Source organism: Triturus cristatus, chromosome 3_2, assembly GCF_964204655.1.
Source record: "Triturus cristatus chromosome 3_2, aTriCri1.1, whole genome shotgun sequence".
NCBI lineage: Eukaryota > Metazoa > Chordata > Amphibia > Caudata > Salamandridae > Triturus > Triturus cristatus.
Genome location: NC_140584.1, coordinates 292849469 through 292993647, shown reverse-complemented (window position 1 = coordinate 292993647; position 144179 = coordinate 292849469).

The following is a 144179-nucleotide window of genomic DNA, read 5'->3' as shown; positions in this document are numbered from 1 at the left end:
CCACCACGACTGCGAGGACTCCACAGGGACTGCAGAGGCCGTTTGCAAATTAGGCACTATGAGTTAATGATTCATTTTACATACCTCAAGGAGAATGCAGTGATGAACCTCAGGCCAGGGGCAGCAGGTGCAGTGGCACCAGGGCTCCGAGGCCTGAGGGGCTCACTGAACCTTGATTGTTGATATATTTTGCAATTCAAAAGGTAGCCCTGGGCCAACTTCCTTCCTTGATCTACGGACACACTGGCTACTCCACTGCCTTGGGCGATATGGAACAAGGAGAAATCCAGATGAGAACTATAGGGGGCAGTATTAACCTTAAAAGCTTTGAATATATAATGGTATCTAGCTCAGGATATTAATCAAGGATAGTCATTCACTGGGATTCCCAAAGGACTCCAGCTGAGCCTGAATTAGGAACTGACTGAGCCATGTCCTTACCAAGGAGCTCCTTCTAGTGAGGAGCAATGAAATCAGAGGATTCTCTTCTGGTGCACAGTTGCGCCGCCATGACTCTGGTAAAGTCCACATGCACGGGTGGTGAGCTGTAATCAAGGAGACCCTGTGCCCCAAAAGATGGAGTACGCGAGGCATCTCAGTCACATGCATCACGGCCCACAGAGAATCTGGATACTCAATCTTCCTTGATTATCCATTCTGAAATGCAGTTGGTGAATGTGGGCTGAATGACCTTTGGAATGGACATGCCTCAGATGGGCAGTTTAGGCGCCTCCTTAGACCCCCACCTAGCACACAAACCCAAGTCCCATCTATGCATGAGGATCTGGTAAACCGGTGGAAACCCTAAGAAGGGGGTAGTTGAACTTCAGGAAAAGCTATGGGATGACAAAGAGAGTTTAATGAAACACATTTAAAGTCTTAGGGGCATATTTACAAAAGAAGTGACAGAGCGCGGCGTTAGCCTTTTTGGCTTAACGCCGTGCTCTGCCACTTTTGAAATGCACGGCTGCACCGTATTCAGTGGCGGCTCCTCCGATAATGCGGATGAGCTTCGCACCACTGACTTCTATAGGAAATGATAATATTGTATTGTTATAATTACTTTATTTTTTCTATTGAAGTGAGTGGCTCTCGTATGTGAAGATTGTTTATTCTGTCTGTTTCGTTTTTCATTCTTGCAAGAAAAGCCAAAAGCTTTGTATAAAACTTGAAGCTTGAACGTAGTTATGTCTGCATTATTGCACAGATAAACATTTGGAAGAGATGGTCTTGTTCCAGTTATAATCTTTTGCAGATTGAAAGCGCCCTGTGGGGCTTGTGCTAGGCAGGTTTCAGGGTGGCCCACAGCACCGCAGTAGTTGCTCTATCAGTAGAAGATGACAGGGGCATCTTAAGGATTTTGGGGCCCTTGCTCAGAACAGCTTTGCACTTAAGATCCGGTTTCATCTCTTTCATGCCCTGTTTGGCCTGGTCACTGACAGTGCACAGGCACACTCATCCAAATTCTAAATGTGTTTACATCTAATATCAAGAGACAGTGATGTGTGTTTTCAATATTTTAACACAGCAGCAGCTCAGTAATATTACTGCAAATAATCGCTGTGACCCCCTCCCATTTCTCATATGTGAGGTGCCATTTTGATCTAAAAGAAACTTTTTTAAGGATGTTGCATGGAACAAACACATTTCTGTGCAAAATGTCTATAATAGACTCTTACACATCACCCACATTAAAAATAACTTAAAGTAACCGGTATTTAAAACAATCTGTTTAGGAATTATTCATGGTCATCAAGGCAAGACTCTCAGCAGAACAGTCCTTACTCTATCAGGTGCCCCCTGAAAGGTTTGGGCCCTGGGCCAGAGCCCACTTGGCCCATGCATTAAAACGTCTCTGGGAGATAATCTACGCAGATTGGAATATGGTCATGGTGACAGGCCCTGATATTATTCGGTCTTTGGAAACCCTTCTACACCATTACCAATATCTTTTCTAATCTATACATTAGGGCCCTTGCAAATATTGTCTCTGCCGGGGCCACATTTTACATGCATGAGCATGGTGATCTTTGGCTGTATTGAATGGAGGGGAAACAGGTCCAGTCCACCTTAATAAACTGCCTTATCCTGACCTGTTGGGTCATGTAAAAAGTTTTTGCAGGCTAATTTCACTAAGATTGAGTTGTTGCGCCACTGGCAAGATGCAGGGTTGCTGTTTCCAAACTATACACCCCAGTGAGACTTGGAGGACATGGGACCCTGAATTATTATTCGTACTACTTAGTGGGCAGTTGCAATGGCCCATTCATTGGCTCGGTGGTTACTGCTTTCAATTATTGAGACACAGTTTTCCAACACCAACTCCAACTTCCCTAGTTGAGCGGTTGATGGGGCGGTACGGTTGGTACCTACATTGAGTGTAAATGCAGTGACGCTAGTGCTGAAACTTACATGGAAAAGGAGCCTTCAGTGTGAGAAATGATGCATCTTCTATACACCAGACCTTCCTCCATGGGCCATACCGGTTGTAAGGAGAGAAGTGCGCCACCACACCCAACCCTGGACAGATACGCGCTCCCTATGTGAGAGGATCTCTCTACTGATAGGCTACTGTGGCTGCTTGTGGATTTGACAGCAGCTGAGGAGCTCACAGCAGACTTCTTTCTCTTGTGCTTCGCCCTGACACCCCAACTCTCATTGACCTGAAAGAAAACACAAGGGGCCCCCATGACATCACAAGTATGGTACACTGTTAACACACATAAAGGCCAGGAAGCCAGTGAGAGGCTTATATGGTGCATTGGAATCCAGGGACTGGCTGCCCCTCACTGCCCTCAAGAGACACTGGGAGGGCGACATAGGGCAAGACCTCTCGAACACTCAATGCGAGGCGTGCCTCTCCATGGTTGGAGATGTTTCCTGGAATACCCAGCTCAAATTCACTCAGTTCAATTATTTGCACTGTAAATATTTGACCCCAGCACGCCATACACTAATGTACCCATGGGTCACCCACTACTGCCCGAGTTGTGTGGACGAAGATGCTGACTTTTACCATACAGTGTATCAGTACCCGCAGATTCCGGGGTACTGGGGCTCAGTGACGACACATCTATCAGACTTCACAAGGACACAGATCCCCTCAGACCTGGTGCGTTGCTTGCTGGGCTTTATGAAACGCACCAAAACCAAAAACAATACTCAAAGGGGCATGTTTACAAGCCCCTTTTGCCACCGGATCATCACTTTTTCTGATGCTTCGGTAGTGATGCACCATTTCCCATATTTACAAGGTGGTGCTAAGCCACTTGACTTAATCCCAGCTTGTAAATATGCCCCTTTCCGCAGGACTCTGCTGCAGCAAAGGGGCGTACAATAGGTGTGCTCGGCAGCTTTTTTTGCGCCAGCGCTAGGGGAAACACAGGGTGCAGCATATTTTTGTAAATACGGCGCATTCCCTGCATTTTAAAAATGTTGGAGCACGGCGTTGCCAAATTTGGCATAGCAACACACGCCGAAATTGTTTTGTAATTATGCCTCAAACTTTCTTAAACCTAGCCTTAACTCTTCCAAAACGCAGAAAAGCGATGCTTGGAAATCAGCGCTAGCACCTTCCCTATTATGCTGGTTTAGAGACCTCGAAAGGAGAATGCATGCAGAAATAGATGTAGCAGCCAACAGGGGGCGGTGGAAGGGCACACATGAATCAGGTTCAGTGGAAGGATTTTTAGGGAGTTGTTGAAGCTAAAACGAATGACAACCCACCTTAACCATTGGGCTGCACATAGAGCCAGTGCATAGTGTATACCAGGGGTGGATTAGTACTTATGCGCTTGTAAACATTGGCTATACATGCGGAACCAAGGTCCCCTCTCATGATGTTGTCGCCTCCCGTCTCCCCCTCTCCCCCTCGTTTAAGTTACCGGGCACACTGCAGGTCACTGCACGACCCCCAGGCCCATTCTTGAATCTATGTTATATGTCATTTACACAACGCCAGCAAGTTTGATTGTTGTCTTGGTTTTCCCTATTGTTTTCCATTCTTAATAACCACTCTGTGTTCTTTATGTTAGCCCTTGAAGATGATGCCAAACACTGTACTATATGGACAGGTAGCGGCTAAAGGTTCCTTTGTGATATATTCAGGTGTGAGGTGGTTCCACCGCTAGTGCTGTCCTTCTTTTTCAAAATTAAACAACTGTGGAAATAAAGGAGTTGTTTCTCGCCACTGGTCACATCTTCTTAGAGAAGGCTTCTTGGCCACAGATCATCGCCCCGTGCCCCATGCTTGCCAATGTGTTCCAAACTTTGGTACACACTTGCACGTGAACCTGTTTCTAAAGACCCAAGCCTCCAAAGTTGGTCAGATCTGCTATCTTCAACTGAAAATATTGAATATAGTACTTTCCTCCTTTATTGATCTACTGTAGCATATGTCAGTAATTAATACTTCGGTCCAACAGTGTTTTGACTATGGAAATGCAATCTGGCTAGTTGTGCCAATAACACTTCACATCATTGTCAGTGCATTCAGAACAGCGCCACTGGTTTTAGGTTTGTAGAGGCATGAACATATGTCCTTAATATTATTACTATGCATTGGCTCCCCCTTTAGATCGAGACCATCTTCGAGGTGATGACCATTGTCTATAAGACAATCTACTCTAGCATTCATGGCTTCTGGGCTACCAAGATCAGGTGGCATGTCCAGGTCAGGCCTTATGCTCTGCCTATCCGTACGCACTTTGTGTGCCTAAAATCAGCGTGACTGCTTTTTGGGGGCCAGGCATTTTTCGTGTCTTGGTAGCTGCTCCCCTTATATGAACAATCAAGCCTCTGACGTATGAATCAATAGGGTTTGACTCACCCTCCTAGTAACTGGTGTAAATGACAATTGTATCTAATATTCATGTATCTTTAATTGGTCTTTATTGATGGTTATTTGTTGCATCAACAGCGACAGAAGCTGGTTGGCCTTGCACCAAACAAATACATATATATATTATATAAATACATATTTATGATATATCCACCCGTATAAGAGATGCTACAAAGTTGGTAAACAGGCTGCAGAAGGAATAAAAAAAACGGGAATAGGAGAATCCCAAAGAAACCTAGGCGCCCTTTGCACTGAACCTGCCTCTCCTACTAGTCTCTGGACTCATGTTATTTTGTTAGGTTATTTTGGCACATTAGTTTCTTGCAAACAGTTACCAGTAATCTCATTGTGCAAATACAGGACCAAACCAACCTTTCTACTATTATAAGAATTGCAGAGGAAACTTTACTAGGTTTAAACCATTCCTTGACCATAGTAAGTCTATTTATGCTCTGCAAGCAGCCTTGAAGCACGTGGCCTCCTAGGCAGCCCCCAGGACAGACTTAGCATTCCCTTTGTAATAGGATGTGCTAATATTGAATGGCTGTGTGGCTGACCGCACAAGTCTATTATAGGATGCTTATCTTTGCTAAGAATTTTAACGTATGTATTGATCCCTCAACGCTCTTAGGATGTCAATAGTGTCTTTCAACAAAGGGTGGATCCTGCGGCCAAGTTATCGTTTATTTTTTCTCTTGCTCACACAGCGCACAACTATCTGATCTCCAGTGTGCAGCCCCACTGCGTTACCAAAGCGTAATCAGATGCTAGCTCCCTTCCAGCCGCCGCATAGGACTCACTGCGCCCTTGAAGTTATTGATGTCCTGCATAGAACACGCGTCTTTCCGTCAACACACCTACCTCCTGTATAAAGTGATACTTCCAAAAATTCAATGCAATCCCCAGCAGCCATCTTAGCTACAGGCGAGCACCATGTAAAGCGCTGAAAAAATATTTCACTCTTCCGTCTTCCTCAGACTGAGTAATAATATTGTTTCAGAAGCAAAAGTTTTTCCATCAATAGCCAGCATGTAGTTATTAAAAAACTTTATGCTTGGATCGACTGATTTATGTAGGAACGCAGGTGGTTGGTTGTGGCTTTGCGTGAAGATATTGTGGTAAGCAGACAGGGGAAAAAACAAATATCAAAAAGACACAGGGAGCAGCTGTGCATAGACTGATTGTTTTAAAACCATCCTGAAAACTCAATGGGAGATAACTGAGTAATAGTTGTATGTCTAGAAATATCAGCTGGGTTGGCTTGCTGTGGGTACCACCAGCATTGGGATATAGTAATAAATGTCCTTGAGGAGCTGCCGGCTTATGTACGACATCAGGACACAGCTCCAGGGAGGCTGCTGAAGCAGTTTGGGAGTAGCCTACTCTATATGAAATTCAGAGCACCAAAATAAGATCACTGCAACATATTGGCTGGCTGCATCAGATTGAACACGCGTCTGTAAGGGGAGTTCTCTCAAAGTGAGTGTTAGAATTGGGGGTCTCTAGTTGGCAGTGGCTTGCACCCTGTCGAAGAAGGGATCCATCCTTCTAGTCAGGGTAAGGGGATTACACAGCTAAGATAACTCCTGCTCACCCCCCTGGTAGCTTGGCACAAGCAGTCATGCCTGTCTCATAGGCAATGTGTAAAGTATTTGCACATAAACACAAAGTAAAACAGTGAAAACACTACAAATGGACAAAACACCACTTTAGAAAAATAACCAATCTTTATCTAAACCAAACAAGACCAAAACGGCAAAAATCTGCCTTACATAAGTGAAAATCTTTCATTTAAAAGGTTACAACCAGTTCAGTTAATGTAAAACTAGGGATGCGTCACTTTTAGCACAAAGTACCTGGGATGCATCAAAATCAAAAGATGAAGACAGATGCAGGGGAGGTGAGGCACTGGAAAGCAAAGCAATGTGTGGCTCCTTACAAGCAGGCAAGTTGATGCATCGGGTACTTGCCCCCAGAGGAGGTGAAGCATTGGTTTCTTACTGCTATGCAGGGGAGGTACTGCGTTATTTCTCTGGACAAGTGTTCCGTACTGAAGCCCAACATCGTAGTAGACTTGACGCACAGGTGTGATGTGTGGAAAATTCAAATGTGCTGGAGTTGATGGGGCAACGGCGAAACAGGCACTGCGTCAATTCTTCCAGATGAGAACAGATGATGCGTTGATTCCTTCAGCCGCACAGCAAGGCCTGCGTCGGATTTGGAAACACGGTGCTCTGGACTCGGGCTGTGGTAGTTTTTCTGGCCAGAAACAGGCACTGTGTCGATCATTTCTGCCACACCAAAGTGATGTGTTGGTTTTTCAACCGCATGGCAAGCTTGTGGCTGCAAAAATGGCACTGAAGGGGGTGGCGTGGATTTTGAACTCTTCTTGCAGCACAAGCCACGTCCAAGGGCCCAGAGCTAGAATTTGCACCACTTGACAGGTCAGAACTCCCTGTAGAGGAGTTCAGGAGGCTGCAGGTGAAGTCTTTGATGGCCGTAAGACTTCTTAACATGAGGCAAGTACACACAAGCCCTAGGAGAATCTTCTCAAGCAGGAAACCAAAGCAAAAGTCCAGTCCTTAGTCTCTCCAAGACAGAAGCAGCAACTGCAGGACAACCCAGCAAAGCAACACAGCAAATGGGCAGTACTTCTCCTAACAACTCTCCAGCTCTTTCTCTTGGCAGAGTCTCCTCCTAATCCAGAAGTGTTATAAAAATATGGGGTTACAGGTCTAATATGTATAGCCCCTTTGGCCTTAGAAATAGGTATACTTCAAAGAATAGTCTTTGTAGTGCACTAATCCTGCCTTGCCCTGTCCTGGCTCCAGGCACACAAAAGGGGGTGCAGACCGCATTGTGAGAGGCTAGGCACAGCCCTATTCAGGTGTCAGTGACAACTCCTCACAAAACTCTAGCTCAGGAAGGCCCATCAGCTTGGTGATGGACCATCAGGATATGCAGGACACACCTCAGCTCCCTTTGTCTGACTATCTAGAGTGAATGCACAAACAGCCCAACTGTCAGTCTAAACCAGACATGGATTCCACAGGCAGGCAGAGGCACAGGATGGGAAAGCAAGAAAATGCCCACTTTCTAAAAGTGACATTTTCAAACACACAATTTAAAAACCGTCTTCAAAGAAAGATGTGTTTCAAATTCTGAGTTCAGGGAAACTTAATTCCAAATCTCTTATCTCTTCCCAATTGAAAATTACACTTGTAAGGGGTTACAAGGCAGTTCCAATGAAAACCTATGGGAGAGATAGCCCTTGAAATAGTGAAAAACAGAATTAGCAGCATTTCACTATCAGGACATGTAAAACACACCAGTACATGTCCTTCCTTTCACATACATTGCACCCTGCCCGTGGGCTACCATGGGCTACCTTAGGGGTGCCTTACATGTATAAAAAGGTAAGCTTTGGGCCTGGAAAGTGTGTAGCCTTGCCATGTCGACATGGCAGTTTAAAACTGCTCTTACCGATACTGCAGTGGCTGGTCTGAGACATGTTTGCAGGGCTACTTGTGTGGGTGGCACAATCAGCTCTGCAGGCCCACTAGTAGCATTTGATTCACAGGCCATGGGCACACACGGTGCCCTTTACTAGAGACTTAACAGCAAATCAAATTTGCCAATCATGGATAACCAATCACACTTACAATTTACACCGGGAGCACTTGCACTTTAGCACTGATCAGCAGTGGTAAAGTGCCCAGATTTCTAAAACCATCAAAAACGAAATGTAGCGCCCTACACCGCGGCTGCCGAAAGATACTAGAATCATCGTCACATCTGATGGGTTCTGCTATCTCTGCATTTATATCACCCCACACCCGGATCGTTTTTATGATACCAATTTCCAAGCCCCATTGGCCAGGCTTCACAACGACGTCTCGCATTGGTGGTCGCCACGCCTCACTTTGCTCGGCAGAGCAGCGCTGTATTTAATGCTGGCTCTTCCTCGATTCCTATATGTGTTGCAGAACACCCCCCACAGAGTTCCGGATGCCTATTTCGCAAGTGTGGAAAGCGAGGTCAGGACTCTTCTATGGGATAGGAAGAGCCCACGCATTGCAATACACAAACTGACTAGGGTGTGGTATGATGGTGGGATCGCGCTCCCTGATTTAAAACAGTACTACTGGACTTCCCATCTGGTAATGGTCAATCAGTGGGTCTTCGCCCCACAGTCCAGGCCGGCTTACTGCACAGACCGATGGCTTATGGCGAAGGGAGGCTATCAGCGGGCCTTGTACTCCAACCCAAGACGGCAGCACCTCACCGGCCTCACGGCTCATATGGTGACACTTTGGCACCACGCCACGACTAAATTAGGGTGGCGCAAGAAACTTACATTACTCCCCCCCATGGGAATCTTAACAACTAGGTAGGTTGAGCAAATGCCCAGGCTTTGATAAGTGGGACCTTATCGGTATCTCCTCAGTGGGGGATCTTTGGAAACATAAGGCTTTGGTTCCCTTCGCTGGTCTCCAAAAAGAGTACCAGCTGGCAGAATCGGAAACTTTCCACTACCTTCAAATCCGTCATGCGCTTACCTCTGCCATTGGCAGTGATGGGGCATTGCCCAAGGCCTCCCCGCTGAAGGATCGCCTTCTCACTGACCCGCTGCCAAGTAAAGCGATCTCACTTACCTATCGCAAATTGATGAACACCAAACCCGACCCTCTGGTGCGCCTCCGGCAACTCTGGGAGACTGACTTAGGGTATCTCGATGATGACGACTGGCAGGAGGCCCTCTCCTCCCCCAGGGAAGTTGCCATCCCAATGTGCCTGCGTCTTATACAGCTCAAAATCCTGCATAGAACATACTTATCAGCGCATACACTGGTCAGGATGGGCAGACGCCAAGACCCTGGGTGCCTTAGGGGATGTGGTGGAGAAGGTACCTTCTTTCACATGATTTGGGTGTCCACATTTCCAACCCTACTGGGCCAAAATTGTCGATACCGTGGAGCGGGATTGGCTGCTCTGCTCGTCTTTGTTTACTAAATGTGTGGGAGGCCACAGACTTAACCCAAACGGAGCGCACATGGGCTTCCTTGGGGTTCGCTCTCGCCAAAAGGAACATCGCTCAGTAGTGGGGGTTGTTGATATCCCCAGGATTTCAAAATGGGCCAGAGACTTGGACAATGCAATGATCGCCGAAAAAGACGTTTTCATACGTAGAGGTTCCCCAGGCAAATGGGATAGTAAATGGGCGAAATGGATTGTGTCGTGGGGGGACCTTTGTGTGTTGCCTTCAATTGAACTGCAGAAACATGCCCTCGATGTTGATCGGCTCACTGTTTAAGGGGATTTGTAGCCATTATTGGATGTATGCACAGGTCTTCAAGCCTCTATTGTTATTTCTCACCACTATGCTCTTCTGTGACTCGCCATGGTACCATTGGTTTTGTTAAATAAAAAGAGAATTAAATAAAAACGAAATGCAGCACACAGTCAAAAAATAGGAGGTCAGAAGCAAAAAGAAAAGGTGACAATACGCCAAAAATGCTAAGTCTAACAGAGAGTTTTGGGTGACTCCCAGCTGGAAAAGTGAGGCTGGAAAGCTCTTCAGTGACATGAGAGCTGGAGTCACTGCAACAGTAGGATTTAGGACACTGGACCCGACAGTGGCATAAGCCAAAGGTGAACAACCTACAACGCATTTCACAGCCAGCACTCACCAGGGTCGGACTGGGATGGAAAGTAGAATGCACACCAAAATAAAAGTGGCCCTCTTAGCAGATCAGGGCGGTTTTGAACTTGTAAAGACAAGCTGTTTAGGGTTTTCAATATATGGGTAACTGAATGCATTTGCGCTTGCTCCGGGCAATGTTTGTGGGAATACCAGAAGAAAAGGAAAAAAAAGTCCACCCAGACCATTAAACAGGCCCACTAACAGCCCTAAACCCAGCCCACAAACAGGCTTTCGGGCACTGCCAGATTGTCCTATAGGGCAGAATAACCCTGGTACTCACTCCAAGAACCCAGCTGACTGCAGTTGTCTGAAAGTCAATGCTGAGGGGTCAGTCTCCAGCTTCACAGAATCACAATCATGCCACTTAGCAAACAGGGCGACTGGACCTTCACGGCACTTGTTACCAGATTGTGAATGAGCCGACAATATACCAGTGAAGTCTAATGCTTTATGATGGGGAGACCCTTATCAGACATTTGCCCTGAATGAAACAAGGTCCCCAGCCCTGGAAATTTGTTGAGTAATCTTCAGGTAAGAGGAGACAGGAACAGACAAGATGGCATGAGGTTGCAAGGGAGCAGCAGGCTGAGACTGCTTCTAATGAGCATAGAAGCATACAAGTTAGGCTGTAAACATGGCAAAAGCATCATCAATTATAAATATATCAATTACTACGTACAGCTTTCTTCCCAATGACTCCAGGAGCAGACATGTGTAAGCCCGATGGACATTCGAGAAATATTTCCATTCTATTTTGGACCACAACCTGGAGGCATGGACTCTGGTGCACCATCCATTAAATTAAGTAGATTGCCGCTTTTTATTCACAATGCTAGCAAACAACGATTTTCAGATGGTTTCTTTAATATTGTTGAGTTGTCCTCCACAATGTGCAACATATTACCCGAGATCCATAAGGTGGACTTCACACATTATGAGTGAGATTTGGTCTCGCATCTTTGAGTTCACAACATATTTGTTCATGTCCCAAAGCCATTGTTGGCTGATTCTACACTCAGTTACACCAGGGATCCTTTATGGCTTCTGCATATTCTCGTATACTCTAGAAGCCTATTTCTAGAGTACAGCCTAAGTATATATTTGGTCGCCTGATTAAGGCAATAGACCAAATCCAGCATATTTCTGAAATCTTGTTAATACACCAATGGCCGTGTTTTAGTGGACTGCAACACTGGGGAAGGAATGTGGCCCAGACCAATACATCTCCATTCAGATCGGCAATAATAGCTATACCTCTAACTTGAGTATTACGAAACAATCAAGGGTCACATAAACAGAGTAACTTATATTGAGTGGGATAACCGAGGGGCATATTTACAAGTGTCATATTTGCTGAATCTCCGGTGGCATTGCTCTCTACTCCATATTCACAAGGTGGCATTAAATTAAGCCACTTAACATGGCTTAGCGGCACCTTTTAAATATGCCTCTTACTGCAGCAGTCCACTGTTTCAAAAGGGCAAGCAATCGGTGTTGTTGTGGGCGTTCTATTGTAACACCCATTGATTTTTTACGCTGTCCCATATTTACAAGGATGAGGCAGCGCCTGAAACTAAGACCAGGTAAAATCTGGTTTTATGACGGCAATAAGAGGAGAAATTGTTTATTTCTCCTCATATTTTGCTCTTTCTATGTGTGCTCCATATTAGGGGATTTTCTGCCATGGGTGGCCTGTTCCAATTAATTTGAAGCCCAGAGAATCCATCACATTTTATAACCTCCCTTATGACTGGGGACAGATTTACATCAGGTTGTTGGATATGGAGGATAATATGGACTGCATATGGTGACAGCACTAATGATCGGTCACCAAACCATAGCCCACTGTGCAAATGAAACTACCGGAGAAAGAAGGCCAAGTGTTCAATTGCTAATGCATAGATTAAAGGCGACATGGGGCAACCCTGTCTCATGTCTCTCCCAATGGATATGATTCCCAAATATTGTCTATTAGCTTGGACTCAGACTCTGGCTTTGGAATTGGTATAAAGTAGAGTCATCATCTTCAAAAATTGGGTACACAATTCCACTTGGCAAAGGTACCTGCACATAAATGGCCGATCTAAAGCGTCAAACGCCTTCTTAGCATCAAGAAGCACCACCATGGTCGATAGTTGTGGATCCACTTGATGCAAAATTGTCATCAATGTGCGGGGATTGAAAGCGACGGATGTCTGGGGAACAAATCTGACCTGATCTGGCAAAACCAAAAAGTGTATGAGTGGATGTAGATGCTAAGCTAGGATTTTAGAAAAGATTTTATTATCTGTGTTTTGCAGAGATACTGGAGTGTAGGAGGCACAGGCCATGGGGTACCTCTCAGGTTTACGAAACACAGTAATTGTAGCGTACTGCATTGTGGGAGGGAGGCTGCCTTTATCCAGGGTCGTAGTGTACACATCACGGAATCTAGAAGCCAGAATGTCACCAAATAGCTTAGAGAACTCAACTGGTAGCTTCACCACTAGAGAGATCTTTTATAGCAGCTTGCAGCTTTGACATCTTTTACTGTTAGCGGGGAGTTAAGGAGGTCACTCCCCTCCCCCTCAACCCATGGTAGGGCCACAGCATCTAAGTATGGTGCAATGTCTTCGGGGTGGAAATGGGATTGTTGCATACATCTCGGTATAGTACTGAACAAAAGCATCCAGAATGTTAGATGTTGCCACAGAGACAGAGACAGTGTTAGTTTTCATACATGGGATGTGGAAGTTATCTGCAACGGACTTCACTATTTAAGCTAACGTTCTCCTTGCCTTAACCCCATCATCAAATTGATAGGTGCACATGTGTTTCCCTAGATATAGGATTTCCTGGTCTGCCTCCTCACGGATCTCTGCTGGTCAGTCCTGGGATTTAGCTGATGTTGTTTTTTTTTTAATTCGAACATACTCGTTTGCTAACTGCTTGAGTTCCCTTTCCAACTGGTCAAGCGTGGCCCATAAGGACTTAAGGATATCTGCTTCCTTAGAGATGCAAACTCCAACTATATAAAACATAAAGGCTTACCACAAGATTTCAACTGTAAAACTGAGTGCTCATTTAGATGAAAGTACCCCCAAGATGGCGGCTTTGACCTTGGAACAGAACACTGGGTCACAGAGCTTAGATCCTTTTGGTCACCAGGTACTAAAACCAGGTGGCAGATGGGGATCCATCAGGACCAGGATAACTGGTGAGGTGTCAGACAATGTTCTGGGGTGATGTGGACTCCCTGTATCTTAAATAGAAGGCTTTGGAATGACAGCAACATATCAATATGAGAGGATGGAGGGCTTGTCTCACATCATTAAGTCATATAGCTGCATCACATGCTGCAGCCCAGCTCCCACCTTAGTGGGGTGCCTACTGGAACCCGACATCCTGTCAATGTCCGGTGCAATACGACATTGAAATCACCACCACACATTATGGGACAATCTTGATATCTCGCACATTTTAGCATGATTTCATCAAAGAACTTGCGGTTAGTGAGATTCGGGCAATAAATGTTAATCAGCAGTCACAGTTGTCCATCAAGCAGTCCAGCCACCAACCTAGCATTTGGATCAACAATGAGTTCCTTATATATAAACCCTGGGGATTTTTTAACAAGTGTGACCACTCCGTGTGAATAGGGGAAGTAAGAAGGGAAGTATCGGTGAACGCCCTATGAAGATGTAAATGTGGAATTAGTGACTGGTGATAGGTGGGTCTCCTGGAGCAAGGCAATACCATTCTTGTGTCTGCTCAAATAGGCCATTACCTGAACAGGTTTGTGAGGCATATTCCAACTGAGCCACCGGATCATTAGTACATTGGGAGTCTATTATATCTATGGTAATATTCAGTGGTACTGTACTCTCTGAGCAGGTGAACAGAAATAGCATACAAAAGAAACTTGTGTTGTCATTGCAAGGAAGGTGGAAAATAAACCAACCCCTAAACGCATAACTTACCCTCCTCCTCCCATGCCAACCCCAATCATCAGCAAGCACCCAAATGCAAATTACCAACAGAAGAAAACCCTCTGCAGCATTAGTCATTGATGCTGTGTATGCGACCCATGCCATGGGGGATGCCATGGAACGCGGGAAGCCCCTTGGCAAAACCCATGACAGGCTGAAGGATGCTGCATTTGTAGCTTAACCTCAGGTCGTCATAGAAGTAGAACTGATATTTATGGGGCAAAAGGCGGGCGGCTCCTATGTGACGAAGACACAAAAATTGTAAGGTCAGCAGCAAACAACAGTTGGTGTCCATAAGACTGTACAGAGAAAAATCACAACACAATATAGTGAACATAACTAGTGACAGAAACATTCAGTCATCATCACTTAGACTCAAATATCCATATGTATGCCCACCCCTAGAGGAGGTAGGAATGCCGGTTACTGATTGCGCTGCATCTCCGTGTTTAAAATGTAGGTTGATTACTCTATGGCAGCTTCTGGTTTTGAAAAAAGTGATTTTTAATATTGTGCTCCACTCACATGTGAGCTGGGAATAGCATGCATTTAACAGCCTTTGCTCGTGATATTTTTTGACTTCCTAAAATGGCCTCATGGCCGCCTAGACCATAGAGATGAAATCCAGAGAGAAGACAATTGGAGATCCAGCATAATGGAGATCCGGAATAGTCATGTTAAGGTGAAGAGCTTGATCCCTGTCACTGTAGTTCAAATGTATAGCAGTGACGGGTCTGGGGCTCTGTCTTGGGCAAGGTCCTGCGGCTGGGGAACAGTTTGTATGATCCACAATAAATGCTGCAGAGAAGGACTCACGGACAAAAGGAGTCTCAAAGAGCTGCGTGACAAAAAGTTCCATGTTGAGAATATTGCTTGATTCCGCCACCCCCAGAATGTGAGTGCTCTCCAGGTCCTCGTTTTTTACCTTGGCAGTTTTCAGATCTTGAGTCATTCTGGCAATGGTGTTGGCTGTCTGCTCTTTTGAGTCTCCCACATGTGATATTTGGTCTCAGCCTGGGGAAGCCTAAGATCCTACTGACATGCTCATTCCTGGAGATGGGCCGTTCTACTTGCCAGGGCATCTATTTTACTATGGATAGTTTGGAGAATTTCTTTCATATCGAGTAGTAGTGCGCCTACATCTTGATGGCGATGTCCAGGGGGAGAGTTGGGCGTGTCTGTGGCCGGGAAGGTCCCCTGTATCTTCTCAAACTGCAATTTGGATTTTCTGTGGTCTGCTCTGTGGTCTGTAACTCAGAATCGCCTGCCCACCTATCCTGTGTTTCATGACCCTGGAGATCTTGGGATGTCAGGACCCCCCCCAGGGGTTATAACTTTACACTGTATAAATTCCCATGAGAGATTCTGGCATGGCAGAGGCCGTGTAGCTAGCATGGCAGGAGTTTACTCCTGTAAGGTATGGTAGGGCAGGCCATCAAAGCCGTCCCTCACAGCACCAATCATACATCGCGGATCCCTTCCCATCTCATAAATTGCAGCGCTACAGCCCGGTGCATTAGGTTTCCTTGACATCACCAAGATCATTGATTACTGGAAGGCTAAACATACATGGTCCCATGGGTACATGAACACAGGGGTTCACCCCTGTGACCACAGCCGCTCCCCTGGCCGCAACAGTGGGCTGCGACCAGCAACAGCCCTGATACAATGCTCTCTGCAGGGGGAGGGATTGGCTTCCACTCACTGAGCAGCCACATGACTATTCAACAGCTCCTCACACAGTTGTGAGGAGACTCAAGAGATGGGGCAGGCACAAGATTTATGAAAACCCCCACTCCCCACAGGCCCCCCACTCTCCACAGGCCCCACACTGGCTACCATGCGTTTTTTGCTGGGGTGGCAGGGTGGGGTCTAGGTTCACTGCTGAGGGGCTCATTCTGTTGCCGTGGAGCTGCCGGCGTTTCTAGATAATCAATGCGAAACAAATAGCTTTAAAGCATGCTTTTTTAAACATTTGTTTTGCATTGTTTATTAAGGAAAGCCCGGTAGCCAGTCCGGCCCTGGCCCCACACACACCACAGCTGTGTCCCGGCTCCCAGCTCAGAGGACAGCACCGCACCCAGGGCAGGCAGGGGCACCCACACTTCAACTGCATTTGCCAAAGGACGCTCCACTGGCTCATCCCCAAATTAAGGTTCTGGGGTGGCCCTGCCATTTCAAAATGCCTCCCACTTGGTCGACCACCCAGTGATGGTGGGTGCACAGACCCAAACAGGCCATGACCTGGCTCCCCAATGTGGTGCCCTTGAGGGAATCATAGGGCCGCATAGGCCTATGGGCGTCCTGCACCCAGGTCTCAGCAAGAAACCGTATGGTGGGAGCCAAATGGTACCAGCATGCTCCTCAACTCTTGAACGTCAAAATAGTGGTAATGGCCCAAAGCGGCAAGGAAACCAACTTTAAACAGTCAGGCGAGTGGAGCTCTCTTGCTAAGCCATCATCTTGAATCCCAGATCTCTGATGCTCCCTCTGGAAATATATTTTATTTTAATGTGGGTTGGTGGAGCACCTTTCCTGAAAGGATGCACACGCACAAGAAGTCCACACTATTACTTTAAATGGCTTTATTTATTTATATATTAAGGCTTTGTTCTTGTGCAGGATACATAGGAAAAGAATTATGGTGAGGAAAATAAAAGCTATAAATGAAAACAACATGAAAATTGAAAACATGATTGATGACAATCTTTGATGCAATTTGAGATAGATTGGGTTCACCCAGTTCTATCCTCGCTAATTTCTGCATTAGCACCACAATCTTGCCAAAAGGAGAAGTCTCGCTGAGTTTATATTTTTCTAGTCTGCTTCTTGCCCATGTGAAAGGTCAGTCTCCTTTATTTTGTCTATGTCTAATAGCATGTTATTGATGTGACCTTGACGCAGACTGTTTGTTGTAGTAGCTGCATGTGGAACATCTGAAGCTAGTCTCTTCGAGAGACTGGGGCCCAGACTTTATATAATAATTCTCAAAAAATTTGAGAAAACTTAACTTGTGATCTATGATGTAGTGTGAACGATAGCGTGTGTATTCTCATGTACATTCATGTAAAATTATTATGCCGTTCTCAAAATGCAGTGGTGGCTCGCATAGGGCGTGCTGCGGGGCGGTGGGCGGGGCAGTGGAGTGGGTAAGGTGGGATAGTAAACTCGGACATATGACCGAACGGAGGAAAGTAATTATTACGTTCCTTCGGTCCGTTGTATGTCCGAGTTTACTACCCCCATACTTCCCCTCCCCTCCCCGACCCGCCTCACCCCCCCCAGCACGCCCTATGCGAGCCACCACTGTCTAAATGTCACAATACACTTACACATGAAATATGTACTAGAAACACGCTATCATGCTATATTGAAATATGAATATATTTTAAACGCTCATATTTCAATTGGCAAACAGTAGTTATGTAATTGTAAGATATATATGTGCATGAAGGCTTAAACCATAATGGGCACATGATAAAATATACTTTACAAGGGGACTCAGAAGCATAAATGAGACAAAGCATACAACTCTTGGAAAATGATGTCCCCTGCTACGGCTGATGGTACAGCCTCTGCCTATAAAAAAAAGACTGTGGCAGTGCTGGGTCTTCCTCCAGAAAATCCATATTCCTACCTGTGACCTGTGGAGAAGAGGCATCTTGTAAATTAGTTTGGTGCAAAGCAAACCCCCTGGCTTCTTTCTCATGGACTGCAATCCCTCCCTCCACAGGCTTAGAACCCGGATAATGTGGAGTGGATATTTACTTCGAAATGTCGGAGCGTGGTGTTACATCAAAATTGTTAACGCTGCGCTCTGACATTTTTTAATCCTGGGGATGCGCCATATTTACAAAAATACGGCACTCCCCTGTTTTTATCCTAGCGATGGCGCTAATAAAGCTGTGAAGTGCCAGCACCGGCGCCCTTCCAGCATGTTGCAAGGGTGCCTGTGCTGCAGTGGCGATTGTTTATGTGCAGGACGGGACACCTTCCTGCACATAAACAATCTTGAAAGGTGATTTGCCCTTTCTATGTGTGCTGCAGAATGCACATGGAAGGAACTCGTCCTACCTGCATCACTGTGAACGCCGCCATCGCCACGAGTCAAGGGGGATAAATTCCTGCGTGCCCAGCTGCTCCCTGGTTGCCGGTCCATCGCCAAGAGTCAAAGGGCGACACGGAAGGAGCACTGAATACCGCCGTACCGGGACTCCAATTCCCGGCTGTCCCTGCGGCGGCGCGGAGCTTGGACGCCACTTTTGCGCCAGGAGGCGCGTATAACTGACGTTGCGCCCGGCGGAGCGGGGGGAACTCGTCCTACCTGCATCACTGTGAACGCCGCCATCCCCACGAGTCAAGGGGGATAAATTCCTGCGTGCCCAGCTGCTCCCTGGTTGCCGGTCCATCGCCAAGAGTCAAAGGGCGACACGGAAGGAGCACTGAATACCGCCGTACCGGGACTCCAATTCCCGGCTGTCCCTGCGGCGGCGCGGAGCTTGGACGCCACTTTTGCGCCAGGAGGCGCGTATAACCGACGTTGCGCCCGGCGGAGCGGGGGGAACTCGTTCTACCTGCATCACTGTGAACGCCGCCATCGCCACGAGTCAAGGGGGATAAATTCCTGCGTGCCCAGCTGCTCCCTGGTTGCCGGTCCATCGCCAAGAGTCAAAGGGCGACACGGAAGGAGCACTGAATACCGCCGTACCGGGACTCCAATTCCCGGCTGTCCCTGCGGCGGCGCGGAGCTTGGACGCCACTTTTGCGCCAGGAGGCGCGTATAACCGACGTTGCGCCACGCCTCACGGGACGCGCGCGGGCGGCGCCGGGCTGAGCCCGGGCAGAGGGCGGGCCGTCTGTGGCCGTCAGAGGCCAGAAGAGGCTGGGCTGGGCCACCCCCCTGAGGTGCTGCGACACGGATACTGGGACACTGTGTGAAGGTACTGTTATCAATACTAACGGTTGGCCAGTGGCTTTCTGTCGGTTGTGGAGGACGGGAGGTGCTCCACCCTCCCCTTGTTACTGTGGGACACTACCGGGTAATAGGCTATTGTGAACTGAGGGGAACGTGATAGAAGTGTCAGGGGACATAACAGTTTATTTGTATTGATCTGTAACCGTGTGGTGTTAGAGAACCCTATGTCAAAAGCTAAACCTTCCTCAACCAAATCAACCATGGACAATTATTTGGTGAAGATGGTTGATAAAATAAATAAAGAGCGGAGAAAATCACTGGGGCGGGTGGAGGTAATCGACCCTATTCTTGTAGATACCAACCCTCCTTCTCACTCATCTGCTATAGACAATGTTAATGCCAACCATGAGCCCAGTAATCATGATCGAATCTATGATATGGCAGACCTTAGTGTGCCTGCCTCCGCAGATGACACCAATATAGTTGACCCATCTCTTGAGGACCAAACATGTACTGGAGACTCTTCGACTGCTGCCACAGCGGTTACCTCATCACAAAGAATACTACGTTCTAGTCGGTCACATAATAAGACATACAATAAGACCGTGCATTCTAGGAGGGGGGGGGGAGAACATTAACTAAAAGAATCGATCCTTTGGCCATGAATTCTACCCAAACCCCTCCCACTGTGATGGATAGTAACCCGGTCATTATTGAAAGTGGTCAGTTGGATCTTCTAATTAGCATGATTGATGCCAAGTTTGATTTACTAATCAAACCCTTAATGAATAAATTAGATATGGCAATTAATGAGGTGGCTAGGTTGGGAGGTCTGTTAGAATCCCATCTCAAAGTAAGCACTAGAGTTGAAGTAATCGCCGAAACCCTAGTAAACAGCCGTGCTTCTCGACAGACCTCTGAGTCAGTTGACCCAGCGACCAACCCCCCTAAGGCCTCACAAAGCATGCAAGTTAATGAAAGTAGAAATTCCACTGGTTCTCTGCCGATCCCGGACCAACAAGGACCGTCTTATATCCCTGGTCCTGGTGTAAAAAATCTAGGTACCTCAAGGCCCGACTTGCCCCCAGCCTGCGCCCCGTTTGTGGCGGTCCTTACAAATGTGCCACAAGTTAAAGAAACTGGTCGTAACTTTAGTGAAACCCATGTCTCTTTGAAAAATAAAACCGTGGATTGGCTGCACCGGGAATGTGGCTTTCCAGTAGCCTTGGCTAAGGATATCATAAGCACTAGAAGAGTTGATTGGATCGGGAACTCGCGTAAGACCTGTGGGGGTGATTGTATTATAGTCAATTTCCGTAACCCGCACCTTGCTTCCACAGCTCTGTTAAGAGCGCAATCCTCTCCCTCATTGGAAAAAGGGATATCCCTTCGGCCTTTAGGATATTTTTACAGACACCATAACACCCGTCCAAATACTGCACATACAGGGGTGAGGGAAAGAGATAAGTATGTTCCCCCTGGTCCTATCTTTACCACGGTAAACCGATTTGAAGCATTGAGTGGATTAGATGGGAATGATTGACTGGGGATAGATCTGTTTGAGTCAACTATTGTGGCTAATATCACAGGAGACAAGGGAGGGACTGAAGCAGTGAGGGCTCTAGACCCAGTGAATGTCAGTGGGACTGTTATTGCCGCTGGAAATTTTGGCAACTGTGAAGACGAGAGCTGTGCTCCTTTGTTCAGCGACCAGCCCTGCAGTCCCATCCATTCCGACTCCAACAGCCCCCCTTCCTGCCTTAGATCACGGAATCAGAGTGCCTGTTCCATCGCTAGCTGGAACATTGCTGGACATTCCTCTAAGATTATTTGCCCAGGATGGGTTGAACTTATTAACAGTTTTAACATTTTATGTTTCCAGGAAACCTGGTGTGTTAATCCAATCAATTACAATGGCTTTGTCTCTTATAACCTACCAGCTGAGGCCTCAACATCGGGTAGAGCCAAGGGTGGCCTATTGGTTATGATTGCTGTTGATATTCCTGTCAAAGTCAAAAAACATGTGTTGGTTGGAACACATTCTCAGATCTTATGGCTACAACAGGAGCAGGACAGGAATATGCTTTTAATTAATTTTTATAACAATGTCTTTGACAACTCAAGGTACCAGGTTGTACTTGCTTTAGAATCTGCTATGGAAAATATAGTAACTAAGTTTGATATTGTTTTTGATATCATTTGGGTGGGAGACTTCAATACAACGGTGTGCCCCTTTGCCACCCAAAAGGTATGTGGTTTTATTGATAGTTGGGGAGACGGGGTTCCTCACTTCCCTCACAACGCATATGGTAATTCTTTGAACAAAATTTTAATGACATATGACATGGAAATATTGACTAACCAGACTAACAATTCAGGCGAAGTTGTCCCCACTTATACGGGAAGGAACGCCAACACAGTGATTGATTTTATCTGTTTATCATCTGGAATCGCTCCAAGGTGTTCTACCCCTGTGGTTGTAGACAACATGATTAGCGATCATAACTGTATCACAGCAGAGTTAATTCTATGGAAGGAACGACCTGTGTCTGCCCCATGTACTATTACTAATATTGAACCCCACCGCCCCAACGGTATTCGTATTAGATGGAAAGGCAATAAAGCGGACATTCAGTCTAATGCCGTTGTGTCGAAGTGTCTCACAGAAATAGTTACTATATTAGAACGGGAGGAGGGAAATGCTGAAATCCTGCATACTTTTATTAATCTTAACCTAATTATAAGTAGCAACTTTATTGTACCGCACAAGGGTACGAAACACCAGCCCAAGGGATGGTTTGATCACGCCTGCACTATCGCACTTAAAAAACTTAAAACAGCACTGTCAGATAAGAAGAGAGATACTGGAACCATCAGGGAATTACGAGGGATTTACCAGATGGCTACCAAGTCCAGGAAAAATGAACTTAGACAAGAGGCCTGGGAAAAATTAGATCTAGCAGCCTCTACAGCGGATTCTTCTCTATTTTGGGCAACAGTAAATAGCCCTTTTTTGAAGGACGAAAAGATCCCAGAATTAACAGCTAATGTCAGTTCGGAGAGCTGGGTTACCCACTTCTCCCAGATCTTTGATTCGACCAAAACTGGAGAATTCCATGACGACAGATGGCCTGTTATACCCTTGGACATCACTATTGTTGAAGTGTGGGATAGTATTAAATCCAGCAAGGGTGGGAAGGCCCAGGGACCTGATGGGGTCCCTATTGACGTATACAAAACAGTACCTGAATTATGGGGCCCACTGCTCACAAAAGTTTTTAACACTGCCGTACGTTTTGGGGTCCCACACACCTGGGAAGAATCCATTATCGTACCGATTTTCAAAAAAGGTGACAGGGGGGATGCAAAGAACTACCGCCCAATATCCCTCCTGGACTCCTCGGTGAAAGTCATGAGCCGGGTACTCATGGTCAGGTTAGAAGAATGGGCCGAGTCCAATAATATCCTTGCTGACTCCCAATACGGCTTCAGGCCGGGCAGAGGAACATTGGAACAATGCCTCAATCTAGATTTAATCATAGGCAAATATACCAAGGCAAAAAAAGGATCGCTCTATCTCTGCTTCGCAGACTTGAGTAGTGCCTTTGACATGGTGGATCACAGTATCCTATGGTCCACGCTATTGGAATTGGGGGCCCCAGAGGCAATTGTTTACTTTCTAGCTAGACTTTACGCCAAATTAAATTCCAGTGTCCGCTATGGCCAGGCCGGGGAGTGTACCCCTAAGTTTGGGGTCAGACGGGGAATCAGGCAAGGGTGTGTGCTTGCCCCTTTGCTTTTTATTCTTTTTATTAATAAAGTGGACGCAGCTTTAAAGGAAATTGCGGCTGACGCACCAAAAATAAAAGATTTCAGCGTCCCCGTACTTCTCTATGCGGACGACGCTGTAATTTTGTCTAGGACCCCTATGGGTCTGCAGCGTTTGATGGACAGGTTTCTGCTGTTCATCAACGATAGAAAACTGTTGATCAACAAGACTAAAACTTTCATTATGGAATGCGGGGCGGTGTGTAAGAAGCCACATGCTTACTTTTTAGAAGGTCATAAGGTGTCTACAGTGGAATCTTTTAATTATCTCGGCATCACCTTTTCTAAATCAGGCAGCTGGACTAATGAGATTAATAATGTCCAGGCTAGGATGGCAAAAAACTCGCATGGAGTGTTCAAATTCGCTACAAACATTGGAGATAAACGGATCAAAGATATGTTGACGATCTTTCAAATGAGATGTCTGTCCGTGGCCCTTTATGGAGCCGGAGTGTGGGGGCATACAAAGACAGGGAACCTGCAAGTAGAGGAAAACCACTTTTTAAAAAGGTTGTTGTGTCTACCCAAATCTGCCACAAATGATCTGGTTCATAGAGAACTAGGTATCTCCCACATCTCAGATTTACTGGCACTAAGGCCCTTAATGTTGTGGCGTTCTGTATGGTTAAAAGAAGAAACCTCCCTAAGCAGAGCAATTATCGGAGATTGTCTCTCTATTGATGGCCATATGAAAATTCCTTGGATTAAATATGTTATTAATTGTTACTTCGAGATTTATGGTATTAGTCTTAAAAATGACTGTAACGCCTCCTCCAGTCTGTCTAAAAATGTGATGAAATTAGTTTTTATGAATTTTGTACAAAAACAAAGGGAAAGAACTAGCAGAAATTTAAGTACATGTGTTTTCTATAGTAGTTTTTGCGAAGATGAGGGTTTCCAGCTATATCTGAGTTTAGTCACCCGGCCCTCCCATAGGTACGTTATCACCAGATTAAGGTTTGGGATAGTTCATCATTTGGTGGCCTACCCATATATAAAAAAATACCCGGTAGGCCCATGCCCATGCGATAACGTATCAGATCAAAGCACTATGCACTTTCTCTTGGCTTGTAATCTTTATGATAATTACCGTCGAGCCTATCTTAAACCCATCTTTTTAAAATACGGAGTAAGGAACAGGAAAGATGCAATGAAGTTGCTTTTTAAACCTTATCCCGATGTATGCTTTTTTACCGCAACCTACCTCTTATTAGCTATCAAAGCAAGGCCTGGTATGCTCTTTTAATTATTTATATTCTTAAATCATGTAACCTGTCTACATTTTAACCATGTATTGTTTGATGTATTTGATGTGTATTCTGTTTTGCTTTTATGGACTTGTTTTAAGCTCCGAATAAAGCCTTATGAACTGAACTGTGTGCTGCAGAATGCACATGGAAAGAGCAAAAAACAAGGAGAAATTTGAGAAATTTATAATTTCTTCTCGTATAGCCATTCTGAGACCAACCTTGTAAATATGGGGCTGCGTCAAAAAGCAATGGGAGTTGCGGCAAAAAGCCTACCACAACACCAATTGCACACCCCTTTCATGCTAAGTGAAGAGTGAAAAGGGGCCTTCTTTATAAGGTGGTGTTAAGCCACGTTAAGTGGCTTGATGCTGCTTTGTAAATAAGGAAAAGGGGATATCGCCACCAGAACATCGCTAAAAGTGACGTTCTGGTGGATATACCCCCTTGTAAATATGCCTTGGGTTTGGGTCCTCTTTACCTAACCCTGTTTACTGATCGACTGTACCGACTCTCGGGTACACCATCTCTGCCCTCGGTCAATACTCACAGGAATGTTCCTGCTTGTGGAATCACAGCCTCTGCCTGCACATCTTCTCACCAGTGCAGTTCAGTGGCGCTGCCCCGTAATGGGGGGTGGTGGTGTTGCGGGTGGGATGGATTAAAAAGTAAAATAAATAAACGTACCTTTCCTGTGCTGCAGATGCCACTGCATGCCTCTCCTTCATCCTCTTTGTCTTCAGTGACAGCACCGGAAGCAGGATAACTGGTGAGTGGTCAGACAATGTTCTGGGGTGATGTGGACTCCCTGTACCTTAAATAGAAGGCTTTGGAATGACAGCAACATATCAATATGAGAGGATGGAGGGCTTGTCTCACATCATTAAGTCATATAGCTGCATCACATGCTGCAGCCCAGCTCCCACCTTAGTGGGGTGCCTACTGGAACCCGACATCCTGTCAATGTCCGGTGCAATACGACATTGAAATCACCACCACACATTATGGGACAATCTTGATATCTCGCACATTTTAGCATGATTTCATCAAAGAACTTGCGGTTAGTGAGATTCGGGCAATAAATGTTAATCAGCAGTCACAGTTGTCCATCAAGCAGTCCAGCCACCAACCTAGCATTTGGATCAACAATGAGTTCCTTATATATAAACCCTGGGGATTTTTTAACAAGTGTGACCACTCCGTGTGAATAGGGGAAGTAAGAAGGGAAGTATCGGTGAACGCCCTATGAAGATGTAAATGTGGAATTAGTGACTGGTGATAGGTGGGTCTCCTGGAGCAAGGCAATACCATTCTTGTGTCTGCTCAAATAGGCCATTACCTGAACAGGTTTGTGAGGCATATTCCAACTGAGCCACCGGATCATTAGTACACTGGGAGTCTATTATATCTATGGTAATATTCAGTGGTACTGTACTCTCTGAGCAGGTGAACAGAAATAGCATACAAAAGAAACTTGTGTTGTCATTGCAAGGAAGGTGGAAAATAAACCAACCCCTAAACGCATAACTTACCCTCCTCCTCCCATGCCAACCCCAATCATCAGCAGGCACCCAAATGCAAATTACCAACAGAAGAAAACCCTCTGCAGCATTAGTCATTGATGCTGTGTATGCGACCCATGCCATGGGGGATGCCATGGAACGCGGGAAGCCCCTTGGCAAAACCCATGACAGGCTGAAGGATGCTGCATTTGTAGCTTAACCTCAGGTCGCCATAGAAGTAGAACTGATATTTATGGGGCAAAAGGCGGGCGGCTCCTATGTGACGAAGACACAAAAATTGTAAGGTCAGCAGCAAACAACAGTTGGTGTCCATAAGACTGTACAGAGAAAAATCACAACACAATATAGTGAACATAACTAGTGACAGAAACATTCAGTCATCATCACTTAGACTCAAATATCCATATGTATGCCCACCCCTAGAGGAGGTAGGAATGCCGGTTACTGATTGCGCTGCATCTCCGTGTTTAAAATGTAGGTTGATTACTCTATGGCAGCTTCTGGTTTTGAAAAAAGTGATTTTTAATATTGTGCTCCACTCACATGTGAGCTGGGAATAGCATGCATTTAACAGCCTTTGCTCGTGATATTTTTTGACTTCCTAAAATGGCCTCATGGCCGCCTAGACCATAGAGATGAAATCCAGAGAGAAGACAATTGGAGATCCAGCATAATGGAGATCCGGAATAGTCATGTTAAGGTGAAGAGCTTGATCCCTGTCACTGTAGTTCAAATGTATAGCAGTGACGGGTCTTGGGCTCTGTCTTGGGCAAGGTCCTGCGGCTGGGGAACAGTTTGTATGATCCACAATAAATGCTGCAGAGAAGGACTCACGGACAAAAGGAGTCTCAAAGAGCTGCGTGACAAAAAGTTCCATGTTGAGAATATTGCTTGATTCCGCCACCCCCAGAATGTGTGTGCTCTCCAGGTCCTCGTTTTTTACCTTGGCAGTTTTCAGATCTTGAGTCATTCTGGCAATGGTGTTGGCTGTCTGCTCTTTTGAGTCTCCCACATGTGATATTTGGTCTCAGCCTGGGGAAGCCTAAGATCCTACTGACATGCTCATTCCTGGAGATGGGCCGTTCTACTTGCCAGGGCATCTATTTTACTATGGATAGTTTGGAGAATTTCTTTCATATCGAGTAGTAGTGCGCCTACATCTTGATGGCGATGTCCAGGGGGAGATTTGGGCGTGTCTGTGGCCGGGAAGGTCCCCTGTATCTTCTCAAACTGCAATTTGGATTTTCTGTGGTCTGCTCTGTGGTCTGTAACTCAGAATCGCCTGCCCACCTATCCTGTGTTTCATGACCCTGGAGATCTTGGGATGTCAGGACCCCCCCCAGGGGTTATAACTTTACACTGTATAAATTCCCATGAGAGATTCTGGCATGGCAGAGGCCGTGTAGCTAGCATGGCAGGAGTTTACTCCTGTAAGGTATGGTAGGGCAGGCCATCAAAGCCGTCCCTCACAGCACCAATCATACATCGCGGATCCCTTCCCATCTCATAAATTGCAGCGCTACAGCCCGGTGCATTAGGTTTCCTTGACATCACCAAGATCATTGATTACTGGAAGGCTAAACATACATGGTCCCATGGGTACATGAACACAGGGGTTCACCCCTGTGACCACAGCCGCTCCCCTGGCCGCAACAGTGGGCTGCGACCAGCAACAGCCCTGATACAATGCTCTCTGCAGGGGGAGGGATTGGCTTCCACTCACTGAGCAGCCACATGACTATTCAACAGCTCCTCACACAGTTGTGAGGAGACTCAAGAGATGGGGCAGGCACAAGATTTATGAAAGCCCCCACACCCCACAGGCCCCCCACTCTCCACAGGCCCCACACTGGCTACCATGCGTTTTTTGCTGGGGTGGCAGGGTGGGGTCTAGGTTCACTGCTGAGGGGCTCATTCTGTTGCCGTGGAGCTGCCGGCGTTTCTAGATAATCAATGCGAAACAAATAGCTTTAAAGCATGCTTTTTTAAACATTTGTTTTGCATTGTTTATTAAGGAAAGCCCGGTAGCCAGTCCGGCCCTGGCCCCACACACACCACAGCTGTGTCCCGGCTCCCAGCTCAGAGGACAGCACCGCACCCAGGGCAGGCAGAGGCACCCACACTTCAACTGCATTTGCCAAAGGACGCTCCACTGGCTCATCCCCAAATTAAGGTTCTGGGGTGGCCCTGCCATTTCAAAATGCCTCCCACTTGGTCGACCACCCAGTGATGGTGGGTGCACAGACCCAAACAGGCCATGACCTGGCTCCCCAATGTGGTGCCCTTGAGGGAATCATAGGGCCGCATAGGCCTATGGGCGTCCTGCACCCAGGTCTCAGCAAGAAACCGTATGGTGGGGAGCCAAATGGTACCAGCATGCTCCTCAACTCTTGAACGTCAAAATAGTGGTAATGGCCCAAAGCGGCAAGGAAACCAACTTTAAACAGTCAGGCGAGTGGAGCTCTCTTGCTAAGCCATCATCTTGAATCCCAGATCTCTGATGCTCCCTCTGGAAATATATTTTATTTTAATGTGGGTTGGTGGAGCACCTTTCCTGAAAGGATGCACACGCACAAGAAGTCCACACTATTACTTTAAATGGCTTTATTTATTTATATATTAAGGCTTTGTTCTTGTGCAGGATACATAGGAAAAGAATTATGGTGAGGAAAATAAAAGCTATAAATGAAAACAACATGAAAATTGAAAACATGATTGATGACAATCTTTGATGCAATTTGAGATAGATTGGGTTCACCCAGTTCTATCCTCGCTAATTTCTGCATTAGCACCACAATCTTGCCAAAAGGAGAAGTCTCGCTGAGTTTATATTTTTCTAGTCTGATTCTTGCCCATGTGAAAGGTCAGTCTCCTTTATTTTGTCTATGTCTAATAGCATGTTATTGATGTGACCTTGACGCAGACTGTTTGTTGTAGTAGCTGCATGTGGAACATCTGAAGCTAGTCTCTTCGAGAGACTGGGGCCCAGACTTTATATAATAATTCTCAAAAAATTTGAGAAAACTTAACTTGTGATCTTTGATGTAGTGTGAACGATAGCGTGTGTATTCTCATGTACATTCATGTAAAATTATTATGCCGTTCTCAAAATGCAGTGGTGGCTCGCATAGGGCGTGCTGCGGGGCGGTGGGTGGGGCAGTGGAGGGGTAAGGTGGGATAGTAAACTCGGACATATGACCGAACGGAGGAAAGTAATTATTACGTTCCTTCGGTCCGTTGTATGTCCGAGTTTACTACCCCCATACTTCCCCTCCCCTCCCCTCCCCGCCTCACCGCCCCCCAGCACGCCCTATGCGAGCCACCACTGTCTAAATGTCACAATACACTTACACATGAAATATGTACTAGAAACACGCTATCATGCTATATTGAAATATGAATATATTTTAAACGCTCATATTTCAATTGGCAAACAGTAGTTATGTAATTGTAAGATATATATATGCATGAAGGCTTAAACCATAATGGGCACATGATAAAATATACTTTACAAGGGGACTCAGAAGCATAAATGAGACAAAGCATACAACTCTTGGAAAATGATGTCCCCTGCTACGGCTGATGGTACAGCCTCTGCCTATAAAAAAAAGACTGTGGCAGTGCTGGGTCTTCCTCCAGAAAATCCATATTCCTACCTGTGACCTGTGGAGAAGAGGCATCTTGTAAATTAGTTTGGTGCAAAGCAAACCCCCTGGCTTCTTTCTCATGGACTGCAATCCCTCCCTCCACAGGCTTAGAACCCGGATAATGTGGAGTGGATATTTACTTCGAAATGTCGGAGCGTGGTGTTACATCAAAATTGTTAACGCTGCGCTCTGACATTTTTTAATCCTGGGGATGCGCCATATTTACAAAAATACGGCACTCCCCTGTTTTTATCCTAGCGATGGCGCTAATAAAGCTGTGAAGTGCCAGCACAGGCGCCCTTCCAGCATGTTGCAAGGGTGCCTGTGCTGCAGTGGCGATTGTTTATGTGGAGGACGGGACACCTTCCTGCACATAAACAATCTTGAAAGGTGATTTGCCCTTTCTATGTGTGCTGCAGAATGCACATGGAAAGAGCAAAAAACAAGGAGAAATTTGAGAAATTTTTAATTTCTTCTCGTATAGCCATTCTGAGACCAACCTTGTAAATATGGGGCTGCGTCAAAAAGCAATGGGAGTTGCGGCAAAAAGCCTACCGCAACACCAATTGCACACCCCTTTCACGCTAAGTGAAGAGTGAAAAGGGGCCTTCTTTATAAGGTGGTGTTAAGCCACGTTAAGTGGCTTGATGCTGCTTTGTAAATAAGGAAAAGGGGATATCGCCACCAGAACATCGCTAAAAGTGACGGTCTGGTGGATATACCCCCTTGTAAATATGCCTTGGGTTTGGGTCCTCTTTACCTAACCCTGTTTACTGATCGACTGTACCGACTCTCGGGTACACCATCTCTGCCCTCGGTCAATACTCACAGGAATGTTCCTGCTTGTGGAATCACAGCCTCTGCCTGCACATCTTCTCACCAGTGCAGTTCAGTGGCGCTGCCCCGTAATGGGGGGTGGTGGTGTTGCGGGTGGGATGGATTAAAAAGTAAAATAAATAAACGTACCATTCCTGTGCTGCAGATGCCACTGCATGCCTCTCCTTCATCCTCTTTGTCTTCACTGACAGCACCGGAAGCAGGATAACTGGTGAGTGGTCAGACAATGTTCTGGGGTGATGTGGACTCCCTGTACCTTAAATAGAAGGCTTTGGAATGACAGCAACATATCAATATGAGAGGATGGAGGGCTTGCCTCACATCATTAAGTCATATAGCTGCATCACATGCTGCAGCCCAGCTCCCACCTTAGTGGGGTGCCTACTGGAACCCGACATCCTGTCAATGTCCGGTGCAATACGACATTGAAATCACCACCACACATTATGGGACAATCTTGATATCTCGCACATTTTAGCATGATTTCATCAAAGAACTTGCGGTTAGTGAGATTCGGGCAATAAATGTTAATCAGCAGTCACAGTTGTCCATCAAGCAGTCCAGCCACCAACCTAGCATTTGGATCAACAATGAGTTCCTTATATATAAACCCTGGGGATTTTTTAACAAGTGTGACCACTCCGTGTGAATAGGGGAAGTAAGAAGGGAAGTATCGGTGAACGCCCTATGAAGATGTAAATGTGGAATTAGTGACTGGTGATAGGTGGGTCTCCTGGAGCAAGGCAAGACCATTCTTGTGTCTGCTCAAATAGGCCATTACCTGAACAGGTTTGTGAGGCATATTCCAACTGAGCCACCGGATCATTAGTACACTGGGAGTCTATTATATCTATGGTAATATTCAGTGGTACTGTACTCTCTGAGCAGGTGAACAGAAATAGCATACAAAAGAAACTTGTGTTGTCATTGCAAGGAAGGTGGAAAATAAACCAACCCCTAAACGCATAACTTACCCTCCTCCTCCCATGCCAACCCCAATCATCAGCAAGCACCCAAATGCAAATTACCAACAGAAGAAAACCCTCTGCAGCATTAGTCATTGATGCTGTGTATGCGACCCATGCCATGGGGGATGCCATGGAACGCGGGAAGCCCCTTGGCAAAACCCATGACAGGCTGAAGGATGCTGCATTTGTAGATTAACCTCAGGTCGCCATAGAAGTAGAACTGATATTTATGGGGCAAAAGGCGGGTGGCTCCTATGTGACGAAGACACAAAAATTGTAAGGTCAGCAGCAAACAACAGTTGGTGTCCATAAGACTGTACAGAGAAAAATCACAACACAATATAGTGAACATAACTAGTGACAGAAACATTCAGTCATCATCACTTAGACTCAAATATCCATATGTATGCCCACCCCTAGAGGAGGTAGGAATGCCGGTTACTGATTGCGCTGCATCTCCGTTTTTAAAATGTAGGTTGATAACTCTATGGCAGCTTCTGGTTGTGAAAAAAGTGATTTTTAATATTGTGCTCCACTCACATGTGAGCTGGGAATAGCATGCATTTAACAGCCTTTGCTCGTGATATTTTTTGACTTCCTAAAATGGCCTCCTGGCCGCCTAGACCATAGAAATGAAATCCAGAGAGAAGACAATTGGAGATCCAGCATAATGGAGATCCGGAATAGTCCTGTTAAGGTGAAGAGCTTGATCCCTGTCACTGTAGTTCAAATGTATAGCAGTGACGGGTCTGGGGCTCTGTCTTGGGCAAGGTCCTGCGGCTGGGGAACAGTTTGTATGATCCACAATAAATGCTGCAGAGAAGGACTCACGGACAAAAGGAGTCTCAAAGAGCTGCGTGACAAAAAGTTCCATGTTGAGAATATTGCTTGATTCCGCCACCCCCAGAATGTGAGTGCTCTCCAGGTCCTCGTTTTTTACCTTGGCAGTTTTCAGATCTTGAGTCATTCTGGCAATGGTGTTGGCTGTCTGCTCTTTTGAGTCTCCCACATGTGATATTTGGTCTCAGCCTGGGGAAGCCTAAGATCCTACTGACATGCTCATTCCTGGAGATGGGCCGTTCTACTTGCCAGGGCATCTATTTTACTATGGATAGTTTGGAGAATTTCTTTCATATCGAGTAGTAGTGCGCCTACATCTTGATGGCGATGTCCAGGGGGAGAGTTGGGCGTGTCTGTGGCCGGGTAGGTCTCCTGTATCTTCTCAAACTGCAATTTGGATTTTCTGTGGTCTGCTCTGTGGTCTGCAACTCAGAATCGCCTGCCCACCTATCCTGTGTTCCATGGCCCTGGAGATCTTGGGATGTCAGGACCCCCCCCCAGGGGTTATAACTTTACACTGTATAAATTCCCTTGAGAGATTCTGGCATGGCAGAGGCAGTGTAGCTAGCATGGCAGGAGTTTACTCCTGTAAGGTATGGTAGGGCAGGCCATCAAAGCCGTCCCTCACAGCACCAATCATACATCGCGGATCCCTTCCCATCTCATAAATTGCAGCGCTACAGCCCGGTGCATTAGGTTTCCTTGACATCACCAAGATCATTGATTACTGGAAGGCTAAACATACATGGTCCCATGGGTACATGAACACAGGGGTTCACCCCTGTGACCACAGCCGCTCCCCTGGCCGCAACAGTGGGCTGCGACCAGTAACAGCCCTGATACAATGCTCTCTGCAGGGGGAGGGATTGGCTTCCACTCACTGAGCAGCCACATGACTATTCAACAGCTCCTCACACAGTTGTGAGGAGACTCAAGAGATGGGGCAGGCACAAGATTTATGAAAGCCCCCACTCCCCACAGGCCCCCCACTCTCCACAGGCCCCACACTGGCTACCATGCGTTTTTTGCTGGGGTGGCAGGGTGGGGTCTAGGTTCACTGCTGAGGGGCTCATTTTGTTGCTGTGGAGCTGCCGGCATTTCTAAATAATCAATGCGAAACAAATAGCTTTAAAGCATGCTTTTTTAAACATTTGTTTTGCATTGTTTATTAAGGAAAGCCCGGTAGCCAGTCCGACCCTGGCCCCACACACACCACAGCTGCGTCCCGGCTCCCAGCTCAGAGGACAGCACCGCACCCAGGGCAGGCAGTGGCACCCACACTTCAACTGCATTTGCCAAAGGACGCTCCACTGGCTCATCCCCAAATTAAGGTTCTGGGGTGGCCCTGCCATTTCAAAATGCCTCCCACTTGGTCGACCACCCAGTGATGGTGGGTGCACAGACCCAAACAGGCCATGACCTGGCTCCCCAATGTGGTGCCCTTGAGGGAATCATAGGGCCGCATAGGCCTATGGGCGTCCTGCACCTAGGTCTCAGCAAGAAACCGTATGGTGGGGAGCCAAATGGTACTAGCATGCTCCTCAACTCTTGAACGTCAAAATAGTGGTAATGGCCCAAAGCGGCAAGGAAACCAACTTTAAACAGTCAGGCGAGTGGAGCTCTCTTGCTAAGCCATCATCTTGAATCCCAGATCTCTGGTGCTCCCTCTGGAAATATATTTTATTTTAATGTGGGTTGGTGGAGCACCTTTCCTGAAAGGATGCACACGCACAAGAAGTCCACACTATTACTTTAAATGGCTTTATTTATTTATATATTAAGTCTTTATTCTTGTGCAGGATACATAGGAAAAGAATTATGGTGAGGAATTAAAAGCTATAAATGAAAACAACATGAAAATTGGAAACATGATTGATGACAATCTTTGATGCAATTTGAGATAGATTGGGTTCACCCAGTTCTATCCTCGCTAATTTCTGCATTAGCACCACAACCTTGCTAAAAGGAGAAGTCTCGCTGAGTTTATATTTTTCTAGTCTGCTTCTTGCCCATGTGGAAGGTCAGTCTCCTCTATTTTGTCTATGTCTAATAGCATGTTATTGATGTGACCTTGACGCAGACTGTTTGTTGTAGTAGCTGCATGTGGAACATCTGAAGCTAGTCTCTTCGAGAGACTGGGGCCCAGACTTTATATAATAATTCTCAAAAAAAAATTGAGAAAACTTAACTTGTGATCTATGATGTAGTGTGAACGATAGCGTGTGTATTCTCATGTACATTCATGTAAAATTATTATGCCGTTCTCAAAATGCAGTGGTGGCTCGCATAGGGCGTGCTGTGGGGCGGTGAGAGGGGCAGTGGAGGGGCAAGGTGGGATAGTAAACTCGGACATATGACCGAACGGAGGAAAGTAATTATTACGTTCCTTCGGTCTGTTGTATGTCCGAGTTTACTACCCCCATACTGCCCCTCCCCTCCCCAACCCGCCTCACCGCCCCCCAGCACGCCCTATGCGAGCCGCCACTGTCTAAATGTCACAATACACTTACACATGAAATATGAACTAGAAACACGCTATCATGCTATATTGAAATATGAATATATTTTAAATGCTCATATTTCAATTGGCAAACAATAGTTATGAAATTGTAAGAGATATATATGCATGAAGGCTTAAACCATAATGGGCACATGATAAAATATACTTTACAAGGGGACTCAGAAGCATAAATGAGACAAAGCATATAACTCTTGGAAAATGATGTCCCCTGCTACGGCTGATGGTACAGCCTCTGCCTATAAAAAAAAGACTGTGGCAGTGCTGGGTCTTCCTCCAGAAAATCCATATTCCTACCTGTGACCTGTGGAGAAGAGGCATCTTGTAAATTAGTTTGGTGCAAAGCAAACCCCCTGGCTTCTTTCTCATGGACTGCAATCCCTCCCTCCACAGGCTTAGAACCCGGATAATGTGGAGTGGATATTTACTTCGAAATGTCGGAGCGTGGTGTTACATCAAAATTGTTAACGCTGCGCTCTGACATTTTTAAATCCTGGGGATGCGCCATATTTACAAAAATACGGCACTCCCCTGTTTTTATCCTAGCGATGGCGCTAATAAAGCTGTGAAGTGCCAGCACAGGCGCCCTTCCACCATGTTGCAAGGCTGCCTGTGCTGCAGTGGCGATTGTTTATGTGGAGGACGGGACACCTTCCTGCACATAAACAATCTTGAAAGGTGATTTGACCTTTCTATGTGTGCTGCAGAATGCACATGGAAAGAGCAAAAAACAAGGAGAAATTTGAGAAATTTATAATTTCTTCTCGTATAGCCATTCTGAGACCAACCTTGTAAATATGGGGCAGCGTCAAAAAGCAATGGGAGTTGCGGCAAAAAGCCTACCGCAACACCAATTGCACACCCCTTTCACGCTAAGTGAAGAGTGAAAAGGGGCCTTCTTTATAAGGTGGTGTTAAGCCACATTAAGTGGCTTGATGCTGCTTTGTAAATAAGGAAAAGGGGATATCGCCACCAGAACATCGCTAAAAGTGACGTTCTGGTGGATATACCCCCTTGTAAATATGCCTTGGGTTTGGGTCCTCTTTACCTAACCCTGTTTACTGATCGACTGTACCGACTCTCGGGTACACCATCTCTGCCCTCGGTCAATACTCACAGGAATGTTCCTGCTTGTGGAATCACAGCCTCTGCCTGCAAATCTTCTCACCAGTGCAGTTCAGTGGCGCTGCCCCGGAATGGGGGGTGGTGGTGTTGCGGGTGGAATGGATTAAAAAGTAAAATAAACTGCATGCCTCTCCTTCATCCTCTTTGTCTGCACTGACAGCACCGGAAGCAGACTCTGCCAGCCAATCACAACTCCGCATGCGCAGCGTCCTGATTGGTCTGAGCAGCCTGTATGGCGACTCAGGCAATGACTGGGAGCCTTTGCATGTTTTGTATTGGGCTGTGCAACATAGCCAGGGGGAGAATATGGTAAGTGCTCATGAATGTTTGGTCAACATTCATGTGCACTTAGGGAGTTTAAACCACTCCTCATTGTGCTCAGCATCACCCTTCCCTGGCTCCAGTCCGGCACAGAAAAATAAAAGTATAATAACGTCTTGTTATTATCATTTTATTTTTATTTTTGCACCACTCAAATAGCAGTGGGGCGACGTTCCTTCGCCTTTGCGGAGGCGCCGCCACTGGTGCAGTTTGCTTCTGTTCTTCTTTGCACTCCTGTATACACACAGGCTTCAGAATGAGCTTTTAGTTCCGAGTGAGTTTATCTTCTGCGACTCTCAGCTCTTCAAGGTTCTTGTTTGCCATTGTCACTGAACTTTATATTCTTCATCAGCTTTATCGTCCCTGTGACTGCTTCACTTAAGGTTAGGCTAGCTTATTATTCCCTCAGAATCTCATTTCTTAGCCCTGCTGAGGATCAGAATACTGAAAGCTGTTTAAATCCACTTTGCCCTGGAACCATTCCTTTCTCTCAGTGCAATGTGTTTTCCCTTCTAAACTACTTTTAAAGTTGTGCCTTTCAACCTACCATTTAATTGGTCTGTCTCCTGGCTTGGCTTTCTGTCTTTGTGCTTGCTCCAAGACTCGATCTCGGTAGACTTTCTGTTACCGTCCCCTGGCCTGCACCTCCCAAACCCTCTCACCACAGAGAGAAATGTCTTGCTGCCCAAGGCCTTTCTCCCTATCTCTTTAGTGGCTGACTTTCCTCTCTGCACAGCCTCTAACTTAGCAATTATTTGACCTCAAAGGTGAATTTATTTTCCGTTTATGTTTTATTTACTAAGGCATTCCCCAGAGTTATTTACAACTTCCGTGGTGGATGTATTTATTGAGCTTACCTAGGGGGCAGTAGATAGTCGCAGCCATTGTTAAACAATTTCTCATTCGGAACAAGATACGCCACTGTCTCTCAATAGGCGATGTTGCCAAATTCAGATTCTGCTAGACAATTATTTTCTTCTCATTGTGTGTCTATGAGATCAACAATATGTGGCACTGGTTCTTGGTTTCTTCGCTTGGGAGGCGTGTGGGGGATATTCCTCTACATTTATTTACCCCGCTAGATAGGCCTAAACTTGTTATTGGGAACCATCTATATTCAACTACAGACCGTCCACGTAAGTCAGTCTTGGAACAGGATGCTCAGGGTCAAGGGAGGCTCCTCTGTTAAGGCAAAGGAGCATCACCCCACTAAAACAAAATGCCCTCAGAGATAGAAAAATAAAATGGTAATAAAGTTAATTTATTACCATTTTATTTTTCAAAACCCTGTCCAGAGCCCAGTGTCAAGGTTGGGGGAGGGGGCTTTTTGCTTAGCCTGGCAGTAGCAGAATGCAATGATAGACAGGGCACTTTAAGTTTAAAGTGTGCATGTCTTTTTGGCCAGCCATCTTGCGACTGCCAGCCAGACATACACAGTTTAAACATCTCTAACCCAGCTGCCTTAAGACAGCTGGGTTAGAGACAGCATAGGGCTTCAGTGCCCTCAGGAGTGGCAAGAGAGGCCGCTCCCTCCGGTCCTGGCTCTGCTCTCATGCAGCATGTGAGCAGCACCACGATTGGTTACTACAGTTTTCTGGAGCATGCCTGCCTGCCTAGAGAGAAGACCTGAGTGAGGAGGGCGCCGCACTGTGAAGAAGTGAAGTGACAGCATTTCTTTTTTTTAACTTATTTTTTATTTTTGTCCCCCCGCCTCTCCACCCTGCTTACATGCCAACTGCCACTGTTCAGGGTGTCTTAGAGCATGAAAACTAGCTCCATCACAAGACCCGATATCAGAGTCCCAGCTTTTGCATACATTTAAAAAGGTGGCGCACTTGAAACAGTCACACCCTCTGGGCCTTCCGGTAGGGTCTTGAGTGACTCTGACTGGAAGTATGGAGGCAGGAGGGACACTTCTCCAAGAATCCCTCAGAGTTAACAATACAACGTTTGGTGGCCTCATTATATATGTATGATATGTCTGGGACTGACATGTCTGTTCAGTCATTCCAGGCATTAAAAGACGGAGCCCTTCTAGAAAACCTTATTATTTGCATATAAGGCTGTGCCTGCCTTTGATCATCACCTACAGCAAAGTAAAAAACAGCAAAAGCACCACATTTGCTGTGATAGTTTCCAGCATCTTACGTTTGAGCTCAAATAGCCGAAGTATTTTGTAGCCTGTTAGATTCCCTCAAGGCCCTAGGGGAGACTTCACTCTCTTACAAAATGGTTCAAATGATACAACCCGCATACTCTTCAGCAAACCGATGACAACGTAACTTTTGGTCTAACTGCATCTGACCCACAGTATTCAACATGCAACCATCATAATCGCAGACCCCTAAAATGCCTGCCAATTTAACTCTTGTTAAAAGTGAACTATATGCGGGTATTTTATGGTAAAACGATTTGCAAGATTTTTCCTAATGCTCTTCTCCCTTCTCTGCTTATACCCTTTTATATATTTCATGTATACCATATAAGATAATAGTATTTACACTTATGACATCGCACATTACATCATTTGTGAGAACACAGTGCATGGTAGAGTGGTGAGTTATAGTTAAAGTAGTGTGGCTATCAAGTTGAATACAATGTGTATGGATGTGCATAAGTTATAATAATTTGAAGGTGTTGCTTAAAGTATATATTAAAGGTATTAGTATAGGTTTAGAATTTGACATTTATGTGTAGTTTACATTTTCTTGTAGATAAGGAATAAACAAAGTTATAGTTATGTAAAGGTGGTGAGTAAATTATAAATTAAAGGTATATTTATAAGTGTAGAATTTATAACGTTTGTGTAGTTTAAGTTTGGCTTGTATTAGGAAATAAAAAAGGTTTCCCAGCTATAACAAAGGACTAACCTTTTATTTTTCATAGAATTTCAATGCTTTTTATAATCAAAATATGTTTGAAATCATAGAGCCCGATTCACAAAAGTAAACTGAGACAAAAGTCTAACTTTATGACTTTTGGTATTCACAAAGGGCATTTACTACTCGTAAATGCTCTTTGTGAATACCAAAAGTTGAACTTTATGACTTTAGGTTTTTACATAAGGCATTTACAAGTAGTAAATGCCCTTTGTGAATACCGAAAGTCGTAAAGTTAGACTTTCGTCTCATATTCCTTTTGTGAATCGGGCGGATAGAGTTTACTGTTGTTGAGTGGAGTGTTATGAAGTGAAGTGTGGTACAGTAGAGTGGAGGAGATTGTCATACAGTGTACTGTCATAGTTTGTCGTGCTGTAGAGTGGAGTATAGTGGAGTGTGGTACAGTAGAGTGGCGTACAGTGGAATAGCGCCTTGTGCAGGGGTGTAGAATGGAGTGGCATAGAATAAAGTTGTGTAGCATTAGTAGACTAAAGTGTCCTAGAGTGCAGTGGCATGTTGTTTGGAACAGTGGCGTGGAGTGCATTAGAGTGGACAGACGTAGCAAAGAGTCGAGTAAACTGTTATAAAAACTGCAATGGCTTATTGTACAGAACACTAAAGTGTATGTTGTAGAGTGTTGGAAACTGTTGAACAGTGGAGTACAGTATTGTACAAAGAAGTGTAGGGGTATAGAGTGGAATAGAAGGTTGTACAGTGTAGTGTAGGGGCATAGAGTGGAGAACCGTATGGTGTAGTGACATAGAGAGCAGTAGAGACTTGTATAGTGGAGTTGCATAGAGTGAAGTAAAGTGTGGTAAAATGAAGCAGCGTAGAGTGGAATATTGTATAATGCCATAAGGTAGGATAAAGTGTTGTGCAGTTGAGTAGAGTGGAGTGGAGTCAAGTGTGGTGGAGTAGTGTAGAGTGGAGTAGCATGTTGTAGAATAGAGTGTCCTGGAATTGAGTAGCATGGACTGGTGTAGCATACAGTGGAGTAAAGTGTTCTAGAGTGGAGTGGTGCATCTTACCGAGGTTAGGACTGGCATGTTGTAGATTGTCACATAGAGTTATAGAGTGCAGAAGAGTAGAGTGCCACAGGGTGGATTATATAGTTGTACAGTAGAGTGCCGTGGCCTAGGGTAGAGTGCAGTACAGTATGGTACAGAATAGTGTCAAACACTGCAGTGGCACGGAGTGGAATAATATAGAGTGGAGTGGTATAGAGTTAAGTGGGGTGAGTTGAGTGGCGTACAGTGGAATAGAGTACAGCAGTGTGGTATAGAGGCGAGTGGCGTTGAGTGGAGTGGCTTATAGTGGAATACCGTACATTAGAGTAGCTTACACTAAAATAGCATAAAGTGGAGTGGCGTAAGTTGGTGTGGTATAGAGTGGCGTCACATAGACTGGAATACCGTACCTTAGAGTGACGTATAGTGAAGTGGCATAGAGTGGAGTGGCGTAGTGTGTAGTGTACAGTGGAGAAGCGTTCAGTGGAGTAGTGTACAGTGGAATAGTGTACAGTGGAGTTGTGTACAGTGCAGTTGAGTAGAGTGGCGTAGAGCTGAATATAGTAGAATAAACAACAGAAAAACCGTACATTAGAGTGACGTATAGTGAAGTGGCATAGAGTGGAGTGGCGTAGTGTGTAGTGTACAGTGGAGAAGCGTTCAGTGGAGTAGTGTACAGTGGAATGGTGTACAGTGGAGTTGTGTACAGTGCAGTTGAGTAGAGTGGAGTGGCGTAGAGCTGAATATAGTAGAATAAACAACAGAAAAAACAAAGCATTGTGGGCTTTCAGATGGTCGCACTAGTATGTGTGACTATATATTCGATATATAATTAAAAGTGCTCCCCTGTAGATTAACCCACTGCTAATGGATCTTATAATAAGCAATTTGAGAAACAGATAGGAACAGACGCGCTTCTATCGGAAACGAATAGAGTAAAGTTGAGTGGCAAAGAGTCTACTTGTGTACAGTGCAAAAGCATATAGTGGAGTGCAGTACAGTGGAGTGGCATAGAGTGGAATAGCATACTGTGTAGTGTTCTAGAGTTGAGTTCCATAGAGTGGAGTGATGTACGGTGGAATAGCGTACAGTGGAGTGACGAAGAGTGAACTGGCATACAGTGGAGTTAGGTAGAATGTAATAGCGTACATTGAAGTAGCTTACAGTGGAGTTGGTTTAGAGTGCAGTGGAGTACAGAGAAGTGAGGTTGAATTTAGAGACATACAGTGCAATAGTGTAGAGTGAAGTGGTTTAGAGTGAAGTAGAATGGTGTAAAGTGGAATAGCTCATAGTGGAGTTACGTACAGTGAAGTGGTGTAGAATGGAGTGACATAGAATGCAATAGCGTAGAGTGCTGTGGTGTAGAGTGGAGTTGCATGCAGTTGAATAGTGTAGCCTAAAGTGGGGTAGCAAGTAGTGGAGGGACGTAGACTGGAGTGGCACAGAGTGGAATAGCGCAGAATGGAGTGGGGTACAATGGAGTTGAGTACAGTAGAATAGCATATTATGGAGTGTTGTATGGTGTAGTGGTGTAGAGTGGAGTGGTGTAGAGTTGTATGGCATACAGTGGAGTGGTGTAGAGTAAACTGGCATAGGGTGGAGTGGCGTACAGTAGAATATTATACAGTAGAGTGGCGTAGAGTGGAGTGGTGTTGAGTGGCGCAGCGTAGGGTGGAGTGAAGTAGACTGTAGTGATGTACAATGGAATAGCACAGAGTGGAGTGGTGTGCAGTGGAATGGAGTACAGCGGAGAGGCGTAACTGAAGTGAGGTACAGTGTAGTGGCGTACAGTGGAATAGCGTACACTGGAGTGGCATAGAGTGGAGTGGCGTACAGTCAAGTAGCATAGAGTGGAGTGGTGATGGGTGGAATGGTGTATAGTGTAGAGGTGTAGACTAGAGCGGCGTACAGTGGAGGGGTATAGTGTGGAACACCGTACAGTGTAGTGTCATAGAGTGGACTTGCATAAAATGGAATAGCATAGAGTGGAGCAATATAGAGTGGAGGGGCACGTAGTAGAGTGGCGTAGAGTGGAATACAGTGGAATAGCATATAGTATAGAGTTTTAGGCTGGAGTAGTGTACATTGGTGTAGTATAGAGTAGAATTGCAAACAGAGCAGTTTCATAGAGTGGACTTACGCAGACTGGAATAGCATAGAGTGGAGTAATGTGGAGTGAGGGGCATACAGTGCAGTGGCGTACACTGATGTGTCATAGAATAGAGTGGCGTAAAGTGTAACAGCATACAGTGTAATGTGTAAAGTGGAGTGGCAAACAGTAGAGTGGGATACAGTGGAGTTGCCTCCAAAAGATTAGTGTACAGTGGAGTGGCATAAAGTTGAGGATGTACAGCGGAGTGGTGCAGAGCGTATTAGAGTACAGTGGAGTGGCATAGAGTGGAGGGGAATAGAGAGGAGTGGCGTAGAGTGAGTATGGTAGTTGAAACAGATGTAGTGGGAAAGTGGGCGAATCAATGTAGATGGAATGTGGCAAGAATATAAATTATGAGGAGTAAATGGTAATTGTTTGTACTAGGTGTAAATAGTTTAGGTAGTGTGAAACTTATAAGTGTTCAAATACTCACTTATATGTTGTGCCAAGGTATACTGCAATATATTCACGGTATACCACAGTACATGGCGATGAGAAGGCAGTATGTGATTGGCTAATAGCTGTCTTTACAAAATGCAAAAGGTAGCCATGTTGCTTTCAGCACACTTTTGCTGCGTTCTGGGTTTGGGCCTTAAATGTAGGTACATTTTAGGTTTTATTCCTGTTACCTACCTTTTTCCACTTTGTTAAAGTGGTAATAGGTAGAGAGATTTATTTACATGTTTGTAAATATTTTTACAGCACTTTACAAAGGAGCGCCCTTTAAAACAAAACAACTTTTTAACTAGAGCTGTAATTTGTAGGTCTTGCCGCGGTACTCTGTAGAGTTTTCTGTAAAGAATGAAATATGTTAAGATATGAAAATCCACTGTAGTGCACCATATTTGTGAGCTATAGTGTAGTACAGTGGATTTTTAACATGTTATTTTATTTAAGTATCGTGGTACTTCCAAGGCAGTATTGCGGTACTTCTTAAATTTTTTAAATATATTGAAACTTATAAAGTTCTCTACTTATTACCACAATAATTAAGAGGTAATAGGTAGGGGAAAGTATTAAGTCTAATACTTAAGTATATCTAGGGACGTTACCCAGAACCCAGCCAAGGTGTACTGAACCACATGACTGCCTTTAATTTTTTTAAAGGCATTCATTAGCCAATCATATGATTTCTTGTCATCGCTTAGTTCCATAGTAGTTTTGCAAAATATTGCAAAACTACCAAGACAACAGATATTCCTGAGTTTAAATGCCTCATAGCTTAAATAATACGTATCCTACTTACCTGTTGTACTCAAAAGGATCATCTGTGCACCATGCCAAATTTTATGTAAACCTGTTCAGCTGTTTTTTTTAGTCACAATACAAGGGTCTATGGAAAATGCATTGGTGGAAAAATGCATTTTGAGACCCCAATTTAACTTTGCACACCTTTGACCAATCACGGCAAAACTTTTCATCCTCTGCCTATGTGGACAAAAATCTATAGGTCTGGAAAGTTTCATTGAGAATCGTTAAAAAGGGACAAAGTTATTAGTGAGAAAAATTGTGAGGAATTTCTATAGCTGGGAATCCTAACTACATCTACAGAGTGTTCCCTTGTGTCTGGACAAAGCTATATTTCAAAGCTACATCAAAGCTATACTTCTCTGAAGAGCTCTAACTAGATTGAAACACATCAAAGGTTGCTTTTATTTTCTTCAGGTTGGTTTGGATGATATTTTATAAGTCCAAAGCTGTAATACTGTGCCTGCAGTGGTGAAAGGCTTTTGTGTTTTTCAGTGTGGCGTGGGTGGCAGTTGTTAATCCTATGCTTAAAGAATTCGCCACAGAAAAGGCAAAAGGGGTTGTTCCTCTCTAACTCGGCATAGATGGCACTGTGCTAGTCCTATGAATATAAACTCTGATAGAGAAACAGATAGAATCTGAGTGTTTGTGGTGTTTTAAGGTGCTCCAGACAGGAGCTGCTCTCAACCTAAACTTGTAAACAACTCAGAGGTCCCTGCTTCGTTTTTTGCATAACCATTGTGGCACTCTAAGCGGCCACATCCATATTTCTCAATTTATGTTCGAGAGTCATACACAAGCGAGATGATTATGTATGATCATGTATGGTGACCACATTCTCTGTTGAAATGGCTTTGGGAAGTAAAAACACAGCAGCAAAAATACTGGCAGGTGCACCCAGCATATTACTTGGTATTGCTTGCAAGGGTTTGTTTTAAAACTGGTCTTAGGGACTTAGTTCAGCACCTTTGCACGAGTGGTGCTGGAATAGTGGGGATACTGACATCAGTGTTATATCACTGAAGGTATAGGGATTGTGAAAAAATCTTACCGCAAATTGCATCTTCGGGCCCATTGGCAAGAAAATAGTGCTCTGTTCTCACTTCTCTCAAGCTCATCACAGAAAGACACACTAATCTTAGTGAAAGGCATCTCACTATTGTATCTCATACATTCCTTTATTAAATATTTATTTCACATATCTACTAGTCTACCCTTCTTCTTAAACCGTTCTTTCAAGGATCCTTTTCCCCCCACACATTACCCCTAACATCCGATTACCAGCATTCACACTTTCATACCCCCATTTCTGAATCAAATGCTCCTCTCACAAACATGCATGCATTGGCTTTCCTCTTTCAAATGCTTCTTTTCTTCACACACCTCACTTCCTTCTAGCAACCTCCCTCACTCTATGCCTTGTCTTGCTCATATTCCTCTCCTCCTGTTTCTCACAAGCAGTTTCACTTTTTTGCTCTCTCCCTTACACAGATGCAAACACTCAGCGGTGTGGCTGTGTGGTTATATGCTCTCTATGACGAGAGAAAATGCTGGGTGATAATTTTTGATAATTTTGCTGGTGAAAAAAAAGGTTTCCACAATTAAACAACATTGACTTAGAATCCTTGCTGATATGGGTCTGAACAGAAAATCCTATGCAGGACTGTAGACTTAAATTAAGGCACTCATAATATGGACTTCGATGTTTGGTTGTGAGAATGGAACAAAATGAAGATTTGGGGACATTTACAAATTGTTGGAGGTTGTGTTGGTGTTTAGGTTTTTAACCTTCTGAAAAGTAGCCATAACCTAGTAGGTCGTTGTTGTTTATAGAAGTTCAGCCATAGCCTATATTGGCTGCAAACAGCCCTACAGGTGCCAACCTCTTCGGAGAAAAGTTGAATGCGTGCTTACTAGGCACTCTTTAATCCCAGCATTGGTGCTGCGCCTCTTAAAAAATGTTGAGGGGTGCCACGGGTTTGAATTGTTATCAGTAGTATGAAAAGTGTATACAGAACCCTAAGACAAAGTATCTAAAGTGTGGACAAAGAGGAGTGGAGAGTCAAAACCATAGAGGTCGTTTTTGCTTTCCCGAGCTGAGAAATTGATTTTAGAGCTCAGACATACGCTAAATAGATGTACATAAAACAGAGTCATGCACAGCAAAATAAAGACTTACATTCACACTCTGTCAAACTAGGAGTGGTTTCGAGGCTCTTGTCTCCTGAAACAAGAGCGAGCCGGGCAGCACGACTGAAAGAATTTCCTTAGGTATTCAGGAGACGCTGCACATATAGCTTTACTAAACATACTAAGGGCCTAATTATGAGTTTGGTGGTCCGAAGACCACCAGACTCGCGGGCGTGTGGCAGTGGTGATCCAGCCACTGTCGCACCAGTTGTCTGACCACCCTGTTATGACTTGGCCAGGCGGGCCACCATTGCACCACCGTGCCTGCCTGGTGGTGGCCCTGCGGTCTTGAGGCTGCAATATGCTTGGCGATACTGCTGAGGTCCTGCCAAGCATATTACAAGTTTCCTCTCTGCCATGGTTTTCATGGAAGTTCCTCCTCTGTAAAAACCGTGGCGGAGAGGAAACAAAGTGGGCCCTTTAGGGCCCCCTGTTGCCTCTGGGCCATGGGGTGCATGCAGGGGGCACATGTTGTGCCCCCTCCTGTTTGCATGCACCCCAGTACTGGCATACCGTGCAGGTACTGACTTTGACGTTCCTGTTGTGACACCTATTTCATAGGCACCACTGTGGGAACCACCCGCCAGTGACTAAAAAAGTAATAATTTGATGGACGGTGCGCCCACGGGTTTGGTGGTGCAGGAGCGGGACACAGGCATTACAGTCCTGCTCCTGCACCACCAAATATGTAATCAGGGCCTCAGTAGGAGAAGACAGAAAGTCAATTTCTCCTTTCTCCAAGGACCAATCAAACCACTGCTTGAGTGCATCTGCAAGATAGCTCTAATTTCCCAGCGCATCAAGATGAGACCGCGGTTCTTAACCTTGAACATCTTGCCAACCTGCTACATGATGAACAGAAGGCCTCTTTCGACATTTGTTTTCTCTATGTTCACTGCCAAATTTCTCTCCAGGCCTCTCTATCAGCCATCCAGTACAAACAATAAACCTTTCTCTACCTAATGAAATAATAAACCTGCAAGAAAAGGAAAACATGCTGGCAAGCAAAATACAATTCAACCGAGGCCTGTAGTCAGGCTAACTTTAATTAAGCATTTAATGTGCACTTCGAATACATGGCTATACATGCACACGTGTGAGTTGAAACATTAATGTAAAATGTGTGTAAAAGAGTGCATGTTTACCTATGTAAATAGAACTTGAAGTGTAAGTGTGAAATGTGAATAAAAATATATGCTTTCATGTTTAAACTGAACATTAGTACACACATGCATACATTTCTTGTCTCTACAGTCAATACATTTCATTAATACATTTTATTACTTAACACACGTTAATGAAATTAAGACACACAGTGAAAACATTGCCAAACACACATTTATAATTGCATTTCTGTGATGTGTGAGGGGGAGTCTAAATTGCGTTCCTTCAGTGGCAAGGGCTTTCATATGTAACAGGAGTGCCTCTGAGAAGGGATTGAGGTGTCAGGCCAGAATGTTACAACCTCTTTGTTTGGATGGTAGAGGGATAGCTGTGTAGGTTTTTCAGCCAGGATGGTGACTCATGAAGTTGCGGCACCTGTTCAATCCACCTGTCAGTGTATTGAACAGTTGCATGTTTTGAATATTCATCAGACTTTTTTTCCATATTTGTCTTGAAATTATCTTTGAGTGCTGCAGTCTTTAGATCTTGGATACTGCGACTGAGTCTTGAAAAATGCTCACACACACTTCTCTCCTTGTCTGGTTTCTTGAGGCTCTGCTGGTATTAATTCATGCCCCCGTACAGTGCTTGGCTAGTTCTGACAATATAAAAACACTATCCAGGCATTTTAAACATATGTTCAACATATGTTCAAAATTACAACATTGTTTGAGGGACACATTAAACTCTTGTTTACTTTGTCATCTTTCCCTGTAGGCAGCATCTTAGCTGTATCAGAAGTGTGTATGTGCTGGTAGGTTAGACACCTATTTTTTGTATGGCATTTTTCCTTTTCCATTTTATGGGCTTGTGTATATATCTGCATGTGTACACACCAAAAAATAGTTAAAACTTACCGGCCAAGTTGCAATGTAATGATACAGGGCCTCAGAGTTAAAAGGGGTCTCAGTTTTAGACACTTACTAAAGCTAGAAATGTCTGTGGTGAGGCATCAATAGCCAGAAGTAGGCCAGTCCTCTCTGAACCTCTGAGAAGGGCTACACTAAAAGTACTACCATCAATTCAGTTAACTCTACAGGAGGACCTAGTAAAGCATGAATCTTTTAAACTTGTGGAACTGATGGAAAACAGCAGAGTGATTGATACAGGCAGTAGGTTGTGTCACGTAGAATAGTTTCCACATGGCCTCATAGGTACAGACATACAAATGCAAGCACACACACAAGAACGATAGCATAGTAGGGATATATATAAATAAATAAATAAATAAATAAATAAATAAATATATATATATATATATATATATATATATATATATTCACTGAAAAAAACAAAGGTTTCAGGGGCGTTATAGTTAGCTGGACATTTCCCTCGTACAAAACCCTAGAAATTCCCCTGTTATAGTTAGTTCAGCTAACTATAACTCGCGCCCCCGCAATGTACTGCTGATGACATCACATATTACATCACTCATGACATGGTCAGTGACATCACTGATGAAATCACTGATGACATCTCAAATGACATCACTCATGACATCACTGATGACATCATCCAGTAGGTATGTGTTTCTGTACAGTTTTAATATGTTTAATATATATAGGGAAAGGTCTGTTGAAGAATGAGTGGGTGTACAAGTGTGTGAATGGATGATTTTGTAGGTGCGCAACTGACTCTTTAAGTGAGTCATTAAATGTATCTTACTGCAGACTAGTGACTAAACTGTGTGAATGTCTGTATGTGTCTGTGTGTAGGTGTATAAGTGGCTGCATGGTTTTGTGAATAGCTATATGAGTGTCTATATGGGTTATTGATTGGTTATCTGAGTATCTGTATGGGTGCCTGAGTGTTTGTGTGGGTAGGGTGTGTGTGACTCTATGCATAGATGTGTGAGTGGGTGATTCTATGGGTGCATGGTTTTAAGAGTGCATCTGTGATGGACTGTATGGTTGGGTGAGTGTATGTATGGGTATGTTAGGGATTGAATGTATATCTCAGTGGTACATGTGTGACTAACTACATATGTGAAAGGCAGTATATATGTGTGTAAGAGTATATAAGTGGGTATATGTGAGAGTGTGTGATTGTAAGAGTGGCTGTATGGATGAGTGTGTGCTTGTATCAATGATTCTATTAGAGCATAAGAATGTGGTACTATTTTTATGAGTAAGTGAACTTGAGTGTGTTTGACTGTATAGGTGAGTAAATTGGACTGTGTTTAATTATTTGCACGACTGACTAGGTGTGTCAGTACCTCAATGGATGAGTGGCGGTGTGTGAGTGTCTAAATAGGTGTATAAATGCATATGATAGTCTTGTACGGAGTGACTGTAAGTATGAGCGACTGTACAGGTGAGTGAGTGGAGGTGTATGTTTGGTTTTTTCAGTGAATTTCTAAGGTTTTTTAAATGCCAATTCCTAACTATAACGCCCCTGAAACCTATGGTTTTTTCAGTGAATTTCAAAGGTTTTTTAAATGCTAATTCCTATCTATAACTTATCTCTGAAGATATCATGAAAAGCATTCTTTTTTTAAAGTAGGGTGCACATTAGTTTTGTGGAAAAGCATCTTTGTGATTGGTTAAGAAAAAGCTGTTTCAACGTGGAGTACATATCAAAGGATAAAATTTGCTCAGATCAACCACACCTGTTACTTGCATTTGAAAGGCACTGTTCGAACTTAAAACAATCGTCACCTTTTAACCTGCACGTGTCGTTAAATATTCAAGAAAATGTTACAAAAAAATATCGTTAAGTTTTAAAAAATTGATGAACTTTTAACCTGCGCGTGTTGTAGAATGTACTAGAAAGTGTGTTGATAGAATACATTGAACTTCTGACTTCTATGTGTTGTTCAATATTAAAAAAACGGTTCATATGGAAAAGTAAAAAGAAACCAATAGAGAAGTTTTGAAACCTACAAGAATCAAGTAACTATTCTAATTTATTCTTTACATGTATTCATGTGTGCAGCAACAAAATTATAGACACAACAGCAGTAGGAAGAGGAAGAAGCAGGGAGTGGGGGGAGGGGAGGAGATGGGCAGAATGGCACACATGCACAATTAAGTACAACACACATATAGACTAACAATGGCCAAAATGAAACACACCAACAAGCGGCACAAGTCACACAACCCGCCAACATCACACCACTGAACGAGCATAGAAGTGAAAACCACGCTGCATTCATACAGGATGTTTACAAAGGCCAGTCGTTGGTGTTGTGGGATGTCTGCGACCGTGGTCATCATGGATGAGATGCCCAGCATGTGGCACATGGTCGGGTTCACTGTGTGTTATGTTGCCAAACTGCTGCACCTCCCTCCCATGAGCCCCACACTTTTGTACGGTGCGCTGTTGTATCTCGTGCACTCGTACAGCACACCATTGTAATGCCTATTTGCGCATGTCCTGCTACGTTCCAACTACAACATCACAGTGCCGTTTGGAGATGGTGCATGCCAGTTTACAACATCAACTGCTGCGGCTCTTGTAGCAGGCCACACCAGAACACAGAGACACAGTTACCACACTTCCTGTACACGGACATGTCCGAGACACCCCGTTCCCCTTGCCGGATAGGCCACCCCTGCACTGACCTGTGAACCCCAGACCAGCACACGCCACTTCTGCATGCAGGAGGTTGCGTGCGTAGCTACACATCCAGGCTCACTGCCAATGCTGAGGTGACAGCACACTGTGATGTTGCAGGGCTCGTGCCTATCATGCTAAGACAATGACCACAGGGACACACTTACTAAGATGTGGGTTTGGGGGGCATTGGCGGTCCTGGAGTTGTTGAGATGAGTCTTCTGTCCCTCATGGGTATCCCTTTATCATGCTCATTGACTCTATGGTACCTGTGGGTGTTCTGGTGTGGCTCTTGACTGTGTTCCCTTTCATGGTGCAGGTAGTTGTCCTGCTTAACACCAGCAGAAAGCAGGTGTAAAATCCCTGGTGCTAACGTGTCTTATCGCCGGAATTCGTTTCGCATTGCAATTGGTGGGAAAGTTGTGATGTGATTTTTATCGTTTGCAGAACAATATACGAACTGAGCAGTGTATCTCATCAAGATCCAGCACCTGACGCACTATTCCCAATCAATATAAATACAATGAGATTTCTTAATAGATTTTGTGTGTACACTGTAACTGCAGCCAATACCTCAGTGCAATTCAATACAGGATTTTAGTATTTAGAATAAATCTGAAAGGTGCACCTCGTGTCTTTTTGCACGGGAACGGCTACTCTCCATTTCATTATCAGCACTTTAATGGAAGTAAAGTTGAGATAAATCTAACACACTATTCAGAAGTTAGTGCAAACTGCAGATATCACCAGTATTCCAGCGATAAGTCCCCCAAAATTTAACACCATGGTGGACTCCATCAACTAATAGTAATACGAACAAGAAAGAGTCACACAGCAGTTAAGAGAACAACCAAAAACGTTATTAATTTTTTTTTCAAACTTTCTTTTTTATAATAATAAATATATAAACGAAAAACTATTTTCAAACTTTCTTTTTTTATTAACATATATATGAACAATAAACTAATAAACAAAATGTAACAACAATAATAAAAAACAACAAGGCGGAACACTACTGTGGGGACAATGGATGTCGATGACAGACCTGGAAAATAAGAAAGATTGTTAAAAAAAAAAACAACATGGTATTCTCAACAAAATACCACAAGAAACAAATCACAGATATATAAAATGCACACAGCTAACAACATTTTATAAGTTTAACTTACAAAAACTATAGATGTTGCCGCTTTAAAATATTTACCAAATCTGAAGAAAATGTTTTGCAGAAGGCACCACACAAACAACGTTTTTCTTCAGTGGTGAGGACATTTTTTACTTTTTCCAAGGAGCAAACAAAGACCAATGCCACCTTCGTCACTCGCAAGATTTGCCAAAGAGTTCTGTTACGAGGAGATCCTAACAAAAAATACTCGTGTGGCACAGCAAGTATGATGAAACACCTAAGGACCCTTCATCCAAATAATCTTGCACGAGAAGAGTGCAAACAGATGCGAAACACTCCTGTTCTGTATCTGTAAAAAAGAATCACAAATAAATGTATATTAATAACTATCAAATTTATACTATTCCATTACTGTACAAACACATTTTATATGAAAACTGACTATGAAACTATAGCCCTGAACCACAAGTGTGACGATCATTAAAACACTACATGCATAGTGCATACTACTTTGAAGCAGTTCATGCCATAAAGCCTACCTCACTAAAACACTACATGCTAACTGACTAAATGATTACAGTAGTATAAGGAGACACACTTGGTGACTCACAGGGTGTTTGCTAGAAGAGTATGAATACTAACTAGGGAATAGAAGGTGTGAAACACAACTGTGTAGGTGATTAGAGGACTGCATCCATACTGCATAGGCATTTAAAGCAGTCCATGTGCTAAGGCCTGGCTCACTGCATGACTACTTGGGTACTGACTGAATAATTATCGTACAGCAAGGAGAGTGCCTAGGTGAATTTATAAGTGCTAGGCTTTTCGCACAGAGAATAGATTAGTACTTGGTACTGAATGGGTCACTAGAGGACTGCAAAGGCAGTGACAAGTGCTGGACTGTATGGATACTGACTAGGAAATTGAAAGTGTGAAAGACAAGTGTCTAGGTGGTTAGAAGACTGCATGCATAGTGCATAGGGGTTTGAAGCAGTCCATGTGCCAAGGCCTGGCTCAGTGTATGAATACTTACGCACTGACTGAATGATTAGAGTACTGCAAAGATAGTATCTTGGTGAATTTATAAGTGTTTGGGTTTTAGCACAGTGAATGGATTAGTACATGGTGCTGAATGGGTCACTAGAGGACTGCAAAGAGAGTCACAGGGTATTTCCTGGAAGTGTATGGATACTGACTAGGGAATTGAAGGTGTGAAAGACAATTGTGTAGGTGGTTAGAGGACTGCATACATAGAGGATAAGGGTTTGAAGCAGTCCATATACGAAGGCCTGGGTCACTGGAGGAGTACTTGGGTACTGACTGAATGATTAGAGTACTGCAAGGAGAGTGCCTGGGTGAATTTATTAGGATTTGGCGCTGTGAATGGATTAGTACATGATGCTGAATGGGTCACTAGAGGAGTGCAACGGCAGTGACAGGGTGTTTGCTGGAAGTGAACGGATACTGACTGGGGAATTGAAGGTGTGAAAGACAAGTGTGTAGGTGGTTAGAGGACTGCATGCATAGTGGATATGGGTTTGACGTAGTCCATGTGCTAAGAACTGGCTCAGTGCATGAATACTTAGGCAGTGACTGAATCATTAGAGTACTGGAAAGAGAGTGTCTAGGTGAATTTATAAGTGTTTGAGTTTTGGCACAGTCAATGGATTAGTACATGCTGTTGAATGGGTCTCTAGAGGACTGCAAAGGAAGTGACAGGATGTTTCCTGGAAGTGTATGGATACTGACTAGGGAATTGAAGGTGTAAAAGACAAGTGTATAGTATGTCAGAACACTTTATTTGAAGCAATCTATTTGGTACTTAGAAACTGACTTAATAATCAGACTACTTCTAAGACAGTGCTTAGGTAAAACTTTAACATTTTCAGTTCTGCCACAGTGATCAGAATAGTACATGGTACTGCACCTTAGTGTCAAACCCTGACTCATTTTATCAATGCATAAGCAAAGACTAGCTTCTAATGCTACTAAAACTTGACAACATGAGAGGTTTTAAATTAGTTATGTGTCAGCAAATACACGATGTTACCAAATGCTTCTCTCACAGTGGTTCTCAAATGCACACAGACTCACAGTGTAATTCTAGACAACAACCACTATACCTAGGAGTTTAATAAAAATCATTCACTACTGTGGAAGTGGTAAGCGAACTGCACACAATCTTCATATTTCATGACTGCACTTTTGTGTCAATGCCTGACTCATATAATGAAAGCATAAGCCATAACTGTCTTCTAATGCTACTAAAACTTGACAACATGACAGGTTTTAAAACAGTTATCTGTCAGCAAATACACGATGTTACCAAATACTTCTCTCACAATCCTTACCCAAATGCACACAGACTCACAGTGTGATTTTAAACAAGCAACACTATCCTAGGAGTTTACCAAAACTCATTCACTAGTCTAGAAGAGTTAATGGTACTGCACACAATCTACATATTTAAGTACAGTACATCAGTGTCAAAGCATGACTCATTTAATCAACATATAAGCAAAGACTGGATTCTAATGCTACTAAAACTTCTCAACATGACAGATTTTAAAACATTTATCTGTCAGCAAATACATGATGTTACCAAATGATTCTCTCACAGTGATCCCAAATACACACTAACTCACAGTATGATTGTAGACAAGCACCACTATCCCTATGAGCTTACCAAAACTCATTCACTACAGTGCAAGTGGTAAGGGAACTGCACACAATCTACATATTTCACAACTGCAATTTACTGTCAATGCCTGACTCATATAATGAAAGCATAAGCCATAACTGTCTTCTAATGCTACTAAAACTTGACAACATGACATGTTTTACAACACTTATCTGTCAGCAAATACACAATGTTACCAAACACTTCTCTCACAGTGGTTCCCAAATACACACAGACTCACAGTGTGATTCTAGACAAGCACCAGTATTCCTAGGAGTTTACCAAAACTCATTCACTACAGTGGAAGTGATAAGGGAACTGCACACAATCTACATATTTCACAACTGCACTTTAGTGTCAATGCCTGACTCATTTAATCAACACATAAGCAAAGACTGGCTTCTAATGCTACTAAAACTTGACAACCTGACTGGTTTTAAAACACTTATCTGTCAGCAAATACACGATATTACCAAATGCTTCTCTCACAGTGGTTCCCAAATGCACACAGACTCACTGTGTGATTCTAGACAAACAACACTATCCCTTGCACTATATGAAAACACATTTCTTCATCTAGAAGTAGTACTACATTTTAGTATAAAAACATAACATAACTCATTTCACAAATTCATAAACAATGACTGGTTTCTAATTCTACCAAAATATAAAAACTGCACAGTTATCTCTCTACAAACACATGAAAAACACAAATGCCAATCACAGAATGGTTTCTACATGCACACACATTGTAGAGAAAAAAAGTACTCCCTACACTTTAGCAGGAAATATACATTAGTCTGATTAAAATCAAAATAGTTCACATACATCCCCTCACAATTAAATAACTCATCTTTCAAGTTCTTTTGTAGATTAAGGAGTATATCAATCACTCACCATATTTTCTTTTACAGAATCTCTGCACTGTGCACCTCTCAGCAAAAGCAAAGAATGGAAAAGTTTCCCTTTCATTTTCCACACATATACATGTGAACATCAAATCACAATCCTTCGCACATAAACTCAAAAGCAAACACACATTTCTATTGGTTAAACATTTCAACCCTTTCCAACTGAAATACATTTCAACCCTTCCCCCAATCTGCCTTTTGCCTGTTACCATAGAAACCGGTCATGGAACACTGCACTGAGCTCACAGGTCACAAGTTCAGCACACAATGTTCCTACACAAGACAGGAAGTGTGCTTGACTTTTCAACATATCAGCTTATCATATATAATGTTCCTTACAATCTGTTTTTGTTAACCAATAACAATCATACCTTTAAAAAACAAAAATATACACCCTACCTTTCAGTGTAGTTGTTATACAACCAATGATTTCTTGTCGTTTTTCAAAATACGTTGCCGTGGATCCGCGCACCCACCGCGAGAGAATCCGTCCATCCAACACGATAGGATGCGCGCACCGTGCACGCATTTCGCCGCTTTTTTTTTTTTTAAAAAGGGGGGCTCCAGGGGTCCTTCTGGGACCCCCTAAGCACCTCTAGAGGGTCAGAGTATTCCCACTCTGCCCCCTTTATATGTTTTATGCACTTATTCCCCTTGCTTCTTCAGCCTCGCTTCTACCGAGGCAGAAAATGCCCGCCAACAGTTCCTGGTTTCGAATGTAGAGAGACGCTCGACAGCCAATTAGCATTCAGCGCGTGATCGGGAGGGTGCGCGCTCGGTTCGGGGAGGGTTCGCGTACGGTGTGGGTAGTGTCCGCGGATCCTCCGCGGCCATAGATATCACTAACTTTTTTACCCTAATTTTCTCAGGAACTACTGAACAGATTCACACCAAATATGCAAAAGGCACGAGTCCGAACTGAGGACTACCTCTTTGCCAAATTTGGTGTCATTCCGTTCAGCGGTTCTGGCTGTAGCTGCGACAACAGATCCTATGGGAAATTGCATGGGGAAAATGTGTTTTGGGAACCCCCTTTTTTCTCAGCCCCCGCTTGACGAATCACAATGAAACTTTCAGGGTAGGAGCGGAGCGGAGCTGGCCAAAAGTTTGGAGAATTTCGCGAAGATCCGTCAATCGGCGCCAAAGAAATTCCCAATAGAATGTTGCGGATTACCTATGGACAATAGGTCCTAACTATAACTATCTACTGGCGACCGCCAGTAGATAATAAAAAAATAAAAAAAAAAATATATATATATATATATATATATATATATTATCTACTGGCGGTCGCCAGTAGATAGTTATAGTTAGGACCGTGTTTCCATAGGAAATCTGAAAATTCTATTTTGAATAACTTTGGCGCCGGTTGACGAATCCTCGCGAATTTTTCAAAATAGGTGGGGCGCTCCGCTCCGCTCCTACCCTCAAAGTCTCAAGGTGATTAGTCAAGCAGGGGCTGAGAAAAAAGGGGGTTCCCAAAACGCGTTTTCCCCATGCGTTTTTCCATAGGACCTTTAGTCGAAGGTACAGCCCGAACGGCTGAACAGAATTACGTAAAATGTGGCAGAGAGGTAGCCATAAGGCCCTTTCGGTCAGGAGCACCGTGTTTTCAGCAAAACTTGTGGACGAGTACGATGAGTACAAACACGGCGCCCCCCCGAGCGAAAACTACTGCCACTGGGCCGTTATGTTTGCGAGGGGAGAAAGGAGGCAGCGCGTAGTTGCCTGAGAAGGATGCGGACGAGGATGTGAGCTGAATTGACACACCCAGGTGGAATATGCAGTTTGAAGTCCAGCGCCATGAACTGTGGGGCATTAATAGGTGTCTGTTTTCCCGTCACTGTATGAGGTACCACGTTGGACCACCAGTACCATCATGCAGTTCTCCTGGAGCCCAGCGGCACCGTCTCACTCACCTGACTGTAGTGGGAGGAGCTGAGAGACTGCTTATCAGGACAGATCTCTAAGCAAACAGTTGAATTCACCAGCCTGTGATACCGGCACTGATGACGGCCACGGAGGCCAGAAACGCGTCTGCCATTACTTCACGGACTGTTTAGCCAAAGCTGGAAATTTTGCTCATTAAATTCTTTTCCGCATCCGGAGCTGTGTCCTGCTTGCTTTTGTGCTTAAGGTGAGCGTTGGATTGTATATATATATATATATATATATATATATATATATATATATATATATATATTATCTACTGGCGGTCGCCAGTAGATAGTTATAGTTAGGACCGTGTTTCCATAGGAAATCTGAAAATTCTATTTTGAATAACTTTGGCGCCGGTTGACGAATCCTCGCGAATTTTTCAAAATAGGTGGGGCGCTCCGCTCCTCTCCTATCCTCAAAGTCTCAAGGTGATTAGTCAAGCAGGGGCTGAGAAAAAAGGGGGGTCCCAAAACGCGTTTTCCCCATGCGTTTTTCCATAGGACCTTTAGTCGAAGGTACAGCCCGAACGGCTGAACAGAATTACGTAAAATGTGGCAGAGAGGTAGCCATAAGGTCAAGGAAGTGCCTTTTGAAGGTCTCGTGTAAATCTGTTCAGTATATCCTGAGAAAATAGCATTTAAAACCATATCAATATCTATACGCGCGCACCGTGCGCACACTGTGCGCGCACCCTGTCGTGCGCGAGCGCAATTCCGATTGGTTGTTAGATGTCAGTAAACATTCGAATCGGTCGAAATCAGGAAGTGGCGGCCGCCATTTTGTCTCTCGCAGTCTGAGGCAGTGAAAAACAAAGGTGGAGAACGTGAAAAGGGGGCAGGGTGGACAGTTCCTGACCCCCTAGCCTTTGTCAAGGGGTCACTGAAGGACCCCCAAGGGTGAAAAAAACATTTATTTTTTTGTCGAAAATGCGCGGGGTGCGCGCACGGAGCGTGCACGGCACGCCCAACGCTTCATGCGAACACGTTGAACATTTTGGGGCGAAGCATGCAACCCACTGGGGGTAACATCTATTATGCACCACAACTACCATCATTCCTTGCGCGGACGCCCACAGAGGCGGGACATTTAAATTCATGCAGGTGGTGCGATTGCTGCCTTTCCCTTTTGCCAGTGAACAAGAGCGTTGTTGCGCTCTAAACGCGTTTGGCTTGAGATTCATGTAAAGGAGCAGCTGGTCTGTGTGTCCTGTATTTCACAAATAAAGGACCTTACTCACCGTAGTGTGGCTTCATCTTGGAGGCAACTTCTTTTTTCTGTGTTATGCGGCGTGCCCTGCCGCGATGGAGCCCCACTGCTATCAGGGCGGGCCTGCAGCGACAAGTATCAAAAGACGCTGTGGGGACGGTGAGTCCGCTTTTTGGATGTTGTATGGACAGGATGACAGCCCGGACAGCTTCAGCGCAGCCCACTTGGGTAAACATTTGAACATTTTGGGGCGAAGCATGCAACCCACTGGGGGTAACATCTATTATGCACCACAACTACCATCATTCCTTGCGCGGACGCCCACAGAGGCGGGACATTTAAATTCATGCAGGTGGGGCGATTGCTGCCTTTCCCTTTTGCCAGTGAACAAGAGCGTTGATGCGCTCGAAACGCGTTTGGCTTGAGATTCATGTAAAGGAGCAGCTGGTCTGTGTGTCCTGTATTTCACAAATAAAGGACCTTACTCACCGTAGTGTGGCTTCATCTTGGAGGCAACTTCTTTTTTCTGTGTTATGCGGCGTGCCCCGCCGCGATGGAGCCCCACTGCTATCAGGGCGGGCCTGCAGCGACAAGGATCAAAAGACGCTGTGGGGACGGTGAGTCCGCTTTGTGGATGTTGTATGGACAGGATGACAGCCCGGACAGCTTCAGCGCAGCCCACTTGGGTGAACATTTGAACATTTTGGGGCGAAGCATGCAACCCACTGGGGGTAACATCTATTATGCACCACAACTACCATCATTCCTTGCGCGGACGCCCACAGAGGCGGTACATTTAAATTAATGCAGGTGGTGCGATTGCTGCCTTTCCCTTTTGCCAGTGAACAAGAGCGTTGTTGTGCTCGAAACGCGTTTGGCTTGAGATTCATGTAAAGGAGCAGCTGGTCTGTGTGTCCTGTATTTAACAAATAAAGGACCTTACTCACCGTAGTGTGGCTTCATCTTGGAGGCAACTTCTTTTTTCTGTGGTATGCGGCGTGCCCCGCCGCGATGGAGCCCCACTGCTATCAGGGCGGGCCTGCAGCGACAAGGATCAAAAGACGCTGTGGGGACGGTGAGTCCGCTTTGTGGAAGTTGTATGGACAGGATGACAGCCCGGACAGCTTCAGCGAGCCCACTTGGGTAAACATTTGAACATTTTGGGGCGAAGAATGCAACCCACTGGGGGTAACATCTATTATGCACCACAACTACCATCATTCCTTGCGCGGACGCCCACAGAGGCGGGACATTTAAATTCATGCAGGTGGTGCAATTGCTGCCTTTCCCTTTTGCCAGTGAACAAGAGTGTTGTTGCGCTCGAAACGTGTTTAGCTTGAGATTCATGTAAAGGAGCAGCTGGACTGTGTGTCCTGTATTTCACAAATAAAGGACCTTACTCACCGTAGTGTGGCTTCATCTTGGAGGCAACTTCTTTTTTCTGTGGTATGCGGCGTGCCCCGCCGTGATGGAGCCCCACTGCTATCAGGGCGGGCCTGCAGCGACAAGGATCAAAAGACGCTGTGGGGACGGTGAGTCCGCTTTGTGGATGTTGTATGGACAGGATGACAGCCCGGACAGCTTCAGCGCAGCCCACTTGGGTAAACATTTGAACATTTTGGGGCGAAGCATGCAACCCACTGGGGGTAACATCTATTATGCACCACAACCACCATCATTCCTTGCGCGGCCGCCCACAGAGGCGGGACATTTAAATTCATGCAGGTGGTGCGATTGCTGCCTTTCCCTTTTGCCAGTGAACAAGAGCGTTGTTGCGCTCGAAACGCGTTTGGCTTGAGATTCATGTAAAGGAGCAGCTGGTCTGTGTGTCCTGTATTTCACAAATAAAGGACCTTACTCACCGTAGTGTGGCTTCATCTTGGAGGCAACTTCTTTTTTCTGTGTTATGCGGCGTGCCCCGCCGCAATGGAGCCCCACTGCTATCAGGGCGGGCCTGCAGCGACAAGGATCAAAAGACGCTGTGGGGACGTTGAGTCCGCTTTGTGGATGTTGTATGGACAGGATGACAGCCCGGACAGCTTCAGCACAGCCCACTTGGGTAAACATTTGAACATTTTTGGGCGAAGCATGCAACCCACTGGGGGTAACATCTATTATGCACCACAACTACCATCATTCCTTGCGCGGACGCCCACAGAGGCGGGACATTTAAATTCATGCAGGTGGTGCGATTGCTGCCTTTACCTTTTGCCAGTGAACAAGAGCGTTGTTGCGCTCGAAACGCGTTTGGCTTGAGATTCATGTAAAGGAGCAGCTGGTCTGTGTGTCCTGTATTTCACAAATAAAGGACCTTACTCACCGTAGTGTGGCTTCATCTTGGAGGTAACTTCTTTTTTCTGTGTTATGCGGCGTGCCCTGCCGCGATGGAGCCCCACTGCTATCAGGGCGGGCCTGCAGCGACAAGTATCAAAAGACTCTGTGGGGACGGTGAGTCCGCTTTGTGGATGTTGTATGGACAGGATGACAGCCCGGACAGCTTCAGCGCAGCCCACTTGGGTAAACATTTGAACATTTTGGGGCGAAGCATGCATCCCACTGGGGGTAACATCTATTATGCACCACAACTACCATCATTCCTTGCGCGGACGCCCACAGAGGCGGGACATTTAAATTCATGCAGGTGGTGCGATTGCTGCCTTTCCCTTTTGCCAGTGAACAAGAGCGTTGTTGCGCTCGAAACGCGTTTGGCTTGAGATTCATGTAAAGGAGCAGCTGGTCTGTGTGTCCTGTATTTCACAAATAAAGGACCTTACTCACCGTAGTGTGGCTTCATCTTGGAGGCAACTTCTTTTTCTGTGTTATGCGGCGTGCACCGCCGCGATGGAGCCCCACTGCTATCAGGGCGGGCCTGCAGCGACAAGGATCAAAAGACGCTGTGGGGACGGTGAGTCCGCTTTGTGGATGTTGTATGGACAGGATGACAGCCCGGACAGCTTCAGCGCAGCCCACTTAGATAAACATTTGAACATTTTGGGGCGAAGCATGCAACCCACTGGGGGTAACATCTATTATGCACCACAACTACCATCATTCCTTGCGCGGACGCCCACAGAGGCGGGACATTTAAATTCAGGCAGGTGGTGCGATTGCTGCCTTTCCCTTTTGCCAGTGAACATGAGCGTTGTTGCGCTCAAAACGCGTTTGGCTTGAGATTCATGTAAAGGAGCAGCTGGTCTGTGTGTCCTGTATTTCACAAATAAAGGACCTTACTCACCGAAGTGTGGCTTCATCTTGGAGGCAACTTCTATTTTCTGTGTTATGCGGCGTGCCCCGCCGCGATGGAGCCCCACTGCTATCAGGGCGGGCCTGCAGCGACAAGGATCAAAAGACGCTGTGGGGACGGTGAGTCCGCTTTGTGGATGTTGTATGGACAGGATGACAGCCCGGACAGCTTCAGCGCAACCCACTTGGGTAAACATTTGAACATTTTGGGGCGAAGCATGCAACCCACTGGGGGTATCATCTATTATGCACCACAACTACCATCATTCCTTGCGCGGACGCCCATAGAGGCGGGACATTTAAATTCATGCAGGTGGTGCGATTGCTGCCTTTCACTTTTGCCAGTGAACAAGAGCGTTGTTGCGCTCGAAACGCGTTTGGCTTGAGATTCATGTAAAGGAGCAGCTGGTCTGTGTGCCCTGTATTTCACAAATAAAGGACCTTACTCACCTAGTGTGGCTTCATCTTGGAGGCAACTTCTTTTATATATAGGCTCTAGGGGAGCCGAAACGTTATGGCGACAATTCTGCGAACAAGCGAATAAATTTGCACAAAGGAACTGGTCCGTGTTTGGGATTTCTGGGTCTGAGGCTACAAGGATTCAGCCACGCCTGGGGAACATTACTTGATGGATATATATATATATATATATATACATTTATTTATTTTGAATCCCACAATAATGACTAAAGGGATGTTATATAATGTTATATTCTACCCTTAGTCAAACAAATCATGGTGAGTATTCATTCAGCACATTCTGTTGCCTATTGGCACCTTACTGCCCTCGGAAGGGTCCTGAGTATCTTTGTCAGAGGCTCAAACAGTATCACCTGGCTAGGAATTTGTGATCTAGTGAGAAGGAATTACTGTAAGTCCCTAGTATTTGAAGATCTAGATGTGGTGGAAGATATTTCTCATATTTGCCCCGCTCCCCCCTCCCTCTGGCACAAATTGCCATTTTTTATTAGAAGCTGTCATGATTATAAAAAATTAAGAAGAGCACTAAAAACAGTTTTGTTATAGATTTGGGTTTAGCCTTTTTGTACTGACTGTGCACTGAAATAGCCCGGATGGTGAGTGATTTGTGCGTGTTATAAAATTAACTCATTCATTCGTTTCAAAGGCAAAATAAAGGATTTAACACAATGAGATATGATATATGGCAAACAAATTCCATTCTGTGAAAAAAAGAAACAAAATGAATGGAGAATGACGGATAAGCAGAAGTGAGATAACAGCATTGTTATGTTTTTTTTCTAATTTCTTGAAAAGTACCACTGCTTTATTAACTTAGACAAGCCATCCATTACACGCAAGAGTGAATGATTTGTGCTAGGTCTATAATTGCATTTTTACAGAGCCTTCATAATTACAAAATGAGAAACCATGAAATGGAAAACAATAGATTAACAATGAGGCTTTGGTCAGCAATAGTATTTTCTCTTTCTAAAGAAATTAATTCATGGATTAATGCCAGGGTTTGCACAGCATTGGGCATTGCTATTTGCACAGCTTGGAATAGGAAATAGAATTTTAAAAAACCTTAGAAATTCACTGAAATAGCCAAAGGTTACAGGGACGTTATAGTTAGGCTCAGATTTCACTTGCACAAAACCAGTGAAATTCAGCAGCTATAGTTACCTGAGTTAACTATAACTCTTGCTCCGTAATGCACTGCTTATGACCTCACATATTGCATTACTCATGACATGGCCAGTGACATCACTGATGACATCACTGATGACATCTCAAATGACAAGTAAGTTTCTCAGGTTTTTTAAATTATATTTCCTAACTATAATGCCCCTGTAACCTTTGGTTTTTAAGTGAATTTCTAAGGTTTTTAAAATTATATTTCCTAACTGTAACATCCCTGTAACCTTTCTTTTCTTAAGTGAATTTTTATGGTTCTTTAAATTCTATTTCCTAACTGTAACCTGCAACCTTTGAAAATGAGTGTGTGAGTGAGTGCAACAGCGTCTCAATGGGTGCATGACTGAATGTGTTAGTGTCTGAGTGGGTCTGGGGTGCTCCTGCATTTAGTGTCTCACTGCAGGTGTGAGTGGATGAGTGAGTGTCAGAATAGGTCTTAGAGTGAGTGCATGATTGTCTGAGTGGGTGGGTCTTAGTAAGTGTCAGAGTAAGTGTCGGAGTGTGTCTGTGAGTGTATAAGTGGGCCTGTGAGTGAGTGTGTGAGCATCTGAGTGGGTCTGTGAGCGAGTGCATAAGTGTCTGAGTGGGTCTGTGAGTGGGTGCATGAGTCTGAGTGCATAAGTAAGTGGGTGCATCGCAGATGGATGTATGATGTTACAAAGCAAACTATTACAACACATACCTTTAAATCGTGGTTATTGCAACGCAACTTCCATTACAATGCATGCCATTACAATGCATGTTCCATTACAGCAAAAATTACTATTCTAACACCACCGGATGCTTACCTCAGGGAAGGTGCTGGTTAGTGAGGGATATACATTGTAATGGCATGCATTGTAATGGAACTTGCGTTGTATGGACCACATTGTTAAGGCTTTGCGTTGTAATGTCTGCGTTGTAATGGATGTTTCCCATCGCATATCCATGGATCCACCATAGTTAATCATGGCCAACCAGTCACAATGCGGGTGGATCCGCGGAACCTCTGCGGTAGCTCTGCTGTAGATCCGCATCGCTGTATAGACACATTAATGTTGAACCTTAATTTTTCAAAAATAACTGAACAGATTCACACCAAATCAGAAAAAAGCACACTTTTGGGCTCGTCAGGCAATGTTGTGTGGGTAATAAATAGAGAGTGCGGCTTCAGGGACCCATTCCTGAGATCATAAAGAGGCATGTCCAGGTGGCAATGAAGGATCAGTGCTAACACCTGCAGAGGGAGTTTGAAGTTGAAAGTGGAGGAAGACCCACAGAAACAAATTATTTGCTCAAGAGGAAACTCAAAAATAGGAAATTTCTAAAAGCTAGACGACAGCCAGTGTTGTGAACCATAGGCAGGCCATAGGCTTTCCTTTTACAAATCATTGTTCTAACCAGGATCACTCCAACTTATTTTCTGGATCCAAACCATGACTGCAGCTCCCAGAAGACATTAGATTGACAAATGAAAGCCCAAGACACGCAAAAACATGCTCAGCTGGAGATTGTCCCCCCTCGTCGAGGGTGTGCATTGGAGGGGCTCAGGGCCTTGCCTAAGGGGGTTGGCCATGTGCTCAAGTTTGAATATGATTAAAAAATGTCAAAATGCTAAAAAGATCTTAGCTCAAGCTAAAACAAAATTCACTGGAAAAACAAAGATTGAAGGGAAGTTATAGTCAGGTGTTGAAATGAGATAAAATAACACTAAAATGTACTAGTTATAATTTACTTAGCTAACCATAACCTGTGCCCCTGTAACATTCATTTGACTAAAGGTCCTACTCATGTATGGCGAATTATAAATGTAGTTCAGCCTTTACTATTTGTAATCTTCGGTATCACCCAGACTGCCCTCTTAATGTACATTCCAGAGGTACACTAACAGCATCGAAGAAACACATTTTCTCAACTTCCTACTTAGGTCAATATACTTTAACAATTCCACGGCAATGTACGACCTGTCTCCAGTATATTTCTGGCCTACCCACTGTTGAAAACCTGAACGATAAAGCATCAGCAGCTAAGTTTTTCAATATATTCACTAATATTTTTTTCTCTCTTCTCACGAACCCCAGCAAAGCAATAGGCCCCCAAAGAAGAAATTACCTGCAAACTTTTACATGACACCTTCCCCTCCACTTGGGAAAAAGGGGGTGGTGATGGACAGAGTCTCTGAATGATGCAGAATACTCTTACCAAGTCAAGAGATCATGGTTTTAATCCATCACCGTTTTTTAGCTCACTGCACCATCCCAGCTCAGAACCTGGCTACATGCAAATTAGTCTGTACCTGTCCCAGTGCATGATGGGAACAGGGCAAACCAAACTACCAAGCCAATTCTTATACTGGGAAGGAAACAAGCTTCCGGGGACCGGTTTCTGGCATCACAGCCTTCGTCGGCCCGGCTTGCCTGAATCCTGATGGTGCAATGAGCAAGGGACTCACGTCTGAGCATACCCTCCCACACTGAGTGTGGATAAAATCGATTTGGGAAAAAGGGGGTGGTGATGGACAGAGTCTCTGAATGATGCAGAATACTCTTACCAAGTCAAGAGATCATGGTTTTAATCCATCACCGTTTTTTAGCTCACTGCACCATCCCAGCTGAGTACCTTGCTCATTGCACCATCAGGATTCAGGCAAGCCGGGCCGACGAAGGCTGTGATGCCAGAAACCGGTCCCCGGAAGCTTGTTTCCTTCCCAGTATAAGAATTGGCTTGGTAGTTTGGTTTGCCCTGTTCCCATCATGCACTGGGACAGGTACAGACTAATTTGCATGTAGCCAGGTTCTGAGCTGGGATGGTGCAGTGAGCTAAAAAACGGTGATGGATTAAAACCATGATCTCTTGACTTGGTAAGAGTATTCTGCATCATTCAGAAACTCTGTCCATCACCACCCCCTTTTTCCCAAACCTTCCCCTCCACGGCACACTAATGCTTCCTGCCAACAGCCACAAACACTCCAGTAGAAGGAATGTAAGCTCTCTGCCTCATGTCCACCCTTCTTTGAGCTTTTTTCTGCCCTTGAGTGTTATGAGGTGATCTCTGGCAGTCCACAGATGGTGTGTGACCAATGATCTCCGCCATCTCCAAGGAACAATGTGGCCATCCAAAGGAAGTGGGGCTTGGTACGAAAGAATCAGCTGGACACACTTTCACCTACAAGGTTTGTTCGCCAATGGAACTGGCACAGGGGTACTATGGTGAACCCATTCTAGAGACAGGAGTCTCTAGAATAGACTAGGTTAGATAGATTGTCACCTGGAAATATAGCATCAATTCTACTAAAAAAAGTAATGCATGGTATTGGCACAGGGATACACCTCTAGGTATGTATTCGAAGGATACACCACCTATCACTTCTAGCTATCAATTGGGATGAAAATACTGGAAAAGATGCATCCCATTTCGTTCTAGATAGGGATTCAAATACTGTTGTAGGGATACAGACTTTCTCGTCTCTAGATCTCTATGGTACAAGGAAATTATAGCAAAGGGAAGCAGTGAATGAGTAAGATGCAGCTGGTACAAATTTGCGTCAGAGAATCACAAGCTGGGAACAAGCAAGAGTACACTTGGTAGAGCTTGCTTTACAGTGATTTTTAGACCCAGCGGTTTCGGGCTGGCTAAAACACATTGAAGCCAGTCAGAACCCACCGTTCCAAATAGAATGAGTACGATACACTCGTCCGATAATCTGTGCTCACCCTCTGGTAGCTTGGAACCGAGCAGTCAGGCTTATCCTCAGAGCTCGAGTGTAAAGCTTTGGTACAACACCCCCATCCCAACACTGTGCTCGCCACAAAAAGTCACCATACTTTAGGAATAGAAACACTGGTCTTTGTATTGCACACACATACTAAAATCAAAACGAGTTACACATTGTTTATACTTTTTATACTTATATGCAATTGTCAGACTTTCCCATTGCAGAAAGGTCAAACAGTCACTAGTTTTTTTTTTTTTTTTCCCTCATTCGCCATCAGATAGGTTTGAGCTTCCTTATTAACTCCTGTGGCCCCCCTTCAAGCTGGCACCAACCGGAGAGCTCCGTATCTAGATGGTAATGCTTTACACAGAGCTTCTCTAGATAATGGCTCTATATCTCTCGGAACAACCCACAAGAACCAAAGAGAATTAGTAAAACAAATTGTGTAAGGCTTAATCATTGGACCAACATAATCTATTTTTTTTTTGTTGTATTAACCCAATGTGTTTAACCAACTTTCGCATGGGGCCCAAAAATCTATCTTGTTATTCCCATTGTTTAATCTAGCCCTGTCCAACTTCATTGTATATCTAATAGAAGTCACTCAATCTAAGGACGTTGGGGGGTTGTCTTTAACCCATTTTTTGCATATTTCTCTGCGTGCAATCAAAATCAAATATAAACATAATTTGTTTTCCCCCTTTGACATTGACTTATCTTGGATTGGCAACCCAAAACAGACTACATTTATATTCACCTGTATAGTTACCCCAAATATGCTTTCCATACCTCTATTTATCTCCTCCCAGTACTGACTTCGTTTTGGGCAGGTTAGAAACATGTGAATGTCGTTTGCCTTTATCTCTAGACATTTTGAGCATTTTGGGGTCGGGCCCTTGAAAATTTTTGCAAGTTTAGATGGGGTCCAGTAAACCCTGTGAATATAAAAAACATGGTTTCTTTTTAAATTTGCAGGTTGTACTGTTGTGTGTAAAATATCATGAGATACTTGCCATACTTCTTCGATGTTGCAGCCAGGCAAGTTATCTCCCCATAGTTCCATTGGTAACTTTATTTCCCCATCTTCCATATCCATTAGTAGCCAATATAGGGTTGCCACTTCTTTTTTCTTTACCATATTTTTGGTTAATGTTGATTCCAATTCATTAGATAGTCCTACATCTGAGCCCACTGAATGAAGCCAACTGCTTATTTGCCAGTATTTAAATTTAGAAATATCACTGTTCGTCAATAGATTCATCTCTTCCCAAGATAGTAAAGTCCCATTTGGGGCTAACTGTCCCCATTGATGAATTCCTGCTTTAATTAAAGGGGTTACGAGGATATCTTTAGTCCATTCTGGTGAACCTGGTGTATTTCATATAGGGGCAAGGGCACTGAAGTAGGTAATTCCTAGAATGTTCTTAACTTTGGCCCAGGTAGTAGCTAAACCATGTAGTACCTTTAAGCAAACTTTTTTGTAAAATCTTAGATCTCCAAATTTATAAAGAAAGCCTTGATTTCCATTCTCCACATCCAGGAGCATCTCTTTAAACATTATACCAATGTCCGACCCATCTGGTGTATTCATTAGCATTTTTCCTGTTTTTAGGGAAAATGTTCTTGCATACATAACTAAATCTGGGAGACACAAGCCTCCTTTGTTCTTTTTCCTTTGCAGTTTCTTCCATGTAATACGTGCTCCTTTTGGAGCCCAGATAAATGCATTCAGTCTTGCTTGTAGAGACTTTAAAGATTTCTCCTTAAATGCTAGCGAAATATTTTGTAATATAAAAATTATTTTTGGGAGCAACATCATTTTTATTCGGTTTATTCTTCCGATCATTGTTAACGGGAGGTATATCCATCCAGTTATAACCCTCTGTATCTCTTTACTAATTTTATGTATGTGTATTTCTGTAATTTTTTCATGTCTTGTGAAATCAATATTCCTAAATATCTTTTTTTTTTTTTGTTAGGTGGGTAGAGTCTCCCATGTTCCAAGTCATGCATTCAGTTTTGGCTTCATCTATTTCATAGTCTGAAATCTTTCCAAAATTGAGTGCTTCCTGATATATTAACGGGAGGGTGGTGTCTAAATTTGTCGTATACGCCAGTTGTTTCTTCCCCAGAAGACCACTGTTCAATGTGAACCAGACTGTATGTAATGTAACATCGCCTGCTATTCTGATCATTATGTACTGACGTATGTATACACTGATGCACGTATACCTTGTGAGGTAACCAATCGGACCTGTATAACATGACCAAGTTTCTGTATGTTGAATAAACAGATATTAAAAAAACCAAAAAACAATTTGTCGTATATATCATGAGATCGTCCGCATATAATGCCACCTTTTTGCTCCATTCTCTAAATATAAAAGCAGGTATTTTGTCATGTGTTCTAAACTTTCCAGCTAACACTTCTATGTATAAATTAAAAAGCATAGGGGATAGGGGACAGCCCTGTCGAGTACCTCTTTGAATTTTAACTGCATCAGATAGATTACCGTTTACCAAAATTCTGGCCGGCGGTGATTTATATATCAATGCGATTGCCCTACAAATATATTTCCCTATATTATTTTCTTTTAATATAAATTTTAAATATGTCCAATTGACTCTGTCGAACGCCTTTGTGGCGTCTATTGTTATTACTGCCAGGGGAGTCTGGTGTAGGGTTGCTATATCTATTGCTCCGACCAAGTTGTAAATAAGGCCTTTTATCCCCCTGCCTTTAACAAATCCTTTCTGATCATGATGTAATAAATTCCCTGCCACTCCACTTAATCTCTCTGCCAATATTTTTTAAAAGATTTTATAGTCTATATTGAGCAAAGAAATAGGTTGATATGAATCGCATGAACAAGATGGTTTAGCAGGTTTAAGAATTAATGCAACAATTGCCTCATTCCACGACGGTGGTATATCTCCACCTTGTTCAAAAATATGAGTAAATAATGTCAGAATGATTGGAATAAGAACACCCTTTAGAACTTTATATAGCTCTCCCGGTAAACCATCCAGGCCTGCAGCTGTCTCGGTTTTGCCTGCTGTGATAACCTCTCCAATTTCTACCATTGAGATCGCCCTATCCATGTTTCTGGATGCCTCATCCGTGATTTTTTTTAAGAATGTTTGACCCAACCAGTTCCTTATCTCTACTTCTTGAACATTTAAATCTTCATTGTACACCTTTTCAAAGTGCGCATGGAAGATTTTCCCGATATCATCTGGAGAGTTGTATACTACATCTTGAGAATCTGACTTAATCTCATTAATGTTGCTTCTGTCTAGGTCCTGACTACGCCTCATGACCTGGCTCCTCAGTCTTTCAACTCTACCAGCCAATGATACATGTTGCCCCTGCTGGTACCCTGTTGACTAGTCAGTCGTTACCACCTAACACAGAAAGAAACAGTTCGTCCATCTGGATTAGACCTCCAGGCACCCGATCACACCTGCACGAGGGCGGGATCGCTGTCCCCCATAGACAAAAGGCTGTGACCCAGGCAGCAGGCGTGCACCCCATCTGGAGTAATGTTTTACCCTCAAGCGAAGGTGTGACCTGCCGTAGACCCCCGACAGTCAACTGCAGGTGCCCACATGGCACAGAATCCCCTGCGGGCCTAGTAACAATGTTTTCCAAAACAAAGCACCCTGTGGCATGGATCCAAGGAGAGGGAGCCCACAACCTTGGACAGAGCTTGCGATGTCAAGCACTATTGTCCTCCTTATCTAGAGGCTGAAGACAGTCTCAGCTTCCAGCTCAGGTTCCCTGACACCAAGCTCTCTGGAGCATAAGCAAGCACAGTTCCCCCTGGGCGCAAGAATGGGTCCCTCAGATTCTGCAAGTTTCCCTCGCACTCCTCAAACTCCTTACGTCCTGGCACCTGAGATGGCTGCTGATCTTTGTGCACACACTCCTCTTGCACAGTGAGATGATAGTGTATGTCGGGACTGTCCTTGTCCCAACCACGGTTACTTCCACCTGCCTCCACCACACTCAATACGCTCCTTATGCTCCTGTGGAGATAGTGAGATCCTTTGTATCACTGGGATCTCGTGGACAGGAGGCCAGCTCATGCCCCTCGGAGAGTACTTTGAGACCCAGACCATGACAGTTGGCACTAGCGGCAGGCCAGCAAAGTCTGACAAAATCCACCAAGTGATAGTCCTCTTCTGTGAACATGACAAGCTCCAAGTCACCACAACTCTATGGATAGTCCAGTTTCAGACCCTCCTGCCCTAATGATTCCTTGTGTCAATGTCCCAGTATCGAGCTAGCATAGTATGGTTCCACATCCAAAAATGTTTCTACTTTTAGAGGCCGAAGCCCCAGTAGTTATACCCACCAAGGCCTTTGAAGACTTGATCATTTCTAAAGGCCACACTTGAAATGCCCAAGACCTCTCTAAATTTTGTCCTGTCTGCCATCCTACCCCAGGACATTTGATCACAATCTTTAGTGGGACCAAGACCTGCCCCTTGGAATTCCACCCCATGTAACCATCCCAGAAAGGCCCATCAGAGTCAGAGTTCCGCTGTTTCCAGTGAACCCCTAGTTTTTGGTCCTCTATCAGGAAGGCACAGATGTGGCTATCACCTTAGCACCCAGTTGTAAGTTTGGAGATAGGCCGCCAGGCCGACAGAGCCTCCACACACATTGAAGTGCCAACTTTCCCAAAGTGACATTTCCATCACCGTAAGGTCGAATCCACTTCCACTACCGGGAAAGGATTCACCATTACAAACTCATTGACAGGCCCATGAAGGCACATTCGAGATACATGCCCGTGGTATACGTCTCACCCAACGGCAAGGAACTTACAGCTAACTCGAATCAGCCAATCATATATACACCACTTCCCAATGTGTACATGATGAGCACAGAGCTTTGACACTGCAAGGGAAAGCACCCTAGAAAGGGCCTTTTCCAACAGTGATTAATAGCAAATGCAAGGTTTTAGCTTTTTTGAGGGAACTTGAGTAAAGGACAGCTACTCCAATATTTGTCTCCCTTGAGGATCCACTTCATTTGGAAGGAAGTCACTGTGTCTAAAATAGCCCTCCATGTGTGGGCAAGACTGCCCTTTTCATGGTGAAGGGCAGAATATGGCAGAGTGGCAGATCAGATAGGAATTTCTAATGAGTACAATCCCAGAATGGGTTTGGGCCTTCCTATGCTCACTGAGAGAGGGACATGAGTGCATGCTTGACCCATGAAAGCATCTTTCTCATTGCGCAGGGGGTTTCAAACAAAGCGACCCTGGGCAATAACATCACAGCTTCCCAGCCTACACGGGTAATTCAATATGTTTCTCTAGAGGGCATCATGACTGAAAGGAGGAGGTTTCATTGGAATTCTTCAGGACCCCACAAAGAAGCCTCACCTGGAGCATTCAGGGAAAGCTATCAGCTTTCCTGTCAGAAAGGGACCTTGAATGGTAGGGAAGAAACTTCCCTCTCTCTGCAGGGATTTTGGAGATGGACAGAAAGGTACAGAGGGAAAATGGCATCTATGATCTGCTGAAGGAAAGCATTCCCTCATGTTGCAGACATGATACTCACCTTTCACCTCTGACCTTGAATTTGGGAGAGAGATATGGTCATGTACAGCCAATGTGGTACTGCTCATATATTTAAAAGGCATGTGAGAGGATCAATTGCATTTCATTAAAGTTTGTTTTTACCTGACAACAAAATTGGGGCGAAGGATGCAAACTTGTGAGTTTTACCATGGCACCATAACAAACTATTCCTTTAGCAAACCCTAACAACAAGTCCTTCTGTTTTTTTCCCTGTCTCCAACATGGTTTTAATACTAAAACCAAAGCAAATACAAGAACTTGTTTTACTGCTAGATTGGCTTACACTACCCAGAATGAAACTGGCCAAGCAGTCAGAATGGCGGACAATACTTCATTCCCTTGTTGACATGTACTCTAGCTTGGACAACCTACTCCAAGCCACAATGCTCGTTCTCTCAAAGAGCAGGAGATGATTTTCTGAAACACGGAGCATGTTTTTCCCAAACTTGATGGCGGCAAAAATTCCACTGGACAAGTGGAGATGTGCCACCTTCCTTCCAAAACCAACGCCAAACACATACAGCGGACTGATGCAAAATTGAACAAGCATTGGAAAAGTCAATCAGTTTTGCCTTGTTCCTATGTCAATGTTTTTTGCTGATGCTATGCAGTATCAGCATAAGAAAAAGGGCTAGAGAAAAAGGTGCGATGATGCAGCCGCTGTTGTTGACCATGTTATTCTGTAGGTGTGCGCATGTATTATGATGCATGCACATGCATCTGTCACCTATGGAAAGACGCGGGCGCCATTTTCTTTCTTTTATTTATCAATCTAGAATGGAGGATGCCTCATAGAGCAGGAAATAAGAAAATAAATTTTGCGAGTAAAAGCTCATTTCAGCTAGTGGAGTGCACAGCAGCAAATGACAGTTGCCGTGCCCTCAAACAAATTATAGTGGGTGGAGGAGTGGAGAGTGGAGAGGGGTGGCAGTGAAGGAGCATTGAGACATGTGAAAGTACTTCGTAGGGCCCTGCTGCAAATGGCAGGTTGTGGAAAAAAAGGAAAATTAAATCAATGTATTTAAAGAATCATGAGAGGTAGAAGTGCAATGGAGGAGTGGGAGAAGGGTGGGTAAAGGAGAATCAACATGGGTGTGACGGGAATCTGAGGCGGTAAACAGCACACTCATGAGAGTAAGAAAACACATGGGGGCATATTCTCAAGGAGCTATTGCCGAGTTAACGGCACTTTATGGCAGCCAAAGTTGCGATTAATTCATCGCCCCATTCACAAGCTGTTGTTAACAGCCCATGACACAGTTTACCCGCAATAGCAGCCTAAAAACACATCACCACAGATGACCCCGGCAACTATCACTATTGAGATGGAGAATAGGCGTTCCCGTGCAAAAATTAGCGACAACACCACAACGCCACATTCTCAATGACCAGCCACATCAGCGATAAGGCCACAAAACATGCGATATGGTGCGTTAGCACCAGTAAACTAACACCTGCTCTGACCTGGTGCAAAGTCGGACCACAGCCTGCACCACAAAATGGAGCCCAGCCCAGAGCCACACCTGAAGGGCAACAGATGCCATGAAGCCACTGATCATGCAGCTCAGAGCCCCAACAGGGCCACAACACCCACCGCCACCACCCCAGGTCCCCCCCCTTCCCAGCCCACCCACCGGTCTTGCTGCAAATGGCAGGTTGTGGAAAAAAAGGAAAATTCAATCAATGTATTTAAAGAATCATGAGAGGTAGAAGTGCAATGGAGGAGTTGGAGAAGGGTGGGTAAAGGAGAATCAACAGGGGTGTGGCAGGAATCTGAGGTGGTAAACAGCACACTCATGAGATTAAGAAAACACATGGGGGCATATTCTCAAGGAGCTATCGCCGAGTTAACTGCACTTTATCGCAGCCAAAGTTGCGATAAATTCATCGCCCCATTCACAAGCTGGTGTTAACTGCCCATAACACCAGTTTACCCATGATAGCAGCCGCAAAAAGCATCACCACAGATGACCCCGGCAACTATCGCTAATGAGATGCACAGTAGGCGTTCCCGTGCAAAAAGCAGTGACAACACCACACCGCAAAATTCTCAACGACCAGCCACATCGGCGGTAATTCCACAAAACATGCGATATGGCGCGTTAGCACTAGGAAACTAACACCTTCTCTGACCTGGTGCACAGTTGGACCACAGCCTGCACCACAAAATTGAGCCCAGGCCAGAGCCACACCTGAAGGGCAACAGATGCCATTGAGCCACTGATCATGCAGCTCGGAGCCCCAACAGGGCCACAACACCCACCGCCACCACCCCAGGAACCCCACGCCCAAGCCCCCCCCCGGCCAATGACAATCCACATCAACTACACGGAAACATGTACCAAATAATCCGCCGGATGTCGCACTATCACATTTGGGGACATGCATGTGTCGTCAAAAATATCAGCATCACACATTCACCTTTGATTTAACATATGAAAATGTATTCAAAGAAACACAGAACAGAAATGAAGACACATGGCGACTCCCCTCGGTACAATCCGGAGGTCACAGCCTGCAAGAGAAAAATCATGATGAGAAGGTGTGTCTTGCGCAAATCAAAGGACAGAGAGAGAGCGAAGGAGAGAGAGAGAGGAAGAGAGGGAGCGAGAGAAAGACGGACAGAGAGGGGGAGCGAGAGAAAGACGGACAGAGAGGGGAAGCAAAACACAGATAACAGAAGAGATGGACAGGGAGAGAGAGTGCCGTCAATGCGCACCCAGGCCACACTGCTCACCTGCTGCCACCGGTGTGTCTCCAACCACGTGCCGGTATGTAGTGTAGTTCACCAGGTCACACATCTGAAACAGATCCGTCATCTGAAAAAGAGTCCAGATACATGAATGGCAAAGTACATACAATTGCACAAGACATCATCGCCTGTCCGCCCCTGCGAACCCAGGCAGATGACCCCAGCCCCTCCCGCCGACCAGTGGTGCATGCCCGCCCCTGCGCACCCAAGTCTCACTGCTCACCTTCCGCCCTTGGCGTGTAGCAATGAGGGCCCACCATGTGCCGCTGCAAGCCACATGCACGGGGCCTGTGGACGTGGCACCCTCCACATCATGCAGCCCCACTCCGCAGGCCACCAGGTCTCACATTTGATTCTGCGTCTTGATTTCGCCATGGCAGAGGACATACCAGTACACCTGTCAATATCGCAGGCTGCACACCCGCTCAGCCCTTGAGGTGCCACTAACTCTGTGATCCGGGATGAGACGCCAAGTGGCGGTAGGCCCGCGCTGCCCGCTGGCTCTGGCCTACACTGCGGTCCAGCAGGGCACACAGATCCTGAGCAGTCCGACCACCGGGACGGGGCATCATTGCAGGCTGCACACCCGCTCAGCACTTAAGGTGCCCCTATCTCAGTGCACCCAAAGTCACCATCCCGTGGCAGTGTGCCTGTGCCGGCAGCAATGTATCCGGTGCCACCAAGTCTGTGCCCCACAGTCATGGACCCTGTATGAGTGGGTATCGTGTTGCAGATGCCATCATGTCACCTCAGGTCCTGGGGAATGTGATGTTGCTGAGCCCGAGGCCCTCATGCCTACATTTACACCACACGGATGCACCAAGATAGAGAGTGGAAATGGTGTCGAGCACGTGCGGCCGGCCCTTTTTATTGGCAGGGTCACATGTCCTGTGACGCTTGTGCTGCAATGGTGTGGTGTGGGTGTAAACCAGCCGTGAGGGAGGGGCTGTGGCATGCTGAAAACTAGACCTGTGAGCAGCAAATCACTACAGGAAAGACATGGGACATGTAGCGCTGTCGCTCCCCCCTGTGAGCGTAAGTGGAGTGGGCTGGCCTGGCATATGCCAGTCCAGCATAAGGGTATGTGAATGACCCCGGGGCCCTGGGCGTGGTTCCGTACTGGGCATGGTTCCGTACTGGGCTGGACAAGGAAGTGACTCATGCATGACCAGGTAAGTCAACGCCGTCTCCACGTCCTGCTTCCACACCCTCCGTATGCTCCGCAGGATCTTCAAATGGATCCCCCTCGACACGAGAAAAACCGCTACCCAGGCCCTCATCACCAACAGACTCGACTACGGGAACGCCCTCTACTCAGGAACTACAAACAAGCTCCTGAGACGACTCCAACGCATCCAGAACGCCTTGGCCCGACTCATCCTCGACGTCCCCCGCCACAGTCACATCACACTCCACCTGAGAGGCCTGCACTGGCTCCCCATCAACAAAATGATCACCTTCAAGCTCCTGATCCACGCACACAAAGCACTGCACAACACCGGACCCACCTACCTCAACAACTGACTCAGCTTCCACACCCCCACCGAAGCCTCTGCTCAACCAACCTCGCCCTTGTCACAGTCCCTCGCATCCGAAAAACCACCGCCGGCGGCAGATCCTTCTCCTACCTCGCCGCCAAGACCCGGAACACTCTCCCCACCATCCTACGACAGACCCAGGACCTGCTGGCCTTCAGAAGACTCCTCAAGACCTGGCTCTTCGACCAGTAGCCCCCCTCCCTCCCCAGCGCCTTGAGACCCTCTCGGGTATGTTGCACACTTTACTAATGCAGTGATTGATTGATTAATGTGTGTGTCCCTGTTGTTGTGTCAGCGCCACCCGGACCGCATTCGGAAATGTGTCACCCTGTGACCCCTGTTCTATGACATGAGCCACATGGACGTAAGAGGAGTCCAGTGAGCCTACATTCATCCATACTTCCACACTTGAAAGACCATAGACATGACACATCTGCGTGAATATGAATGTTTAATGCACATTCAGTGGAGTGTTGCATCTGGAGCAGTACAGGGCCATGAAACCCACACATGACGATGTTGGCCCGTGGAGGGCCAGCCAGGGTCCTTCAGTCCTTCAGGGAATGTCAAGTCCAAAGGAAGATGAAGAGGTCAGTCCGCAGTCTGATTGCTGGGTCATTGGCGATCAAACAGCATATGGCAGTCCATGTCAAGGTCCAAGGTGAGTGTCGCAGAGTGCATTGGGGGACAGTGGAAGGTGATGATTCAGAGGGCAGTACCAAGCTGAAGCCTTTCGCATGGCTGAGATGCATGCTGCTGCATCCTTCTTACCACGAGGGCAGAATCATCCGCATCTTCGTCCTCTGCTGTTTCATGTGCCTCATGTGTGGGTGGTAGTGTTCTGCCTCCAGCACTGTGTGGCAGTGGCACATCAGTGGCCGGAGGTGGAAGGTCTGCCGCACTGTGTGGCACTGACACTTCAGGGGGCGGAGATGTGGATGAAGTGGTAGCAGCAGCATGCATCAGCGCCAGGCCTTGTGGCAGCAATACCATGAGGATGGTTCTGAGGTCATTGTGGAACACAGCTACCTCTCGCTGGTGTGCAGCCATGGCAGCCGCTCATTCTGCTTTCGCCCGCTCCATGGTCTCCATTAACCTCCGCATGTTTGGGGCATCCGCCTTACTTGCTGCACTTTGCACATTACATTATTGGCAACAGGCAAAAAGACTGGCTAGGATGCCCTTTCCATACGCCCCGAATACCCCCCTATGTGGACTGCCTACTAGGCGTGGGATACTTTCGATGAATCAAATACAGGGGTGGACACGAGAGAGGGTACAGACGGTCGGGGATTTATTTTTAGAGGGCCAATTGATGCCACTAGTGCCCGAAACCTTGTTTCTCACGCATGCTGCAGTAGTGCGCTTCACTCGCACTTATTGGCATGCAGATCAAACAGAACCCCCAACTTTCCAATTGCTGAAATCGCTACACATTATGGGTCACGGCCGACACTTGGTGCGCTGGCTCTATCGAGGCTTGAGGGAACATTTACATGCTCCATTTTTGCATCTTAGGCAGAAGTGGGACTTGATATTAGAGTGGGAATTAGAAGATGGAGAGTGGGCTCAAATGCTAGAACATCCCCGGCGAGTCTTTCGGAATTGACGATTCAATTATTTATATTACATAAAGCCTACCTTGCCCCGGCAATGATACGAAAGATGTTTCCTACTGCTTCCTCGGCATGTCTGCGGTGTAAGACGCCGGACGCTGATTTCCTTCATATGATGTGGTATCGTCCGGTGCTGCGGGGGTTTTGGTCAGAGGTTGTCCGGGAGTTGGAGGTATTAACGGAGCGAACACCATGGGACACGATTGAGGCCTGCCTTCTGGGACTTTTCCCTCTCCCTAAGAAGGCAAGATTGCTGTGCAGATTTGCGGGTTTGGCTTTGATGTTAGCTAAACGCATGATAACGCAGCGCTGGAAGTCCACTCTAGGGCCTCGTGCAGGCACTTGGCGCGAAGAGGTGGGCAGATGGGCGGTTGATGAGAGGGTGTTTTTGCAGCGCGAAGAGTACAGGGGACTGCGGAAGCGGTTGATTTCTTTGGACTGGGCACACCTGGTGGAACAATTTAAGGCTGTCGAGGGTGAGGAGCCTGTAGAATCGCAGAGTGGTGTGCGGGAAAATGGTACAGTTGTCTGACTGCTAACGATATAATGCCTGTACACACTCTGCCCAGGAGCCTCCCATTCCTTTCCCTTATCTCCGGCTCTGCTCCTTTTATTCCCCCCCCTTTTTTCTTCTCTCTCCTTCGGGGGGCCTCCCACTTGTTTCCCCTCCCCTCCCCCCCTCCTTGCACACCCTTCCCTGAGGACCTCAGGCCTGATACGCACTGGACGCAGAAACATTAGCGTGGTGTATTGTCTCTGTGGCGGCGGTTAAGTTACTTGTTTAAGTTTGGGTATGGTTTGGGGTGGGATGTTTTGGGTGGGGGTGGTAAGGGGTACTGCAACTGATCGCACATATTAAGGTCGATATTCGATTTATGACTATATAGTTTGTACACTCATGATGCAAATATTGTTGTACTTCATGTAGAGTGTCTCCACTCCACGTAGGCTTTGCCTAAGTATGCAGACAAGATTTATGCCGACTTGTTATTTTGAAATGTATGCCAATGCTTATCATCGATTGTGTGAACCTGTATGTTACTTGCAGTACTCAATGAAAATATTTTCAACACTTTTTAAACTTGGTTTAAATGATAAAAAAAAAAAAAGAAAAAAAAAAAAAGAAAATATTTTCAACAAAAAAAAAAACACCGCATGTTTCCCAACTCCCGTGTGACATCGCTAGAGCCACTCTGACTGGACAGTTGTTCTATTCTCTGAGTCAGGGCTCCAGCGATGTCAGCCATGGTCCGTTGGAGAGCATGGAGCAGACTGTGGGTGTCCGTTAGGGACCATGAGTGATCCCTGATGGGACTTAGACACCCACGTATGGCATCTAGTTTGTCTGTCATGCGGTCGAAGCCCACCCGCACCTGTTCAGCCAGATTCTCCTGGCACCCCAAGACACGCGTTGGAAGGCCATTTGTTGTTCGTGAGGGTCCTGGGAGGCAGCCGTGGTGGTGGGTGCTGCCTGCTGTGTGCTGTGTGCAGGGGGTGGGGTCTCCTCATAGCAGCTGGCCTGCACAGCTCCTGTAAGTGGGCTGCGTAGGCTGTCCACGAGCAGTTGGAGGGCATCAGAGTCGAAGTTGTGGTGGTCCTCTTCGTCATGAGAGAAGAGAGGGTCGGGTTGCTCTGCAGGAGGTGTTGATTCTCCCTCTGCAATGTGAATGGGAGATGCAGTTTAGCAATGTGTCCACATGTATGTTGTCGCATTGTACATGTTTCATACAGACAGCATGATTGGGTACATTGTGGCTGTTTGGGAGGAGCTGCCTTTTTGATGAGGGACAGTGGACATTTCGACAACAGACGTGTGTGTTTTTGTACCTGTACATTATCAACTCACATTTCCCTGCACTGCCAAATGTGATTGGCCAGTGCCTGCACCCAAGCGGCACTAGTTGTGTCCTGTGTTCTGTTGCATGTGTTTTGCGGATTGTATCACATCGTTGTCAATGTTGATGTGCTATGCATGTGATGTGTGTGTGTTGCATTTTGGGTGATTCGCCCCTGCAGCTCTGATTTTGCTGCCCCTTATCCCTATCATGCGGTGTGCCTTTGACTTCTGTGCTTGTGCAGTTCTGATATGTTGCATACTTGGGCACATTGGTCTCTTGGTGGGAGTTGGTGGTCTGGGGCATGGTTTGTCCACAGATATGCTCTACCTACTTGTTCATGTGTGCCATTGTACCCATCTCTCACCGTCCCCACAGGCCCTGGTTGTTACTCACCCTGTTGCTGTTGTGTCCTGTCCTGTTGAGCAGTGTCCCGGCCCCCAACTCCTGCCACGGTCTCCCCACTGATGACTGTGGACACCATTTCCTCCATGTCGTCCAGCTCCTCCTGTGATGCTGGGTTCCCACCTTCAGTCTGCATTGCTGCCTTCTGGTTGTTGGTGAGTTTCAGCTTGGTTTTGCGCTTGACATCATTCCAGCGCCTCTTGACCTTGTCCATTGTCATCTTCAGCACTCTGACTGCATTCACCTTGTCCACGATGGACTGTCATAGTCCATTTTTTGTTCCCAATGACACAGTGGAGGTGACGAACAGTTGTTGATGGTGTTCTACCACCTCTGTTATCAGGATCCTGTTTTCCTGCGGACTGAACCGCTTCTTCCTACTCTTCTTGTCCTTGCCCTTCCCTGACCCTGAGGTCCCAGGGCTTGTGGGGTTCTGGTTCTCCTCCGTACTTGCTCCGGCAACATCCATTGTGCTTTGCTGTTGTTTGGCATTTGTTTGTCTGTGTTTTTTTCTACTTTTATGATGATTGTTCCCGCCTGGCGCGTGTGAATTGCAGGCCTGTAGCTGGTTTTCGCTGATTATTGTATCGCGATTGGCGTCATCGCAGCTTTTTTGGCGTTGTTGTTTCACATTTTTGTGGCGTGGCATTGATTTTATCGCGACCATTTGACGCGTTATCTGGTGACTATCACATGGTACCGCCATGTTGTGAATACTTGGTTAACACAGCACAAGTTTTCCGTGATGGACTGCGATGTTGGAGGTTGCGTTAAGTTACTTTTGCGATGGTTATCACACGTTCTTGAGAATATGCCTCATGGACTTTTATGGAGTGCACAACAAAAACAAAAAGATTAAAAATTGTTCCCAAAACATGAGCAGTGGCAGAACACAAACAGCTAATCAAAAGGATGATAAGGTTGATATGCTCCAGCGGTGGGACAAGCACAAGAAGAGGAAGGGAATCCATGAAACAAGAAGCAAGCAGAGGCGAGTGACAGTTACGCAAGCCAGGTGTAAGCAATGTATGGGTTCTAAGACAGAAGGCTTTTGCCTGCAAACAGCTAACCGCTCTCTGGAAGGCAACAGCTAAAAAGAACTAACACCATAGTTTTTGCAGAAAAGCTACGTAATAATAATGAATAAATCTTTATTCGGATGCAATCACAGCCATAAAATATAAAATCATGATACAAAATACATTCAATAAATTTCCATAAATAGTTACTAATAAAACGCCTTGAAACGTCCATTTAGGAGACAAGTGCAGAAAAATAAATTCATTCAACGATCAGTCGGTTTTTGATTGTCTTGACCTACAGGTGGCCCGCAAAACGTTTGTGACTAATTGGGCAGGAACTGGAGGTGCAAAAGCGCCACTCGGGCTTGCGTAAACTTCAAAGATTTTGAACAGGGACGGAGAAACAGCCTCCTGGGGTGACTAAAATATTTACCTAGAATTACAAAATGTAGGGTGCCCTGAGGAGACCTGAAGTCGCAGCCACAGGGACCTCTCTCGTTTGAGTTGATATAAGCAGACGGGGTAGCCAAGAGATGATGAAGCTGATTAAACCTAAATTGAGCCACCAAAAATCTGTCACTAGCACTACTAAGGAAGCAGATAGAACTCTCCATACCCTGTACTGATTTTAGCAGAGCATGCCCCCTCACTGCGGGTTTCAAGAGCTCAAGGTTTTCACGTCGAGCAGCGGCATGCTTAAAATACAAGACCTTTAATATGTTGAGCTCCTGAGGCCTCAGTGAGTGGCAATTAGAGAAAATGTCTTTTCTAAAGGTCCACAGAAGGCTTTAGCCTACAAACAGCAAGAAGCTCTCTGGTAGGCAACAGCTAAAAAGAACTAAAACCATAGTTTTAGCAAAAAAGCTTAAGGGGCAGATTTACAAGCCCCCTGCGCCACTTTTGCGTCACTTTTAACATGGGAAAAGTGACGCAAAAGTGGCGCAAGGGGCTTGTAAATCTGCCCCTAAGTATTTTACTGTGACTTGGTGCTGAGACAGGGTTCTAAGCCTGTCACTTGTGGGGGTCAGAGGATTAGAAATGGAATGCGGCCTCTCTAGCCTCGAGGGATTGATACAAAGGTACATAGCCCCCATCCCCCTCCCCCCGTCTCCAGCAGGATTGCTCAGGTGCAGAGATGCTGAGCCGGTTATATTAAGCTAAATTGTTAGGGCTGAGTGTAAATTTCGCTGCTAATGATGTATGCAGATCTGCCTCTCCTGGGGCCCCTCTTCATCTGCTAAAGCCTTTGCTTGCAATTAATGTTGACCTTCTTCGCGTTGCTGCCTGCTGTCTCCGAAAATGTTTAATTTTCACGATGTTTGATCCTTTTCAGATAGACTGGCAAGACTCCAGAAGCAAAAGCGAGAAATCATTACACACCTACAGCAGGGCACTGCACAAGAGAGAAGTGGAAGTGGGGGCCACAGCTAACCACCAGCCTCACCCAACACATAGTGCACACCAGGAGGCGGATCAAAAATGTGACGGGCGTTATTACATGTCTTTGGTGTTAAGTAGTTCTTGGGGAAACGCTTTTTACCGCCATATCTTGAAAGGAGATTTGTGGAGCTGGTAATATGAGACAAGAATGTTTGTTGTTATGCATTTTGTTGTGGGGGTGATGTGCTTTTCGTGCTGTTGTGTTATTTGCTGTTGAGTTGTACTGTGGTTGTGTTGTTTTCTATTTTGTTGTGTTTCTTTATGTTCATGTTAATTTTTTTCTTTATGTTGTGTTCTTTAGTCACTTTGGAAACCTACCTTATTCACTTGATCACAGCACGCACAACATTCACCTCATCCCTTGCACAATGCTCACCATGACATTCACTCCCACAGCGCATGCCGCAAGTCTAACCCAGCATCACAACACACGTTAATGATCACTCACTTTCACACGGGTCTTACTCTCCCCCCAGCACTGGTGTTGATTTTCCTTTTCACACCAAGAACCTAGGGATACCTTCTATCACATGGAAACTAAAATGAGCCCCATTGGACTGTAGTTCTGTGACCTCAAATTCAAAGGTTATCACAATTAGGCGATTTGTGTGTCTGTCCAACCATAAAATATTGTTTTCCTGTCCCCAGTGGATGCCACCTTAGCTAGACTCCATAAAAACTGGACTGCAAGCAGACGTTTTCAAGATACAGGCTCCTACATTTTAAAACTTGGGTGTAAACCAATTGTGCTATTCCCTTTCAGATACTTTTAGTACATCCAGAATTGACTGTTGTCACTGGGATTGCCAGACTGGCACAGAGCATTAGGTATTCCTGCAGCTGAGCAAGGAAGGCCGACCAGCCCTTTTCCAGGACCCTCCTCTGGAGTGTGGTGCACCGGGAGGTGGTCTTCCTTTGCTGCCGAGTGGACCTTCCCAGGAAGTTCCAGGGCCTGTTTTTGGATCTGTGGCTGATTCCTTTCTCATCGTTTTCTTAAGTCTCATCTGATGTAAGTCCCACAAAAATGCACTTGCTGGAAATATCTTGCCAATTCTGCAGGTCTGCTGCCTTTATGCTCAAGTGTGCCTCTGCACCCCCATCTAGCCAAGAGAACTTCTGGAGGAGTCAGACCCACAATCTCAACTTCTTAGATGAACTGAGGACCATTTCAGTCCTCTCCTCCCCTTGGGGTGATGGGTGCTTAACAAATGATTTCAATAAAGGAATGAATCAATCAAACCTGTTGAACAGCAGGATGGAGGCAGATGTCATTCTTGTAGCTTCAATGGCTCAGGAATGATGCAGTTTGCACTTGTTCACTGCACAAGTGACATAGTATTAAACACCCTGCAGTGTATCCTTAGTATCCTTATGCTGCGTTGGATCTGAAAAAGAAAGGCAGTGGAGGGCACAACAGAAATAAGGCCTTGTTAAGTTATTATAGATTACATACAATTGTGTTAACTAGGGGTGGACGTTACTGGTGAAATTCTCTGTAGCATAATTACTGAAAAATTACTTGCAATTATGCAGAATTCTAAGAGGAGCATAATCCAGCATTTAACCCTATTTTAGTAGTACAACATGCACCATTGCATCCAAAATGGTCTGAGGATGCATTTTGCGCTAAGAAAATAGCAGTAAATGCTCCAAGACACGAACAGCAGGAGCCAGCAGCCATTCTCTCCCTCTATGTTCATTGTTTCTGTGGTCCCGTGATATGACTTTTGACCCAAATTACTCTTACGTACTCAAGCTGGCATAATTGCATAATAAGAATAACACCTAACTACTAAAATTACTCCAATTACTCCAGCATAATCAAAATGTCTCCCAGGCCTAGTGTTAACCCACAATATCTTTCATACCCACTTGATGGTTCGGAATGTTACATAGGAAAAGTAGAATATAAAACATCCCTTCCACGAAGGTGTCATACATGTAGACACAACTGTGTCCCTAAGGAAGTACATTTTGATCATCCACCTATGGTCTTCACATTACCTCCCATTGCATCATTGTGAAGCTGATTCTATTGTCTCAGAATAGAACTTGTGTTAGAAGTTATGCCTAGGCCTGGGCGGTGAACTCCGCTCCATTTGCGGAGTTTGCTGAGTTTTCCGCACTCTGTGGAGCGGAGTTTTTTCCTCGCTCGTGCTTGCCAACATTAAGTTGGCGAGCACAAGCAAGGAAAATCCAACACTAGCTCACCTCCCACCAAGATTTCTCAACTCCGGCGGTCGCAACCGCTCGTGTTGAGAAACCATCCGTTCATGTTGAGGAAGCTGCCGCTTGGGTAGAAAATCTACTCGAGCGCCAGAAAGAAACAGCACCCTCTTGTGCTGCACATTTTGCCTTTTGCGCTGATTTTCCAGTGCGGGACAAATAACTGGTGCTGAAAATCAGCGTGAACAGCGCAACTTAACGCGCTCTGTCGCTTGCAGAACTCTGTGTAGCGTGGCAGAGTTTTTGGGTCACTTACACGAAACTCCGCGAACTTCACCGGGCCTTGTTATTCTTCACATTTTTTAGTGACTTAACAACATCCATTCACCGTTATTCAACAGCTAAACATGTGTCACATAAGAAGTGTGAGACCACTGGTTAGTTGTGTGCATGCATAGATTGACCTCTGGCCACTGGGACAGCTAGGGGAACTTGGATTAAGTCATAGTATAGGGTGTTGGTCCATTATTCCCCGTTACATGGTGTTGGAAAATGTGCAAGAGGCAACGGTGATCTTACACACAACTTCAGAAGTATACAGTAGCCCCCATTGAATAATCAAGACATCTGACACTTGGCTTGATGATTGAAAATGTGCGATCAATGATGCTTCGGGGAAGTGTGTTTTCTCAATTTTTCCACTGTTGAGGCACAAAGGTAGAGCATCTGCAGGGACATAACAGAGACCCATGTTCCCCCCTGCAGAGCAGAGCGGTTAAGGATTCCATCTTTTAAATGGAGCTCTCACCAGCCCTTAAGTCATGCATGCAATGGCATGGAATACGAAACAGTTAAATACTCGGATAAGCCTCTCTGCTTTTTTGAGAAGAAAGTGATCAGTAAATATTGCTGACAGGCAGAGGCCCAAGGAAGATGCATGGTAGAGGTATGATACAGGCCCAGTAGCCCCTGTATCTCAGGGGGGCACCAACCCTTGGGGGGGTTTGAGCCCAAGGCCAATGAATATCTGTCCCTCTGGGAGATTCCAGGGCCCTACATCATGTTCTGCAGGGGATGGGGTCATTATTTTGCGTTACGCGACTGTGTATCTGAAAAGGTTTAGGACTCAAAGAAACTAATATGTTCAAATTTATTTAGGGCTTTATGTATATAATTTTCCCTCCCCGAGACGTTCATCTGCAATTGACTCACTACATTAATTGAAGATTCGGTAACATACCTACCCAAATCATCCATCCTGCATTAGTACAAGACTTGGAGGCTTATTGCAGGGTCAGATATTTGGCTTTACAATGCACTTGTCAGCTCTCTATTCTCTAGACAGTGTCTGTCTAACACCAAACAGTTCTGGCAAGCTTCTCTGAACAGAGATAATGCGGTAGAAGGTTGGTCTTCACTGCTAGCATCACATGACAGATGCATCAGGGAGGCAAAGCTGAAATCTTGTTTTTTAAGGTACTTCATGATTTGTACTGGTCGCCCAGTAAACTCCATGAGGCGCAATTACTACTGCATGATAATTGAGTTGTCATTTTTCTGGCTGAACCTATTCTGTGTTTTGTGGCACTGTCCCCGACTGACACAATACTAGACCAGACAATTGGAGGAAGTATCAAATGCCCTGGGCTCTCTGTGGCCACATCAGCATACTTGTGCCATCTCCATGGCATGGACGATCTGATTAGTGTGATGAACCATAGGGGCGAAGGGATGGTGATTTCTCTAGCGGCAGCTAAGATATGAGTTTTACGTCAGTGTAGATACCAGATGATACACACAATAACTGAATGGCTTCGGAACTCACCCAGATTACTGCCTTTATTTAAGTGATACACAAGCTCCAAGAGTGACGAGATACATTTGTTATTCATGTGACATATACCACCCGTGAGGCGCAAGCCCTTTCCCTCAACAAAAGCATAAGGGTATGTCCCGTGGGCTAGACGGAGAGACACTCTACTCTAAGAGTCCCTGCACAACCCATAGGCCTATAGGGTCACATAAGACATTTATAGCTGTCAATTTCTAGGCTTTATGTCCTCTCCCCAGAATAATATAAGACTTCCTACTCTCTACTTAAGTCTCAATGACTGGTTCCCTCCACCACCCACTTTCACTCGTGCTGCCCCAACCTCTCAGCCTCATTTCTGTTGCCTTGGAGCATATGGTTATGATACCCTGGACTCCCTGTTGTATGGGATGTAGGATTGAACAACTTCTGCCTAAACCACAAATTCCTTAACCACGAAGGCTAAACAACGAGCAATGCCAAACAACTACATTGAATGTAGAATCGTGGATGTAGGCATGTCATTGTAAACAAAGTCGTGGTTAAATGATTGGCCGTAGTTCGGGATTCGTGGTTCAGGTCATTCGTTATTCAAACTTCGTTGTTTAGGATGTTTCCAATTGTATGATATTCCCCATAATGTGATGCAAGAAGTGGAAATTCCCCCGTTAGGTGAGACTACCAAAACCCCGTGTGCCTTATAGCTCCCGCTTTGTTTTCTTCACCGCACTATAATTGACCTTGATTACTCTATAACTGGATCCGGGAACCAATCGATCTCTGTGTGTCACTGTTGTAATATTCAGATGTTTGTTATATGAAGAAAATTAACGCAAGATCCATTATGTACTTGAAATTGGCTTTCGCATCGTTTTGCATTCTGCATAAATTGTAAGCCTTGTCTTGTGATAAATATGAGAATAAAAATGACTGGATAAACGGGGGTTGGAGCGACCCAGCATATGGTGCAGAATTGACTTTATTTGGTATGGCTAAGGTCCTAGGATTCTCATATGGATGTCCAATTCCCACCCACACGCTGGAGCCTACAAAAGCTGCGCTACTGTACTGGTGAGCAGTGCTCAGCTTTACTAAATGGGACCACAAACTAATGCAACAGACCTCGCTGTGGAGCAGACTCTGGCTGAACCATACAGCCCAGTTGGAGGGATTTAGTCAGTGGCAAAAGATTGTGATTACGTCTCTGGGGACGTGTGGAGCAGCACACATGAAGTCCTTCGCCAAACTGCAGTCTCACTTTCAAATTCGGGCACTGAGTTTCACAAAACCTCCAGGTCAGGCACACCTTGACCACTCACTGCTCAGACCATATAGATTTACTGGAGTACAGCCCTCTGAAGGCACAATTGCTGATGAGCATCCAAGATGGATGCTAATCAGCAAGATATGAGTGTCCAAGATATATTGCTCCCTCATGAATTTCTTCCAATGTCCTTCTTTGATTTTACACTTGTTGCTCCAATTTCTTTTGAGTATCTTTTTTATGTGTGGGTTTTGCAATCAAAACCACAATACAATACATACAAAACAGTGGCGTCGTTTGGTGGTACGTCTGAAATATCACATATCTTACATTTTTCATTTTATTATTCAGCACATATGTACTGCCTCATCATTAACATATTCATAATACAGTCTAGACAGGACAACTTCCACTTTATGTCTACATATGAACCAAACTCAATCTTTCTTTTGATATATATAACTAAAGTTATAACATAGGTTATTTTAATTCCATCCATGGGACAGAAAATGATGTGTGAGCTTCCTTCTGCCTTTCCTCCAGATCATGGGTTCTCGCAAACATTTCTCCTGGGGCCGCAGAGTATGGTCTGTGGTGTGATCGGGGGCAGCACTGATGCCAGCAGGGTGGTGGTAGGGGGTCTGAGTGAGTCAGGGATTGTGTAAAGAGGTCTAAAGAAATGTTAAATAACTGGCAAGCATTTATTTGCAGGTTAAAAAATGCATGCTTGTTTATTGAACATTTTTTTCTGAATATTAGTGCTCAGTAACTGAAAAGCACCTCATGCTACTGTTCACCAGGGGGCCGCATGTAAAGCCCCTGGGCCCTACTTTGAGTATCACTGCTCTAGATCCTCCCCAGCCTGTCATCAGTGCGAGTCTGTTTCATATGTAGCTCCTTTGCGGTTGACTATTTCGCGCCATTTGTCAGCCAGGCTGCCAGGGTTGGCGCTGTGATTGCCATCCATACGATAGATAGTCTTTGTTTCACCAACAGCAGTGCAAACTCTGTCGCTTTCCTACGTATCTTATTAAAAGCCGTAAAAGGCCATATATTTGACAAACAAACCCGTGGAGATCAATTCCAGACCTGCGAAATAACACAGTACCTCACGATTCTGGCTCTCTCCACTGTCACCCGGTGAGGAGCCGACATCACACGATGGCAGTGAAAACGAGCTGAAAACCACTGTAAACAGTGGGTTTTCAGCTCGTTTTCAGGGGCAGTAAACAGCTGATGTCCCTTAAAAGGTGTGAAAACACCCCAGGACATGGGCATCAGCCTTAATGACCCTTCTCTTTTTTTTGGGAGGAGGTGGGTGGAGTTGGGGAGGGGCCTCTTAGATAGCTCTCAGCACCAGGCCCGCCCTCTTCCAAAGCCCAGCTCTCTCCACACACGGAGTTATTTTGTAAGTTGGCAGGTATACAGTTTGCATGATTATTTTGTAATTCCTCCAAATATAATTTTAACTTTGGGCAGGGTCATAATGTATGTATGTATGAAATTTGCCACCTCTGCATTGCATTTTGAACATTTAGCATACTTATTAGTGTACGTAGTGCAGCTGGTGAACTTTCAAATAGGTGGCCCATAAATGCATACACTGGTTGGTCCCGAGTGACCATAATGAGCTAGGGTGAGTTTGGGGTTCTCCCCTTCCCCAAGAAATGTTAGTAAAAAACTAAGGGGCATATCAACAAGCAGGTGATAAAAAATTATCGCCGCTTTTGCGGCTGTTTTCGGCCAAAAACCGGCGATAATTTTATCACCTAATCAACAAGGCCACGCTAACGCGTGAAACCTTGCTTTAGCGTCAGGATTCCTAACGTCCAGCTTTGCATCTCTAATGAGATGCAAAGTGGGCGTTCCTGACCTGGCATGACAGGAGAAATGTCGCTAAGCGACATTTCTCCTATCAGCAAGCCTAACGCTATGAAGCATAGCGTTAAGAAAAGTAGCGATAACCCCTGTTATCGCTACTTTCCTTACGCCTGCTTCAGGACTGACTTAGCCATCATATCCTATGGAAGGTGGATATCATGTCTAAGTTTGTGAGGCCCTATCAGCAAGCTAACGTGAGATTATCACTGGGTTTACAGCGATAATCTCACGTTAGTCAGTTAGCGCTAGGATTTTTATCGCTGATGAGATAAGCGTTGCTAATAGCACGCTATCTCAGCGATAAAAATCGGCGCTAGCCGGCGATAATTATCCGAGCGCTAAATGCGCTCAGCGATAATTATCACCGGTTGTTGTTGATATGCCCCATAGATTCCAATAGTTCAACAAGTTGATATGAGGAGGAGCTTTTAAAATGTAGTAAAAGGTCAGACTGCAACAGCAGAAACGATGTACTTCACTGGCTTTGTCAGACAGAAAATAATACTTACAGAGGTAATTCAATTGCTGGGAGAAGACAATGCCTATATACAGCCGCTTGAAATGCCTTTTCTGCATCAATAGTGACTGACTGATTTTTGACAATGCACAAAGAGAAGAGAAGGAGAATATTACAAACTGCATCCAGAACATGCCCTGTGCAGACAAGACCATAATGTTGCCCTAATTTACAAAATACAAAAGCACAGTTGCATAGTAAGGCCACCTCAGGCCCTTTTGCAAGCAAGAAAATCTCGCCTCCCTGCCCTGGATTTGCTATCAAAACAGGGGTGAAGAATGCCCATCACACTACAGGAACCTGGTGCAACTGCACCTGCTGCACTATCAGTAGCTACACTCATTTAATCTCAAGTGCTAGCATCTTCTCTGTTTCATATTTTTTTCTTTACATTCTGGTTTGTGTGGTAGTGATATCACAAAGAAAAAAATAGGATTATCATCAAAACAAAAAATGCCAGTCACTTGGAAACAGAAACCAGAAAGATCTGTAAAGGCTGCAGTCAGATTCTTTCACCAATTCAGAAGACCATTTTTTCACAAGTCTTTTACATTACAGCCTGGATGATTTCACTAGTTTTACAGGTAGCTATCCACTGGGCCCAAGACCTCCCACCACACAGGCTTTCATATGGTGCGAGCTCATGCATTTAAACAAATAGGGCCCGATTCACAAAGGTAAACTGAGAAAAAAGGTCTAACTTTACGACTTTCGGTATTCACAAAGGGTATTTATGAGTAGTAAAGTCAGACTTTTGTCTCAGTTAAACTTAATTTTTGATCTTAAGTTTAACTTTTTGATTTCAAATCTGGGCGTTGTGCTGGATGAGTGCCTTTCCATGCAAGCTCAGGTGAATGCAGTAGTCTCCACCACCTCTTACATTCTTAGGAGCCTGAGGAAAGTGCTCCCGCTTCTGCCTTCGGATTGTACATTTACAGTGGTTACAGCTCTGATTATGTCTCGTCCTGATTACTGTAATGGTCTTTATTTGAACATGCAGGAGGGTAATCTACATAAACTCCAGATGCTTCAGAATTCAGCAGCCAGGTTGCTTACGGGAACCTCGAGATCTATCCCGATCTCCGGCGCAATAAGAAAATTCCACTGGCTGCCTGTAAAAAAAGAATCCTTTTCAAAGCCCTTTGTTTAGTTTTCCGCGCCTTGCAGAATACAGGCTCTCTCCATCTTAGACAACAATTTCGCTGGTATGTTCCGGCAAGAACTTTGCGTTCCTTGGGAGCAAAACTTATAGTCCCCCCTATTATAAGGAAAGCCAGATGGGGCGGGAGACGTTTTGTAGCAGGTGCAGCTAGGGCCTGGAATGAACTTCCTTTTGATTTGAGGAATTCGAAGGATCTTCTTTCCTTTAGGAAAGCGCTCAAAACATGGTTGTTTTGATTCTCCTGCTGCCGGGTGTTGGGAGAACTACAGCAAGCGCCGGGACACCCTAGGGTAGCTGCGCGCTATAAATGTTCCACTAACATAACATAACATAACATAACATAACATAACATAACATAACATAACATAACATAACATAACATTTCAGTTAAACTTAGACCAAAACTGAAGTTTAACTGGAATAAATACCCTTTGTGAATACCGAAAGTCGTAAAGTGAGACTTTCGTCTCAGTTTACCTTTGTGAATAGGGCCATACACTCCCAGGCACGCATACAATGACAGTATGCACGCAGACAAACACAGATACTCACAACCAGCTAAAGTTAAACTGCTAAAAAAAATCATACCTGGGGCAGGCCTCTTCAGCATGAGCTGGCAGCTCTTCAGAGCTAGGTCAAAGAGCTTCTACCAAATCAGAAGCCGGGATAGGTTTAGGGGTAAACTCCTTTGCTTTATTCTGTCTTCGGATAGGGTAAATGGGCACATGATTGACATGCCCTTAAGGTCAATTATCTGACATGCTGCACTTCATGATGCTAGTGCAGCCTGTCAGTTATGTATTGTGACTGTATACCAGCCCCTGCCTGACACATGCGCAATACAACTAGTGAAGCCCACTTCTGCTGCCAAGGGGAATTACAGCTTTTAGATGCAACCAAATGACCTGAGATCATTGGTTTTCATGAAAAGTCTTTTTGCAACACCTGAAGCAATTAACTCCAGAGAGAGGCAGAGGGGCGACGCCCTGGTGCCCCCTATGGAGGAGCCGCTAATACGCGTACATCTTATTCAGTATTTGTGTTGTGATGTTAATCCTATATAGTATTTTTAAATGAATCAATCAAAAACGTGTGTGGCCAGAAGCTTTCTTCACTAACTCCAGCGCCTTGGGCGAATGTGTAATATGTGCATTGTCCCCAAAATCATTATCTTGTTTGTATTGCTCAGGTAATTCAGTTTTGGTCATGCCATTTCTAATTACTGTACATAATAAAGTGATAACACCCATTCCATGTCCAGTATGGCCTATACAACCCCAATAAATTTGAGACTTGGCTTTACTCTTCCAGTGGCAGCTTTTCATATTTGTTGAATATTGCTACTATTATGTCTGGTGCACCATGTACATCTCTTGAGCTTCCTGAAACTTTATATGCTTTTCCCGTTCTTATAAATCGCCCATGGTTACACATTCATCCTATATCTATTTGGTAAAATTCACTATTTTTATGATTTTCATAAGTTTTGGCATTATCAACAAATCTGCCTGTGGTGCATAAAGTGCATAAACTCCCTTACAATTTTCAGCTCTACCCCATTGGCTGCTATACCTGTTATATTTGGTTCCTTTTGTGATGATCATTTGCTGTCAGATATTAAAAGCCTGTTGGTCCACTCCAAATAATGTCATGTCTACTGATGCTTTTTCTGAAAACTCGCTTTTTACAAAAGGCACTGCACAGCTAAGTAATAGTGTTCTAGGTCAGGGACCTGTTGTTCTCTTTCTCATCATACATTAGTTTAAGTGTCTGCCGTTTTAACCTGCTCTTCTTGCCAACCCAAGCACCGTCACGAGAACAAATTTAAGTAGCCGGAATAGCATACATACAACTTTGAAACAGGTATAGTTACCTCAGTAAAACAATAATTTTCATCAGTGCAGACTGCCTGACAGACAAAGGGGAAATTACTTCAGACCTCTGTTGATTAAAATTGATTTTGTTTGAGTCACGTTTATGCAAAAAAGGGCCATGCCAATGATGAATATTTCATTAATAGGGCATAACGATTGGGACTAAATTTAAATAGCAATCTTCTTGAACATTCATACTATATGCCCTGAAGAAGACCCTCCTCTAGATGCACTACTGACACACTTCGACATTAAACTCAGCCTGCATCAAAAAGACCAAGAGGCATATTTACAATAGAAGTGGCGGAGTGCGGCGTTAGCCTCCTTGGCTTAACGCAGTACTCCGCCACTTCTGAAACGCAGGGCTTCACCATATTTACAACAATATGATGCGGCCCTGCGTTTCCCCCTGCACTGGCACTACACTTAGCAGCCTAGCGCCAATGCAGACACCCTTGCACCATAGTGAAAGGGTGTCTGCATTGCAGGGGAAGATTTTTTATGTGTAGAAAGGTGTCCCTTCCAGCACTTACACAATCTTCAAATGGTGTTTTGTAACTTCGATGTGTGCAGCACACATAGAAGTTGCAAAACGTCATTTTTTTAAAATTATTGTGTGTGTGCAGGAAGGAACACCTTGTTGCACATAAACAATCACTGGCGTTTTGCTGTTTTCATGTGTGCTGCACAATAAATGCCGGCTCTTGGGTGGTGCGATCGGTGCCACCGCACCGGGTGTTGACTTGGGGTGGGCGCGCCCTGTTTGCAAATGTATTATGGCTTGAAAACCACCTGCTGCTGTGTTCCTAGCCTCCAGCAATTTGCAGACATCAATAAAAATGTCAAGATTACTCCAGTGAATAATGTTCTCCCTGGAGAGAGACAGAATTTTGTCTAGTGGAAGTTTGACTCCTGGTAATGTAGTTCAGAGTGTTAATATGCATGCTGCTAAAAACATGTGCCATGCAGATCACAAAGTGCATGTAATGTTAATAGGTCAATGGATTATTGCTATTGTCAGAGATATATTTTTGTTACTTGCGGTTTATAAATTACAACCCTAATATAGAACAATGAGCTATTAACTGTCATCAAAGGTCTGCATACAAACTGCAAGGTTTTATTAGACCTACATGCTTTTTCCCCCGGTTTTTACTTAACCTAATTGTGCAAAAAGGGTTCATTTGGGTAGAAATTAATTATTAATAAAGACAACCCCTAACTATTAGTGTTACGTTTTAAATTCTGAATTTGTGCTTTTCCCGACCAAGGACTCTTAAACCCTACTGCCTAGCAGTATGGATGACATGTGACTCCTACACCTTGTAATCCTCTGTCCTATATACCCGTTCATATATACTGATTTAACCCCTTCGATGCGAGTGACGGAGCGGTTCCGTCATGCGCGTCGGTTGCGCTGTGTGCATGATGGAACCGCTCCGTCACAGTCCCGCCCGCGCACGGAACCTTCAGCACGGCGCGGTAATCCGCGCCGCGCTGAAGGGGTTAAACGTGTGATTGTCTCTGTTAAATGTGTGTATGATGTAAACTGCTCCGACACCTCACACTGGTATGAGTGGCGCTATAAAAGTAAATGAATCTGAGAGACTGGTTATGGAGATTTGAGGGACACTGTTAACTGATGATAGTGAGGGAATCTGTGGCAGCAGTGTTCATTGGGGGCGCCAACAAACATTGTCGCACAGGGCGCCACCACTGCTAAAGCCGACCCTGTGCACAATGCAGTACACATGAAAACAGCAAATACAAGGAGAATTTAAACATTTCTCCTCTTTGCGTCAGGGTAAGATTAGGTTTTCCTGGTCTTCATTTTGACGCTGCCCCATAGATACGCCACCCTTGTAAAAATGGGGAAGCGTCAAAATAAATGGGCGTTGTGATGGAACGTCCACCCCAACGCCCATGGCCCTCCCCTTTCACGCTGAGTACAGTGTTAATGGGAGCCTTATTTACAAGGCAGCGTTAAGCCACATTAAGTGGCTTACAACTGACTTGTAAATAGGACGAAGCTCCTGTTGCCACCACAATGTCGTGAAAAGTGACGTTGTGCTACTGATAGTGGCTTGTAAATATGCCCCCAAGTTGAGTGAACACAGTCCCTGACAATTTAACGGACTTGTCCCAAGTGTTGAGACTTCATGAACTGAATGTTTTATGTGTTTGAAATTTGAATTTTGCATACAGATTTTTTGTCTCTGTTTTATACCAATTTTGGCACTGCATGAGCACCTTTTGTACTCATCACACAGCACCTTAAATAGAAATCATTGTAAACACGATTAGTGCAATGTTTGCATAAATAATTATTTATGATCTTTTAATTTTTGAGTGTGTTATTGAAATATTTCCCTTCAATGGGATATGTGAAACCGACAGCACCAATTTGCATGGTGCAGCATTTAGAGTCCAGGTTCTGAGGAACACAGGGTAACCCTTATAATCGTTTACAGGCATATCTTGACCGGCATAATATACAGGTAAGCCTCCTGCAAGAAGCACACCTCAGTGCCCAGTCAGAGACCGGCTTGGCATCTAGATGGAGCCAGCGTCTCTTTTCCACCTGCTATTCTAACTATGCTAGGGGCGTGGCTGTCATAATTAAAAAGGGCACCCCAATTGTTCTGAACCATGTGGTAAGTGGTAAGTGATCCCAAAGGGCCTCTATCTGTTAGTTTGCTGTACATTTCAAAACTCCCTATTACAATTGCTAAAGTTTAGAGACTAAATACTGATTCACCCATATTTTTCAACAAGTTGGTTCTATATTAAAAAATAGTCTATCTGGGAACAATATTATGTGGAGGGGGGATTTCAACCTCACTCTAGACCCTCATTTGGATAAGGAATGTTACGCTGAGGGCCACACTCCACTCACTGCTCAAACATTGCACAAACTGATTGTACAATACAATCTGATTAATATCTGGCGCACCAATAACCGGGGAGGACGCAACGACACTCATTGATCGTCAACTCATGCTGCCCTTTCGCACTTAGACCACTGGCTAACCTCTACAGGTGCCAATTTACAGGTGATAAATGTAAAGCTACTTGCCAGTAAACTATCACACCTCCCCCGCACTTTTCACATTGTTACTTCCAGGTGACAATAAATATTACAGACAACGTTGCTTCCTGTCACATGGCCTGCTACACTCAAGCAGCAATGATAGAGTATTTTAAAAGTCAACGCAACTTCAGTGCCTAGAAGGACCAGCATAGTTTGGGAAGCCTTCAGGTCTGCATGGTCTGGGCGATCTGCATTGGTGCACAAGATACGGACTTTGGAAGTGGACCTCAATATTGGCTTGGGCTTCACTTCATATGTCGAGATGCTATACGCCATATGCAAATGTAATGAAGTAGCAGATAGGGAAATGTATTTTTCAGGAAAAAACTCATTCTACCTGTAGATATGGAGAGGGTGTGAGTCCATGCAAGTTGCCTGCTGCTTTAATCAGTTGATTGTGAGCCCCGTCAGCTACACTAGTGGTCCGCGTGGCTGAGAATGCCCCAGATGCAGATCCTGGCTCTATCATACAGGCATTCACAGATTATTACACAACCTTATATCTGTCAAGCAGAGACGTTAGCACTAGAGAGTTTGACACATACCTAAATTAAGTGGTACTGGCATGGCTCACAGATGCTCACCTTGAGTATATGATGCGCTTTTTTATGGTAGAAGAGATTATATACTCAGTTTGTGGTATACCCAACGGTAAAGCTCCTGGCAGTGATGGGCTGACAATCGAAGTATATAAAGAATATGCCACATTCACCGCACCACACTTGCAAAATGTATATCAAGAGGCATTTGATTCAGGTTCCCTCCTGGTTACACTACCACGCTTAAGCCAGGCAAGGATCCAACCAGTTGTATTTCCTATCAGCCTCTATCACTCATAAATGCTGCTGATAAAATCTTAGTGAAACTTTTGGCATGCAGGCTGCATCCCATAAAGCCCACTATGGTACTTCCTGAACAGTCAGGGTTTATACCCAGGAGATCAACTTGCTATAACCTGCAGACGCCACGAAAAAAGGTGGAGGAACCAAAAGACCACTGAAGCCCACACCGACCACAAGATCGCCATTAAGAACTACCACCAGCTGATAAGGGACACCAAAAGAACCTTCAGCAGGGAAAAAATCAACACCAACTCATCCATCACAAGGGAACTTTTCAACGTCGTCAAGCAGCTCACCAAACCCTCATGCGAAGCCACTGACATCGCTCCCTCCCAAGATCTCTGCAACAAGCTCAGCGCCTACTTCTACCAGAAGATCATGACCCTTTACGACAACTTCAGCGAGCCAACTATTGCCTTCACCCCTCCACCCACCACCACCGACTCGCCAACCATCACCACCGGGAACCCCGCATCCATCAACTTATCACCACCACCATGAAGAAAACTCACTCAGGAGCCTCCTACGGACCCGTGCCCCCCGCACATCTTCCACAGAGCCTCCATGGCCATCGCCCCCAAGCTAGCCCGCACCATCAACTCCTTCCTGGCCTCCGGCACCTGCCCCATGGACTGGAAATGCGCGGAAGTGAAGCCCCTCCTCAAAAAACCATCGGCAGACCCAACTGACCTCAAGAACTACCGACCCATCTCCCTCCTCCCCTTCGCTGCCAAAGTCACAGAAAGGCTCGTGAACGCCCAACTGACCACCCTCATCGAAGATAACTGCATCCTGGACCCCTCCCAATCCGGTTTCCGCAGCAACCACAGCACCGAGACAGCCCTGCTCGCCGCCACGGACGACATCCGCATGCTGCTCGACCAGGGCCACACCGCAGCCCTCATCCACCTGGCCCTCTCCGCAGCCTTCGACACCGTCTCACACCGCACACTAACCACCAGGCTCCACAAAGCGGGAATTCAGGGGGACGCCCGCAACTGGATCCGATCCTTCCTCATGCTCCCCCCTTTCCTCTCCGAACCCACCGACATCATCTGCGGAGTTCCCCAAGGATCTTCTCTAAGCCTGACTCTATTCAACATCTACATGGCCCCCATCACCGCCATCGTCAGGCAGCATTATATCCTACACCGACGACACCCAGCTCATCCTCTCCCTCACCAAGAACCCGGAAGACACTATACTCAGCTACCAGGAAGGAATGAGAAACGTGGCCACCTGTATGAAGGACAGCTGCCTCAAACTCAACTCCGAAAAGACCGAGGTTCTCATCTTCGGACCCTGCCCCTCCGCCTGGAGCAACTCCTGGTGGCCTCCCGCCCTCAGGGCCCCACCCACCCCGACAGACCACGCTCGGAAACTCGGCATAATCCTCGACTCTTCCCTCTCCATGAACCGCCAAATCAACACTATCTCCTCCGCCAGTTTCAACTGCCTCCGGATCCTACGAAAAACCTTCAAGTGGATCCCCTCAGACTGCAGAAGGACCGTCACCCACGCACTCATCACCAGCAGGCTCGACTACGGCAATGCCCTCTACGCCTGAATCAACAAATCCCATTCTCATTGACGAGACGGGCATAGGCTGGATCCTGCAACTTCAGGCTCCGCGTTTTCACGGACGCACCCGCCCGTGTTACTGAGGCATTGTTTGACAGCCATACCTCTGGCTCCCGATACTACCCGTTAACCCGGTCGGATTTTGCACCGGTTCATCGATATTCGCATAAACGCTTCTTTTAGCCCTGAAGAGTCACGGGCAGTGACCTGTTGACAAAACACGTGTCGGCTGGCGTTGTTCTTTTCACGAATACTTCTTACATAAAACAGCTTTCATGGAACTACCAGTGTCGACCTCCATATAATTTTCATTATTGTAACAACTGTTTATCTATTGTCTCGTGTGCCCAGGACTTGTTTTGAAATCCCTTCTACGCAAGCTCCAAACCAACCAAAACGCAGCCGCCAGGCTCATCCTAGGGATACCGCGCCACGAACATATGACTCTGCACCTGCGAGAACTCCACTGGCTCCCCGTCGATAAGAGGGTCACCTACAAAATACTCACACACGCCTACAAATCCCTCAACAACATCGGACCCAAATACCTGAACAACCGAATGAGTTTCCACGCACCCAAAAGGAACCTCCGCTCAGCCGACCTCGCCCTGGCAGAGTTCCCCCGCATCCATAGAAGCAGAGCTGGAGGGAGAGCTTTCTCCTACACCGCAGCCACAGCATGGAACACTCTCCCAGTAGAACTAAGACGCTCTCCAACCCTGAACACCTTCAAACGGGCTCTCAAGACCTGGCTTTTCGACTGACCGGAGCAGCCCTACTTTTCCTCCCCCAGCGCCTTGAGACCCTCACGGTGGGTAGCGCGCTTTACCAACCCCTGATTGAGTGATTGATAACCTCTGTATGATGTTTCAATTATTACACCATCTTAATCCAGAGACAGAGGCTGCAGCGGTGTTTATGGTTGCGTCTAAACTAAAGCGTTCGAATCTAAAAAATGCCCTCTCTATTTTGAATACTTAACCCTATGGGACCATGTTCTAGTTTTATTGAATGGGTAAAACTGCTCTATACCCCCTCTGTGGCTAAGCTACAAATAAACAACTTAGGTTCCTCTCCAATTGATATCCAACATGTGGTGAGGCAGGAGCGTTCTCTTTCCACCTTATTATTTGTTATCTGGACAGAACAGGTAAGAAATTGGATTATTATTGGGGGGGGGTAACAACCCCAAGGATTAATCACAACTCTTGTCAGGGTCAACCCTTAGAGGCACCCTTAAAGGCAATATATTAGCTTGTGCTCAACCCCCTGGTAGCTCTGGCAAACAGCAGGCAAGCTTCACCAGGGCAATGCACAAAGTATGTATACAGTACCAGAACAGTAATCAAGTCGAAATGCAAAACAATGTAATATTTTTCCATCAGAATATTCTTGTCTATGATTTTTTGTTTTCTAATATTTTGTCTCCCGATATTAACAACTTAATATTTTGTGCACTCACCACTTGTTCACCAATGAGTATTCAATGCCCATCATTTGTATTGCTGCTCCACTAACAACTCCCCAAGAGTATGAGTCTCTTATGAGGGACTCCTCGCTGCCATCAATGTTCCATCAGCTTGTACTCCAACATAAGAAATTGATCCTTCTGCTGCAGGTCCGAAGATTTCGGATCCAGAATCAGCTTCCCGTGGGGTTATTGATTATACCCTCCAGTTACTGTGGTTGTTTTCATGTGGCTTGCACCAATGTTTTTCCAGTCAGTCCCATGCCCGTTCAGGAGTGAGAAAAAAATATGATTTGTCACCTCAAAGGATTTAAAGTTTTTCAGGAAACAACATCGGGCATATTATCAAGCACGGCGTTAAAATTATCGCCGCTTTAGCGGCAGAAAACTGCAGCTAAAGCGGCGATAATGGGCTCGATAATATGCCGCAGAGAATTCCAATAGAAGCCCATGTTGACACCAGAACATGGGCTTCTATTGGAATTCTATAACGCATATTAGCAAGCTCATTATCGCAGCTTTAGCTGCAGTTTTCTGCCGCTAAAGCGGCGATAATTTTAACGCTGTTTCTTGATAATATGCCCCATCATATGTTTCATGTTTCATGTTTGACTACATCAAGCGAACGCTTCTGCTTTTATGAAACCCCGAATGAGCATCAGCGCTCACCTTTCATACTGCAAGGACCCCACTTCCTGACTGCATGTAGGATAACATCTCTAAGTATGAAAATTAGAGCCTTTTGGGGTGAACCGGGTTTTGCATCAGAATCAGCGCTTTAAGGGGCAGATTTACAAGCCCCCTGCGCCACCACTACGTCACTTTTCGTGACGTACTGGTGGCGCAGGGGGCTCCTCCATATTTACAAGGAGAGGAAAAGCCACCCTGTGCAACTTTTCCTCTCCTTGTAAATATGGCCCCTTCACACGCAGCACTGTGCATGGAAGGGGTGTTCCATGGGTGTTGCTGTGGGTGTTCCCACGCAACATCCATGGAACAGGACACATCTCCAGATTTACGAGAAATCATAAATCTGGACATGCATGGGAATTCTACGCCACCCTAGAGGTGGCGTCGCGAAGCGCAACGAGGAGAAATGTTTCATTTCTCCTAGTTTTTTCCTCTTTCAAAGTGTGCTGCATTCTACAGCACGCATTGAAAGAGGAAAAAGCCTCTTGTGATTGTTTTTGTGCAGGAAGGTGTCCCTTCCTGCACAAAAACAATCTACCCACGACGCAGGCATCTTTGCACCATGGTGCAAGAGTGCCTGCGCAGGCGCATGGCTGCAGTTTGTGCGCCAGCGCAGGGGAAGCACAGAGATGCGACATATTCCTGTAAATATGTTGCATCTCTGTGCTTTCCAAACTAACGCTACACGGCGCAGCAAAATGACTTGCTGCACCGTGCTCGTTACTTTGTTGTAAATCTGCCCCTTAGTGTTCTTTCCACAGAGCACAATATTGCCAGACCTTTAGGCTGTAAAGTGGTGGTGGTCCATTTTCCAGGAATTGGTCTGTGCTGCCCACTTCCATTCCCTTCAGCAGGTATAGAAAATGTATGTTACTGTGTGACGTGATCTAACTTTAGCGTCTCCTGCACTGTATTCCAATGTTCTCATCTTTTGGTGTGTCTGCCACCATAGTTTTTAGCTCTACCCCTTCCTGAACCATGGTCTGCAACGTAGCCTCAACCACCTAACCCTATCAGAGACCTTGCCAAGGACTGCACGCACCAGAATGAGATTAACAGCCACAGCGTCTAATTTTGTTTCTAGTGATGCCCTTGTTTCAAATTCTGATTCGACTCTCAACAGATCCTCCAGAGCATGAACTAGGTCTGTGTGCAGTGCCTCTAACACAGTTGGGATGTCAATTGTTGGCTGTGTGGCATATTTGTCTATTTTATCAGTCTGTTGGGTTTTGCCGTGTTTGGCTTTCACTATGGACCTCTGCTTCAGCCTGTCTTAATTCTCTTCACTGGCTTCCAGTCCGCAAGAGAACTATTTTAAGTTAGTTTGCAACGAGCACAGAGCACTTTATGACAATGGTCGAGCAATTTTACGCAACAGTTACTTTCTGTAAGCCAGCCCTGGATCTCCATTCTGCTAACCAGTCTTTGGTATATAGTAGGCGAATTAAGAAATCAGGAATGGATGGTCACTCCATTAATTTTTGGCAGGTGCCCACAGGAATAATTTTCCTCGGAATTTATGTTCGGCGTTGGATTTGAGAGTCTTTCGAAGGATATTGACGCATTGGCTTTTCTGCTCTAAGGTCTTTTGTAAAGGCTGGAGTTGGGCAAGTGTGAGGTATAGCACTGAGATATCCCATACGGAATAAAGGTGTGCTTGATAAATACCTTAAGTAAATAAATACATAAATAAAAGGTTGTATATAGACGGCCCGTCTCCACAAATTATTCAGCAGATGTCTAGGTGTGCCACATCACTCTATTTTTCTCCCATACCACAAGTTTACTCACTTTTCTGCATATTCGAGTCTCCTCCACACATGGGACTCAATCCTGTTTCTCTCCTCGCTACTACTTAAGCCTCAGATATCAGGAGGTGTCATCTGGCCATTAAGGGGAGGGGGTCGGGGTTCATCCCATACAGAATAAAATTTTTTAAAAAACACAGCCCCAGCAGCGTATTCCTGTATTCAATCCATGGTTGTGACCTGTCGAGGGAGCAGGCATAACCGCGCCTTTCCAGATCACTGCCGGCCTCATCCTTGGCCTCAGTACAGTGGCGTAACGAAAGTTGAAGGGGCCCCCCTGCAAGGTACACAGAGGGCCCACCTCTCCGGATTTAATCCGGAGCTCTCTGGCGTGAGTACAGTGCTGAGGGGGCCCCCTGCAGCTCGGGGCCCCCCACACTGCGGGGGCCTGTGTTACGCCCCTGCCTCAGTAGAAACCTGCAGTCAAATACCACGACCCAGGCCTGAGCACGCGAACCTGCTGTTTCCTCTAAAGAACCATTGCACTCATAGGGTTTTTAGTGATCCCTGGTAAAATGTTGTTTATGCAAGTGTAATCTAGCACAATTTCGGGCACTTCATCTCATGATTATTAAGCAAAATGTCCTACATTACACCATGATACCACCTACCATAATTGAGATTTAATTAGAATAAGAGCATAGGTACAAGGAGAGCAAACCCAACACAAACAACTGATGGGGACAACATGCGAGATTTTACACTTTTGTTCAGCGCAAAGTGCATCCTCGCATCCAAAATGCAAATAAAAGGCACATTTTGAACAAAAAATAGTGCAAAATGCCAGACCACCATTTAGCATAATATCACATAATTTCTTATATTTGTGCATTTTTCCATACTTACGCAAAGGAAATTCCACATATTTTGACCAGGCTTCGTTTTTAGGACTGTCCCTTTGGGGTGAGGGAGAGTGCTTAAGTTGAGCCTGTGGTTTCTGGTGCTCAGCACCAGGGCCGGTTCTAGGATTTTTGGGGCCGGGAATGTGTGAGGCCCCTCTAATTTACATATGTGACACCTTCAGAGCTCCAGAAGCTCCTTGCAACTGGACACCATCCCTAAGAGGCCCAGGGAGGCCTCCCCTCTCTCTCATGGACCCAATTGCAAAGAGACGCCTTTCTTTCAGTTGACGAGGGCTGTTGGTGTGTTAAACTGGTGTGGGGCCCCATGCAGGTGGGCTGAGTGGCAGCTGCCCACACTGCCCATGCCTAGTGCCGGCCCTGCTCAGCACTGGCACTTAAACAACATTGCCGCTTTTCATGAGTACCAGTTAAGGACACATTCATTTATGGTAGGCACAGTGATTTGCCCAGAATCACAGGATGTTGACTCAAGGAAGAGACTCGAACCTTGTCCCCTAGTTCCGAAGTCGGCAGCTCTGGCCATTACACCACATCTTCTCCCCACTTTCATGGATCAGTTTTAGGCGGTGCTAACAGGAAAAAACGGGCTGGTGCAAGCTGCCTCCTGACGAGAGTCCGGGCACAGTTTATTTACCAATTAACCACTGGGGATGACCAACGTCACATCCCTGTGCCAGGGCTTCCGCTTTGTGGGTCTGCTCAGCCTCTCCTCCGCCTTCCCACACAGGCCACTCACCAGGCACCGCACACGCGCCACAAATCTCCCACCAAACCAGAATAGCCCACTCACTGTAGTCGGGCTTTGAGGCAAATTTCACAACACAAGCTAGTTCTCTCAATCTCCCTGTAATCTCCTAATGCCCGAACTTCAATGTGACACAGACAAAGCCATTTTACAAAGAGCCTGTGAACAAAGGAAGAGGGGAGCGCTGCTCAAATGCTTATTTCTACTTTTTAATGCATCAGCTAGCTTCCATTAGCATAGCACCTCTGTGCACAAATCTGATGGGGTCAGTCTGGGGGCCAGTCGAGGGAAGGACGCATACAGGTTTTTCACAGGATATTAGCAGGGACACTGGGCGGTGCTCATTACGTCCTCACACCATACCTGAGACCCCATACACTCAGAGGGGTTTTGAGGGCTGGCAATTGCCCATTTCTGTCTATTGCTGCACGTCAATCTTTCTCCGCTGTGCCTACCTCTAACTCAAACCTGTATTTCATTAACTTCGATTAGCTTACGGATTTTAGCTGTCTTGACAAGACATATTTCCTTTGGTTTTATAAATACTTATTATTAGTTCTGACTTATAGGCAAAAGGAATACTAAACATTTCCATCGAAAGTTTTTTGGGTTACCCAGTTTGCGCAAGTATGCTTGACGGTATGCTTGTTTGAATGAGGAGAAAATGGGTAATACATTTCAAAATTGTTCCACAGGGGCTCCCAAAACATGTTGTCCGGGCTCCAAAAATTCTTAAAAATGACACTGTCTGCACTTCCATTTTAAAAGAAATAATTCAATTTTTGGGTCTAACCACTTTCACACACCCACATTTACAATTTACTTGTAATTTTCGTGTGCCTGATTGTCAGCTGGATTTGCGAACATGTATGGGTGTGTATGCTTGGTTTCCCCTATTTGTATGTGCCAAATGTTTTTTTTTAATAGCTGATGCACGGTGCGGGTGTATACTAGGCATAATATTCTGCATAATCGCAAATGGCTTTATGAATCATGCCCCACTTGTCTCTTTCACACAAAAGAGAACACCTATGAGCACACCGTCATACTGCACTATGGGTCTCATTCCGTGAATCAGTACACAACTTCAGCCCAATTCACAAAGATACTTTTGGCCACAAAATTTCTTTTACGATTGAAAATGGCTTGGTCTGGCCTGCACGGCATTCAGAAAAGGTGACCTTGCAGGCGAAGATCCATTTCCACGTGTTATAGATGCCATAATGCCATGTAGTATAACATGGGAGAAAATCTCAAGCCATGGGAGGGAAGTGGGCAGATCAAAGAGTGTTTTGATTTGCACATTTATTAAGGTTGTGTGACGGAAAAACGTATGCCTCAACAATGCATGATTTAACCACGTGGTCTAAACCCCGACCGCGTCTTTACCATGCATGCCTTTACCAGGCATGCCTTAACCATGCAATTTCGTGGTAAAGACGTTTGGTAAATGGGCATGTGTGGTAAAGATCACACTCCTGCCTCTGCCCTGCGCCACTTTTGCGTCACTTTTACCATGTTAGAAGTGACGCAAAAGTGGTGCAAGGGGCTTGTAAATAAGCCCCTGTATACCTCAAATCCCTACCTCCCACCTACCCCAGTCCAACTGCCCCCTGTACCTGAAAACTGCCCCTATCCTGTCCCCTGCCATGAGCCCCACAACTCACCCCTCTAAAAACTACTCCGACCCCAACCCCCTCTAAGAGCCCTAAAACAAGCCCCGAACCCCTAAAACCTAACACCACCTACCCCCAGCCCAACTGCCCCCTCAGCCTTAAAACTGCCCCTTTTGTGTCCCCTGCCCGAGCCCTAAAACTCCTGACTCCCAGCCCTGAAATTACCCCGACCCCCACCCCCAAAACTACCCCAACCCAAATAATATACTCCCACCTCCATCCATGGCCCTGAGCCCTAAAACTCCCGACCCCTAGCGTCCCTCTAAACTACCCTGACCCCCTCCCAGCCCTGAAAACTACCTCACAACCCCTACATACTACCCCCACCCCCTCAAAACCCGACTTACCTCTCCAGATCCTTCCTCTTCGTGATCTTCCGCCCGCATAAGCAGCAACTAGACAGAGCACATGCCTTAACCACGCATACGAGTGGTTGAGGCATATATGTGGCTTAGACGTGCGAGGTACCGCCTGCGTGGTTCAGCCCCGCATAGTTCATGCTACGTGGTTAAGGCTGTTTCTCATTTTTTTATGTTCACAAATATGTCAGGTTTCTTTCCTACCCAGGAAATACATTTACAGCAGTCAAAGCCGGAGTAAGTCCTGTACCAGAGTAGGAAGGTGGTCTCATCCATACCCGTCAAAGCTGGAGTACGTCCTATTCCAGAGTGGGAACTGGATCTCATCCACCCGAACCTTCATGAAGAATGGATGCAAAGGGGGATCTGATAGGGAAACATGTTTTCCCTCTGTAGAAAAAAAAACGTTTATTACACAGTGACGCTAACCTACTCTGTGCTCTGATTACTATTCTGCACTGGTGAAATTCCAACATGAAAAAAAATGGCTGCCTTTAGCAGCAGTATGACCGAAAGATTGTGATTGGGACATCTTTCAAGACCTACTACGTGTGACTTACCAAAACGTGTTAATCCACCTGTCAGACCCAGTATTGGGGCCACAGGATAGACAGGAGTTATTGGCCCCACAAATAGTGGCTGAAGGTGTGTGCCACTGGTGCCCTGGGTTCATCTTAGTATGGCCCTGTAAACTGGGCAAAGTACACCCTTTCTTCCACTGCCTCCCAGGGTAGCAAGGGCAAGCAGTTAGAGGCTTCTCAAGGAGGTAGTGTGAGGGGCAAGAGTTCAGTACTCAATCAAAACACAGACACAATAATGTATACTCAGTGCTTAACTGAGAGCATTTTAATAACACAGCAAAAGGGAATACCCCACAATTCAATAGAGCGTACAGGGCTCTCATTCCATCTATGATTCCGAGGTATTTGTTTACATCCTCCATGACATCCTCTTCCCACCCTAGGACCTTCCCTTCTCTAGTGTCTCTGGGTCTTCTACCAAAATGTAAGCATAGACATGGATAAGGCACAGGTCTCTGCTCATGTGGTGTATTTAGCAGTTGAGTTCAACCAATCGTATACAAAAATGTAGCAGTAAATGTTCCCACTGTAGAACATGATCTGCACGTCTAACTCAGTCTTTCCTGTGTGAGGCCATGTTACCTGCTCACTTTGCTGCAGTATGATGTGCTGGGGGACGTTCCCCCAGCTGGTGCTGTCAGCCGCTTCTTTGCTGACACAGGACCATGGTGGTGGTTTCACTTGGGACTCAGGCTGCAGGAGTGAGCAGCTTGGCAGGCCTTCCTGTTGGCACCTGTTATGGCAGATGCAGGTTCCGGGTTAGGATCTGACTGGAGCTCATTGCTGGCAGTTGCAGTGTCTGGGTCAGAATCACACGGGGTGCTCATGTGGGTGGCACAGCCTCTGGGTCAGGATCAGGCTTCTGCTTCAGCAGCACCCGCAGGTCCTCCATTGAGTTTGCCTGAAATCAGGCAGCAGCACCAGGCTCTGGGTGATTCAGGAGTGCAGGAGAGCATGTGACTCTTGGGTTTGGTTTCTGTAAGCGGTGATGGGGGCTTGCTTCCCTTCCAAGGACAGTCAACAACTTCTGGGTAATCCACACACCGAGAACACAGCTGACTTCTCCTCCGGGACAGTCTCCCCTCTTGCAGGGCCGGGCACTCTCCTAAGTCACTGATCAGGCTGGGAGGCTTCTGAGCATAGACATTAGCTTCCCTGATAAGCTGTGCAGACTTTAGGTGATGTCTCCTCACTTCTTGGAGTGTGGCTGTCATATAAACCCAAGCCCTGGACAGGCAGCAGCTTTTGGAATACTCCAGGGAGCACTCTCTTCATTGGTCAAGACAACCCTGGAACTGGAACAAAGTGGAGGGGTTTGAATCCCACTTATATGCACATTTTCCATACAGTGTATTAGGATCCACAGTCCAGGGTTTGGTGTGGTTCTTTTTCAAATGTTGGTGTCAGGCTTCTCCTCAGGCAAAGCCTTTGCACAAAGTGATGGGTCTCACAGCAGGTAGCCGCAGGACTGGCCCCAAACAGGAATATACAAAACAAGGGCACAATGGAGTGTAAGATCTCCACACCTGGTTGTCATCAGTCTCCATGAAGTACAATCAGGGACAGCCATTGGCCCTGCCTATAACCTTCCTTACCCTGAACAACCGAAACAGCAATCCCACTCTTCACCATAACAAGATACCAAAGGGCAGTTCTCAGGAGTAACTCATTAGCAGCCTTTTGCTAACAAGTTTTTCATTTGAATTTCAGCCTGGTCTCCATCTACTCTCACTTCAATGTCTGGATCACCACCCTTCAGCCGCAGCACTACAATCAATATGGGTACACTGTCTGTCATGCTAAGATACATGTTTATGTTTTATGTTTATAGAATTTATAAAGCGCACGTATACCAACGGTCTCATGGCGCTTTGGGGAGAGGGGAGCTGTCCTCCAGGACTCTAACAATAGGCTTGGGTGAATAATCATGTTTTTAGCTTTCTCCTAAAACTGGTATATTCCGAGATTAATCTGATTTCAATTGGTAGGGAATTCCAGAGTGTGGGGTCTAATACTGAAAAGCGCGAGGCAACTGTTCTCTTTCGTTTAAATCTAGGAGTCGTCAACATGTTCGTTGTGGCCGGTCTAAGATTCCGTTTAGGCAAGTATCTTGAGATCTTAGTGGATATGAACTTGGGACCTGTGTCATGTTGTGCTTTAAAGACCATACAACCGGTCTTGAACATAGATTGCTCTATCACAGGAAGCCAATGAAGCTGCTTCATCAGCGGTTTAGTGTGGCAGTGTCTTGGTTGCTGAAAAACCAGCCTGGCCGCTTGATTTTGGATAAGCTGTAACCTATAAGTTTGGTTAGCAGGGAGTCCTAGGTAAATGGAATTGGCATAATCCAATCCAATACATCACCCTCCATCTTGTCCCCTAGGTCCCATACACAATGGATCTCACTGTTCCTAGTACTCAGAGTCATACCACATGCAGTCATACTACCAAACATGGACTATACACTCACTGCACATGCAAGCACTCAGCACACACATGGAATGTCTGGACAAGACATGAGTTCACTTAGTTAGCTTTATATGAGAAGAGTCAGTAGACTTTCCTCTCCCTGAAAACGTCTGGCCACATTACTGGTTCACACTGCCATCACTGTTTTTCATGATTCACTGAGGGTTAGACAGCAGTTCTACTTCCATTGTCAGGTCACTCTTTGTGTGTTCCTCCAGGTCACAGAACTGGTCTTAGACCTTGCATTACCAGGGACAGGCGAAGGCCTCTCTTGCAATTGCTAGGATAAAATGATTTGAGAGCCAAATAAAACATCAGGAGACCAGTTTCATATACAGTTGTGTACTCAGGGCAGTGGTGTGTGCCTACTTACCCTGACAGAGACATTCAAACCCAACCCAACATCTGTGCATACTTACTTACTTACTTACTGCCCATTATGCAGACTGGATTGTATGTTAACAATGAAGGACCTTCTCTTCTGTCGATCTTGGGCAAGTTTCTGTATGGTGCCCAGCTGTGGTTCTGGGTCTTTGTTACTGTTTCCACAATTTTCCCCCAGGAGGTCTTTGGTCTTCCTTTCTTCTGTTTGCCTTCTGGGCCCCAGAAGGCAAAGAGAGATGTTTTTGTGATGGAGTCTTCTGCTCTTCTGATGGTGTGTCCTATACATCTCCATCTTTTCCAAATAATGATGCTGTCCATTCTCTTTGCTTGCATCTGCTGAGTAGTTGGAGATGGTTGGAGGGCAGAAAATGGGCAAGTTTCATCTCAGGTTACTGCTGCTAATGGCTGACAGTTTTATGATGTCATTTTTCTTCATCCACCAACTTTCTGACCCATACAAGAGTGTGGACAGAACGCAGCTCTGGTAAAACCTCAGTTTGGCGTTGGTGCTTTACTGAGTTGACCTCCACAAATTGTTCAGCGTCCTGATGGCATTCATGGCTTTGTTTAGTCTGCTCCTCATGTTACTGCCCTCCATCTTGACTAATAGTACAGCCCAAGTAGGTGAACTCTCCAGTCATGGCTAGGTTCTTTCCATCCATTTTGATTGGTGAAGGGTTTGGGATGTTGAGTGGCATGACTTCTGATTTCTTCGTGTTGATTTCAGCCCACTTGCTGTGCATAGATGTTGAGGTGAGATGTGTTATCCTACATGTGCTGGTGTGTGTGTGAGAGAGCAGTGCGAAGTCATCCACATAGTCAAGGTCCTCCAATGTGGAGAATAAGGTCCAGCTAATTCCTCTTGCTTGGTCTTCGGTTGTGCGGTGCCTTGTTATTCTTTTGACTACTCTATTTGCTTCTATGTATTGTTGCTTGTACTTCTCCTACAGCTTCTCAGATTTGGTCTCTATTCATTTCTCTTTTGCTGCCCTCCTGTCTTCAGTAGCTTGCCATGTGTCTTGTCCTACCCATTCTTTCCTCTTCCTAGCCTTGGTCCCCAGGCATGTTCCCCTGCTCTTCACATATATTGAGGACACCTGTTCCAATTTCTTGTTGATAGCGCCTGCAGCTGGCTCAGACTGATATTTCTTGCTTGCCAGAAGTTGGAATCTGTTTTTTATTTGTAAGTTGCAGTGCTTTCTAAGTCTTGTGGTTCTGTAATTTTGCACCTTCAAAGTGCTATCATAATGATGATTTACATAGGGGTAGGTGGAATTTTTAATTTAGCCGGCGGAATTGTAAGAATTTAGTAAATCCACGTTACTCGTGTTACGCGGAATTACTAAATAAATTCCGCACTGATGTCCCAGGAGCAGGAGGGCTTGTGTGTAGCGCCTCTGTACCTCTGCTTTCCCCCGGCTGCTTGCTTACTTCAAAGTGCTCCCGGGATCTTGCCCAGCCATGGCTGCTGCACATTTTCATGGAATCTAATCCCTACTTCCCCCCCCCCCACATCTGCTTTACGGCATAAACCTCAGTTTCACGCAAATAGCAGCCCCGGCTTAGGGTTAAAGACACAGACAGCCTTTATTTTTCCACGGGACGTGCTTCAACAACTCCGGTGTGGTAGACGTGGTGCAGGCTTAATGCAACGATTTGCAAAAGACGCTGGGAAAGCTGTGGCTTATCTTTATGAGAGCTTTCAAGTTTTCCAGGCCCATGCGAGAGAAAATCACCCAATGTAACTTTTCTCTTTAAATTCTGGAACTGGAGTTTTGTAATGGCAGCATTAGAACTACATGCACCTCCGAAACTCGCAAGATCTGCCTTTAAACATACTGGGGCATATTTACAAGCCCCTTGTGAGACATTGACGCTGCCGTTGCGTCACTTCTGTGACGCAGCGGCGGCGTAAACCATGCGCCATGTTGCGCCTTATTTACAACGTGACGCAACTAGGGAGATGCGTCACGTTGTAAAGCCCTGCGCTACATTAAACCTGCGTCAGGTTTAATGTATGCAGGGTGGGCGTTCCGTCGGAAAAAGCCTCGGAAAAGTGACGCAGTGAAATCTACAAGATTTCATTGAGTCACTTTTCCGACGCTGCTGCGTCAAAACCCTGCGCCTCCTTGAAGCAGGCGTAAGGCATGACGCAGCTTGTTCGGTATGGGCAGCCCCTGAGCATTGCTGGAGTTGCGTCGTGCTTGCGACACGACTCCAGCAATGCGCCGCCCTTATGCCATCAGATGCATCACGCATCTGTTTATCCTTGCACCATGATGCGCTGCATTGTAAATGCGGCGCATCTGTGGTGGCGCAAGGGTAAACTTGCGTGATGCATCTTTCCTTGCGCATCCCTGCTGATTTGCAGGGATGCGTCAGAAAACATAAATCTGCCCCACTGTGGGGCAGATTTACAAGCCCCTTGCGCCACTTTTGCATCACTTATAACATGGGAAAAGTGACGCAAAAGTGGCGCAAGGGGCTTGTAAATCTGCCCCACAATGTGCACACAACCTTCTCACGGGACGATTTCTGTCATTTCCGTCAATCAAGTCGGCAACAATGTGTATGCTGGGATTTATGAGCCTTATGGTGAATTGAAAACTATTACAACAAGCCCCAGGGGAGTAAGGTGCCTTACAAATATTGGAGACTGGCTGAAGGTGTTTCAAAATATGTATATTCAACTTATTATGATTACCAAACCAAAAACGCTAAAATAAAAGGAATTCATTAAGATTTTTAAAATACTTGAGATTTATTTTCTTCAAGAACTAAGTAGGTGGGTTGATTAGCACTATTTTATATACACTGAATTGAATTAGTTTGGTACACTTGCCTTTGATACGAAAAATCAATTAAAATGCAGTCAGTCGGTAAAATTAGGTCGTCCTGAACTGGGCTAAATAAAAAATAAACAACCAATGGGTATCTGCCTCTTTAGAAATCCCTAGTACCACCTGTGAGGTTGAAATTTGGGAACCAGACATCATGAACAGCAGCAGACAGAAAGAGCTGGCCCTGGACTGTAGAATGCTCTCAAACAAAAGCAGAAGAACTTTTTCATCTGAAGAGTTTATAAAACATTAGGTGGCACTTTGGTGGTGGCGGGGGAATAGCCGCGGTGCATTCACAGTTTGAGCGATGAACTGAGAAGACTGATGTTGTGGAAGTTCAGCTTTGGTAACTCTGCCAGGAGACTAAGCTCCTGCTAGCATAGTTCCCCAGGTCACTGAGACACGCAATCCCCTTGACCACTTCAAGGTGGCAATCCTCCAAGGAGACATCTGTGCATAGGAGTAGATTTATTAGATTTGTTTGTGAATTGGGTTTTATGAGCCTCACACTCAAACACACAGTGCACACCATGAGTCTCATTGCACGTGCAGTGCACACCATCAGCTTGATTCATAAAGGTAAAGTTACATATGTAGACTTAATCATGTGTAAGTTTCTTACCTTCACCATTTCTGATCATAGATTTCGACCTATGTGTAGACTTACGTCTCCACCCTCTTACTTCAGGGGGTGAGGCAGCCTAGAATGTATTTGTAACCATAAAGTAACTACTAGTAACTGCATTACTGTATTTCACGTTCTATCTACTTAGCAGGCATATGCACAACAGGGCCAAACCTCTGCCTCAGAATGGAGGCTTCTACCCCCAGGGTGGAGACCTCCAAATGGGAGGTAATAGGCAAAAAACTATACCTGACTCACATCACAAACACCTGACATCCATTCACTTCAAAATACATAAATAAACGCACTGTAGACTATAACTTTATCCTCTTGGATTTTTTTGAACTCTCATTCATCACGAACCTTACTCTGTCTTCAGGGTGTGATCATTAAATCTGAAGATGACTTTTACAGAGAAGATGGCTGTAGCAGCCTTGTAGTGAAAATTGTTGAAAAACACTAAACACAACTGACTTTGGCTGCAGCCAGTCACCCTCAGTGGAACACAGAAGGCAGCCTTGTGGCAGGAAGTGACAGACTGATGCATTGACGAAGGTGGCATACACCAGGGGGGCATTAGGCAGAAATAACAGGATGAGAGGAGGTGGGAGGAAGAGGAGCTATTCCTGTAGGAACACATACATCGGGCCCGATTCACAGAATTAATTTAAGACTAAATCCTAAACTTACTACTTTGTGGTATTCACAGACTGCACTTACTACTTTTGGTATTCACAGAATGGATTTACGACTACTAACTTTACGTCCGCACTCGGGCCGGCAATTCCGGCCCGGATGCGGAGCTTCCGGCCCGGAGGCGGAGCTTCCAGGCCGGAGGTGGAGATTTCGGCCATGGCTAAATCTCCGCCACCGGCCGGAATCCCCACCTCCGGCCCGGAAGTTCCGCCTCCGGGCCGGAATTTCCGGCCCGAGTGCGGACGTAAAGTTAGTAGTCGTAAATCCATTCTGTGAATACCAAAAGTAGTAAGTGCAGTCTGTGAATACCAAAAGTAGTAAGTGCATTCTGTGAATACCACAAAGTAGTAAGTTTAGGACTTAGTCTTAAGTTAATTCTGTGAATCGGGCCCATCCAGTTTATGTCTCATTCCCTTCAAAGAGGGTGCTCACTCTACTATGCACACTCACTTGATATAGGGTGTTTTTGTTGCAGAAAACTCTAATGTTACAACAGGTTAGAACTGAACCTTCTCTCTATCCACCAAAGCTGTCCTAAAAACACTCACCCAACCATATCTTTCTTGTTATGTGCGGGGTGCTTCTGACATCCACCGCGACTTTCTCCCTAACGCTCCCCAACTTAACATTGGTTAGCCACGCGTGAGAAAAAAACGACACCACGCTGCTGTTAGTTGTGTTTTTACAGAACTCCTCACTCCAAATGGAGCATGGAGTGGGAAAAACTTGCAAACTCCGCAGGAGGAACGGAATTTATCCCCCAGCCCTACCAAATACTGCCCTGTGGGATGAACATTTTTTTTCAACACAGTCCTTTGCACAATGGGGCTAACTCTCTGTAAAATAAGGGACAACTTAAAGGACTGCCTCAGATGACTGACAAGCAGACCCATACCTTGGATATGATTGTGAAATGTTGACAAGATATGACAACATTTTGCTGTGAACTTCTTTGTAGATTGAGAGAAGATATTGCAAGGCTACATGCTTTGACTATGAAGAGGATAAAAACAATTACAAATAAATTTAAATGTCAAATTTAAGCACAACATTCTAAAGCTGCCCCACAAACTGCGAGGCCAATACCATCCGTTGTATCCTAGCAACTGTTGATATGTGTATCTTGGTGATGGTTGCCTGCATTCCTGAGTTCCGGAAGGAAGGCTGCAGATTGTAAGGCAGGTGCTGCAGAGAAGGACGAATTCAGGGGTTGTTCCACTGTCCCTTAATAAGCATCTTGTACCCAAATCTTCGTGTCTGCAACTCTTAAGACCATCCATAAATTATTGGCAAACCCCTTGCAACATACACAAACCTATTGCCTCCACCTCAAATGCCTCCATCATCACCTCTACTACTTCACTCAGCACCAACACTTTGACCAGCACTAACTAAACCAACACAAGCACCTTCACAAGGAGATAAACAACAAACTTGCAATCAGTATTGAGAAGATAGTGATGTATACAACATAGCAAATAAAAAACACTTAGGAGCTTATTTACAAGCCCCTTGCACCGCTGGTGCGTCACGTTGCGTGACGCACCGGCGGTGCAACCTGCTGTGTGATATTTATAAGCACACGTAAAGTCAACCTGCGTTGCTTTACGTGTGCTTGTGAATATCGCCCCTTTTCACGCAACACTTTGCATGTTAGGGTCGTGACATGGGTATTGCTGTGGGAGTTCCCACACAACACTCATGTCCACTGATGCATTTCCAGATTTAGGTGCAATCGTAAACCTGGAAATGCGTCTGAATTCCACGCCACCCCAAGGGTGGGGTAGCGAGGTGTAACAAGAAGAAATGGTTTCATTTCTCCTAGTTTTTTTCCTCTTTCAATGCGTGCTGCATTCTACAGCACGCATTGGAAAAGCAAATCACCTCAACTTATGGTTTGTGTGCCCCTTCCTACACAAAAACAACCTCCCCACAACGCAGCCATCCTTGCACCATGGTGCAAGGGTGCCTGCGCTAACGCATGGCAGCAGTTTGTGCACCAGCGCAGGGAAAAGCACAGAGATGCGACATATTGTTGTAAATATGTTGTAAATATGTTGCATCCCTGTGCTTCAAAACTAATACAGCGCGGGCAGCAAAATGACTTGCGGCACCACGCTGCGTTAGTTTCTCATAAATAGGGCCCTATATTTTTAAAACTGTCTACTCTGTCCACAACACACTTAAGAAGATCAACCGTTAAAATAAAATGTGTATGTACCTTTTGACTGCCCATTGGAGCACCACCTCCATCCCTCTTGGGAAGTGGGATACACAAGGTTGATGAGAGAAATAAGAAAGATAAAGTGACTGAGAGACACAACTATGGGAGGTGGGGTGGGAATACAGACGAGATGTTATGTTTTCTATCAAGGAGGTCATGAAGGTAAATAAAGTCCAAAGCTGTTCATTTACCTATTCTCAGATCATTCTCAAGAACTTTCGGACATTTAGAAATTTGATAACTGAAAGTTTTTCATAGGTCTGAAGAACTCCTTGAAAGCAGTCACAGAGACATAATCAGCAGGAAGAGAGTGGGTTACACAGGAGGGCTCAGGGTTTTCAGGGGTAAAAGTGCCACTCAACTGCTGGTCTTGTTGAGGATGGATAATTGAAGAAGGAGGAAGAGAAGAAGGTGGATCATTGGGTGCAGCTGGAGGCTCTGATGGTTTCAGACTTCTGACATCAAAGGTACAGGACCAGATGTTAGTGGGACCTACTCTTCAGACACCTCTGGAAGTTCTAGCTCAAGGCCAGGAGGAGCCTCCTCCTGAATAGCATTGACAAAGTTCTGCACACTCACAGTTCACTCAACAGTGTCTGCCTCGAGTCTTGTTGTAATGGAATGGAATGTGTTTGTACTCTCTTTGCTGGTAACAGGTTCCTCCTCCTCACTGGTGGTAAAACCTGTTGGGACCACTTTACAGTCAAGGATCTGGATGGTCGACTGAGTCATGCTGTGATGATCCTTGGCCAGCTGTGTCTGCTGATAAACATTGTAGAAAATAAAACAAAGTTGAGCGTAGATGTCCACTACTTCACATATAACCATAGATACTTTTCCTGGATATTATGTCCCTAAATCAAAGATAGATCGACACAGTCTAGACTTTCACTGTCTTTTGTCATGTAAAGTCAAATTTTAAGATTACCAAAGTGAATAATAACTTTTGTAAAAGTAGGAGGTAAATGTTAGGTAAGTAATATCAGGCTTTCAATGAAGAGTATTTTTGTGATCAGAGGCATGGTGTAAGGACACGGGCCATTAGTTGTCTGGCCTTCACTAACTGTGGGCAGAGAACTCCGCTCCACCCGCGGAGTATACGGAGATTTGCCTACTCTGCGTTCCATGGAGAATGCGGAGTAGGCAAATCTCACACACTCCGCGGCTGAGCGGAGTTAACCAGCCCCGCCTCCACCCCCCCTAGTAAGAATGAGATAAATATACATTAAAGGTAAAATAATAAACACTTACCTTGACTGCGGCATCCCCGGGCTGCGATCCTCCTCTTTTTCGATGTTTCATGGTGATCTGCGCATGTGCGCGCACCCACGCAGGCGCAGATCACCGTGAAACGCCGAGGAAGAGGAGGACGGCAGGCCGGGGATGCCGCAGTCAAGGTAAGTGTTTATTATTTTACCTTTAATGTATATTTATTTCATTCTTACTGGGGGGGTGGAGGCTTGCGGTGGAGCGGAGCAGAGCGAAGTTACACGGAGTTGGTCCCCAACTCCGTGGACCTCCGCGTAGTGCCACTCCGCCAGCTCTGCCCAGGGTTAGCCTGCACAAGTAATTGGTCCACATTTGCCATCCACTAGGAACCAAACACCCCATTGTAGGTCTTGACTCTCTTAGGGTAGCAGAGCAGAGCAGACCAAGGCCTTCTCAAGGGAGGTGGTGGGGTCTAGTAATCACCATTCTTGGGCCCTCAATATTAACACTCAATAAATGATTGTCCAGTCTGTGCTTTTTAAACAAAAAGAAGTACATTTATTACACACACACTGTTCAACACTATGCAGTAATTTACAAATATCAAAAATAAATGTTCCCTTTTGAGATGCTTTCAAACATACACTCATAAACAGATATCCATATCAACCATGTGCAGTCAATAACTCCGGAGTTGCTGCATGGAGTAAGGACTGGACCGCGCGGTTACCGCCAGATTTAAAAACTACGGGAACGCCAGTCCTGTGTTTCAATTTATTGTATGAGTAAGCACATTGAACGAGCCACAGTCATATCAGATGTCATCATAGTTTCCACATATCCTGAGTGGGGACAGTAATTAAATTGAAGTTGGCGGCCTGAGACACATTGCTGACCCAAAATCGCAGTATCTTCCCATAGAATTCTACAGCGACACAGTGGTGTCTGTTAGATAGAGAAACTAATTCATGAACAACTGTCCCCTATTGAATACGGCCGGATACTGATACTGAGTGCAAATGAAAAAATCTCTCTACTTTTTAAAACAAATGTGGAAAGGAGAAGATTGAATTACTTGTTTGTCCTTATGAAGGTGGTCAGATGGATGTAATCCACCAAAACGTGTTGATGCTGGAATTTCTGTTAAATTTGTCAAAGACAGTAAATCTACATAGAGAATTAATCTCTCTGTGGTGTGCTGTCTATTATTGCAAATTAACAACTAAATGGCAAATATGAGTGTCTTTTCACATTCCTTTCCAGGGCGCTGTTGACATTTTGGAAAAGTGTAAAACATTATGTTTTAAAGTTAAATTGAATGTATTTTGGTATTTTCTAAATTATAAGTGCTTTGGCCTCCTGAGTTTGTGTGGTACCTGATGAATTGTTGTTGACTGCACATGGTTGATGTGGATATCTGTTTATAAGTGTATGTTTGGAAGCATCTCGAATGGGAAAATTACTTTTTGACTTTTGAGTCTGTTGGTGCTTTGTCCCTTTTGAGTAGGGGAGCCCCTCTCCTTGTTTCTCAAGGTAATTTACAAATATGCATTAGGCTGATGAAAATAGTTTTTTATGACATTGCATAATCACTTCTGACCACCTGAAGAGGTCATACAACCACATCCGGTTAGTACACTGACCTGCCAAAGGTCCAAGAGCAACAAATCACATGTCAAAAATCATCACTTTAGAAGTAAATGGAATAATTAATATAACCATATATAAATATATGTATTAATTATAATAAAGCAATTATACTTTGATCACAAGTTGATGTCAACATCATTATTTCAATAAAGTCTTTGCTGAAGGCTTTTTGTGCTTTTTAAATACTTGCAACAATGAAAACACAACTATCACATTTTGATCACAAATCACATGTACTCATAAACTTTGCCCCTAGAGAGAACTGTACAACAAGTACTCTTTTCAGACACCTTTAGTCCACAGTAAATGAGCCACAAAGAGAGTGCTGCATTTCCAACCAAAGAGCACATGCTCTAGCCGTGAGAGTGCTTGAAAATTCTGGGAACATTCTGGGTTGGTCATCCTTTTTGAGTCCCACCCAACTTAGGGTTAGTACTCTTTAAATCCTTTGGGGGAGGCTGGCCACTCCTGCTGCTCCGCTGCACACTTTTGGGAATTGTTGGTGGTAGCCCCCCATCCTGGAACCACCACAAGGGGAAAATCTGTGCCAAATAGTAAAACCCCTCAGAGCATTATGGGACGCTCCTCTGGAAACAGTGAATAACCAATTGGCAGCTCCCCCGCAGAGCCGGAGAGAATAGCTGGCTTTCTTTTTCAGTTTTTCTACCACAAGGTCTTTTTTTCTGTGGGGGTGCAATAACCATGACGGGTGGAAGCTCAGGGAGCCCACCCTTGACTGCCCCGCTGGATCCTGCATGTGCAGCACTCCTTCTTGCTGTCATGGGAACTGGCTGGTGTCTTTTGCTATAGCCGCTCCTGTGGGCAGGGTGCATTTGTTGTGGTGGCCTCCCGCTCCCCCTGACACAGACAGCCACTACTGGGGGGATGCTGTGATTTCCCTCTGCCTAGTCTGGATTCCCAGCCGAGAAATTGGGTCCTGGGCGCCTCCTTCTCTAATCGTTTGGGGGAAGCACGGCAGCGCTCTCCAGTTATTGCCTACCATCAGGGGCCCAAAGTTGGGGTCCCAGGCCCACCAAGCAAAAACACAGCCTGGGGGATGTGGTTCCCAGGCTCACTGAATGAAGGGGAAGGATCCCCATGCACACCCCTTCCCAGCACACATCTTGGGACTCTTTTTTTGTGGCGATTCCCGGGCCCTGGTCCATCCCAAGGGGTTACAAAGGCTTGGGCAGCAGAGCTCCATGTGTTCTGGGCCTCGCTGTGGGCCTTCTGTTGCAGATATCTTTAGCTCCGTTGGGCCATTTTACACACTTCTGGGCTGGTTGTACTCCTGATGGCGAGCCCTAGCCACTTGGTGCACTCTCCTTAGGCCTTCTGGCCTCAAAGGCGACAAACTTTGCAGGGAGCTAGTTTCACTGGCTCCCAGCGCCAGCCTTCCTCCTTGTTTTCCTCTGGGTCTCTCTCCACCTTGGCACAGAAGCCCAATCTTTCCCCCAACTAGTCCTCAGGGAGTGTAAAGGGACCAGCTTCTTTGGCCCGGGGGAGAGCTCCACTGGTCCTGGGGTCAACTGAAGTTAGAGTCCTTAGTCCAGATGGCATCAGGGGGTTCTTCCTTCCAATTGTTAATGGCTGCTGCCTCCAGTCCCAGTGTCCAGCAGAAATCCCAACCAAGAGAAGGCTCTTCCCCTTGCGCAAGACCTTTAAAGTGGGGGTGGTAGGTTTCAGAAAGGAGGCACTTCCTGCCTATCCCAAGGTGCCGCATATGCTCTCCACCCCTGCCCTAACCCTCCTGCACAGCCTGCTGGGACATTTTAAAATGGCATCACCCAGGAGTCACTTGCCAAATCTGCTCTGGGGACCTCAGCTCCACCTCTCGCTTACATCACTGCCAGAGCCGTTCCCATCAAATCTTTAAAGGGAAGCCCCTCCTGTGTTGGCTCCAGAGGTCTGGGCTCCCTCCCATGTTCAGTGAGCTTGGGTAGGCCCATGCCTGGTACAATGGGACAGCTGATTGTTTGATGCAGATCCTTCACCCCTACCCTTTTCTTCCTCAGGAGCTGAGCCAAATATTGTTTACTGCTCTCTTTGTGTGGGGAGGCTGCTGTTCCTGTCACTTAAGACAGCGGGTGACAAAAGGCCTGGGCTCTGATCCTGACTTTAGCCAGAGATATATGCATTCTGGCTGACCCATAAGCTGTACAGATATCTTTTTGGAACTTGCAGAATTGATTTTCCCATACAGACTATGCCCTAATTTGATTTTGTCTCTGTAGGCCAAAGGGAAGTGAACCTGCACTCTAAGACAGCCCTCCCCATAGGTGTATAATGGAGTGTTACTGCAGATGAGATAGTAAATCACACTGACTTTCCCTATGAGTGTACACTAACATTATGAGGCCTGTTCCAGGTCAATATCCAATCCTGCACAGTCCCCTCTGTGCCAGGCTCCCTGTACGCTGGTACCAGGCTGCGCACAACACTAGTCTCACACGGGCAGCCCTCAAACGTGCACACGCATGTGTGCATGTGTTAAGGTGTAACCAGCCAAGTGCCCTTTACCCTTGCTACATCGCAGCGGCCTTATCTTAAAAGGTGAACACTGCCAGTAAACATGCATAGACCATTTACCATGAGTTTTGTCGCTGGTGTGTCACAAGTTGTGAAGCTCATGCACAGTAAAAAGCTCAAAAACCATGTGGTGAAAAAGCAAAAAGCCCAGGCGGATTTGATGGAAAGAACCCATTTCCTTACACATAGCATGAAACAGAGTCACACAAAAAAGGAAATAAATGTCTAATTTATCTTAGTACACTGCCTATCATTGAAATTAGATACTTGTACTAAAGCCTTTTCATTGTTACCTTGATTTTCAATGAGTTAAAGTTTTTTTTTATAGTTTATTTCCTATTAAAGGTATTGTAAGTGGTTAATACACTTTAAAAATCCCATTTGTGTTTGAAAGCAATTTCAAGTTTACATACTTTGTCAAAATGCAAATGTTATATTAGTGAAGTGTAGACCAGTTTTCATATATGTAATATAGGAAAGAAATATGTACATAAAAATACATTTCCATTCTGTCATCTTCTATAATTAGTTTTACATTCAATAAATTGACATTTAAATGCATAGGGCCTCATTTATGAAAACTGTTGCATCGCTACGACAAAACAGCGATGCAACAGTTTTCAGTGCGCCCTTCTTGCGACACGATGGATGCGTGGTATTTAATGTACGGTGCTCCATGCTGTAAGGAAAGACGTCAGGAATCCTGATGTATCTGTCAGCGCAAAAGTCACGCATTGCTGGAGTTGTGTTGAAAGCATGGACACATTTTTAGGGTATTAAAATGGAGCAAACAAGCAATAGCACCTGAGACAACAGCCGCTCAAGTTGTGTTGTTTCTGTGTATTAGCTTTAAATGTTACTGAGAAGGGGTGTGTTTGTGGTAAATGTTTACCATCGATGACACATAACTATTCAGGGACACCATAACAAATTATATGAAGCTCCTAGTCTGTGAAGCTAGGGGCCTTGTATCCGTCTGGTGTTGGGGGATTAGAATGTAAAAGGAGCAGAAGTAAGCAGGAGGAGAACGCTGTTGTGAGGATATAGCTCAGATTGACCATGAATGGCTGACTTCCTGCCCTTGTACGTAATTTCCTGTTTCTGGTGGAAGCCGGATATGTCTGCCCTGAGAATGGAGGGTCTGCCCCCGAAGGAGAAACTCCACATGCAGAGGAGGGCCCCCTGCCTGCAGAAAAGGCACAAAGCATTAAAAGAACACGTGACATTTTCTGACGTGTGGTACTCAAAACATACTCGATACGTATATGTATATGCAGTGACTGTTAATGCAATGTGCCTCTATCATGTAATCATGCGTACTGACTGATTACATTTGAGTTTACATCTCCCTGATGCACATGCAACCTCATTGTCAGATGTTTGAACTTACCTGTGAGCCGCATGTCATTGAAGTTCACAGGAACAATAAAACATGCAAAAGCTGACTGAGAAAAGATGTAGCAGTTGTTCGTGCTTCCAGAAAAGTTAGTATGTATATCAGTGAAGCAGCTGCTGGCATTGGAGAGAGGTTGCATATTGATGGAGCGCCACTGGTGTCTGTTGTGGAAAGGGTGTTTCCAGTGGTGAGATGACTGAGGTGCCACATGGGTGAAATCAATGGCACGTATGACGTGAGGGAAGCTGGCAACTGCACAGAATGCACTTGTAACCCTTTGGCTTTCTGCAAGTGATTGTTGCATGGTGAAAAACTATTGCACTTTTCTCTTGATATGTCACAATACCTGGTGCAAGGATCGAGACTGGCATGCATGTGACATGCTTCCGTTGTCAGATTTGACCCTCTGGAATGTCCTAGTAGCCATGAAATGGAGATTTTCAAATAGTTTTCCTATTTTTACATACTTTAATTTTGTTCCTCCACTATTTTCTATGGGAGTTTGCTACAGTACCTGTGAGTGGCCATGTGTGATACTGGACTTACTCTAAGGATGAATTGGAGTTCATTTACTACTGTTTTGGGATTTTTTGAAACTAAAGAATAAAGGGGCATATTATCAAGAAACGGCGTTAAAATTATCGCCGCTTTAGCGGCAGAAAACTGCCGCTAAAGCGGCGATGATGGGCTTGATAATATGCCTGTGAGAATTCCCATAGAAGCCCATGTTCTGGTGTCAACATGGGCTTCTATTGGAACTCTCTGGGGCATATTATCAAGCCCATTATCGCCGCTTTAGCTGCAGTTTTCTGCCGCTAAAGCGGCGATAATTTTAACGCCGTGCTTGATAATATGCCCCAAACTTTCTAAAACATCCATCTCTACAGATTCGGTTATTGCTTTACTTCTCTCTACGTGGTTACTCTCAGGTCATACAGCGTCTAAAATATATAAATTTGTATCCACTCCACTCCCTTCATAATCTACAATCACTTATGTTAAATGGTCGCATCACTTTGAAGATGACATTTTGAAACATTTCACAAAATACTTGGCAACTGATTGGGAAACTATCCCTATGTGATAAAATTGCTCCTTCACTTATTCAATCTAAAATCTTTACATTAAATCTCCTTCATTGGACCCCTGTTCATTTATACAAGTTGAAACTACTTGATTCCGATCTTTGATGGAATTGTGTAAATGTAAATGCCAGCATTTGTAAAGCACACAGCTACTTCCAGAGAGGTGTCCCAGCGCTGAGGGCCGTCGCGAAGATTAAGCAAGCTATTGCCCAGAGTCACATGGTGCTGGGCTAACCTGTCGCCTGAACCGGGGATCGAACTGTGAATCCTGTGGTCCGGCACCCTGGCCGCTGCCCCACACCTCTTCCACATTAGTCCATTTTTTGAATGTACATTATTACAATCTTTCTGGGGCATGATAAAGAAAGACTTATCAGTAATCTTTAGCATATCTATAGACCTTTCTTTACCTATGATTCTATTGGGTCCATGGGCTACAGCTATTCCTTTCCCCCTTAACAATACGGATCTGGAGCTCTTAGATTTTACTTTTATCAATTGCTGTCAAAATTATATTAACAGAATGGAAATACTTTCATCTTCTATCTTATCATATATGGTGGGCATGGGTCTCATACCTTCGTGGAGCTCATACCTTGGTTGAGAAAACGCATTAACTGCATTCCATCTCTAGTAATATTTGGTGGTCCTTGGACAACTATACGAATTTGTCCTCTCAGGGCTCGGTAACTCAGTATCCCTTTGATTCCATTTCTCAATTTATTTTCTTTCATTGGAGCAGATGTCCCTTCCTACCTCTTTGACTCCTTTCTATCCCTTTCTATGTCTTTTCCCCAGATCTCTTGTTTCATGTCTTTCCCCCATTTCTCCTTGCTGATTGATTTCACCTATTAAACGATACAACTAATATATGTATATATCATGATATACATTGTTGCTTTGCCCGTTGCCGATGTCTGGGATTTATATTGTAATTTGATGGATTTTATAACATTTACTATGTGTCATGATATTTATTTGCTCACCTTTTTTAAATACTCATATGTTTACCATTCTTTTCATCCCAGTCCATTGATTCCTGTAATCTTTTATTCTTAAAAATTCTTCGCTACTAATGTATTATATTTTTTATTCTGATTTGTTGTATTGTTATTATGTTACCAGTGTACTTCTCTTTTATATAAGCAATACAATATTTGAACAAAAAAAAAACTACTGTTTTGGGACTTTTATGCCTGTAGTAACTTAGAAGTGTAGTTTGATAATAGAAATAGGATTAGTCTTTTGTGGATGGGTGATTGCATTTAAACGCTCCTCCACCCAAAAAAACAACAACACCATAGCCTCCCTAAAAACATTAACTTAAGAGTAAGTATTCCCCATTTTCCAGCCACTCCCCCTGGGCCCTCCCATATTAACTACCAAAACATATAGCTATGTGTGCTGAGATCTCCGGACACATGAGTGAGGGAGATCTAAGCACAGAAACAATAGGAGTGTCAGAGGCAGTGGTCTACACATGTAAAAATAAAATAAAATTGTAAATTGATACTTGTATAGCGCACTACTCACCCGCAAGGGTCTCAAGGCACTTGTACAAATACCATTGTGGAACCCATCCTGGCTTTCCCTGTGAGGCGTCCACTTCTGGGCACCCCCAAGGTGGAGGCCAGGCATCCTTAGCGTTGTGGGGGCCATTGTGGAGATTAAGCAAGCTATTGCCCAGAGTTGCAGAGTGGGACTCCATGACTGGAATGGCACCGAGGAAAGAATTATCAGGTCCGTGGAATTTTTTGAGCCCAAGACCCGCCGAGGCGGGGAATTGAATCCTGGTCCCGGGCTAGACCTCTGCATCAGGGTCTGCCGCTCTAACCATTGAGCCACACTTCTCCACGAAGGATATAGGATTGTGAATAGCATTTTGTAGAACGCAAGTAGAACTACTCTAGTACTACTTTACGTACAAATGCAGTTTTTTTTAATGGCCCCCTTATACTGGATTTTACAATATACACAAAACCTCTGAAGCAGGCATCAGTAGTCTCACACCAACACACGGTGAACACTTTGGGCCTTATTGACAAAGTATCTTGCACTTGCAAAGAAGGCCAACCCCTGTAAATGGCAGGGTCGGCCATAGAAAGGAACTCACGTGTGACTTTGTATTCCTAAATCCTGCTACACCCACAAAATTTTGCTCCATGATACTGCAATATTACATGGGAGTAAATCCCATGTAAGTGGTCTGGACTGGACATTTAAATGCAGGTTTGCCGTGAAAGTTTGTGAACACCCACTAACTTGAGAGCGTGCGGGTATTTGCAAACTGCTCTCTGATTTGTTTTCATTCTTGAGATGGTAAGTGATTTATTCTATTCAAATATTCATTCCAGGGAGAAGAGGGAAACCAAGAACCATTAAACTGCATGGGAGGATGCAAGAAGGGGTTTCTCCACAGGAAAATCGAATTTCCCTTTGGAGAAAAAAACAGATTGTGCTCATGCAAGTGGGAACTATGGGAACTAGCTTTCACAAAATTAGAGCTTGACATGCAAACACTTTCGCGCTGGTGAAAGTAAAAAAACAATTACTGTGACTTTCCCAGGATTCTGCCTAGTAAGTACCTTACTCCTGGAAGGTTTTATGAATTTCAGAAAGTAATTAATCTGCTCCCACGTGAGGTAGTAAACGTGGGTCGAGGTTTACAGCTTGTTTTGTGATTAAGCAACATGAATCTCATTCCCTCCTGCACTTCACCATCAACGCCCCCCCACCACCCCGTTAGCATCTACATGAAAACCACAGATAAAGGGCCTATTCACATGCCTGCAAGAGGGGAAAAATGTTTGAAGGGACTACCTACAACCCGAGAAACCACCTACAATGGTCATTATCCCCATGCCCCATGTGTGACAAGAGTCAACGCTAGCGAGAAGGAAAGTGAAGAATTAAGAAGGACGATGAGGAGGAGAAGAAAAACTACGAAAGAAGAAGATGAAGCAAGGTGAAGAAAGGTCGGGAGAAAATGAGGCCTGGGGATGTGCGGAAAGATGTGGGGAAATTACGAAGGATTAGGGAAGACGAAAAGATGTGGTGAACGGTGAAGATCCATAAGACAATATTAGGAACACCTACACAACAAACACACGCACAGACCCCCTGTCACCTCTACACAGTTCCCCTTGTCACTGCCTAACTCTCCCTTCCCCCGGGCCGCCCTCCCACTCGCAGCTCCCAAGGCCGCGCCCGAGGCCCCAGTAAGGCACGCTGCACACCTGATAAAGAGGCCTCTCTGCCCTGTCATTAAATCCCTTCAGGGTAGAGCACCTCGCTTCTCGCTGGAAATGAAAGCAGAGTCGTGTGCAGCCGGCCTTTCAAAGCACGGGGCATCAGTCTCTTTAATGGCTGCGGACGTGGCTGCAATGCCAACTCCTTCCGTCTTCACACCTGGGCCTAAGTGACATGGCGCCTGGGACAGAAATCCATCATTCTCCGGGGAACCGACCTCTTTCCAGTTTCCTATGACATTTTGATGAACGCAACTCTCATACTTTCATCATTCTGGAGGAATCTGACAGCGAGGCAAAGCAGGGCTGGTGGAAGCATGAGGAAATACAATGCTTCATTTGTAAAAGGATAAGTGGCCCTAAGCTATTCTAAAAGCCCTCTGGCGCCTCAGCCGAATGTCAGGGTTGTAAAATACCAAGCTTGTCTAGTCTTTATTCCACCTCATGACTCTTTCGTCTTCTAGTATACTCTTTCTGTCGGCCAGTGCTTAATTTGTAAAATAATAAGTGCCAGGGCCCTGATCAGGAGGCCACTGCAGCTTGCACCACCCGTCGCTGCCTGGCATCGCTGCCGAAACAAGTCCTGACCATTTCTCTCACCTGCAAGTGCGACTGTTCAGATTATTCCAGGTCCCCAAAGCTAAAAGAATGGCTGGAGAGGCAGGTATTAGTAGTTGCAATGTATATTGTATTCATAAACAACCATTGTTTTGCTCATCTCTAAATTAGATGAGCAGCGCCACTATGTGGCAGACTGTCATAAGTGCAGTGTTGACAATTAAGTGCCAGTGCTGAGCACTAGAAAACACTGGCACAAATAAAGCACTGTATCTGCCCCTATATCACACTTGAGTAGGTGTGTTTTCATCTCTGCTTTCTTCTATTGCCACTGTTGTTTCACCCTTTTTCTTCCTCCTCCTTTTGCTGCTTTTTTTCTCTTGTCCCTTGTCAAATTCTGATTAATAAAATAGGTCCTTAAAAAAAAGAGTGTCAAATGGAACCCACCTGCAATCACTGACTCAAATGCTTAAGTCATTAAACAAGTACATGAGGGAGTTCCAGTACTTGAGATATTCTGTTGCAGCCACACCAAGGGAAAGCAGTTAAGGCAAGACAGTGATGAATATTGTAGGGCATTGCAAATCCTGGAACACCCTAAAAACAATCCCAACCTAAACCCCAGGCCACCCTAAATCCCCAGATCAAACTAATTCCATAGAGAATTGAGGACATTCCTAAACTCTAGATGACCCAAAATCATATGCCTTTCCAAATCACAGGTCTCCCTAAATATCACACCACCTCTAATGTAAAGACAGTATCAAATCACCAGAAAAACCTAAATACACCGAGATTTCAAATTCCCAGAGAAATCTATACCGCCACACTTCCACGGACTCAGACTGCGACAAATAAATGGTGTGCCCAATTCTCAGACTAACTTCAAACCCTACAGCATTCCAGATTGCTAGTGATTTCCATTTCCTCAAACTGCTCCATATTCTGAAAATACCCTACATCTCCAGATCATCCTATTTCCCCACAGACATCCCAAATCTCTATCCACCCAAACCACCACAAATAATTCCTTTCTTTTGCTTTCACTATTTATGCTGCCTCAGCAAAAAATCATCACATTCTCTTTGTAAACCTCTCGACTAGCCACAGTCTCACCTTCTGCCATACCTTATTGCATTCTTATCTCTTCATCTCAATTGTTTTGGCATTCCAGTATTTATATTGGTTTGGTTGCAACTAAAACACTCTTGATATGTGAACTTGATTTGGGGAAGGAAGAGGAGCATGGCACTAAAAGTCAAGTCCACTGACAAATTTGGGCCTGGTGTGTTTGGACCTGGTTCTTTTTGCAGGGTTATCCCCAAACCTTTTCCCTCCTTCCTCCTATTTTTTCTGATCTTGTTTTTTCTGATTTTAGGACTCTAGGCACTTTATCACTGCTGACCAGTGCTAAAGTGCAAGTGCTCTCTGTCTAAATTGCATTGGTGATTGATTTATCCATGATTAGCATATTTGATTTACTAGTAAGTACCTAGTAATGTACACCAAGTGTGCACAGGGCCTGTAAATCAAATGCTATTAGTGGGCCAGCAGCACTGATTGTGCCACCCACATGAATAACTCTGCAAACATATATTAGACCTGCCACTGTAGTGTCTATGTGTGCAGTTTTAAATGCTATTTCGACCTGGCAAGAGCACCCAATTGCCAGGCCCAAACCTTCCATTTTACTACATGTAAGTCACCCCTTATGGAGGCCCAAGGCAGCCCCATGGGCAGGGTGCAGTGTATTTAAAAGGTAGGACATGTACTGGTGTGTTTTACATGTCCTAATAGTGAAATACTGCTAATTTCGTTTTTCACTATTCCCAGGATTATCTCTCCGATAGGGTAACATGGGAATTGCCTTGACATATCTTTTAAGTGGGAGCAGATGGAGATTTGGTGTTTGGGGTCTCTGAATTCACAATTTAAAAACACATCTTTTGGTGAAGTTGGTTTTTAAATTACGTGTTTTAAAATGCCACTTTTAGAAAGTTGTGAACAAAGCAAACACAAGGAGATGATGGACGGAGTGCTGAAACTTTTCAGACACTCACTCCCAGTCACAGATCTGGGTTGAATCCCTCATCGGTCTTTAGCTCACTTCGCTACGCCAGTTTAGAGCCAGCCATAGGCAAATCAGGCTTGACCCTGTGCCTCAAGAGAACAGTCCAGCCCGAACCGCCCGACCAGGTCCTCCCTGGACCGGAAACAAGCATCATGGGACCAGTTTCGGGGTAACGCCCCACATCAGCCAGGCTAGCTTGAATCCAGTGGCAAAGTGAACAAGGGACCCACACCTGGGCATACCCTACCAACATAGGGCAAACTAAGTAAACACAAGGAGATGATGGACGGAGTACGGAAACTTTTCAGACACACACCCCCAATCACAGATCTGGGTTGAATCCATCATTGTTCTTTAGCTCACTTCGCCACTTCAGTTTGGATCCAGCCATATGCAAATCAGTCTTGACCCTGTGCCTCATGGGAACAGTCCAGCCCGAGCTGCCATGCCAGGTCCTCCCTGGCCTGGAAACAAGCATCCTGGGACCGGTTTCGGGGTAACACTCCTCATCAGTCAGGCTATCTTGAATCCAATGGCAAAGTGAGCAAGGGACCCACGTCTGGGCATACCCAGCCAACTTGAGGCGAACAAAGCAAACACAAGGATATGATGGACAGAGTGGTGAAACTATTCAGACACTCACCTACAGTCACAGATCTGGATTGAATCTATCATCGTTCTTAGATCACTTTGCCACCCCAGTTTGTGCAGCATTTTGTCCATCAATTTGTGTATGTGTCACCCTGAGTGGGACGGGTATGCCCAGGCGTGGGTCCCGTGCTCTCCATGCCACTGGAGTCAAGCTAGCCTGGCTGATGAGGGGTGAAGCCCTGAAACTGGTCCCAGAATGCATGTTTCCAGTCCAGGGATAACCTACCCTGGCAGTTCAGGCTTGTCTGTTCCCATGGGGAACAGGGTCAAGACTGGTTGGCATATGGCTGGGTCTGAACAGGAAAGGTCTGGGGAGCCAAACAATGGATTTAGGCCCAGATCGCTGTAATGGGGTGAATGTGCGACATTGGGCAGCATTCTGTCCATCAATTGTTCTTTTTGCATTTGTCACCCGAGTGGGGTGAGTATGCCCAGATGAGGGTCCCATGCTTTCCATGCCACTGGAATCAAGATAGCCTGGCTGATGAAGGGTGATTCCCTAAAACCATTCCCATGATGCTTGTTTCCAGTCAAGGAAGGACCTGGCCTGGCAGTTCAGGCTGGACTGTTCCAATGGGGAACAGGATCAAGACTGATTTGCATATGGCTGGGACTGAACTAGAAAGACATGGGGAGCATAACACCAATGGATTTAGGCCCAGATCTCTGTACTGGGGTGAATGTTTGCCATTGTGCAGCATTCTGTCCATCAATTGTTCTTTTTGCACTTTTAGAAAGTAGTAATTTTCTTGCTTAAACATTCTGTGCTTCTGCCTGTTTGTAAAATAAACGTCTGACGTGACGTAACAGTTGGGCTCTTGTGAATTCACTCTAAACAGTCATAAAAAGGGAGCTGAGGTGTGCCTTGCATACCCTGATGGTCCATCATCAAGCTGATGGGCCTTCCTAAGCTTGAGTGGTGGGAGAAGTTGTCACTGACTCTGAATAGGGCTGTGCCTGTCCTCACACACAGCTATCTTCACTCCTCTGTGGTGTGTCGGGTCCAAGGTCAGGGAAAGGCAGGGTCTTATGCACTACAACGACTTTCCTTTGAAGTTTGCGTACTTCAAAGGTGGAAAGGGGTATAAGTGTTTGACAGCTGACAACCCATATTCAGCACACTTCTAGACTGAGGACATTCTGCCAGGAAGAAGAGCAGGATTCTCTAGGAGGGACTGCCCCTCGTCTGTTGCATTGTTGTGCTGGCCTGCTGCTTGCTGCTTCTGTCCTAGGAGCGGAAGGACTGGACTTTGCTTTCTACATCCTGCTTCTACGGTTCTTCATGGGCTTGTGTGTGCTTTCCTTCTGTTGAGAAGTCTCAGGACCATCAAAGACTTCACCTACTAGTGTCTGGGCTCTGTTGAGAGTCCTGACTTGCCAAGTGGTGCCAAATCCAGTTCTGTGGCCCTTGGAAGTGTAACCTGGTGATCTAAAGAAAAAATCCACGCATCAACTCCCAGCACCTGTTTTCTCGAAGCAACGCTGCTGCCTGCACCAAAGTGTGGTTCCAGATCTACGCATTTACCATGGCTGTCATTGCAGGCCCCAGCTCGCCATTGCAGTGTGTCAGAAGAATCGCCGCAGTGTGAGTCCCAAGCACCATGTCATCCACGTCTGTAACACCCATTCTGACTCCGACGCAGCACCTGGTCATCGGCTGTGGAATCAATGCAGCTCTGGCTGTGTGGCTGTAAAACAATCACAGCACCTGCTTTGCCGTTGCAGCATCAATGCAGCACCTCTGGGTGTTTGACTCATTGCCCCTCGATGCCGATAGTTCATTGACACAGCACTGCAGTAAGGAACCGAGGACGCATGTCCAGAAATTGATGCATCACCTCCCCTTCCAGTAACAAACCGACGTATCACCTCCCCTCACAGTAAGGAACCAATGCATCACCTCCTCTGGCAGTAAAGAATCGACGCACCGCTTTGATTTTCTGGCACCTCACCTCCCATGCGCCTGGCTTCCTCTTTGATTTTTAATGCATCCAAGGTACTTTGTGCTAAAAGTAACTCATCCATTGATTTCTATAGAATAAACTTGCTTCATCTTTTAACTCCTTCCGTTCTCATGACGGAACCACGCCGTCATGAGCCACGGTTGCCGTGTGCTCATGACGGAGTGGTTCCGTCATGCTGCGGCCGTTGGTGGCCGCGCCTCCCACGCGGCGCTAATTCCCCGCCTGTGCGGGTGATTAGCGCTGTGGGTGGAGTCATGACGGAACCACTCCGTCATGAGCACAGCCCAACCGTGGCTCATGACGGAGTGGCTCCGTCATGAGCACCGCGCCACCGCGCTGCCCCCCGCATCCCCCAGCGCTGCGGTGGAATTTCCGCCGCAGCGAAGGGGTTAAAACAGATATCTTGGCTTGTGTGTGTTGGATATTTATCGTTTTGGTCTTTTTTTAGTCAGATAAATATTGTCTATTTTATCTAAACTGGTGTGTACTCCTTTTACAGTGTTTTCACTGTGCTACTGTGTGTTTGGGCACAAATGCTTTACACATTGCTTCTGAGATGACCCTGACTGATCATGCCAAGCTACCAAGAGGGTTAGCAGTGGTTATCTTAGCCATGTGACTCCCTCACCCTGACTAGAGTAAGGGTCCCTACTTGGACGGGGTGCAAACCACTGCCAACTAGAGACCCCATTTCTAACACTGGTGCAAATGGCCAATATTGTAATTCAGAGCAGCTCCATTTCAAGAGACCAGAAGCACATCCTGAGTTGCTTCTCAAGAGAGAATCTAGAGGTGGGGAAGAGGAAATCATAACACAGTGTCTCCAAGCCAAAAATTAGCTGAATGTTTTATTCCAAATGTACGCGACTATCCTCTCTACTGAAATGAGAAATGGGTTAACAAGTAGAAGCTGCCCACCAGGAGAATACTTGCAGACTCTAAAGATTCACGCCTCTCTTTCTTACAAAGCTTGTAAGATAGTCATGGATAGGAACTAGCTTAAGCGGAATTTCAATAACACCAGAGTAATCGGAGTAATTCCGGTAATTCCGGATTTCACTTTAATGCAGAAGTACCGTTAATTATGTGATTACTCATGCTAATGTAATTTAAGGAAAAACCCTACCGCAAGAACACATTTAGAAAGCACAAGCAGTCGGTCATGCTCACTATTCATGTTCTGCTGTATTTTGCACAGTTCGCTAGCGCAAAAGATGCATGGATGCGAGGATGCATTTTGTGGTAAGTAAATAGCTCTAAAATGCAACGAGTAAGTTGGGAAAAATCCTAACCGAAGAGCAGAGTTAGCGAGCTGAGCGGGTGCTCATGCTTGCTATTCGTGTTCTGTTGCATTTAGACCTATTTCCTAATGCAAAAAGGTTGTGGGGGGGGCATGTTTGTGCCAAGAAACAGCAATAAATGCAGAATTATTGTTCCTTTGTAGTTTTGCATAATCTCATGGAATTCTTAGGTAATTTTGTACGATCACATTGCTTGGAATTATGTGTTTTACGCCTATCTCTAATAGGAATATAAGGGGAAAGAGGAGGTAAGATGAAAGGTTTCGAAAGTTAGAGGGACACTGATTGGTCCCGTCAGCAAAAGAAAGCAATTATCTATATGTCTGATCCAGTCCAACCTAGGAATATTAGATAGCCCAAAACAGCATTGTGGCACCAAGCACCCACAATTCCTCAGGGATCCAACAAGCTGCCATAGGATGATGGACACAGAAACGAGCCCATGCCTCAATGGCCATGCTCATTAAGGGGCTGAAATACCTGCAAAACATCCATTTGTTTCACGTCCAAGTTCATTCCTAAGCACAGAATGAAGAGTCCTTGGTTACTATGGTAGAGAAGTTGGATGAGGTATACTCCCCCTTGATGGCCAGGGCGAAATATAGGATAATACTATTGAAGACTAATCTTAAAAGGAGACTTGGCAAAGTCCTCAGGAAAAGGTCTGTGAAAAGGTAAATTTTAATTATGCACTAAACCAGTGATACTCAAAGTATGGCCCAGGGGCTGCATGAGGCCCTCCTGACCTTTGCATGCGGCCCCCTGAGCAGCAGCAACAGTGAGCTGCTGTTTACTCGACTCAGCACTAACATAAAAACATATTTTTAAATATACAGCGAGTACTTATTTAAAGTTTAATTGCAGTTAAACAATAGAAAGTAACTATGCCCTTAACTTTAGGAACACCTTCATTTTTACAGACAGCAAACATGTAAAAATAGGATAGTCTTTTCACAATTCAAAAAGTGTATTTCAATGACTTGTAGAACCATTTCACCTTAGTAAATCAAATGTTAGCAGTGCATTCAGAAGTAAAGTGTTGGTTTTCAAACATGAATTAAAAATCATATATGCTTAACAACCCCACCCTGACAACAATGCCATTTGTGATTACATCCAAGCACAGGAGATGATTTTGTGCAGCATGCATCCTGAAGCCATGTGCTTCAGGGTCCTCTTATATGTGACAATGAAGAAACAGGAGGGAAATTGAAATAAAACAATTGCCCAGGGTCACACAATTTGATCAAGTGGTGAAACCGTGATTCTTCCCAGGTTTTCTGGTTTCACATCGCACATTTGAGTTCAGCCAGTAGATAAACATGCTTTGCTTCCCCTTTGCCCACTTTACACAGCCTCCCCCAATGGCATCAGTGAGGCCCTCGGTCACACCAAAGACCAATCTTTGCGTCCCCCCGGGAAAATGTTTGTGAGTACCCCGGCACTAAACCATACTGACTAGTGCCCACATTGCATTATAATTTAGCTTAGTCATCATATTTTTAGCGTTGCTACTTTTAAATACATTTTGCTTGTATTTAGAGTGCATTGTGTAGACACCTTGGGGAAGATTTACAAGCCCGTTGCGACACTTTTGAACCGGCGTTGCGTCACTTTTTGTGACGCAGCGGCGGCGTAAACAATGCACCACGTTGCGGTCCATTTACAACGTGATGCATCTATGGAGATGCGTCACTTTGTAAAGCCCTGTGCCACATTATACCTGCGTCAGGTATAATGTATGCAGGGTGGGCGTTCCCATGCAGGAAAGCCTCGTAGAAGTGACGCAGTGAAATCTACAAGATTTCACTGCGCCACTCCTAGGACGCCACTGCATCAAAACCCTACGCCTGCTTGGAGCAGGCATAATTAGTGATGCAGTGTATTGGGAACAGGCCTCCCCGTGCACTGCTGGAGTTGCATCGTGCTTGCGACACAACTCTGGCAATGCATGACTTTTGCGCCAAAAGATGCGTCAGAATTTTTGATGCATCTCTCAATCCTTGCGCCATGGTGCACCGTATTGTATATACGTCGCATCCATGGTGGCGCAAGGGTTTCTCATGGAGGCGCATGGAAACTGACGCATCTGTACAGATGCGTCAGTTTCTTGTAAATCTGCTCCCATATTTTTTGCACATAAATCACTTTTATGAATTCATGACAATATTGGTTCAACGAACTTCAATACAAAAATGCATTCCATGGACTCCAAGATTTCGAATTGTTTGGCCCTTCCCTAGTGAACGTCAGGCATTAAGCCTTTTCAATGGCGTAACTTGACAACTTGTAGAAGTGACTTGTTTTTGCAAACAAGGAAAACAGAGTAAAAACATTCTAATAGATGTAAAATATGAATAAATAGTGTACAATTGTTCGTTATACAGGTTAAAGATTGCTGAAGAGGTATGAGACTACATTTTGAAAGCAGGGTGTCTCGAGTGGCCAATACACTCTTTTCGCTGTCAGGAGGACTCTGAGATCATGTGTTTATGTCTCAGACAACTGTAAGCCATAAATGTCTTGTCTGCTTTCTGCCTCAAGGATGGAGAACATGCAACAAAATTCGACAGCGCCATCTTAAAATACAGCTTGATAGCTATCGAACTGGGTCAAAACGGGGGAAATATCATACAAGTTGAAACATAGATATTGCGAAAGTGTAAACATTCCATATAACCCAATTTTAGGAATGAATGTGTGCATATAAAGTATCAACATTGTTTCAAAATGAGGGCAGCTGTAGAAGTGGAAGTCTGTCAAAATTAATTGTATGATCGGGAGATGTTTTAAATGCAACAGAAAAAGAAAACAGACGGCTACTCAGTGGTCGAAGGGATTAGGCCTGTAGACAATAACATCCCATCAGCAGTCAAATTCAGAGAAATGAAAATAAACACTATAGAAAGCAGGATAAGTCAATGTTCTCAATGAGTTCCTTCGGTTCTTGATTATTCTTCTGTTTGATCCAGTGAATTTCCAATAGAAGTAATGGGGCATATTATCAAGCCAGGCGATAAAATTATCGCCGCTTTAGCGGCAGAAAACTGCCGCTAAAACGGCGAAAATGGGCTTGATAATATGCTCTATGGAATTCCAATTGAAGCCCATGTTAGACGTCCTTCACATCTAACATGGGCTTCAATTGGAATTCCATAGAGCATATTATCAAGCCCATTATCGCCGTTTTAGCCGCAGTTTTCTGCCGCTAAAGCGGCGATAATTTTATCGCCTGGCTTGATAATATGCCCCAAAGTTTTTCTTATATCCATTCCAGTTTGTGGCTGAAGTGCTACCGTGGATTTCGCATTGTGGGTGCAAATATTTCCCTTATTTCAAAGAGGCTAGTTTTTATTTTGTTCTCTGTTTTCTCCACATAAATGAGTCTGGTTGTGCACTCAAGCACAGCCGCGGCCCGTGCAAGTAAGAGCGGTGGGGTGGTGGAGCCGGGTGGGGGGGTCTTTCGAATTCCCCCCTCAACCAGGCCCCACCGCTCTTACCTGCACGGGCCACGGCTGCTTAAGCATTGAAATACAGTACATGGAGTCAAGTGGAAATTCATGAATCTTCCTGGTCCTCCTCTTCATCCTTCTGGTGCTCCTCCCGGTCTCCCTGAGCTTGGCCCTCCTGGTCTTGGTCCTCCCCTTAGCTCTCCCTTACCCCTTGTTCTGCTCCTGGTCCTCCTGCTGAACCTCCTCCTCTTGATCTTCCCAGTCCTGTTGCTACGGAAGATAGATGGAATTGTTATTGTTTCAAGTCATTAAAAACCATCACAATATAAAAAGCACAGTAAAAAGGTAATACGCATCATGATCATTCAGTAAAAAGAGCAAAAAGCACAACATGCGACTCTGGTAGGGACCAGCTTCCCTAAAGTGCAAAGTGCAATAATAATCACTGGTAAAAAAGAAAGATGTAACCAGACAAAAACCAACTCTAAAAAGGTTTGACTTGCCCCAGCATCGCTATAATTTCTATTGGATCTGTGACTGTTTCTAGGTGGGACAAGCCAGCCCCGCAAGCAACCTCTACGATCCCAGCTGTATATCTCCTAAAAATTGAAAAGCCAACACCTGCTAAAAGTATTGCATTTTGACTAGGGTCTGGTGAACAATTTCAGCACATGCAATACCGTCTCCCAGGCCCCTTTAACCATGTTAAAGAGCCCCAGCGATGGGGTCTCAGTGATGATGCTACATGATCAAAGTTCCATAGCACCTAATATACAAAAATGTGAATGTCAGTCTCAGTCACAGAAAGGAACCCGTATTCCACACAGTATAAAAACATGGATAAATAGATGTAAGAACATGGTAAAAGCTCAGAGCTTTTCGTGATAAAGATTCCTCTTCTGATCAGACTGAGAGTAAGAATACTGGCCTTAAGAAACGCTCCTCTTTCAATCCCCCTATCACTAGTGTTCCTCACAAAGTACTTACATTTGAAAAAGCGGTACAAGAAGAGGTAATGGGGCTATGTAAAAATCAAAAATCTCAGTTTCACAATTTATCTAAGAGAAAAAAATGCACTTCAGACGCTAACGAAAGACCACACGATAACAATTAAGCCCGCCGATAAGGGCGGGGCGATTGTTATCCAAGATACTATAACATACAAGGAAGAGTGTCTGCGTCAATTGTCAGATAGGAGCTCTTATTTACCGTTGAAAGAAGACCCTACTGAACGGATCAAAAAGATTATTGGAAATCTTGTGGAAGAAGGCATTTCGGAAGGCTGGATTACTGCACAAGAAGCAGCTTTTTTGCATACAAGCCATCCAGTTATGCCTTATTTCTATTGCCTTCCAAAAATACATAAATCACAACGACCGCCACCGGGGAGACCCATAATATCAGGCATTGGGTCACTTCTGGAGCCTCTATCTACTTTTGTAGATTATTTTTTACGCCCAATAGTTAAGACTATGCCGACATTCTTACAGGACACTAAGGATGTTCTGCGTTTGCTGCCAGAGATTGATTTTGACTTGGACCAAGACTATTTAGTGTCTTTTGACGTGGAATCACTCTACACGTCAATACCACAAGATGAGACCTTAGACACTGTTTTTAACATCTTGACTAATGCTACTTTGGACTCTATAACACCAGTCCCATTTATAATTTCTTTGGCCCAACTGGCTATGAAGGACAATTTTTTCAAATATGAGGATACCATCTATCTACAGACCTCTGGGACCAGTATGGGCAGTATTTTCGCGCCTAGTTTGGCGAACCTTTACGTCCATACTTTTGAGCAAGAACATGTCCTGACCACATCTAATCCATTCTTTGAATCGATCCGTTTTTGGAAACGGTATATTGATGATATTTTAATTGTGTGGCGTGGTAGTCCTGAGTCCATTACTACATTCAAAGAGTGGCTAAATACTAGAAATGAATTTCTGAGATTTACTTTAGAAGTGGGAAAAGACAGGATAACTTTTCTAGACCTCTCCATTTTCGCCACTTCTACAGGTTTACAAAGCGAACTATACCGTAAACCAATGGCACGGAATTCACTACTTCGCTTTGACAGCCAACATCCCAAATCACTCCGAGAGAACTTACCTTACGGTCAGTTCCTTCGCATTCGGAGGAATTGTTCTACTCGTGATAAATTTGAGGCACATTCCAACAATCTCAAACAACAACTAAAAGAGAAAGAGTATCCCAAGAAACTGATCAAACGAGCATATAAAAGAGCCTCCAACAACAACCGTGAGGCCCTTTTGGAACCCCCAGCGAGTAAACCTCCACTGGAGCGTTTGACTTTTGTGACTACCTTTTGCACTTTAACAAATGGCATTAAAAAAAAAAGTGTCCGCAAACATTGGCGGCTTTTGAACAGCCATACAGATAAGATACCATTACCATTGTTTTCCTTGAAAAGGAGTACCAATCTAAAGGACATATTGGTCCACACTCGACCATGCTATCAGAGACATAAAGCAGATGTTACTCTATGGGGCCTACCTCCGGTCCAGGGCCACCATCCGTGTCGCTCCTGTGCCATCTGTCCACAGACTCAAGCGTCAAAAACTGTTGACATTGGCACTACTAAACCATGGGTACAAAAGAGTTTCACGAATTGTAACAGTGAAAACTTAATATACCTTATCACATGTCCGTGCCCTTTTCAATAATTCAATCAATCAATCAATCAAGGCATTTATAGAGCGCGCTACTTACCCGGAGGGTCTCAAGGCGCTTGGGGGGGGGGGTGAGGTGCCGCTACTGCTCGAACAGCCAGGTCTTGAGTTTCTTCCTGAAGGAGAGGTGGTCTTGGGTCAGGCGAAGGTCGGTCGGGAGGGTGTTCCAGGTCTTGGCGGCCAGGTAGGAGAAGGACCTTCCTCCTGTTGTCGCTCTTCGGATGCGGGGGACGGCGGCGAAGGCGTGGTTGGTCGATCGAAGGTGGCGTTTGGGAGCGTAGAAGTTGAGGCGGTTGTTGAGGTAGCTCGGGCCTTGGTCGTGTAGGGCATTGTGTGCGTGGGTGAGGAGACGGAAGGTGATTCTCTTGTTGACGGGGAGCCAGTGCAGGTCTCTCAGATGTCCGGAGATGTGGTTGCGTCGGGGGATGTCGAGGATGAGTCTGGCTGAGGCGTTCTTGATCCGCTGGAGTCTCTTCTGGAGCTTGGCGGTGGTTCCGGCGTAGAGGGCGTTGCCGTAGTCCAGTCGGCTGGTGACGAGGGCCTGGGTGACCGTCTTCCTAGTCTCGGTGGGGATCCACCGGAAGATCTTCCGTAGCATGTGCAGGATGTTAAAGCAGGACGCGGAGACGGCGTTGACTTGGAGAGGGAGGAGTCCAGGATGAAGCCCAGGTTGCGTGCGTGGTCTGTTGGTTTGGGTGCGGTGCCCAGGGCGGGGGGCCACCATGAGTCATCCCAGGCGGAGGGCGAGGAGCCCAGGATGAGGACTTCCGTCTTGTCTGAGTTCAGTTTCAGGCGGCTGGTCGTCATCCACTCGGCTACGTCTTTCATCCCTTCGTGGAGGTTGGTTCTGGCGGCGGCTGGGTCGTTGGTCAGGGAGAGGATCAGCTGGGTGTCGTCGGGGTAGGAGATGATGTTGAGGTTGTGTTGGCGTGCGATGGCCGCAAGGGGGCTCGTGTAGACGTTGAAGAGGGTGGGGCTGAGCGAGGAGCCCTGGGGAACGCCGCATATGACTTCCGTGGCTGCAGATCTGAATGGTGGTAGGCGAACTCTCTGTGTCCTTCCAGCGAGGAAGGAGATGATCCATTCCAGTGCCTTCTCCTGGATTCCGATGTTGCTGAGGCGCTGCACTAGGGTGCGGTGGCAAACAGTGTCAAACGCCGCGGAGAGGTCTAGGAGGATGAGGGCCGCTGTCTCACCGTTGTCCAGCAGGGCTCGGATGTCATCGGTGGCAGCGATGAGGGCGGTCTCGGTGCTATGGTTGGCTCGGAAGCCAGACTGTGAGGGGTCGAGGGATCCATTTGTCTCGAGGAAGGCGGCCAGCTGCTTGTTGACGGTCTTCTCGATGACTTTGGCTGGGAACGGGAGGAGCGAGATGGGGCGGTAATTCTTGAGTTCGGTGGGGTCCGCTGTTGGTTTCTTTAGTAGAGCGCTGAGTTCGGCGTGTTTCCAGCTCTCAGGGAAGGCGGCGGTGTCGAAGGAGGTGTTGATGATGTCCCGCACGTGGGGTGCGATGACAGCGTCGGCCTTGTTGAAGACGTGGTGGGGGCAGGGGTCGGTCGGAGATCCGGAGTGGATAGAGTTCATCGTGCAGATGGTGTCTTCTGTGTTGATCTGGGTCCAGGCGCTGAGGGTGGTGGTGGGGGGCGTTGGTGCGGTCGTTGGGAGCGTTGTTTGTGGGCTGAAGCTGTTGTGTATGTCCGCGATCTTGTTGAGGAAGTAGGAGGCGAGGGAGTTGCAGAGGTCTTGCGACAGGGTGATGTCGTTGTTTCCGGCGTTGGGGTTGGAGAGCTCTTTCACGATGTTGAAAAGTTCCTTGCAGTTGTGTGCGTTGTTGTCCAGCCGGTCCTTGAATGCTGTTTTCTTGGTGGCGTGGATCAGTTGATGGTGCTTCCGGTTGGCGAGCTTGAGGTTGGTCATGTTGTCCGGTGTTGGCTCCCTTCTCCAGGCTTTCTCGAGGGCTCGGCAGTTCTTCTTGGAGCTCTTGAGTTCGTCGGTGAACCATGGAGCCGTCTTGTTGCTGGGTCTGCTAGGCGGGGTCCTCAGTGGGGCGAGGTCATCTGCGCAGTTGCTGATCCACTTCGTGAGGTTGTCGGCGGCCTGGCTGGGGTTCGCTGAGCTGGCGGGAGGGTGCTGGCTCAGGGAAGCGGCGAGCTGGTCTGCTGTGATCTTGTTCCAGTTTCTACGAGCAACCTGTTGCTGGTGGTGGTGGATCGTGGATCTTCTGAAGGTGAAGTGGATGCAACTGTGGTCCGTCCAGTGGAGTCCGGTGGGGTGGCTGAAGACGATGTCCTTGCTGGATGAGAAGACAGCGTCGAGCGTGTGTCCGGAGAGGTGGGTGGGGGTGGTCACTAGGCCTGGGCGGTAAATTCCGTTCCGCTCGCGGAATTTGCGTAATTTGCGTAATTTCGCGTTCCGCGGAGAACGCGAAATTGCTCGAAAGTCTGCTTTCCACGATTTCGCGAAATTTTTGCTTGTTCGCGTTCTCAAAATGCGTGTTCGCGAGATATTTCTCCCCGAGCAGGCAAACAGCAATTGTGAACAGGAAAAAAGCATCGCGAACAAGCAATTCCGCGTGTTCGCGGAATTTCTGCGTGTTCGCGGAGATTTTTTACCGTTTCGCGGAGATTTGCGTAACGCAATTACGCAAATTCCGCCCCCCCCTAGTGGTCACCAGCTGCTTGAGTCCGAGGTTGGCGAGGTTGTCAAGCAGGGTGGTGGTGTTGCGGTCGTTGTTGTTCTCCAGGTGGAAGTTGATGTCCCCCAGGAGGATGTAGTCTGCGGAGGGGAGGGCGTGCGGGCTGATGAAGTCGGCGATGTCTTCGCTGAATTGTGTGCGTGGTCCCGGGGGTCGGTAGATGAGGGTGCCTCTGAGGGTGGTTTTGGGGTCCGTGTGGATCTGGAAGTGCAGGTGTTCGGCGGTTGTCAGGGTGTCGTCGGTGTTGGTCGTGAAGCGGATGGTGTCCCTGTAGATGATGGCGATGCCTCCTCCGGTCTGGTTGCCTCGGTCTCTTCGGGTGATCTTGTAGCCGTCTGGGATGGCGATGGCGATGTCCGGCGCTGAGGAGTCGTTCATCCAGGTTTCCGTGAGGAAGGCGACGTCAGGAGCTGTGGTGTTGAGGAGGTTCCAGAGTTCGATGGTGTGTCTGTGGACGGAGCGGGTGTTGAGTAGGATGCACTTGAGGTGGTTGCTGCTGGTGGTCGGCTTGGCGGGTGCTGGTGCGGGGCAGGTCCGGATGCAGGAGAACTTGCAGGCGTGACAGCTGAAGGGTCCATGGGTTCGTCTCGGGGTGGCTCGGTAGCATCCCGGGATTCGGCCGGTGTTGAGTGCGTTGAGGGTGGCGGTGTCGTACGTCCGGCGGGTGGGCTGAGGTCTGCGGGGGCCAGAGGTCTTGGCACTGGGCGCGGTCCAGGCGCGGACGGGCGCAGACGGGCTTACCTTTGGCGCACCTTCGGCGCTCATTCGGCGCGCCCGCTGTGCGTGCACGCTGCGCGTTTGCCACTCTGCCATAAGAGGAGAGTGGGGGGGGCGGAGCGAGGGAGGGGCAGCTGGGAGGCGGGAGCGGGGCGGCGAATGGGAAGGCTCCAGGTGGAGAGGGGCGGGGCCGCAGGGGATCAGC